Raw genomic sequence first — 128157 nt, 5'->3', positions numbered from 1 at the left:
TGCCTGTATTCCAGCCCCTCTGGATGTAACGCAGGCCACTTCAGATTTTCTTTTGCAGGCATGTGGACCTAGGTCACTTCAGACTCTGCAGTTGAGTCGGAAGGCTCCCGATCTGCCCTTCACCCACCCAGTTCCGCAATCACTTCCAGATGGGCAGATGCTCATGAAGGGGCCCTTTGATTTCAGAAGGTCTCTGCAAACACAAAGGTCACTGGCAGCAGAATCAGGGCCTCAGAGAAAGAGCCACGCAAGGAGAAGCACAGAAATAAATAGCAACAACCATTTAAATCCACGCTTCCAGGCAAAGAGGATCACTGTTGTCTGAGTGGTGCTTTTTGTGGGACCTCACACAAGTTTTAACCCTAAATTTTCACAGCCTCCCTCAAACAAATTGTCTCCTTGCAATACTTTCCAGGTCAATAGCAGTGCTAAAATTAAGAGCCAAGGAGAAGAAAAAGTTCAGAGGTGCAAACAGGAGAAAAGAAATGGCTCAGCCTGGATACAAAAAGAGAGGGAGGGTCCACAAGGAAGAAAGGTACAGGAAGACATTTCCTCATGACAAAAGCTGCAAAGGAGAAGGCCGCACTCACAGTGTGTTTATTCAGTGAAGATTATGGAAAAAGACAGAAGGACCCCAGCAGAGGCTGGAAGGCAGAGTGCCATGGGGCAAGTGGGCACAAATAACCCTTTAAGACTTGTAGTCCAAAGGGCCATACTCGCTTCTCGGCCCAAATCTGGAATCTACTTCCCTATTGCACTAGGGTTACTTCAGGTCCATCAGCTTGCAACTGAGCCCCAAGCACCAGGACACAGCACGGTCCCATGTCAGTGCTGGAGGATAAAGGACAAAGGGAGGTAAGGCTGCACTCCCTGCAGCTCCACATGTCTGCAGGAACACGCACTCCCTGCTGCAGGCTTTAGCAGTGCCCACTGCGTATCTGGATCCAGAGGTGCTCCAGGTAATTCAGGACTGTCCTTCACTGTGTTGCCGAGCTAGCAAAGTTGGCTTGGAGTAAGCAGTATCATTTTTCTCCTGGTACCTCCTAGAGCAAAGGAAATCGGAAAGCAGGCTGTCTCAGAGCTCTTTCTGAGGCTCAGCACCCTGCCAGGAATGCCGTAGTCCTGCAGACTGCAATTTGAGCGGCGCACAACTGAACCTTGAATCTGACCTGGGAATGGTAGGTTTGCTCCCAGTCCCAAAATGAGTGGATCAGCAGATAGCAGAGAACAGAAAAGTAACCAGGGAGCACAGGAGAGGAGAACTTTGCTGAGATTTCAGAGACTGAAAGCTGACGAGCGAAAGGGACTGACACTGATGGTCAGCATCGCAGCAAGAGACACTCGAACTGGTTAGTGGTGGGTGGAGAATTACTGAAGAGCAAGTATAGTTCAAAAACTTTGGGACAGGTCTGAGTGGCTAAACCAAATTCTTTAACTGGTGTCAGCCAGCCTCTTTTACCTTTGCTGTTTGCTAATATGGGACAGCTCTTCACTTATGTAATCTCTTTTCTGAACTGCAGGAAAGGCAAAACATGCCTTACAGTTCAATGTTCCCATTGCAGGATCAGTTGCTGAGTTGCATTTAGTTTTACGGAATGTTAATGGTCTGGACCAAGAGTTTCTGGTATGCGTGCACGCTGCAGTCTTTTTACTGGGAGGAAACTGCCATTAAAATACCTCAGCCATGTCTGAGAACAAGGTTAAGGGAAAAAATATGCACACTCGCCACTGTGCTTTGTTGTGAAGTTCCAGCAGGGCAGTGCGTGGGAGCAGGAGATTACTATCTGACACAGGGTTTGCCTTGGTGTCTTAGATGCATCCTTTGTCATCCCTGGAGAAAGCCACTAATATTTAGCCAAGCTATGAATCTTCATTCCCTCTTCCTCACCTCAAAACTTCACTTATAGAAGCTCAGTGCCACATCAGCACCTTGCAAAACCAGGAAGGGATCAATGCCCGGGAAGACCTAGACAGCCCTTGCTTTAAAAGCTTAGAGCCTTAACAGGCAAGGGAAAAATAGAATCAGAGAGTGCAAGAAGTCCTACAGCATCCCACATCAGGCTCTGTGGCTAAACTGCTTGCAAGAGCCCTGCCTTCCCTGCATGCAAATTTACCAGGCAAACAAAAATGTTTGCAGCCACCCTGTCTTCACCACTTACCACCCACTTGCTGTTGTGTGCATGCTGTCAAGCTGGATGATGCATAAATACCTGCACCATCTTCTCCCTTCATCCATTCCAGGAAAACATCTGCCCTGTCCCTCCCCTCCAAAAACAACAATGAAACAAAAATCCTTTCCCCCTTAGTCCAAAATCAGACTGCTGCAACTATCTCTTATGCAGTCAAGGATGCTTCCTGCCCAGGCCCCTGAACACAGGAGCATTTCATACCGAAGATAACGAAGGCCCTTTCCCCTTGCTGTTTCACCCCAATGTGAGTAATCAGTCAATGCTCTAGAGGCCATTAGCATCTGAAGTTTACCCTCCCACAGAGGAGAGAGCAATAATTACTGCTACTTTCTCATCAACTTACAGTAAGGCTCTGTAGCCAGTGTTCTTATTATGGGCATGAAACCAAGGTATTTAAACCACCATAACAACAGTACCACAAATACATCAAAGAGTAAGGATGTTTGTTGTGAATGAGTTGCTTATTCTAAGAAACAATGCTGGTAACTCAGAGGGGAGCCGGATTGTGCGAGGCTGGGCAGTGGGGAAGAGCAGCTTGCCCAGAACTGCTCCACTACCAGCAACTCCCCCGCATCTCTTGCCTTTGGAGGGGCGAAAGACACACTCCTATCCTGTGCTGCAGAGCAGCAGGGAGAAAGCGGGCCCTGGCTGTGTCGGGGGACTAGAGGACTGCAGGGGGCTTCCCTGCAGGTGCAATACCACACCTCCTCCAGACTTCCGCTTATCTCAGTTCCACACAGCTCTGCTGCTGCAGAAACAAGCTTTATCACAGCCAGCGTGGTTCCCCTCAGACTACCAACAACCACAGCGGTTCCCAAGAAGCTCTAGGTTCTCCAAATTGTCTCTTTCTTCAAAAAGGCCTTGTTTGCAATTTGAAGTTGTCTTTGCCTCTAGCATCACGCGCTCTGTTGAACAGCAATTCAGTGCAGAAGCCACGAAGCAGCTAGGAAGCCCTGGCTGCCGGGGAAGGCACACACCCAGGGCAGGGCGCCCTCGGGTGGCCTGTGCCTAACTGCTGGGGCCCTAAGAGCCATAACAAGCCTTCAACATCCAGCCTCAGCCCTCCTCCTGCACCTCCCTCTGCCCTGGCTCCACTGCTCCTTTTAAGCAAAGACCCTGGTCTCCAGCCCTTACCTGAGCTCCACTGCAGGGAGGATCTCTTCAGCTTGGCTTGTCTCCTCAGCATGACCCTGGACCTGGCTTATCATCTCACACTCGCCAGGTACTCACTGGACTGTTGGCTGACCCAGTTATCCCCACTAAGCCTGCTCTGCTCACCCTGCCCAGGACCATTTCTGTGTTGGCAAAAACAGAGCCTTGTCCCACTCTGCTCATCTTCTCTAAATGAGCTGTGGGGCCAGTCGGAAGAGAGGGTGTGGGCTGAGGCCCAGGTGAGGCTTGCTGGGGCAGTTAGTACCTGCTGGCATGCTCAGGGCCCTGACACCAAGTTGTTTCCAAGCCAGAGCTCAAACAAAGCGTTGATGTCAAGCCATACTTCTTTCAAGGTGATATACTGGGCTATGTCTAAATAACTGTACACAGCACCCTTGCTTGGTTAAGGCATGGAGGAGATGGACAGACCAAGCATCAAAGCTGTTGCATGCCACTATTTTGTTAACGCAAGAAGTTTAAGACTAGATTATGACAGATCAGGATTGCTGACAAACTGCCATGGGAAGCAGCAAGATCCTGACCATCCTGAAGCCGGGCAGCATGATATCCTTTTGGATGGAGGTAGGCCTTGTGGCCTGATCAGACTGCTAATCCAGTTAGCAGATCCGGAGAGCCATCTTCTCTCCCAGCCTTCGCCAGGCAGCCTGCCTGTGGTTTACCATGGCTTTCTGCCCCCTGCCCTCATCAGGATTATTTCACTTGCTGGACTGAGGAGAGCTGTGTGTGCACATACTGAATGCCAGGCAGACTTCTTTCACCACTTTAGTTAAGTGATTGCACACAGTTCAGGGCAGTAATGTGAAGGCAAGGGGAAGGAAAACCAGATTTTTGGTTGTGCTCTAAAAACCCACTCAGCACCTGTCCAGGACAGCCCGAAAGATCTAAGTCTTCAAAATGAAAATCAACAAGAACAAGCTTTTGCTGCCTGTTCAGTCCCTGAGTTTCTCATCTTATTTATACTGGTGTTAATGTCAACTAAAGTTGGTGTAACTGAGGTCAGGGATCAGACCCAAATGTTCTGCCTTGATCTCTTTAATCTTCCATCCTTCATTTTCGCGCCAAACTCTACTTTTAAAGCTACATGAAAGAATCATCAGTGCTTTCTGAAGGATTCAATCAGGGCAACTATTCTGGGGATCTGAACACATGAAAAACAGCTTTTTGGTATTATTCACAGCGCTGCACAATTAACATAGCTCTGGGACAGTTAATTGGATTTTTTTTTTTTTTTAACTCTCCCAGTCCCCCAACTTGTTGACTAAATCCCAGCTATTATCGGGAATATTACTACAGAGGACCTACGGCTTGATCTGAAGCTCTGGGAAAGGATTTGTGTTGCGGTGTTCAGTAGAGATCTTACTGTTACAGAAAGGAATCAGGCTTCAAGTAATTCTTCATTAATTAAAAACTATTCAGCATCCCTTTTGAGTGTTCCCTGCTGCCCCTCCTGGGTGCCCTCCTTTTGTCAGCAATTACATAAAACAAGCTTCTGAATGGTGTTTAAAAACAGCTTTACTGTCTTAAAACAATGCCTAGCATCTTCTCTCTCTGATCTGTTTACCACCCTATTCTCTGTCCTGGGCAATTAAAAGGTTGAGGAGTACAGCAGCCTGGACATAATTAAATGAACAGGCCCCAGTGGCAGAGCACTGGGAGGTTAACCGAGTGCTCAACCTCTATAGCCGATGCAAACTCTCTTCCAGAGATGCTGATGTCCTGATTAGATGCATGTTAATTCAGATACCGTGCTCATTTATGCAGAGGCTGGATGCAGCTGCAGGGAGGATGCGAAAGGCAGAGGAAGGGGGGAGGAGAGCAGTTGGAGTGGTTCTTGGCAAGTGCAGGAGGGGTTCTGCCCCTTTTCTTGCAAGTGAACTCATGGGAGAGACTCAGGAGCATGAGCCTGCTCCTGCAGTGTGACCTGGTTCGCAGCTATGGTGGAATAGGGAAATGCCACAAAAAAAATACCCTTGAAGCCACACCACATAATACAGATGAGGGTCCCTCACAGGAAACCTGAGGCCCTGAGAAAGAAATCCAGAACCATGGGAGCTGGTGAGGACCATCCACTAACAGCAGTCAATAGCTGGACTGCCCTTCCTTAGAAAGGCCATGAGAGCTGGAAGGATCATGTGGAAAAATCTGATCTGTCTGAAGGAGAGAATTCAGAGTTCACGCAGATGGTGTAGATTTGGGAGGAAATGCTTGGAAAATCTTCCTTGTGGCCAGCACTTCCCAACAGCTCCTTACATGAGTAATGGCTGCTTTTGTGAAGCAGGCTCATGAACAAGCATTGGCTATGGATGCCTTCTGCAGAAGATGCCTCTTGGTGTGGGTCAAAATACATCACACTGGAATAGGAAAGTAGGATTTAGTAGTTTTTGCAGGCCAGCCCTTCTCTTACACTGAAGATTTGGGCAGGCTTCCCTTTTGGTCCAGCTTCTGTCCTCTGCTGGGGGCAGAATAGAAGTTGTACCCGGAGAGTCAAATTCACATCCCTTTCGTGTTTAATTGGTCTAAACAGCAGGGCAGGCTTGGTGCCCCTTACTTTCTCCTGCTGCAGCCTTTTTCTGTCCCACTCGCACAACTCTGCTCCTTCCCTTAACATCTGGATTCAACTACCAAACAACAGGCTTTCTGTAACGCATTCCTTGCCTCCCTCGCCGCTTCACGCCTCCCAGGGCTTATCCTGTTCACAGAGGGAATAAACGCAAAGAGGGGGAGGTCAGAGAGAGACAAAGACAGCGCAGGACAAAGGCGTCGGTAGGTCAAAAATTTTTTCTTTTGCTTTCTGGAACTCAGCTCTTGGCCTGCTGGATGTGGGCTCCCACATACCACACAAATACAGGAATCCCATTCAAACCCAATGGGAAAGACTTCTGAAACTGTCCCGTGAAAGCTGCCCTGCCATTTCCAGGGATAGGGAGGATGTGCAACCCTCTGCACTGCTGACAGGCTGTTCTTTCATTGGCAGATATCTCACATAGCCAAGCCCCAGGTACCCTAATGCTACAGCTATATGAGTGCTGTGTCTCATAAACTTCTAATGTCTCTGGGCCCACAGTAAGCTCCGGTGTCATGTTGTGTTTTGAGAACAAAAATATTCAGGAGGTTGGTTTTGTCTGTGTGAGCACAGCCACCGCTACCAAACTGAATGCTGATGGCTGAAGATCTTAACAGACATTAAAGTCCATCAGCTCAGGCCCTCAGTGGGTTTAGAGATAAAACTGGGTAAGGTCTGGAGCAGTAGTCCACTTGGTCCACTGTCTCGCCCTCCAACAGAGCCCCGAATCACATGTTTCTGGGAAAGCAACCAAACACCCTGCTGTGAACATCTGAAATAACAGCCCTCAGGGACATCTACTGACCTGTCTCAATCTGAGATGTCCTGAAGCACGTGGATTTAGATCCCTTCTAGCTGATTTCTTACACTGATGTGATCAGAGCTGGGCAGGAAATACAAAGCCAGGTCCTCTGTGCCTGTTAACTGGAAGAGCAGTTTCGGAGCACTGCTGCTTTCCTGCTGCTGTGGTCTTGGCCAGGGTGTCAAGGGACAGGCTCTTGCGCTAGAATTTCATGTCCTGAAAGACCTCAGCTCAAAATGAGGAGCGAGGGGACATGGCCTCACCATGGACAGGGCACAGGTGTCTGCTCCCTTCGCACAGTTACGGTCCTGGGGATACCAGCAAGAATAAAATGCTGAGAAGGGAGATGCTACTATGCCTGGAATTGTCGGCTCTGAGGTCTCCTTAAGATATTTGAGTATTTTCCTGGAAAAAGGAAAGCGGAGAAGAAAATGCTGCTGCTCCCTGAACACCCAGCTGCTTCATGATTAGGGCACTGCCTGGACAGGGAAAACCCAGTTTGGAGCCTACATCACCCAAATGGATACTAATCCTGGAGTCTTGCATCCTGGGAGAGCACAGTCCTTGTCCCCTGCCATGCTGGGAGACTATGCTCAGCTTCCCTGTGATGGTGTGGTATTTAGTGCACAGGAAAAAAGGAATAAAAGTGGCATCCAACTAACTGGACTCCCACTGGGTATTCTGAGCAATGCAATTAGCGAGATGATCTCTACTACATTCATGCTTGTGCTGACTTGGAAGAGGTTAATTTAAATCAGCACAGTTTATGCTGGAATGATCCCAGTGGAAATTGGGGGGGGATTTGGGGGCGAGGGGAACAGGTGGTGAGTTCTCGCTTCATGTATCTAACTGGGAGGCTGATCAAAGTCTAGATAAAGCAAAATCAGTGTTAAGCAATATCCTTTAAAACAAAAAGGATGTGAATCTCCTATGCGAGACAAGCCTAATAAAAGTGATATTATAAATCTAAGTGAAGCCCTCAAATTCTAAAGGGATATAAATCTAATTAAAGTGATATAAATCTAACTGAAGAAATACACTGTAAATCCAGCCAAAATGATATCCATCTAAGGAAAGCAATGCAAATGCACTAGAAACACCATAAATAAAATCAAAGCAATATATAAGATGCAATGGAAGCAATCTGAAACCTAAATCAAGTGATATAAATATAACAGAATGATATAAAACTAAAGTGATTTATAAAATGGACATTTCAAAAAGAATCACGGCCCACAGAAGATGAGACTAGCTGAAGAGAGGGACCAGGATAGGTTTATGAGCAATAAAACCACCTGCAGCTACAATGAATAAAAGAAGGTTGATTAGGTGCTGTGCTTCAGGGCAATCTCCAGTTGCAGAAGGGGTCAGGAAAGCTTCTCTTCTTTGAGTGCAATACTGAGCCACAGTTGCTTCTGACCCACCTTACATGAACAGCAAGAAAGAAAAATGGGGACAACTGCATGGGGTAAATGTAACATAGTGAAGATGATGACAGCGCTGCTCAGGGGAACCCCAGAGTCTTCCAGCCCAAGGTCCTGGGAGCTTTGGGGGATACTCGCTTAAGCAGGAGTTCATGGGAATGAGCATAATCCCCTGCATGGCTGAGAGCACTCAGCCGACTCTATCGGACCTGACGGAGCAATGCGGGCTTGGAGAGTCAGCCCCTTGTTGAGGGGCGACTCTCACGGCAGTTAGGAGAGATCGGAATCGGTTTAAGCCCGAAGCAAAAGGTTTGGCCCATTTTAGCCCTGCTTTGCCAGGTGCACAGTGCCAGCAGCAGCGGGGCCAACACAGAGCAGCCAATGCAGCAGGAAGGATGAGCTGTCAGGTGGACTGTGGCTTTCCCCTCTGCTCGGACGTCCGGAGGGGTCCCACTCCCCTACAGAAAAGTGGACAAGAGCAGAGGCGGCCAGCATGGTCCTGTCTGAAATTTCTTCCCCAGGGAGGTTCATTTCCATTTCACGCTTTCCTGTGTACAGTGAAGCGACAAAAAAGAAAAAAAAAAAGTAGTTGGGGATTTTTTCCACTTCAGTTACGAGCAACAAACCCCTCCTCCCCCCTTCACCTTGCATGTTTAAAGGCAGAACTGTCCTAAATCTTCTATGTTTGCAGAGGAAGAGAGTGGTTAATATTTTTCTCTTAAACTGGAAAAATCTCGTTGGCAATTTCCATTTTCATCCACTTTCACATAAAATAAATGCCTAAGGATCTTCTGGTTTTCACTTAAGTGACTTAATAATTGACCTAATACGACCACCATGCAAATAATTAATAAGGCTGTTGCTTGTCTTCCGAAAAAAGAATTAGAAAATAGTCAGATCTGCTCAAAACTCCGTCTTCCTTTAGCTAAAAGGAAGCTCTTTCTTTTCATTCTAAATAATAAAATGTCCTCAGTTCAGCTTTAAAATTGAGTTTTTCCCTTCCAATCTCATTCCAAAGCAAAGTACCATATGTTTTATACTTACGATTGCAAAATTTTTTCATGCTTGAAAGTCATTTGGCATTTGAGCATCTGCAGTGGTCTGAATTTCATTTTTTCCAGAGAAAAGAAAAATATCTATTTTATGGAAACTTACTGAAAAGCAGCAACCCCTTCCCAAAAAAACCCCCAACAATCTAGGTTAGAAATCAGCCTGAAGGGAAATGCAAATATTTTTCTTTCAGATTTAGCTGGAAATGTTTCCCATGCTTTCCTGGCACATTAATGCAAAGTTAGGCAGTCTGTTGGACTGACAGGCCCACTGAATCAAATGGCTTTAAAAAAAAAAAACAATTTAACCAAAATGTCTACTCACTTCATCTAGGGGCAGATGCATTGCATGCTGTGTCACCTAATCTTACACGGTCTTACAGCCCATTAGAAATAGTTTTGTAAAATTATATTAAATTAGTCTCATCAAAGCTGTGTGGGAGGGCTGACCATGGGGATCGGCTTGAAACTGGGTTAAACAGCTAGGGATGACCAGGGGAGAGTGACTGAATAAGCCACCCTTACCAGAGCTGTTTGTACCAGACCTCTATTTTATGGTGCCTCCAGCAAAACTGCACAGAGCATATTACCTGGAATCGAGGAGGTGGGCAGACATTCAGCATCACTGAAATTCAAGCCTGATTTAGCCCAAGCTAGAAGGAATGAGATGTGACACTTGGAATTAACAAACGAGCTGGAAACTGGAAAATAGGTCTGGTGACTAACAGCTAGAAGTTCCACACCAAATGCTGAATGAAATCCCGAGAGCCCCGGTTCCCACAGTAGCACATCAATACCACCTACTTTCCTTTGGCTGTCAGTAACCCTTCCAAGTACCTGAAAATAGCAATAAGCCTCAGTTACAGTCTGTCATGATGGAGTAAATCATACAAGTCACGAGAGTTATCCTTCTGTGCTAGATTTGTGTGATTTTACAACGAGAAGGATTTTGCCTCTGCAACTAGTCCTACCCTGAAATCAGATGCAAGGGACAGTGCTAGTCCCTGTGGGCACGGGGGCCAGGACCTGGCCCTGAGGATTTCCACAGTGCAAATGCAAGCTGAATCCAGCCCTGAGACTTAGTGGAGATTCACAACCAGGCTGTTTCTCATCCTGTTCTTTTTCAGAGGTGGTTGCAATCAGCACTGAATACAGAGGCTGAAATAACTGTGGCAATACAATTGGCAAAGAAAAGCCCTGAAGCCATGAAACACTCACTCTGTAGGTCACTAAAATTTTCCTGGTGACTACAGGAGAACAAGTGTTTTCCAGACCAGCCTGAAACACAGTGAAAGCACCTTAGTGCATTGTGCGCCGTATGTGCAGGCATGAAAAAGCATATGATAACCTAGCATGCTTTGAAAAATGATGGGGACTGATTTAGGGTGGGGAACATCACTGGTTATTGTAGCAGGGTAGAAGATGGGATTCTGATGACGCTTGAAGAAGGACAAACAAGACGTTACTCATGGTCGAGTATTTCTGGGGTTGAGCCCCCATCTTTGTGCTGCCTGTTGACAGCACCTGGCCAGTGAGATCCTGGCACTTACCTGAGAAGCCCAGGTCTTGCTGCAATAAATGTAACAAGTGATAAAATGATTATCCAACCTGGGGATTTAACGTTAAAGGTTAAAGCAGATAAACTTCATAGCCTGTCAAGAAATGAAACCAAAACTTGAAAGCTAGGCTCGATGAATCTGTAGTGGACTACTTAAAAGGTTCTAGCCAGGAGTCTGTTCCTGTGAAGGACCTGGGGTGGCTGGCTCTGAGAATCAGAGTAGCACAATTTATACAGGCACCTCTTGAACTCAGAGGTGAGGGATACAGTCAAAAAAAGGGGCTATATGACCTTGGCTACACAAGGAGTCTGGCACTGATATCTATCACCTTTAAAAGTATGGGGACCTCCTTTGGGTGACATCTTGTGCCTGCACAGCCTGTGCTTCTTGCTGTCAAAAGGCTCTGCAGCCACCCTGCTTCCAGCCCAGCATGACAAGGGACAGGGCTGTCATGCTCCCTCCTGGAGCCACACTGCTCAGCTCCGAGCCTGGGGAGTACACGACGGTGGAGCGTTAGAGCAATGCAGGGCTGCTCTTCCTTACATGGGGGCGAGGGGCTGCTCCATGTCTGCTTGGGAAGGCGGATGAAGGGGAATGTTATCCTTCCTTCTGTGAGCTCCTGTGTGGCAGGGCTGTGGCGATGGGCCTGCCAGTGCCCAGGAGGGGTGTCACCTTCCCCCAGCTTTCTGAAGCAAAGCCAGTGGTCATCATGCCGCACCGTGAGCTTCAGTGGAGGAAAAGGAGGGGTAGAGCTGGTTCAGGTCCAGGTCGTGGTGCTAGATTCACCAGCTGATCACAGCTCTTGACTAATGCCTATTGTAAATCTTTGCCGGGTGCTGCCAACGAGCCATCAAACTAGAGACAGCAAAAGACATCCCCCCTGTGCCAGCTCCTGCAGTCCCTCCTGCAGCTCCCAAATCCTGCTGCTGCTTTGGCTCCGGCTCCCTGGTACTGTTATCCTGATGCATGGCTCCTAGAAACAGTCCACCCTCTCTCATCTCTATCTTCCTAGCTCAAGGTCCTCCTGCCTAATGTCCCCGCAAGCAGTGAGATGGAGGCAGGCCAAGGGACAATCTGTTCCTCACTGAGGTCATCCTGCAGCTTACAGCTTGCTGCTGATGTGGCGCTTGGGGGATGGAGCAAAAAAAAAAAAGAAAAAGAAACAAAAAATCTCTTCCTCGCCTGGCCTCAGTTCCAGTGCTGCTGGGGGACTGAGAAAGCACAAGAAGCACAAGGCCAGCAAAGGAAATCTAACTCTTCCAGGTAACCCTTTACACCCCCACCATCCTGCTGCCAGATGGGTGGCTAAAAACTATGGCACCTCACCAGCTGGGCACCATACCAGGACTTTAGAGGACTATTTTCTATATCTCTAGTTAGTCTTTCCAAGGTCCTTTTCTGTTTTTGTCTCTCAGTTATTTCAGAAAAGGGGCTTCCCCACTCCCTGCTCCCAGAGGCCCCCCACGCTGAGAAGCTCTCCTGCCCTACAGCCCAGCCGAGCTGCTGTGTCATTTTAATGACCCAGCTCTAAGTGCAGCTGCCAAGCTCGTAACACTTTCTCAGATTCTGGTGAAAAATCACAGCTGTCTGAGAGTTTCCTGTGGCTTTGCCTCCTCCTATTCACCCTCCCATTAAGGAGGTGGGGAAAGCAGGAATGCAAAAGCTGAGAAGCCTTCAGAGCTGGGAATTTTTTTCTTCCCTCCAGTACATCAAAGGCAAGATGCTTCTGCCTTCCCTTTCTGTGGCATGCGGGAGAAATCAGCAACATCTTTTGAGAAGCTACCTGTTCCCGAATCCCAGAGCTCCCAGCCTTCCCTCATGAAAGAACTGGGCTCTGAATTTCAAATACTCAAAAGTCCAAAGAGGTTTGGCTCAAGCTGTTGCTCTGGAGTTTGGGATGTGTCTTTCAGTCATGCTGTAGTGTAAAACCAGAGCCCAGCCTATTAGATAGTGCTTCATGGAAGCAGGGAAGCGTAAAACAAAACAGAAAGGGGGCATGAGGGCTGGAGTAAGACAAGAGCTACCGCTGGGAAGCCTGGGAAGTCCCCTTTGTCTGCCCAAGGCACCATGGCACGAGGCTCAGAGCTTGGCTAAGAACAAAACAAGATGGCCCTCCTTGCAGCTGCCCTGCCAACCACTTTCAGGCTGGGCAGCCCGTGAGCGACCAAGAGTGCCAGGCCTGAGAGAATACATCATGCTGTTTCTGGGGTGCTGCTGCAAGGAAGTCTGCAACGCAGAATTAATTGAGCAGCTCTTAGCGCAGCAGGAGAAATCGCATTATATTCCCTTCACAGCACTTGGAGCAGGATTGCAAAAGCACAAGAATCCCTGCCTGGGATGGAGCCACAAAAGGGTCAGGGCAGTCTTGTCTGTATTAGCAAGAAAAGAGATACCTTTCGCTTGAGATAAGAGGCACTAACCACAGCAGGAGGGAGGCAGAGCCTGGCACTTCGTGCTCTGCCTGCTCAGATCAGAGGCAGGAGCGCAGAAGCTCACTGAGCACACACTGTACCTTGACGGAGCTCACAGAACGGCCCCAGTCTCTGCAAGCAAGCTCAGAAAGCATGCTTTTGCAGTGGGGGCTGGATTAATGGGGAAAACTCCATCCGTGGTGATGCCAAGCAGGTTTGTGGCACCATTGGCAGCAGAGCCCGGGTTGTGGAAAGGAAACCTCGCTTTCCTTCTCAGTGTCACTCCCAGCTGACCAACACTGGGTGTTTCCCTGGCCCTAACCAAAAGCAGCTCGTGTGGGAAGTGGCCAGCCTGGCTGTACCTGGAGATGAGGAACGACCCCTGTTCCCCAGCTCCAGGAAACCATCCCACTGGTTTATGATTCACAGTTACAGGAGTGTGGAGGCTGGTACATGCATGTAGCCTCTTGCGTGCTAATCACAGCTGAGGATGGAGATGGGGGAGGTGGGAAGTGTAGGGGGATGAATCCCCTGGTATGAAGAGATCCAGACAGCCCGCTGAGTAAGCGTGGGGTCAGCAGGGTGAAGCCAGACAGGCTTTGATTCTGCCAGCAACTGGCTTTCAGCTGGTGCCTTCCCACCACCCAGCTCAGCCCCCAGTACAGGAACCACGGCGTACAAGGAAAGCTAGCTTATGCTTTTGCTTCTCTTTCTTGCTGTAAGTTTAGCTGGAGCCCTTCCCCACAATCACGTGGGAAATATGGCTCTGTTTCAAGGGACAAAGTGCAGGAGTTTCTCATTAACAGAGAATGAAAACTGCCAGCTGTGATCCAGCTGCAGTAACTCTGTTGGAGGAGGGACAAAAAGTGCTGTGGGAGAAGAAGGAGGCAGAAAAGGAAATCAAACAAGCACAACTGCGTCGCAAAGCCTAAGCGAAGAGCTCTGAGCCTGCTAGGCCCCGCACTCCTTTCCCCATGCACTGACCCCAGCATGTCACACTGGAGAGGACCTTGTTCTGCTCCGTGACCCTCTTGGGCAATCATAGCTGCAATAACCTTGACTTCAGTGTAACGCCCAGCAAAACCGCTCCAGACACACAACATCCTAGTCCGGCCCAGACACCTCCAGCCCATCTGAGGTTGTCGGGAGCAGGGAGAGCACTGCATTCCCAGGGTATTTAGGAGCAGGGAACTGAACAAAGAGGAGGAGCAGGAGAAAGGGAAGCGGTTGCTGTGGTGGTTACATCTGCCCCTGTTCTTCCCCCCCCAAAAGAAGAAACTGAGATTTGATTTCCCTGAGGTAGCTCCCAAAGAAATTACCCGGCATTCAAAGGAAAAGGCTTCTTTTTTTCCCCACCTACAGACTTGGCTGCACACCCAGCCTCTCACTCTACAAGAGGAAAAAAAACCTATACTGTTAGCGAGAGCCCACTACTGCCAAACAGACAGCCCCACATGGGCCAAGGCTGGGAGTAGGAGTGAGACAGGGAGGGAATAAAGTGGCCCTTTATCTCATGCCCGGATTGCCTGGGCTGGGGGTGATGCGTGAGTGGAAAGGTCAACTTTCAATACAGCCTGAAAAGGGGGATCTTCCTACTCGGGGAACTCGGGGAGGAATAAGGAGGAGCATCTGATGAACAAACAGCCAGGTGGTTGGCACTGGAGTGGGAGCCACGGGGCAGTGGCAGCAGGGTAGCGCTGAGGGGTATTTAGTTCAGCTTCATACCAGTGGGGTCATTGACTTGTACATGGCTTGTTTATACTGCAGGGGAAAGGTGGTGTTATGGCAGGAAGTGCTATGTGCATCACATAACCTGGTGAGAGGTCGGGAGAGCGACCCAGCCAACATCTTTCAGCAGTAACAGATTCCCAAGCCATGGAGATGAAGGAGCAGACAAGGCAGAAATGGAAGTGGGGAACTGGGTTGGTGTGGGAGAGCTGGGGTGACAGCACAGGTCAGAAGGGACAATGCTGAATTTGGATAAAGCAGGAGCACTGTTTTCCTTCCACTGCACTGGCTCAGCACCAGAGAAATCCAGTCCCGGGGGAACTGTGTTTGTGATTGTTATGGTGAAGTGAAACAAGCTGCTTTCCTGTTACCCCCAACACGCGTTCACTCGCTGGCACTTTGTGCTGCAAGATAATCTAAACTGAGCAAGGACCTGCCAGCATCTGAGGCAGCTTCCTCGACCCTCCCCTCCCCAAGGGAAGTTACAGACTGTAGAATCATCCTCATGTTGTCCTCCCAGCAAACGCCTCTGCTTTTTGCCAAAAAGAGGTGGTGTGCTGGGCAGGGTGGCCTGCTGTTCCCTTCCCACCTCGAGGTAGAACCTCTTGTTGAGGGTGAAGGGCAGGTTGCAAGAGACAAAGCCCTGATTCTATTGCCATGGAGATGTTAATTCAAGCTGAGTTCAAAGGAACTTGTTCCAGCTAAAGCTAACAAGCCTGGCAGGAAAGCCCTGCTGTCAGCTGAAAGAGGCCAGCTTCTCGTAAAAGGGGAAAGGAGGTGGGGTCAGAAAGAGGGGCCCCCGTTCAAAACACAAGCTCCAGATAGACAAAGTCCTATCCACTGCCTTTGAGCAAAGCCTCCCCCCCACCCCAGAGCCACCAGCTGTGAACCAAGACAGCAGAAGATGCCAGGCAGTCTTCCCGTGCCTGGACCCTCACAGCAGGGAGGCAACGGATGGAGAAGCTAGGACACCAGCCTCTCCCACCCAGGGCAGGCATGTGGGCATGCAGTCAAGCCATCACAGCTCTGGAGCTGGGCCCCCCGGTCAGGTTGCTCTGCTACGGCATACACTGGCGACGATGATAAGCGCAGGTCCCCAGCACGGCTGGCTGCCTCCTGCCACGCACCAGCAAACACCGGAGGTGGGGGGGAGAGGGAACCCTTGGCACCGGTGGCAGAGCTGCCTTGCTGCCAAGCAAGCATTAAAGGCACCACGTGATATCCAACACCTTCCCTGTGAGGCTGCAAGGGACTGCTCGAGGGAAGGACAGCGAAGGGCAGGCCAGCTCTTGCTTAACTTGTCACTGAAGTCATTAGGGTTTTCATATAGCCAATACAGTTTCAGGTCTTAGTGGAAGTATTACATTTGGTGTAATGATTAATCCTGGCAGGTAAGACTTGTTGGCTGGTTTAATACCTTGTGTTCATGCCCGGTGTTCAGTGAATGCTTTCTCTTCGAGAGCTGAGGATGAATATTCACAGCCTCTCTGAGGATGGATCGGACCAACCTGGTCATTATTTGGCATTACTGGGAGATGTAAGAGTCCACTGAGAGCATCTGGAGAGAAGGTATGTGTGCTCTCCCACAAAAAACATGCTTAAACTGACACTGAGGAGTTATCGTGAGGGTGCAAGAAAGGCAGAGGCCATAGTCTGGGGCAGACAGGAGAGAGTGCAGAGTTGCAAGGTCATTAAACAGCTTTGAAAGAGATGATGAAGCAACCAGCTGCCAACCCCCTCCCCTGCCCTGCAGGAGCACTTTGAAAACCTACCTTGAGTCAGAGCAGGAGTGGGCCCGTTTAGTGCAAGATTTGGAGAATTATGAGCAGCCCAGCTTAGTATTAGAGGCATTACCTGTGTTTTTTTTAAAAAGAAAGAATAAAACCCCCAAACTCAGAACAGACTCTTCTAACTGAGCTAGCATATCTTTCTATCTGCTCCTCCGGTGCCAAGAAGCGAAGCAGGCGCTGGAGTCGAACTGCTCCCTGCCAGCCCAAGCAGCAAGAGGAAAAAAGGAAGCTTCTGTCTGTACCAGGCAGCCCTGGAGAAACTCCTGGCTGGCAAAGAAAGGCTCTGAGGGAGTCCTCTGCAGTCCCTGGCCACCGCTAGACCCTGTGCCTGCAGGAAACTGCTGGCAGCACAGTTCCCCTCCCAGTCCTCCGTCTCCCTTTCCCTCCTTTCCATCATCTCCATTGCCTTCCTTGCTGCTTCTCTGGAGCCCCTTCCTCCTCTTCCAAGCTCACCCTGCTGCTGGGCTCAGAACTACTGCCAGGGAGCAGTAAGAAAGCGCTGACAGGCAGTTAGTACTGCGGATTTTCACATCCCGCTGGTTTAGCAAGACTTGGGCCCTCTCCCACCTCTTCCTTTTCTTTCATCTTCCCCTGCTTTCAGGCTGTAGCTTGAGGCTGCAGCTGCTACAAAAACAGGAGAAATTTGCTAAAGGACAGCAGACAGATTTCCCACAAACCAGAACACGAAATGTTTTGTCTCTCTTCTTAACTTTTTCTCTTCTCTTCTCATCATGCCTTCCCCCTTTTCCTGCCACCTCTCCCTCTCTCAAACCCCTTTCCTTGCCAGCTGGCTCCTTTCCTCCTGTGTCACTGCTGAGAGTACGAGGGGCTCCCCCCTGAAGCGACGCTGACTTTTGGCCAGCTCAGCAACATGCCTGGGCAAGAGCAGAGAAATTAAGGGAAAGGGGAAGGACAGACTAGGTTAATGTGAACTATTAGGGCAGCAAGAGAGAGTACAATGAAGTGGAGGAGGAGACCTGAATATGCTAGGGTTGGAAATAACAGCAGTAATACTTGGCATCTCTCTAGCCTCATTCATCTTTGCACCGTAATCTCAAAGATGGGGTCGCAGCACGTCCATGGCCACACAGCCCAGCGGTGGGAGAGCCAAGAGGAGGACGCAGAAACTGGACTCTGGTCTGAACTGCCTCTTCACTGTGCGATTAGGAAACCTCCAGCCACTGAAGGGCATTGCTGCTGCCACCAGTGAGCCCGATGGCCCCTGTCATGCCTGCTCGCCCTGCCACAGACAAGGCAGCCAGGGCACCATTGAAGAAGCGGGCTGCACAGCGAACCCCCCAGGGACTCAGCTGGGAACCTGCGCCATTAAACTGCAGGGTAAAACACCTCCGCGGCCACTGCTCCCAGCACAAGAGTACACACAAGCTGATCGGCAGCACCACTTCTCAGAAGCCCTGTCTCCTCCTCCAGGCACGGGAAAGGATCTACTGGAGTAGTATTAGGAGAAACCGTATCACACACTGCCTTCCTTGAAATAGCTCAAGCTTCATCCCAAAGCAAGCTAGAGAGGTTTTTTTTTCCCCAGGCTCTATCTACAAGTTGAATTATTTTAGAAAAGACAAACAACTAGTCCCTCCTAGGCAGCCACAGTTATTTTCATTTATATGTAGCCTTAACACTTCTCTCCTGCAAAATTTGCTCTGGCATCCTGCTGAGGAGTGAGGTAGCATTTCTGTAGTCATCTACAATAATCTCTCCTCACCCCTTCCCCTTTTTAATTGTAGGTATTGAATTCGGTGCTCTGGTCCTATGATAATGCTGAGATAACAGAGACTCATTAAAATCCTGATGAAGAACCTGTGATTTCCTCCACTTTTCTAGAACCAGAGAGAAGTATTTCCCTACATCCCCCCCACCAGAAAGTGACCTCTGAATTTTGTTTCTAGCAGGAACTTAGCAATTTCCTTTTTAATACACTTGCCTTCACATGCCCTACATTTAGCCCTTTTTCCCACTGCTGATTAAGTCCCTCTGAGGCAACATTTACATCCATCTTAATCTCTACCCCATGCTGACTGCAGAGCATCACAATTTCTTCCTTCCTTGCTCTATTTGTTCTGTACCCAAAGAACTTAGGGCAAATTTTTTTAACACCCAATATGAAGTTAATCATCTCAGCTTTTGACAGCTCTCATTGATTCCTCCACACACCGACCTGTGAGCTGCTGCTTTCTCTGCTGATCTGGCCTGTTTCTGCATCCCTTGCAGGCATTCTGATTACTGTTAGCATCCTTTTGAGGTGGTTATTCATCTAGCTAGAACTGGAAACCTCCCTTGGAAGGTGTCCCCACCCCTCAAACATTTTCAACTTTTGACTTAAAAAAAAATCACAAGCCTCCTCTGAGCTCCTGAGTCCAATTTTCATTCCTGTGGATTTCTCTTAGCAAACAAGGATTTGCCTATTTGAAATCAAGAACCTTATTTGCAGGCTTTGTTTGTCTTTCCATTTCATTTTAATAGAATCAGTAGTTAGTCTCTGAATCCAAGGTTACTTTCTCAGGACGGTGCCCTCATCGCTTATCAAAACCCAGTCCACGGCAACACCTTTCCTCACTGGTTCAGTAAACGCTGGTGAAGAAATTCACCCACTATCACACGCCAGAGTATATTCCCTACTGTTATTAGTGATACTGTTTTTTCATGCTAAACAAGAGACTTTCACTTGCTGAGTAAGAACACATTTTCTCAATGTGTATCAGGTGAATAGTTATGCAGGACTCTATATCCATGTCCCAGTCTGACCCTGGAAATCTGCATCACAGCCCCCTCACAATGCCAGTACTAGCCCATCTTTCTTTCCCCGCCGATCCTAAGTTGAACATATTGCTTTTATGGCATGTCAAGACTTGGAGGATTCTCACTATAAAGCAATCTGTATTGCTCCTTCTACCACATATACCTTCAGGGAATCGTAGTTATTTCAGATCTCATCTTCGAGCAAGGTTTCCAGCTAGCCTGCTGTTTCTGCACCTCATCACAGACAGAAGATGTTACATTGCATGGTGCAATACATCCTCTGCCTGGAAAACAGTGCACGCTGCAAATGATGATGAAATGCAGTTCACTGAACTAGGGGTCCACCGAAACCGAGATTCAGCACAGAATGGACAAGGCTTTACCTTCTCTCTCACTTCTAATTCCTCCAGCTCCAAAAAGCAGAGTTAAAAACCAAGGGTCTATGCTTAGATCTTAGTTTCTGTTAAATCTTCCTCTCAGTCACCGTAACAGCAACTGCTACATGTATAGGTGGAAAAAGTTAATGTGGATAGAAGGCAACAGCACAAAGCATACTGCGCACCAGAACCTTGCACACCAGAACGTGTGTCAGGAGTCGTGAAGCAGTACAGAAATTTGCTTCAGCATTATTACATCACCACAAGAAACAAACCAAAGCAAACAATGCAGAATGCCAAGGGGATTTTCTTTTCTCTCTCTTTAATCTGTATTTGAGTTTCTCTCAAAATCTTCCCTTTCACCTCCTGATGTTTTTGCCCCTCTCTGATCTTTAATGCATTACTTCAGGCTGCTAAGGTGGGCATCAGGCCAGGCTGCTCCATGATACTGTTTGCTTAGTTTAGCACTGGCTCCTGTCAGAAGGAGCCCTGCTGGCTGAACACACCGTTTGTGGCCATATGTGGTGTTATTTACATGGGGAAAGGAAGAAAAAATATATGTCTTTATGAAATATGAGTTGAGGAAAAAAAGAGGCACAGGCAGAGCAGGGTGGGAATGTGCCCGTGTGAGAAAGCCATCCCAGCCCAGACTGCAGGAAGCATTAGCCCAGTGCTCACGGAGAGGAACACTGCTCTTAAAGTAAGCTGCAAGGGTCTGCAGTAAAGCCTCATAGTGGCAGAAGAAATTGGATAGACTTCTGGAATCGTTGCACGGAAGCCCTGCTACCAGCTGGGAGACTAATTGAGTTTCTGGCTTTTTCTCCCTTCTCCCCATCCTCCTTCCTTCTCTCTTTGAATAGCAGAGCAATGCAGCCAAGGGCTCAGCTCCAGCCAGATTGTACAGGCTCAGACAGGGTAGGCTGGGTCATTCAGTAGAGGAGTAAACATCAAGGAAAGCTGAAAGGGCTTTCTTAGGCTGTGCTTGAGCTAAAATACTGAAGAGCAGCACAGGAAGCACTTGAAATCTCTGACAGGTCCCAGTCTGCCTGCACCAGCTGCAATACCTGTTGTGAAGTAGAGCAGCCCAAGGACCGCGCTAAATCCCACAGCAGCTGTGGCAAGTGATGGAAGCAGAGAGGCAGGGGCTGAAGCTGGCGAGCCCTCTGTTGCCTTTCTGCTGCTTAGCACAGCGGTACTCCGCTCTTTGGCTGATGTACAGCAGCAGCGTTGCAATTTTGTCATCCTCAGCACAACCAATCTCTTCCCAACACAGCCTGTGTCAGTACCCTGACGCGCTTGATGAGAGATGCTGTCCCAGTGGAGGTGACATCTTTTGGAATAAGATGTAAAACCAACTGTGTGACAGCCCGGGCTATGAAAGTTCCCTTGGCAGCTTCTGCCAGCATTATTTTCCTCCCTGAGCCAAATTCCAGGTTAGAAACTGAACAAAGCAGTAATGATGAGCTGCCAGTATTTTAATGAGCAGTTCCCACAGACACCTTCCTACCTCTGCCTGTGATGAAACTCTGCAGAGCAGATGCACGTGTGCGCATCCAGAAAGGGAGCTGTATTTACTTCTCACTTGTTCAAACAGCAGCAGTTACAAGAATGCTCTCTCCTAACCATCACTCAAGCAGGGAAGTGGCTTATTTGGCAAGGAAACTGTCATCAAGAGCAGTTTGCTGGAGATGTTTACACTGTGTTTCTGAGGGTATAACGAGCGTGCTGATAAGATAGCGCAGGAACTAGCTGACTTGAATGAGGGGAGAATATGTGGAGGGGAAACCTGCTAGCTGTATTCTGCAAAGCCTTTGGGAAATACCCTGCTGGCAGCCCTACAGAGGCAACAGCATTTACTCTTCAGCATTTATTTCAGGCCGCTTAGAGAGAAGGCCTTTCTAGGACAGAAAAGCAGGACTGGGAGAGCCGGGGTTTCCAGGATCGTGTTTTTCTCCCCCAGGAAGGAAGGCGGGGTGTTTTCCCTGCTGTAAGCAGCGCACGGAGAAGCCGGGAGCACTACGCCGAGTAAAGACCCAGTGCTGCCCCTGCCCCAGCGCGGGCACGGGGAGGGCCGTTCTCCGGCCTCCCCCGGGCGCCTCCGGGGACGGGCAGGTCCCCGCATCCACTCTGGGGGCACAGGCGCGGGCCGGAGGCAGCGCTGCGGGCGCGGCCCGTCTCTCGCGGCGGGGGCTCCGCAGGCGCCGCTCCCCGCGGGGCAGCCGACACGCGTGTGCGGGCCGCGGAGGCCACCTAGCGGCTGGCCAGGCGTGCGGGGCCGCGCCCCGCAGCCCCCCGCTGCTCGCCCCGCTGCTCGGCCGGCCGGGAGATGCTCCCCCACCCCAGCTCCCCCCGAACGCCCCTCTCCGTCCTCAGCGCTCGCACACGAGCCCCAGGCCCAGGGAAATCCCGCAGTCCCGTAGCGCGGAGGGGGAAAGTGGGGCTCAGCACCCTTGGCACCCTCCTAGCCCACGTCCTTGCATAAGCAGGCTGTGTGCGAGGTTATCTGAACGCTAAAAGGTGTGGATGCACGGGTACAGAACATCAGCGAGGAGGACTGAGCACCTCTGGTGTACTCCCAAGCTGGCCTTCCACATCTCCCCAGTATGGTGCAGGGGATGAGCAGAATGCTGAAGGAGGCTGTGGCACAGAGGAGGGAGAAACTGGGTGGCCAGCAGAGCTGTACCAGCTAGCATGAGGTCTCCCCCCCCCACTAGGATGCTCAGAGAGCCCTGCTCTATAAAAAAAAGTCACTGAAAGCGCACTGGGAAGGACCTCCCCACTCTCTCTTTCATTTTCCCATGCTGGATGGGCAAGATGTGAACACTGAATCCAGGAGAAGCTAAGCACTAAAGCCCTCCAGGTGAGAGACATGGGAACCTTCCAGCAATGTCCAACAGACCTTTGTCCGTCAGAAACGTCCTTTTACAAATCAGCTGCTCTTCAGCTGGGTGGTGAGCGGCGTGCGCTCTCCTCAGTGAGTGCAGGTGTCCTTCGTGTGCGTCCACACGTACACGCTGCCTCTCGCCCCTTCCTGCTGCCATGGGACCAGGATCTCCAGGAGAGGTACAAGCAAGTGGGTGAGGGCAGCCTCCTGCTGTCCCCTCCCTCCTCTGTAGTGGCAGAGGTGGCCCTGGCTGGCAATGTGTCCCCCTGACACGGACGCTCACCCCGAAAGGCTGCCCCAGCCAGCCCAGAGCACAGGCTCATTGCTGCCAGGGCACAGGGAGACAGGCAGGGAGCGCGAGGCAAGGGCGAGCGCGCCCTTCCCTGTACCAGGAGAGACCTGCAGCGCTCTCAGGCCTGCAGCTTTCTCACCCAATCCTCCTCCACCCCCTTGGCTTTCCTTCCTGGGTGCCAGCCAGCCCCATGACGCTACACGAGGCTGCGTTTGGACTTGATGGAACCTCAGACTTAAATGCAATTAATGTAATAAAGGCCAGCAGCTAGTGCATGCACAGAGCCAACCGGAGCAGCAGGGACGGCTCCCTGAGTTGCCCAAGCTCCAGGTGTTCCCTGCCCATGCACAACAAGCAACATCCCTTTCTCCACTCCCTGGCATTCCTGCAGCCCATGGAGCTGTAGTGCCAGCACACAGCTCAGAGCTGCCTGGGAATCTCCCCTATTATTTTAGCCTCTTTCACAATGATACCACCAACAAGGAGGCCAAATCCTGCCACTCTGCCAGAAGCTTGTAACTGCAGAAGCAGGCTCTGCCAGGAGCTAGCGAGGTGGGGAGGCAGGAATGCATGAGCTTTTAGGTCCTCTGGGTGCTGGGCACTTTTCAAAGCTCACATGCAGCTGCAAAAGAGTTCTCCAGCCTGACCGGCCGTCCTGTTCTGCGGGGCCGGCAGGCAGTCATAGTGACAGTGCCGACTGGCATGCAGGGAGTGTGGCAGATGTCTAGCCTGAAGCTGTGCCCCTTGCTGCTACTGCCACTGTCCAGTCAGCTACCTTGCTGGGCACTTATGGGCACTTAACTCACCATGGACAGCTGCTACCGCAGTGACAGAGCTGCCACCAAGTCTGGAGGAGAGCTCCACATGCTAGCCACACAGAAAGCCCTGCCCTGGGGAAGTGGGTGAGAGGACAGTATGAACAATCCGTGGGCAAGGATGCAATGGGTGGCCATGCCTGTGCCACCAAGAAGCCCATTCTCTCCCAGACTTTGTGTTAGGTCCTGCTGCGGGGGTTTCTTGAGCTGGAGAACCCTTCAGAGGTTTGGTTGCTGGGTGGTGGTGGCGCTTTTTCTGCTATGAAGCCACGTAGGAGTGAAGCAAAGAGGCCCCAGTGCAGTTCGCAGGAAGGCAGAGGATTCAGGGTGCAGGTGACCCTCTGAGCAGCGAGGATGTATCTGGAGAGAGGCAGGAGCTAGAAGAGGGAGCTGGGATAGCAAGGGGACAGGGGGACAATGAGGAGAGGTGAAGTCTGAACTCCTGCCATTTAGCGGTGGGGCTTGGAAGAAGGTGTAAACAGGTGCTGAAGGACTGTAAGCTAAGTGCCAGTGATGTAAGAGCTACCGTGATCAGCCTGTCCCCAGATCCTTTCCAAGGCAAACATCAGACATTTTCCATCAGACATTGCTCTCCTTGGATGCCAAATTTCACTCCCATTTGTGCAAGCCAGGGCCAGTGTCCACATGCTCCCATTGAATTGCAGATCCCTTCCCAAGCCCCAAACGCTGAGAGGCCCCTAACAGGAGCAGATAAGGGACCTAGAAAGACAAGCTGCATCAAGGACTGCCTGCCCCCTGCTTCTATATCCATCTGAATGCCAGCAACCAAAATACTGCATCTGCACTGCTGCCTGGAGAAAAGCAGCCTTGCTGGCCTTCGCTGCAGCTTGCTGATCCTGTTGTTTTCACCTGGAGAAGGGGATGGCATGACACAGTTGTTTCCCAGGCAGCTGCCATCATCCTATAACCAGAGGGTGGGATTTGGCTCTGCAGAGGAATAATGCTGACCAAGGACAAGCAAGTCCAGGCAAGGCACAAAGCACAGCGCTGCTCCTGATGAGTAAGAGTGGCGGATGCTAACTCTCCTCGAGGCCTGGTCCTGACCCCCACCCTGCCTTGGCTTCTGTCAAGTTATCCTGTATTTATGGCAGTGAGTAAGGAAGGCTCAGGCTCCAAGTTTATTCTCTTATCTAGGTTTTATATTTTTCTCCCAGAATTGCTCTGATTTTTTATTTTTATCCTTCTCCCTTCTTTTCTCAGCATTTTCCCCTCTTCTTTTTCTCTCTCCCTTCACCTCTGTCTCATTTTTCTTTTGCTGTCCTACTTTTTCTTTGTATTTATAGAAGAGGAGAAGAGGGGAGTAAATCAAGAGACGCATACACACACACGCTGGATATTTGTCTCAGTCACAGAGTGAATAAGCGTCCTTGTTTCAACATGTTTTCCCATTTAACTTCCCAGGGGCTTTTCACAATGAGAATTCCTCTGAACAACCAGACAAGAGCTGAGCTCACAGTCATTTGCTGTGTGTGGTGGCCTCATTCCCCAGGCTTCCCCTCCATCCTGCACTCTGATTTCCAGGAACTCAACAATGACACAGACCCGGGCCCACCCACTGCCTCCCCTGAAGCCTCCCTGGTAGGCAGGGAAGCCCAGCAAGGTCAGGCTGCAGCTCCCCAAGCACTGAGCTGTCTCCTGGCATGATGGAGCAGCAGCCCTCACGCAGGCAAAACCTCTGATGGAGGTTTCTGCACAGGGCAGAAGCCACGGGCAGCTGAGACCTTGCCTGATGGGGTTCTTCCATGTCCGTGGGACTGCTCAGAGCAGCCCTGCCGCCCTGGGTGAGTGACGGCTCCCTACCCCTCTAAGCAACTTTCCTGCAGGGGGGCCCATCTTGGGAGGCTGAACCTTCTGCAGAGAGAGAGGACTTCGGACATGGAGGCTCTTGCAAGAGGTGAAGAAAGATTCGCAGGAGACGGTGCTTGCTCTTAGCAAGGAAGACACTGAGCAGGGCTAGAGCTGATCCCACAAGCTTGCCATCGGCACCAGCACCTGGCATGGGGCCGTGAACAAGCATAGCATAAGGGGAGGAAGTGTCTATCCCCTCCTCTGCCCCACCTGCAGCATGCTCTTGGGGCAGAGGCTGCCCCATCCTGCTCCGCCTCCAACCGTGCTGGGCTGCTCGGTGGCCCCACGGGCCTGCAAGCCTCAGGAGGGACAGAGCCACAGTTTCTGTCTCCAGGGCAGTTCAGAGCAAGGAGTGCTCCTCCATGCATGGCGCTCTGTGCTACCCTTTCTAGATACAACCACTGCCTGGAGGGAAGCTTAGCTTGATATTGCCAAATACACAGGATTTCAGAGTAGTTCATGCGTTAGGAAGACTCTATTAATAGCTCTCTGTCCTTTTTCTTCTTTCCCTGCTTGTCCTTCCTCTGCTGCTCTTTATCCATCCATGGTTCCCCTCTCTCTCTCCACCTGCCTTCTCCAGGCTTGTCACTGTGAGTCGCACCATGTCCCATCAGCTTCACTTGTTTTCACTCCCAGACCTCACCAGGGAGCTGGGACTTTCATCTCACACAGGCAGAGACTCTGCACTGACAGGGAAGCTGGGGAGCAGCTACTGACCACGGGGAGCATGGATGGTTGGAACGGGGGGACAGAGAACCACAGGATTGCAGAGAAGGGGATGACCTTTAGAAAGAGCTTAAGGAGGGGAAAGTAGCGATGCTCCTTATGACCACCTTTTATGATCCATCACCACATGCAGAGCTTCTTACAGCTCAGCTCCATTAGCCCAGAGTCTCTGGACTCAGCCGTGTAATGTCAAGCCTGCCTACAGCAGATGATATGGACTTGTCAAGTCTCTCCCATCACAAATAAAACTCTTGCCAGTGGTAGTCTCAACACTTTCCCAGCCTGGGCTCCATCCCACAGGACCTCTCTCCCAGTATAGGAACCCAGATAGCTGCATGACAAGCTTAATTAGCACAGCTCCTCAGAGGAAGAGAAACTGGCCCTCTCCTCAGGGAAGAAGGGACCCTACAAGAGTCATGCCCCAGTCATGCCCTAGTAGCCCTTTCCCATCTGCTGACACACTCGGCCAGAAGCATCCTCAGTGGCTCAGCTACTGCAACTGTACCTCACAGATCTGAAAAATACGCTTTAGATGGGAACCAAGTTTTTAAGCAATGGGGCCGGTACAAAAAGATCTCTCTCTAGGGACTTTCAGTCTCTGGCTTTGGCTTGCTAGAAAATCAATGTTTTTCAACTTTGGCAGGCTTTAGTTTCCTGAGGCATAAGATGGAGATGGCATTCCCCTGCCTTGCAGAGTTTGATGCATGGTATTTTTTGCTGAGATGCAAACCTGTACAGAACTAGGCCTAACAAAGCAATTCCTGCTGCTGGGGAGAACAGTAAAGTTATCATTTCCAAGCATCAGAGAAAAAAGAGCAACTTCACAGAAGAGTACATAAAGAGATCCTGGGAGCTATAGACCCATACTACCACCTACACCCCAGGACCAAATAATTTTGTGAAAGGAGTACAATCTGCTGCAGCTATCCCGATATCAATAAATTGAGTTATGCCAGCTGCAAAGCAAGGAATGTTTTATTACTTCTTCTACAGCCCCCAAACTCATAAGATTATATGAACTATCAATTTTACATTAATAATATTTATCTCTTCTAGTATGCTTTGTCCCCGAATATCCCAGAACACTTTAGAAGATCCTCAACAGGTTGGAGCAGAACAAAATCACAATCGCCCAAGTCTACATGTGGAACTATATACGAAATCACATCTGCACAGTTACTGAGGCTGACTTGAAAACTGCCAGTGACCACTCTCCAAAGAAGCCAAAAGAGAATGTGTCGTCCTACAGCAGAAGGTAAAAAAGCTCCAGTGGTCCTTGCCAATCCAACTAAGGAATATTCTTGATCCCGAATTTGGAGATTGTGTTTTAGTGCTGAGCAGACACCTGAGAGGTGCAACCACCTCCCCCCACCTTCCCCATCTCAAGTTGTGGCAATCTCCAGTGCATGAAAAGAAGGTGGAAAAGAAAACAAAAACTGAAAACCAATGACACAGAAACCAAGTTAATCATCAAAGGAGGGGGGGAGAGAATCCTTCCTGGCCTTTACAGACAACCAGCAGAAGCCTTGAAACACAGGCTTAATTAATTAATTAAAAACAATATGAACATGGTGCAACAAGTCTTGTAAGCACATTGAAGGCACGCAGTATCATCTGTACACTGTTATGCAATGTGTTGACGACTGTAGCAAGCTCGTCTTGAACCCAGTTCAGATCCTGGTGCCCAAGACTCTGATTCAAAGGCCATCCCTGAACTCTGCTCCTATAATGTCTAGAAATCTCTTCTAATTTCTAGCCTATATTTCTTAAGGAACCAATTTACCCCATTTGATCTTATACTAGCACTGTCCTTTAATTGAAATACTTTTCCCTCTTTAGCTGGTATTCCCTTTCCTGTCCTCCACATGAATTTAATGCTGAGTAGTCATTTTCCCCTTCAGCCTTTTGAGGGATGAAGACTCAGCATAGTCACTAGAAAGGGGTCCTCCCCCAGGCAGCACATATCCTCCAGTTAATGCCCTTGTCCCATCACACACCCTCTCACTCCTGTAGTGAATCATACTCCTTCTGCACACTCACTGAGTATCGTTGTTACACAACAGGCATATACATCCTGCCTGTAACTTGTTCCAATAATTAAGATTTCCCATGGTCCAGCTCATAACCTACAGGCCTGATTTAAGCCCTGGGAAGCCTGTGTTTGTCCTGCCATGGTACCCTGGAGGAGCTATTCAGATGCTCATGGTACCCTAAAAATCCAAGTCCTTGTATCTAAAGCCAGGTCCTGACCATCTTTGCTGAGCTCTCAATTCAGCATGTCCCCTAACATGAAAATACATCCCCCAAATAACTGCATACTTCCTGGTTCAGTTTTCCTTCCCTTCATCACCTACTCTGAGACAAATAGCTGATTATTCACATGAAGGCAGTGAGCCCAAATTGTCACAAATATCTGAACTTAGAATTAATTTCTATGGTATAAACTAATCTCATATAAATTACAGCCATGAGAGTATCTGTAGATCTGCTTTAATCACACCTGCAGCACTGTTGTTTTTTCCCCATGTGCTCTATACCAGAACAGCTCTTACTGATCTATCTGGATGCATTGCTGACTGAATCTGATATGTGTGAAAGCAACACGAATCCTTGAACTTGTTCTGCCTGCTCTGCTGTCACACTAGAATCTGGTTAATGCATGGTCATTGCTCTATGGTGTCTACATGCTTGATGGATTGACTTCCTGTGCTTTCTTGTAGCAGGAATGGCCTGAATGCATTTCAGTGTAACGTTTTCCAAGCTGTGGACTTGTTTCATATAAAGGTGTAAGAAATGAGAAAGGACTGAAAATATGCAGGATGTGAAAGGCAGTGTGGATTAGTGGGTAGAGCACAGAGTAGGCAATTAGCAGACAGGTTCCCCACTCCTGGTTTGTTTGGAGTTGTTGTGAGAACTGGGGCCAGTGAATCATGGGCTGGTTGATCTAATTCTCTATGACTCTCCATGACTTCATTAGTCATTGGTGTCTGAAACTCTGCTCTGGAGCCTGTCTAAAGGAGTGCTCCAGGGTTGGCTTAACTGTTTCTATTCTGTTTAGTTTGAAATGGACCCAATCTTCTCGCTTTTTCCATCTTGGGGAATTTTTTCTTTTAGGTACCTACCCATGAAGATTTCTGTGCAGCACATGGTACAGTGGAAACCCTTTAGTACGAACAATAAACTACCTGAACTTACTGGTGTAGATACAATGAAAAAGATGAAGATCAAAACAAGAACAAAAGCATCATGGAATATTAAAAATAAAATCAAGAATTTAGAGGGGTCACAATCATGAAAAATAAGAGAATGAGCAAGCAAAAAGGCTGCATAGCTGTTTAAGAAAAAAAGGTTTCATTTTTGCTGAAAGATTTCAGTCAGTTCCCATAGCACATGCTCACTAATTGCTACAGGGGGTTAGCAACTCAGACCTATTTTGCAAAGGTGTTGTCAGGTTTAATTTGTGAACCTTTGAAAAGTGCTCTGAGTTTTTCAGATGAAAGACACTGCAGATGCCAAACGTGGGTGTATACTCTGAGTCAGAGGCATAGACATAGGCATATTGTGTGATCGGCTTGACGCAGTGCACTAGATAGGAGACAGTTGTCCTCTGCAGGAAATGTAGGGATACCTGGTGCAAAAATCATGGATGATGCTTACCCATGTGTGAACTCATGCTATAGAAATCAGGAGCCACCCTCTGGGAAGTGCAAAGATAAAGCCTGCAATAGAGACATCCAGTCTGTACTTTACTTAGGCTTCTAAATTGCCTGAAACACATGTGCATGCAGAAGTATTCTAAATATGGTTGGGTACAGAAGCACAAATTGTCTAACAAACTGCTCTTTAACTCCAGTAGTCTTCCTGTGATTCCCAGGGAGAATTAGGCACCACTGGCAGCGGTTATGAGCACCAGTAAGACCATGTCAAATTTCAGACAGGTATGAACAGTAGATTTCCTGGGAGAGGCCAGAAATAACAAGAGATAAGTGGGCCCTATCTGCAAGCAATTTTTTGGCATGAAAAAGACATGATGAAGTGTGATGAGTCAAAGAGAGATAATGGGGAAAGGAGTAGGCTTGGCCTTTGGCTACGGAGCAAAGCCATAGTCCCCGGATGGATGGCAGCAGAGGTGATGCATTTAGCTCTCGCTGGTCACACGTGGGCCTGCCATGGTTTCACAGACATCTGCAAGCAGGACATGTGCAAAGCGCTAATGCCAGGCGTGTGGGATGCTGCCAGAGTGAGCTGAGGTTGAAAGGGGACCAGTGAAAGTAGCATTATGCAGAAGTAACTGGCAATGGCAGGGAATGTTCCTTATGCACACGAGTGACATCCATCCTTCCTTTCCGCAGAATTGAGGGAGGTTCAGTGCAGATGACTGGCAAACTGATTCTTCTTCGAGAAATCCCATTTGCACTTGGGTCCATGAGTCTGTATGTGTGTGTATGCGCATGACCTCCCTCTTTCTGTCTGACACAGAGCATTTAAACTGAGGATTCTCCAAAATTAAGCAGCAAGGACAGATACCACCCAAAGTACTCAACAGCCAAAGCAGAACTTGCAGGTTTATGGAAGATACCAACTATCATAAGGGCTGACAACAGCCCATCTGAGTCTGATTGGGGTCGCATTAGATGATAGACATTACATGTCTTACGTCTTGAGTATGGCCATACTTCAACAGTACTGCAACAAACAGAGGAGCTATAGCCATAGCTAGCATCAGGGCAGGTCAGGTAAAGCACAGTCTTAACCTGACTTATTGGAGGATTCCAGCCTTGTATGTGCCTCTGTGTGGACAGAAGAATCAATAATAAACGTCCCCCTGAGCCCAGTTACTCCTAAGTCTACCAGGAATAACTGGATTAAACTCATTTACTCTGGATTTCCATCAGTAAAACCAAGATGAAAACAATCAGTCCTTAATCTTCTGACTGCCTTACCTACTCCCAAATCTTAACAAAGTGTCAGGAAAACAAGAAAAAACAAGGCCGCTTTCTTCCAAGTTAGACTTCTTCACATAGATGTGTTTTGTTTCTTAAGCATTAATGCTAGCTTGGAAACGCTCTGCTGAGTCTTTTCTGTACACGTGAGAACAAGTGCCTCCACCCTCCAGTATTTTTAATTACTTGGAAATCTATAGGACTGTTGATGTTATAAAGATCAGCTCAGCCCAGGAAGCCAGCGGAAAGAAATACATATATACCAGCCAATCTCCTTCTTTTATGAAACTTGTTTTTAAAAAATAGCATTACCGTTTCCTATGCCAGAGGATGACTTATGACTCAGGAAAGACTATGATCCTATTAATAAAAAAACTGTCCATTAGAAATTACTGCAAAAAGCGCAGCCCTTCCCAACAACTGTTATTCAAAAAAATACCGTATACTGAATCATTTCTCATATATATATATAGAGTGATCCATAATGACATACAGGCAGTAAAAGAGGCTGGACCCATGAGCCAAGGGTCCCAACTACATTTCAGTTGAAAAGAAAAAAAATTTCTCTTTCCTTTTCTCTGATTTCACACAGACAAAGCCCTTAGATGCCGTATCTACAAGACAGGCGCTTGCTGGCTATCTCATTCTCATATCATATCCAAAATGTATGCTGTTCCTGTCTTGGGCTGCACCTCTGTTTTCTCTACACCTCAGAAAAGAGCTGAGCTGCAAAATACAGACCTGGATTTTTTCCTCCACTACTTAGGACACTTCCAACCAAGGTTTTGTTATGGATTTCTAATGAGAAATTATTACAGGCTAAAAATCACATTCTCCAGCAACACCACCATTGCATTCTGCAAAAATTAAATTAAACGCAAATATTAGGCATGGTTAATTTACACCCTGTGCATTAATCTCAGAGCCATCTCACTGAAATTCTATGCTAAATTGATAATATAAGTGGAAGATCAGCCTCCTCCTTTTGAAGTTGATGGAATTCACCAGTGCTTATGAAGAGCCGTTTCCTTCTGAAATCTGTGATTCCAACAAATCAAACATTTCCTAGGAATACAGCTAGTGGAGACAGATCTGTTTTTAAATCTCTTTCTCAGTTCTTGTTTCTTGCAAGAAATATTTTGGCCATCTAGCTGCGAAGTATTTCGTCTTCCAGGTATCTTACAGGTATGTCTCTCAGTTCAGTGGACATTTATGGGAAGAGCTACATAAGACAAACCTGAACCCTTATTCTCAGTGAGAGCATGCAATGAAATAGACAAAGGGGGTTTTATTCTACTGGTCACATTAGTGGAGATCGCAAGGCCTGTAGGAAAAACAGGACTAGCCAATTTTTACTTCAGGTCAGCTGTGCTCTGCTACATGGTTGGGCTATTTCCAAGTCTATATGGATGAACATTGCATAAACCACCACGAAAATCAAAATAAAGATAATAGGATCTTTTAAACCCAGTATTATCCATATGTTTCCCCTCCCTGTCCTACTGAATACAGTAAGCCCTCAGGGGAACCCAGTTTGAGAATGCTTTATTCTAGGCGTTCATTTTAATTACAACCATAATTATTTTTGTGCATGTGTATGACCCAGTTAACAAACCCATCTTCAGCATCTCATGGTCTCTCCAACCCTGCCCATTTCTGCAAGGAGGTAACCTCAGCTCCTGGCAACAACGAGCAAAATTATTTTTGAAACAAGCGGTCAAACTGGTTGCTACATCTTAATGAAAATTATTTTTTTAAAAAAACATTTCCATGTATATAAACAGCCCTTCCTCCCAAACCTGGTTAGACAAGAATGTTCCTGGGTGTGGACTGCCTTGTATAATTAACTGCACAGCTGTAGCTTCTGATCCCTGGTAACATCTATTTCTTTCTTTCTCCCTGCATCTACCTAGCACAATCCAGGTGTTCTCCTCCTCCTTGCAGGAGCTCCAGGTGCGTCACTTGGGCAGAAACCTTCCTACATTGCACCGTCATTCCTTGACGAGACAACGACCAGGCAGAAATACCAGCTTTGTAGGAAGTTAAGACAGGAACTGAAGGAAAGACTGAGCAGTGAAGCCAATTCACCCTGCTTAGACGATGGAAACGGGGAGTGCAGCAAGGACAAATGGTACCACTGGGAAGCCAGAAGATGTGAAGAGTTCATCTGCCCCCAAAAAAGAAGAAGAAGCAAAGAAAACCACAAACCCTGGTGGAGGTGAGAAGGAACCTATGAAGGGCACTGGCGGTGCTGCTTTGGAGACAGGGCAAATCAAGAGCTCCCTCTTCTCTGGGAGTGACTGGAAGAGGCCCATCATTCAGTTTGTGGAGTCGTCCGATGAGAAGAGATCGACCTACTTCAGCATGGATTCAGCAGATTCAAAGAAGATGCAATATGCCGGTGGACAGATTGGAGACATGAGGAGACCACCTCTCTCCTTTGCAGAGAAAGGCGATCTCAGGAAGTCCCTCTTCTCCTTGGATTCCAAAAAGAGCTTCCTGCCTAGTGAAGGGGAAGGGAGGAAGTCGTTGTTCTCTGGGGGGCAGATGGGGGACCTGAAGAAAACTCCCCTGTCTCTGGTGGAGACAGGAGACCTGAGACGATCCACCTTCAACAAGCCTGACAGAGCCGGTGGGTCACGGCCCAGGGTGAAGCTGGAGGATGTTCTGTGTGATTCCTGCATCGATAACAAGCAAAAGGCTGTGAAGTCCTGCTTGGTGTGCCAGGCTTCTTTCTGCGAGCTGCACCTCAAGCCCCATCTGGAGGGGGCAGCTTTCCGGGACCACCAGCTCCTGGACCCCATCAAGGACTTTGAAGCAAGAAAATGCCCTGTGCACGGGAAGACCATGGAGCTGTTCTGTCAGACAGACCAGATGTGCATCTGCTACCTCTGCATGTTCCAGGAGCACAAAAACCACAGCACAGTGACAGTGGAGATCGAGAAAGCAGGAAAAGAGGTAACACTCTTCTTATTGTACATTCTCAGTCTTTCAATAATTACACCACAGCTTTTGCTCTCCAGCCTGCAGTCTCTCCACATATCATGTCTGCAATGTAATTCTGGGATGCAGGAGTGGTGGATGAGAAGCATTTAGTGGAGAACTGATGTTGCCTGGGTTCAGCTGCAATGGGATTGTCGTTCTCATAATGGCTGGTTACAGCAGCATAGCACTAGTCTTGTATAGCAGACTAGGGTGGGGAAGAGGTGTGGAGAGCCTGGTTTCACCACTGACTTTCAGCAGAAGCTGAATCAAAGCCCTACACTCTAAGTTTTAAAAGACCTGTCTCAAGTTTCGACAGTGTTTGTGTAGTGTTATCCACAGCCAGAAAGGTGGGGCATTGCTCAAGTACAGGACCTCCAGAATACAGTTACTCAGATCAGTAGCTGCTCAACTTATTAGCGGCTGCTAGGTTACTATTGAAAATTGCCATCTCAGCTACTTAGAGTGAGATTACAGCTTTTTGTTTTTCTTTTCTGTTATGGATATGATAGTGTCAGGCCCCACCTATAGGAAGAGTTTCTTGAAGCTCAGATGAAAAAGCAATCCTGGTGCAAGGAGAAAACATTATTTCCCCAGAAGCACAAATACAATAGATTCAGAGGATGGACATCTAAGGAGATGAGTGTCATGTGAAACAGTGCTTACTCTAATGAAGAGTCTTCCACCTTTGTTTGCTTAAAGGCTCATGCTGTTTGCTTTCTGGGTGGATGTATGATTATTCCACTAGCTCTAGTCAAGATCAGGGTCTCACTGTGTTTGGTGCTATACATCCCTATATTAAAAGAATGTACTGGCCTAGAGACCTTCTGATCTAAGCAGACAAGACAGGAGAGATTACAGATAGGAGACCTGTGAACGGGTAGTGTAAAACAATTTGCCTAGAGTCACACAGACAGTCCATGGCAGAAACTGTAACGAGACTAAAATCTGCTAAATCCCAGTCTTAAGCAAGCGCAAGCCAGTGCTCTGATGTGGTGAACATACAAATACAAGTACCCGCTGCTAGAAATTCTTGAGTTACCCTTAACTTGGAAGAACAGTTTAACTCCTCCTGAGGTGCTAGGAAGATTTACCTCATAAGGCTGAAAGAGCATCTTATCTAGAGCTTATCTCTGTCTTACTGTACAAATTTTTGGTCTTTTCTTGTGAAGTCGTCTCCAACTTGCAGCCTTGCTGAAACCAGACAAGGTTTCTTCCATGTCTCAGACAGTCTTTCTTAAAGAAATTCCTACAGGGCTTGCTAGCCTGTTGTTTGTTCTTGTGTTTTTGATGTCAGCTCTGAACACGGAATATGCTTAGCTCTTGTAATGCTTTGTCTAGTATCTGCCAGGTTGTCCGATTCCTCTTAGCTGTTTCAACTGAAAAGAGGTTAACAGCTGCTCCCTGAGAAACCAAAGCTGGCCAGAGCCTTCTTCCTGTGGTTGGGTGGACCTAGAAAACCTTGCTTTTTGAAGAGGCAGCCATAGCTGGGCAGAGAAGACTTTACCTAAGATTTAAATTACTTTTAATTTCTTTCTTAGAGTCCTTGTGCCGCTCGTTAGCTCCATGCTTTAGTTCCTGTCCTGTGCTGTTTCTGCTGCTGCTAATCCTAAAGAATTTAGGGCTTTATCAATATGAATCATACACATGGGCAAGTTTCTCCTGACAATGAGTTTTGATCATGTTGTAACTTGAGTGAGTATTCACTCAGACAAAAACAATTAACAGGATAGCTGTTGCTTACAAATGTTTATTCTTAGCTCTGATTTATTCACTGTTGGTGGAGCCTTAGCAAGAACCACAACGAGGAATGAACATTTCCAAGCCCCTTGCGTGCACCACCTATTCTTTTCAAGTCTTGCAAATCAGCCAAGCTGGAATATGACCACAAATTGGAAGAATGGCAAAGAGTTTTGCAAATTGCAAAGAGCTGCTGGTGCTGCTGGGCTTTGTGGAAAGAATAAGTAAAAAATCCATATCAACTCAACCCATTCCTGCCCCATTTTCATGGCTTGGCATCCAAGCAGCACCAGGGAAGTTTTACTCCCTCTAAATTTGCTAACTATGTCACTGGACTGGTGACCAGAATACAGCTGTATCCAGACAGACTGTTTCAGAGTGTTGGTTGTCAAGGAACAATTGGTTTATCTACAGGGATTTCCCCGTCCCTGGCTACACTGCAACTCCAAACCTGGAGAGGATTCCAGCAGAACTGGGGGGGGTGGGGGTGGTTTGTATGCTGTGATGCACTTCAGCCTGACCGTCAGTCTGGGTGCTCAGCAATTTGGTGGCACAAAACTGTCACATAACAAGGTGTAATGTGCTTATTTTAGGTACATCTATTCCTTTCATAATGCAAAATTAATGCAGGCTACAGTCTCTTTCAAGAGTTTATTTTTGCAATAGGCCCGTAGGGAAGAGAGGCTCTATCCTTCAGTGTTGGAAAAGCAAGGGGCAGTTTAAGATCATTCTGTAGAATTAAGTAACTCTGCTTGCTCCACAATGCAGACAGAGACAGTACAGCTTAAGAGAAAAGGAATGCAAACAAGCCAGTATACAGGCACATACTGGTTAGAGCATTTAAGCAAGCAGTGGAAAGCCTGATACGTCTCTGTCTGTAGAAGACAGGAAGAACACAGCAGCGTCTTCTACTTTTCAGGAGCCTGGGGCGAGCGTCATCCCCCTTCCTGGTGTGCTGCTGAGCAATCAGTGCAAGACACAGGGGGTCAGACAGAGACAACTTGGCAGGGAAGAGAGACATTTTTTCTGAGTTTGCACATAGTCGTAGTTGTGTATTTTACTCAGCAAACCTTTAATGCCTTCCCCAGATCCACCGTGCATTAGTTTCCTGCTACAGATTTAAAAGAAAAGTAACACCCCCACCAGAATCAGTACAACAAACAACCAAGAGAAAGTCTGTGAGGCTGGATAATAACCACACACAGTTGAAAAGTGAGAATTGTCAACAGCAGCTGGTACGCTCCAATAAAATCCTCTGGCCAGCTTGATTTATCAGCAGAACTAGAGCCCCCCTTTCAGACAGAATCCTTCATTTTGAAAGGGGATCCTTCATTCAAAACCTGCTTTACAGAACTATTCTCAAAATGAGACAACTTCATGTATGCCTGCCAGTCACAGAGCTGTAAATAACCTGGCGTTACCATACAGCACCAACCTTAGTACTCAGCATGTCAGGTCAGTTCTAGTGAAAAACACTTTGATTTTTTTTCTTTAATTCTTTACTCTTAAAGAAAAGTTTGTGTTGTATAGCAGGTTTAAAGAGGCAGCAAAGAACTGCCATGCAGAAACGAGAGCTGGGTGTTCCTCATTTCAACAAAGTGACTTTTTTGAAAGGGGAGACTTCACAGAGTCTGAACTAGGCTTTGAAGTCAACCATCCACAGAGATGGATCCAGAGGGATTTCCATGTGAACCCTCCCTGCATTGCTTTCACTGCCTGAATAGAGAGAAAACAAGAGTGTATCAATGTACCAGTGGAAGGATTTTGGCCCTTCCCACTGATGCAAGGTTATGGCACAATGTGGCTGTGAGACCTTATCTACACTAGCTGTGGTGGCTCTGCAGACACAGCTTATAATAGATGCTCTTCCCGCAGAGATGGTACAGTTACCTGCGGGATGTTCTTCCTAGCTGGAAGGCTGGGGAATCTGACTTGCTGCAAACTGTGATTTAGTGGGTTTGCCTGTTTGCCTGCATTCTGCATTAATGCCTCTACAGTCAGGGCAGAACCCAAGGAAAATCCACCAGTTTGCAGGTAAGGAATTCTCTTCAAACTGCGCAGAGAGCCTTTTCTGGTCTCAGCACATGCAGTGACTAGTGGCTTTTTTTCAGGATGCTCACAGAGTCTCCAGAAGCTGTAGCCACTGAAACCCACCTCTGCTTAACAAAAGTTTGGACAGAAAAATGTAGTGGCAGAACCAGCAGAAATAAGGTCTTAATTTGCTGATTTCTCAGACATGTCATTTCCAATACATGCCCTGTACTGCAACAACTAGTTTAAACACTTCTTCTTTAGCTTCATTATTGCATTTGGTCGTTGCTGTCAGGTAATTAGCATAGTTCTACCTGGCTGGTGACACAGGGGTGTTCCCCAATTCAGGGACTTGGTTCCCAGAGCATTAAGACATGATGATGCTTGTATTGCTGCCTTGCAAAAATGAGTCGCATCATGATGCAAGACTCAGTCTCACACCTCTAGTCCTTTACAGCACAAGGGCTGGGTTCTGTTGTGGATGTTTAAGTGTACACTCTGAACTTTCACTTAGGCCTCTTAACTGTCCTAATTAACCTAGACTCTAATAGGGGATCCTCTCCTAGCTCAAAGACTCTCAGTGCCAGCATTTCTCAACTTGGTATAGTCAAACTGAATGGTCTAAACCTGTATTTCCTAGATCATCTTCACTGTTATTGTTCTTTCTGCACTATAGGCACTCCCCCCACAATGGGTGGAGCTGCTATATTATCTTTCACTAGGACCTTCTGAACTCCAAGTCTCACCTAATGGATTTGCTCTGGGTGGTCCATCACATAAGGGGATCAGGAATTGTTGACCCTTGAAAATCTGAGAAATATGAAGAAAGCTAGGACAGAAGTTTCATCATAGGGAATGAAGCTGAGATGTTGACTGTCCCTAGTACCTGTAACCACCAGACTGTAAATAAAACAGGATATATGTGCACAGCTAAAGCAATCTTCCAGCAGCTCCACACCGAATGGGGCCTTAAAATCATCATGAAACCACCTTTGCCGAACCCCTTATGTTGTGGTCTATCTCCAGAGCATCCCTACTGAATCCTCCTCCTTGTGCACATGTCAACACTTCTTGTACTATCCCATAGTCTGCCTGGACCTCTTTTTAACATTTTTTCCTATGGTAAGACTAGTTTCAGTGTTTGTACTATCATGCAATAAAACACCTCCCTTCACGTCCGTTTCCTTTGCTGGTGTCTGTACTAGTGTTTCATTTTGCCCTCAGTATGGGCATTTTAACCCAAGACGAACCTGGATGACTCTGGTATTTGCATTCCAGCTATTGGAACTATCTCTGTAATTTCCATTTGCAAATCATAATTCTCACTGTAAATTGTAGTGTGGGTCTGCTCTTAAATAGTTGTTACATCCCATCCCAGAGGCACCCAAACTACCTTTCTGGGTGAAGGGATATTGTAACTGCAAAAAGCTGTCAAGAGTTAGCTATCACTTTTGAGCAGGTAATAGTTTGCAAAATTGCTTTGAGACCCATTTTAATTAAAAAGTACTATAAAAGTATAATATTGTTAACATGACCTTCCAGCCATCACCTGAATTTTTTTCCTGTTACCTTTCTTTTCAAACTCCTTGTGTTTGGGAGTGTCTGCATGGCTGTGGAAGGTCTGCTCTTCTCAAAAAAATCCCTCCAGTCCCTCTCTGTATGATTTCACTCCCATTTGTGTCATAAGAATGTCCTGATGTTCAGGGATGAGGGAGGGAAACAAGATCTCACATTGCTCAGGAGATGCACTTCTTTCTTTACTCACAATTAATGCAAATTGTATGTAGCTCTGTGGCTCAAGGAAACAACCTGCATTATAGTGTAATTTCTCACATTATTTACTGCAGTGGGATGGATACCTGGATCTAAAATGCTTTTGTCTCATTGCATTTCTCTGCTGTGCAAACATGGTTGTACACCTTTGTGTCTTGATGAATAGCGCATCTTGCAGTACACAAAAGAATGGAAAAAAGCATGCATTCCTCCACATCACTGTCTTCAAACATGAAAACTATAGGATCAAGCTCATGCCTTTACTCTCTTGATCAGTAGTAGAGCAAATTTTATCTTTACACCCATACGGTTCCCTGATGATCCCATACCGCAAAACCCTTCCATGTCCGCTCTGAACCCCTGAAGAATACAATTTCATGACCCCATTCAGTTAACTACTTCAGGATGTCAGGGTGTATGGATAATATTTACAGGGCCAGTGCTCTCCTAACTCTCAGCAAACAAGGACAATTACAACTACAATGTGAGGATGCAGCTCTTCTTACACCGAGATACCTTTGAGTACATTTACCTTTTTTGTTCCCCTTTTCTTCTGTTTTATAAGGCAATAAAACAACTGTCAAATTGTTTTCCCTCTATAAATAGAGAATTTCTAAATTGGAACAGCTAGTGTCAATGGCTCTCAAAGGCAGCTGTGCTTGATTCAAGCTCAAGAGCATGTTCAGACACTACGGTGACTGGCACCAAGACAAGAGCCCTGATGGACTGATTTCCTTGGTCTGAGCTGGTTGACTGTTGCCTGCTCTTCATCGTGTGATGGTGTTTTCTATTCTTTGAAAGGGCAATTGAAAACTTTTAAACTCTCACCCTGAGGGCAACTATGATCACAAGAGAAGACCCAGGTTTTGTATTACATTCTCGGATGGGTAGCAACACAGTGGGAACTACAGCTTGTGTTTTAACAGCAGGGAGATCTCACTGTGTTGGTTGCTGCAGGATTGGATTTATTCATGCCTCATCCCCCACTGGCCTAACTATTGGCCTAAATGTGAATGCTTTTAGGTAATACAACCATTTGCCAAAGGATCCCACATGAACAGCGGGTTTTCTGAACTTTTCTAACGCGACATAGCTCAGTTGTGGAGTACAGGTAATTTCTGCCAACTGTGTAATTCCTAAACGGCTGTGGGGAAAAGTGTCCCACAGCCAGATTGCCTGTAGTTACAGTTGTGCTGTGACCAACCTGTACACACATGAAACGTAGAAAGACCTTAACATGCATAAACAAAGGCTTTGTCATGATCTGTTGGGCAGGGATGTGGTGAATATGAACGACCGAAGGAGGGTTTGCCCAGAGTTAACAGCGCAAGGCAGTACTAAACAGCCAGCTCCTGGTCTGATCCAGAGACACAGCATGCACACCAACTGGCATGTTATACCAGTGCATGGCTGCCCAGCCCTCGTTGAGCTCCAGTTCTATGAACTGCCTTGCATGCAATTGTCTGGTCTGAGCTTCTCTGGGAAGCCAGTGCAAAATGAAATGCAAATGAACCCCAGTGAAGTTGCTGATCTAAGCCAAGCATGGTTGACTACATCTCCTCCTTCCTCCTTTTGTGTTTTTTATTTTTTCCATGCATTCCCCAGCTTCATCATAACATGAAAGCTCTCAATTCAGAGCAAATTAATCCACAATCCTGTCTAAACAGAATTCCTGCCGGAGGCATCATCCTCTTGTTGCAACACTCGTTGAACGTCATTCCATAATTACATGAAAACTGTTATTGCTGCAGTGGCACACCCTGGGATGGGCCCTTCACTGCATACACAGCTGAATTTTGAAACAGGCCTCTTCCCCCTCCAGCTAATGACTCTAATGTGATTAAAAGCGGCACCATGACGGTAGCCTAGTAGGTGGGTGCTTCTGCTGCTGCCTTTGCTGAGGGAGCTGAATCTCTTGACCCAGCCAGAAGCTCTGGGATTTTGTCCAGTGTCAGCACATGATCTCCATTTCAAGCAGTGCCAGGAACCTGTACCTCCCAGCTATTACTGTTCAGGGCCAAATGCATAACTGGAAGCACAGTGTCTCTGAAGTAGGCCACCCTCAGACCCAGTTCATGAGACTCCTCTCTTCTCACAGGCTGAGCTTTCACTGCAGAAAGAGCAACTGCAGCTGAAGATCATTGAGGTAGAAGATGAAATGGATAAGTGGCAGAAGGAGAGGGACCGTATCAAGGTGTGTATGGGATATTCTTTTAAGATCACTTCTCTGTTTCTCCTGCACTTGTCACTTTCCTTTCTTTTCCATTCTCTCATCCCTCTCCTCCTTTCCTCAATTTCTCTGACATACCCAGCTCTTACTCACTCCACTCCTTACCCAGTCTTCATACCATCACTCTCCACAACTCAGACACGCCAAATCTTGGAAACAACAACTCCTACTGAAGTCATCTTGCAACATACCCTGCAGGAGATCAAGAAGAGGCAGCCCAACTTTGTTACAAAATGATCCAAGGTACCTCCCTGCTTTGGATCCGTTACAGTTCTTCAATCACAAGTAGCAAGGCTGATTCAGAAACAAAGGTGTGCTGCCTTTTTTCCTGCTAGACCATACACAAAAATGAACTCCAGAAGGGCTCTAGATTGCCCAAACAGAGATAAGGCAACAGTGACAGATGCAGTTACATCAGCAAACATCTTGTTTATAATGGAACAACTTATTTGCATACTGATATAGGGCTCCTTTTAATACTTTCACCACTCTAAGGGTCAGAATGTAGTAATGGTGGTGGGTTTTGTGGTTTTTTTTCATTTATACCCTAACTGAATAAGGCAGTGAAAACACTATTCAGAGACAGCCCAGAAAATTTGCATAATATTAATAGGCAAAGCCCTTTTATGTGGTACACCCACACTGGCTTGCCAGTTCTGCTTTTTGTCTGCTTTACTACCATTATTATTATTATTGGAAATCTGAGCTAGAAATTTTAACTCTGAATATAGTTACATCCACAGTCCTTCCAAGGAATATTTCAGAAGGACCTAGAGGTCAGGTTTGTAAAAAGTGTTTCAGCAGCTTTCATCCTTTGAAATGGTGGGAATTTGGTCCTCAAATTCTTGAGAAGCCAGAACCATGATTTAGAAAGCTAAACAGTGTTTTCAAATACCACCTAAGAGTGTAGTTCATGAATTGAAATAAAAGATATGCTCTTATAATCGGGAAGACAGCATGCCCTGTAGGTTACACACACACAACTATTGCAAGGACAAATATTACTGCTCTTGGCACAACTTTTCTGGTGCTAAGGCTAATGTACTTAGAGTCTCCATAGTCACAGTCTAAATGCTGAAAATGCTTAGACATATCGCTGTCTGTATCCCTCTATTAGCAAGTGAATTCCTAAGAAGTTTAATGTTTTACTTTTCCTGCGTCTTTCCTGCTGCTTCCCCTCTTTGCCCCTTCTCTCCGCAGAACTACACCACCAATGAGAAAGCCACAGTGGACCAGCATTTCAAAGAGCTGATCCGTGACCTGGAAAGGCAGAGGGATGAAGTGAAGGCTGCCCTGGACCAGAGGGAAAAGATTGCATCAGAGAATGTGAAAGAAATCGTGGATGAGCTGGAAGAGAGGGCAAAGCTTCTGCGGGAGGACAAGGAGAACAGGGAGCAGATCCACCAGATCAGTGACTCCGTGCTCTTCCTGCAGGTAACTGAGATCACATTTTCCTTTCCTTTTTTCTCCATGAGGACAGGATTTGTCCCAAAGACAAATCCCAAGGTAGTGTAAGATGCATTAATCTTCTCCAGTTCAATGCACACGTATGGCAAGAACCAACCCTGACATTTGAAGCTGTCTCAGCTCTGGTAGGTGAAGAATGAACTTAGGCATGCCAATGCCTGATTTTTTTGTAGATGGCTACAGCTCACAGGCAGAACATTTGTCTGCCCCCTGCATCTTCACTGTTCTCCTTTGTGTTTCGTGCAATTTGGAGCCTAACATTAGCCAGTTCCCTAGGATCTAGCCTCTGTCTCTTATGTTCCTCAGTAACCTTTCCTCCCTTCTTTTTGACAGGAGTTTGGTGCTTTGATGAGGAACTATGTCCCCCCTCCATCTCTCCCAACATACAGTGTGCTGCTTGAAGGGGAGAGCATGAGCCCATCTATGGGACTCCTCAGAGATGACCTCCTAAACGTCTGCATGAGGCACGTGGAGAAGATCTGCAAGGCCGACCTTGGCCGCAACTTCATAGAGAGAAACCACATGGAAAATGGTAGAGTATCTGAGATATCCCCTTCCCTCCCTTGCTGGGCAAAGCCTAGCTCAGAGTCAGAGGAGATGAAGTGTGATAAGTGTGCTCTCACAGAGGAGAAATTAAGAAAGGACCTAAGAGAAACATCACCTGTAGTTGAAACTCATTCTAGAATATCAGAATTATCCTACCAGACCTATGTGGGAACAGAGGCAGTTGAACTGCCAGGGATTTAAAGTATGTCACGCGTAGGGGACCCAGGAGTCCCAACGAGCCCTAGTTCCCCGAGTGGTGTTTTGTGGTATGGCTTAACAGTGTTTGATCGATTCAGCCACATCCCGTGTGGGACTTCAGAGCAACACTTCTCTTGGCGGTCAAGAACAGTGACCCTCTCCTCCTGCAAGAGGCCAACAGGGACACTCTGCCTTGTGCTAGGCTCCAACAAGCCCCTGCAAGCTTAGCATGACAGTTTCTACTTGGAACACTGCACAGATATACTAAGGCAACTCAATGGCTTACTAGGTAAATTGAGAAGACAGTAGCAGAAATGTGTATGTAGCCACCCCAGTACAGCAATTTTGAAATCCTGTCAGTAGCCTATTGGTACAGCTCCGTTAGCACATTTGCTGTGCTGGTATGACATACCATTTTACAACAGCCTCCATCAGCCACTGCTTGCCTGGCTGGAATATGAAATACCCTGCAAGCACCCGTCACTGAAAATCTAATAACAGATTTTCCAAGTAAAAAGGTCTCCATTTTGGTGTTCAGGTTAATCTGAACTAGCATAACTCTCTGATCATACTTCTCTGCATGTTCCACTAGGCAGAGCTTTATTTTCTGCCTGCCCTGTGCTGGGGTGTTCAGGGGACATGCAGTGCCGAATAGTCCCCACACTTCAGTGACGGTTAAGGATGGATGATCTTTCTTATGTGAATAGAGAGGTCATGGTCAATACCACAGCACTGCAAGGAATCTTCTAAGTTTTAGAATGCACTTACTTTCTGTGTTTTCCAATTAGTTCTGCAAAAATGACTTGTCTTGCATTGAGCTCACACATAATTGACCTGCTGGAGAGCAGCTCTGCGGAGAGGGACCTGGGTGTCCTGGTGGACGACAGGTTAACCATGAGCCAGCAGTGTGCCCTGGCTGCCAAGAAAGCCAATGGGATCCTGGGGTGCATCAAGAAGAGTGTGGCCAGCAGGACGAGGGAGGTTCTCCTTCCCCTCTACACTGCCCTGGTGAGGCCTCATCTGGAGTACTGTGTCCAGTTCTGGGCTCCCCAGTTCAAGAAAGATGAAGAGCTACTGGAGAGAGTCCAGCGGAGGGCTACGAAGATGGTGAGGGGACTGGAGCATCTCCCCTACGAGGAGAGGTTGAGGGAACTGGGCTTGTTCAGCCTGAAGAAGAGAAGGCTGCGAGGGGACCTTATAAATGCCTACAAATATCTGAAGGGTGGGTGTCAGGAGGATGGGGCCAAGCTCTTTTCAGTGGTGCCCAGTGACAGGACAAGGGGCAATGGGCACAAACTGAGGCACAGGAAGTTCCGTCTGAACATGAGGAAGAACTTCTTCCCTCGGAGGGTGACGGAGCCCTGGAACAGGCTGCCCAGGGAGGTTGTGGAGTCTCCTTCTCTGGAGATATTCAAGACCCGCCTGGACAAGGTCCTGTGCAGCCTGCTGTAGGTGACCCTGCTTCGGCAGGGGGGTTGGACTAGATGACCCACAGAGGTCCCTTCCAACCCCTACTATTCTGTGATTCTGTGATTCTGTGATAAGGTTAGGAGGACAAGGCACTAGAATGGGACTCCATAACCAAGGTTCACTTTCTATCTCTCCCACAAACAGCCCTTGTAACCTTGGGCCCCCATTAAATGACCTCTTGCACCAAGAATAATAGGAATCTGAATTGTTATCTCACCAGGTTGCTATAAGGACATAATCTATTAATAATTGTGGAACCCCAGATACCAGAACAATAAAGGTCAAGAAGCTGGATAGGTAACATGAAGATGAACTGCACCTTGCTGTCTCAGAGGAGGTGTGACTTGAAAAGATGCAGGGATAATCTCAAGTTCAGGTCATATAACACAAGCAGCTGAGGAACTCTGCTGCAAATCGGCAAGATCACTGTTATTTCATTCGGCTTCACAGTACTCACTAGAGTGAGTTCCTCCCATATTAATAAAACACATTTTTTCCTGGGCAAAAGCCACACCAAATCACTCCAATTTCCTTCCAGAAAAGACAGATCCACATTACAAGATGATACGACAAAGGAGCAGGTGAAGAAACAGCTAGAGCCAGATTTTTAAACTCTCCCTACGCTTAAAGCAGTACCAGCAATTGAACATTACATGGCTTCCAATGTTTAACACTGCAATGTACCTGGTCAGATTCAACACGCCACGTGCTAAGGTTTGCTGAGAAATTTGGCTATAACTTAGTACAGGTAGGTGACAGGCAGCTCAGATCCAAAAATCACTTTTGTACATTTTTCTTTCTTCTCCTTTGCTCACCCGGAGAATTTCCAAACTCTGGATGGCATAATGCCAAGGGATTTTGGATTCCTGACTACTCACAGCACTTCTAAAAACTAGATTAGTAGCATAAAAGCACTTTGCATTCAAGTTACCATTACTTAGGAAGTTACCTTCCATCTGCTGAGCTGGCTTTTGCCCATCCCGAAGCAAATACATTTTAGTTGGCCATTTGTACAACCCAACAAGAGCATGCACATGTTCAGTTCTAGTAGCTTTAGATAAAGACTGACTACTTCTTGATCACTTGATCATTTTTAATTAGGGTCCTCTCCCTGTTACTGATGCCAGAAGTCCTCAATGGTACTTGAAATCTAAGGGATTCAAGTGCCAAAATGTTTCTGAGCAGGGCTACAGTTAACTACTGCCAGAAACCTGGGCACTCAGAAACTTTACCAGGGATTTAATGGACACAGTTTGGACTCTGCCTAATGAGAACACCACTGCTATCCACTCAGTTGGGAAATGTTATTTAAGGTGAGTCAGAAACTTCAGTGCTCTCCGTTTTTTGAACTACAGTTACACTTGAAAGAGGACAGCACTCCACATCAGTGACTGCAAGGAAATAACACCACAATTACTTAATGGATTTAATTAACTCAGCCTCCCCCTGAGTCACTGCAACAAATTCATTTGCAGTCGGCTTGATCTTCTAGCGTAAAAAACTTCCCAGGAAGAAATATTATATTAATGGAATGAAACCTGCTTAATAGCAGACTCCAAAGGGAATCCAGTTTCTTTTAGTTGTCATAACAGGTACCTACTTAGTAGTGTGGCAAGGAGGCAAATAATCAGAGACCATCCAGGGAGTTTAAATAACACAGAAATAAATTGGAGAAATAACATAAAAGTTTGTTACGTGACTTAAGAATCAAAGAATGGAACTATTTAAACATGGGAACCAATTTTACCCCCTAGTGGAGAACAACAGGTTTATGTAGCACCTGAGGCCTTACAAGAAACTATTTTTATGAGCAACTTTACTGACAGAGCATCATTTCCTGTGGATCAGTGTCAGAAAACCAATCCAGGCTGTGTAATACCTGGCAAAAGCATACAGGTTTCATGCACTGCATGAAGTCTGAACCAAACACCCTTGTCCAAGAGCCCAGGAAGCTAGGAGCTCTTTAAACATAGGTTTAGCATCTTTCTCTAAAAATCGAAGAAACCAACCCACTGAGCTCTCCTCCCAACACTGACTTTCTTGAGCTTTGTAATACTTGCAGTTCAAGATCTGCTGGTTGAAAACCAGCTCTGTGCACGGGTTTTAAACACACAAAAGAAGCCAAACCCAAACCACTGCTTTTGAAGTTGGGTACATTTTTAGCCACACAGCAGTATTTTGGTAGGAAAATGCCTCAACCCTGAAGTCTCCCTGTGGAAATTCAGGAGATAGCTTATCTACTGAATGGCCGAATGCTTCAGCTGTGCTGTGCTTCTGAGGCAGCCTTCTCTTTTATCACAGGCTGAACCTCTGGGCATCTACAGCGCTGCTTTATGTCCCAGCCAGAGTCCCACAGAAGAATTAAAAAAATAGCAGAACTTGTTTTCAAACAGCAGAACCATCTCTCCCTGCAGCACTTGAAGCAGCAATTCCAATCTGTTACCCTCTTCGCCCTCCTCCCGTCCCTCTTAAGACCACTGAACTGCCTGGTCCAGTTCATCCTTTGCTTTGCTTCTCCAGGTGACCACCGGTATATGATGAACAACTATGAGTGGAACCAGCCCGACAACTTGAAGAGATTTTCCATGTTCCTGTCTCCCAAAGGTATGGCACCCTAATGGTGGTCAGGCTTCTTCCAAACACAGCATAGGAAAGGAACTTCATTAATGATTTGTCCCAAAATTTGCTTTCCCTCATCTTTCCTCCTGTCCCTGGACAAGACCCATCCCTCTGCATTCGTTTATGCCAGATCTTCTCTCTAGGCTACAAAGCTTTGAGAACTTTTTGCCTTTTCATCTCAAACAAGGCAGCAAATGTTCTCAACTCTGTGGAGGAGAGCTGGAGTGACTGAACTCTTTCAAAGAGCATAGTTTATGAATATAGGGGAGTTTTAACATGTGTTACTGGGTTGAAGTAAGTGTTACTCTCCACCAGAAGCTTATCCCACTGTGCTATCAAGTGTGAAAGCTATATGAGGCTTGCTCTGCATTAGAAATTAACTTTCACCAGAAAACGTACTTTTTCCCTACATAGAAAAGATAGAAGCAGCGAGGAATGTGTCCTAAAAAAGCAGAAGTCTGAGGTTCCTTTCTCAGCTCTGACATTGACAACAGGAGCCCTGGTGATCTGTTTACATGAACAGTACAGCATGAGTCTTTGGAGTGAATGACTGTTTTCGACACATTCAGTAGTAAAATGGCAGTTGTCTATTTCTAAATCAGTTTCAGGACTTCCAGAGCAACAAGCAGAGAGTGCGAAAAGCCTAGGCAAACCAATGCCCATAGAAACAAAAAAACAGAGAGGGTAGCACAAAAAAAGTAACCAAATTTCCCCCAGTCCCTGGAGAGCAAGGCTCTGCCTGGATTTACCAGGTGTTTACAGCTGCTGTTCTGCAAAGCCATATGGCTGGCAGGGCAAAGAGTTATGCCAACAATTAGCAGTGGCACTCCCCTGAAGGCATATTTGAAGTGCAGTGTTGCCTACTTTGTCGTTGGGGTTTCATGGGGATAACCCAAACCCCAACACTGAGCCCTTTGTCTGGATTTCCACTTTGTCCTTCTCCTCTGTTACCAGCCTATGCCTGGCAGCTAGCTGGCAGCCCTGCCAGGCGCCATGGGGGTGAGGATGCCATTCAGAGCAGAGGCAACATTCCTAGTTTAGCGTCTGCAAGCCTTTAGCAGGACTGTTTCCTGCAGCCCCCCCAAGTTAGGGGACAGCCTCTTCATCAGGGGCTGCAGAGAGGCATTTTGCCAGTGGTGGGATTGTCTTGCTTGGAGCCTGTCTCCAAACACTGCCTGGATGATTATAGCTGCTGTTCTGCCCCAGCTGCTTCAGGGCTTTACAGGCCCTGTGCTGTCAGGGAAACACATGTTCTGCTAAGCGGAGCTGCCGATGCTGGGGAGACACCACAGTCTCAGCCCTGCATCCAAAACTGTTTTCAACCTTGAGGGATGGTTGAAAGATAGAGCTAAAATTGCATGGGCTGAACCCATCTCTAGTCACGATGCGTGGCTTCGGGTTCAGGTGGAAATAGCACAGCATATATTTAAGGAATTGGGGGGGGGGGGGGGTGACAATGCGAGGAACACAGTAGACAATGCCATTCTGCCACCACTGCTCACATGTGTCTGGGATAGGGCTGAAACCTGACATGGCAAAAGGAAGGGAAAAGCCATTTGCGGCACTGCCATAGCATGGCACAGCCTGGCTGCTCACTGCTCTGGACCATAGTGCTTGGACTTCCCCCTGCTCCTCTCTGGAAGATTAGCTGCTGAGACATGGAAGCAGGGGCTCCCTGGCTCCCAGCTGGGATCCAGCATCCCAGCCTCCTGCAGGATATGCCAAGAGACAGGAGGGATCAACAGGGACTGCTAGGTGCAGGGTTTCTTATTCGGTACTGTTTACTGGAGCCGGGGGGGACACTTGCTGGATGCAGTCAGCTACAGAGTAGCGCATGGGTTGTACAGCAGCTTCGGGCTCAGTAGCCTGCTGTTTGAATACGCAAATACTACGGGAGTGTTTGTTCCGCCTACACATCCACGTTTTCCTGAGAGTGCAGACACGTTGCCCTCCAAAGCTACTCATTCTATATTTTCTACCAACAGAGTAATTTTGTCCAAAAAAGCTAAGCACATGATTGCACACACAACCTCTGCTGAAATGGGGATTGAACAGCACTGGATTCTCCACCAGGGTGAGGAGTCAAGCGTGATCCCTTACAGGAACATTTCGACAGAAAGGAACCAGCTGCTGAAACCACACTGATGAGGACTTTGGGAACAGAATGAATCAGAAGGCAAAACAGGAGACCTGACCCACTTAGCTTGCATGCTGACTAGCAAAGGATTATCCAATGAATAATGCAATACACCCATAATCATTTAACTCTCTAGAGCTTTCTGTGGTCTATCAATGTGTCACATAGAAGCCCAGCACTACCTCTGATTGCATTTTTCTAAGGAATTCCATAAAATAGGAGGAAAAAGAAAGAGGACCACCTGTTGCATTGCATAATAGGCACAGAATGCTCCAATATCTCATGATAGTTTGGCAACACACCCTTTTTCTCAGCTAGGTTGGATCACTAAAAATTCTGCCCGAGGCCACAGCAGCCAGTCTGTTTGCTGCGCTGAGGAATGCTACCCAAGTAATGCTCTGTGCTAATTGCAGTTCCCCGTACTAAGAAACAGCTTAGATTTGAGCTGAACCTATAGGTTTTTAAAACCTGCATAAACTCAAGGACACTTTTACTGGTCTTGTCATTAAAGACAGTATCACAGAGCATCTGCCTGCAGGGATAACATAATGAGGCAGAGGGGAGACATAAAAGGTTTCAAATGCTGCCTAAAAGATAGAGGAACAATCTGTTCAACTGCTCGACACTCCTTTCTGTCCTCTTCCACCGAGCTTTCTTCTTCTGATGTTGCAAACCGTTTGGCCAAAGCCAGGAGGAGGATGGAAAGATGATCTTATGCCTGTGGAAGTCTTTGAATGAAGAGTCAAAGGGACTCTTGCACACAGAGAGGGAGAGAACTGCTTAAATAGGAAAGCAGTCCACAGGATGGCAGCATAACAGCTCAAAGTATTCATCTCCTTTTCGCTCTTCTGGGAGTCCAATCTCTCACAAAAGGGGTACAACAGCGCTAGCCTGCATCACAGCACGATGTCCTAGTGAAACCTTGGAGCACACGCCTGTCACAGTGGCTGAGACAACGTGTACTTGAGCAAGAAATGTTCCTCTACTTGGGTCTCCTGAGCTCTAAATCCAAGCCTCCGCCTGCAGGTCTCTTTGCAGAATAGTCACATTGAGTAGACAAACCTGAGCTGGCAATTTAATGCAGCTAAAGACAGCTCTGTGGCAGTGAGAGTGCTTTGTTCTCTACATGGGAAGTCTATTCACCACTCCCAAGAACCCAGAGAAAAAAGATCAAGCTCTCCTCTACTCCCTGGACCCAGATTTCTGGTTTGGGGCTGCGTCCAAATTGGTGGGGACTGTTTCATAGAGCAATGCCAGGCACAGGCTATTGAGCCAGCTCGTCAGGAGCCGACTGCTGAACTGGATGCTCTTGTTTTACAGCCAATTTCAACCCACGATCATGGGAATTTTCCTCCTTCCAAGCGACTGAGGAAACACTTGGTACGGGTAATTCCGACTTCAGTTTGAAAGGATCTAACCCCCCGTGCCACAGCTTTCTAGCTGGCTAACCAACCTTTTCTGCTTCCCCTCTCAGCTGTCCTGTCATCTGTCTCACAGAACCATCTCTTAGCTGTGTTATCGGCACCTTATGCATACACCCTACCCCAGGTCTCACTGCTTTAGGCACTATGTACATAGGACGAAAAGGTATCCCTGGTCCTCATTGTTCAGACAGTGAAAGAAGAAGATGGAAAACATAAGTGCCAATTTTTAAAGATCCTGAGATAACCAACTGACTGCAATCGACCCAAGTGCCAACATCATCCAAGGCAATCTATGGAGGTTGTGGCAGAACGAGGAGCGGACTCAAAATACCCTCAGCCAGCCTCAGAAGCACAAGGCTGCTCTTCTCCATCACACATACACCTTTTACTTAGCTCATAAGTTCTCAGAGAACCTGCCCAATGTTCACTGTCTGTACAGTGTCCAGCACAATGGGGAGAGGGTGCTTTGAGCTGGTCTACCAAGAACCAGCAGCAACAAGTCATATGCCTTTTCTTTGCAGATCCCCACCTTCCTTTTTCTCCCCTGTATTTTCTTACTTTGCTTTGTTCATGCTCAGAGGGTCTTGCCTTTCCTTCCATTCAGAAGCAGCCTACAAGCATCCACAGCCACTCTACCTGGGGAGATCTCGTGACTCACAGCCATGCCTAAGTCATTCCTGCTTTTCATGCCACAGACAGGGCTGTCTCTCGCTCATCGCCTCTGCTCTCAGATTCATTTTGGCAGCCAGGGCCTGACCCCTAAGAAGGCCACACGGGTAAGCCTTGCTTTAATTTCAATGGGCTTTGAATAAAGCCTCAACTGCTTGGAGGTAAGGGAGCTTCAGCAGTTACGTAGTTTTGCCTCTTTACTCCAGTCTCTGGAGATGCAGTTTACCTGCGAGGAAGCTGGTCCTCTTCAGTCACACCTGCACGCTGGGTCTCTCAAGAGAAAGGCTCTTCCCTGCCTGCCTAGAGCAATGAGATCTCTTCACACCCGCACACTGTGTACCCTGGGACCCCAGAACTGACTGCTCTGATCTGCCTTTTCTTACTAAGAAAAAAGAGACAAAGCTACTAGTTCCCATTTTTCCTCAAACTGGTTGAAGGTAGTTTTACAGGGTGTGTTTCAAAATGCTTAGGCTTCCCCACTGCAGCATGCAACACCATGGAATAACATAACCTCTTCTGTCTTCCAGTAGGCAATGGCACTAAGCTGCCTTTTCAGTTCTCCTCGGTGGGACAGAACCCGTCTGGTGACTTCAGCAAACAGTCTGATGGGAGCCTCTTCACTAAGACCGGTACTAGGCATTTAGTTTTCTCCCTTTCCTTCTGCCCTTTTTTTTAAGAGATAAAACATTTAATCCTTTTCTTGCTCCCCTGGAGCAGTCCTGCACCTGGCCCATATCTCCTGCCCTGACTGTCAATCTCTTAGATACGTGCAAGTGTTTACATGAGCAACTTTGCCAAACCAGGGCAACAGGAGTGTTTAAAAGTATTAAAAAGTTATATCTAGTGAATAATTGAAGGGGTTTTAAATTGTTTGTAAAGTGTACAGGTGAGAATTTTAGCTGATTTTAGAAGTGTAGGGACCAGGGAAAGATACTAGGAAATTATGTTAATAGCCATTTACCCCTCTAGCTTCATCAGTGTTTTAAAACAGCTATCATCCTGAAAGAAGAATAGCTACTGAGAACAATCTTCAACTATGCAGTAGCCTGTCCTCTTTCATCTGAGCCAGAATCCCCCATTCAGCGTCTCATAATCCTCTTTTCACTGCCCAATAGTTCAAGGGTACCAGAGATGGAATCCAAGAGCATTAGCACCTGCCAAGCAGAGTCAGGCCTGATTAATTTGTGAATGGGAGATGGTGGGGAAAGGCCATTGCCTGACAGCACTGACACTGGTTGTGAGTCAGCAGGGCTGGTATTATTTCTGAAGGAGAATGGAAGCTGGGGTGGTAGAAGGGGGTTAGGGCTTATCACACTGCCAAAGGTACTGTCATTAATTTCTGACAAGAAACCCAGACCTCGGCTCTTTGCACTAATTAAATAGCCTCTAGTATTCTTTGCAAGAGTCAGAATGCTTAGTTCAGGACTTGGCCTACATTTAATTGGACTGATTGCATTCCACCTCTCTGCATTCCTCAGACAGTTTAATTAGACAGACCTTCTTTACTCCCCTTTCCTAACTGATTGGGTGGTGGAATAGGCATGTGTCTGACAGCTGTTGTGTCCCACCCCAGAAACGGCTGCATTTCAATGTTAAGCAATGCAATACTAATTATGTGGCACTTCCAGTCCTGCTACTCATCTTGACACTCGCAAGGGGAGACAGAGATGGTGGCAGGTACTGATCTATAACAGGCTGTTTTGTGTTGTCACAGCTTATCCTTCAATAGTGAGACATCAGTCTGCAAAGGTGACGCCACAGACATGGAAATCCTCTAAGCAGTCTGTATTGGTAAGAGATATACCCTTGGTGTGAAAGTATGTGCACAGCTTCAGTGAGAGAACTATCTGTTCTAGGGATACCTGAGACTTCAGAGACTAGGACTTAATTCCTTTGGAGATGGTAAAGTAAAAGCTTCAAGTCAACAACTTCTATTGTTTTTTTCTGTGGTTAACTGCATCCACAGATTAACCCTCCTGCCTTCACAGCTGTGGGTTGTAGGGATAATCAATATTTCAAAATGACATTTTGAAAAGATTTTGCCCCGGTCTAAAATTTGTTCCAGGCTTCTAGAAGCTATACAAATACTATAGCACACGTGCTAGTATCTGTAGTACTTTTCCTCCCTGCAGGTATATCATACACTCTTAGTAGTCCATGACATCTAGAAAGCACAGATTATGTAAATGACACCAAAGACAACCATACAGAAGTATTTTGCTAATTACATCCTACAGTGGGCAGATGCAGTATCAAAGGTGAAGGGTCAGACCACAATCATAAGTCACTAGAACTTCTTTAAGTCACTCATTTTGCACTGTTAGTACAAAACAGGTAATAGTGCCTTATAAGGCGCAGAGGACAGTGATATTTTAGGTCTTGTAATCTTAAATATACAAGGGTAACAAACTGTTCATGCATAACCACTGAAACACTAAGTTCATCCATTTTTCTTAACATCCATCCACAGTGCTGCATTAAGATCTTGCACAATCTGAAGTAAGATCACCAAGTTTTAGCCCCCATATCCACAGACAAAAATCTATTTTTTGGATTCTGATTATACGTTTGTGAAAGATTATTTACTATTCCCTGGAAATAAGACTTGTAAGAAAGAGAGGGTCAAAAATCCAGAGCATTCCCCCACTGAAAGAAGAAAACAGAGGAAATACGTAACAGTTAGAAAGCAGCTGCCTAACGACTGCAGCTGTATGTCTCTGCCAAATTTTCAAGGCCCCACCAGGAGATGAACACCAATGAAAGGGACCTTTCTTGGTAGACTGTAACACTTTCAGAAAATCTAGCCTTGAGTCTCTGAATGTGCTACAGCAAAACATATCTCCTAGGAACCGCAAAGTTTCGCAGTATCTTCTCTGTCTTGTGTTTGATCAGCACCTTTCTAAAAGGTCACCTACTTCATTGTGTGTGTGCCCAGATGGAAATTCTTCCCAGTGATTTTGGACACCAACCTATCCTCCCTAATGGTTGTGTTATACTGGGGAAGTCTAGCCAGGAAAGCGAAAGCTCTGTTAGTATTGGGCACTGGTGGATGTAAGTATGGTCTCCTCAGCAACAGGCACCCCACTGCACAGTAGTCAGTGTGCTGTGATCCATGAGCATAACTCATGATTTCCTTAATCCCCACAGAGAAAGCCTGGCTCCCACATGAAGTCACCAGTCTTTTTCTGTCTCCCTTCCTCTCTCATGAATACACTTGTAGTGGCTATTTTATTTTTATAGCTTATATTCACCAGATAGCCCTGAACCTAACAATTGAGTTGATAAATATAAGCATTAAAAATTCCCAAAATAGAAATACACACTCTGGACTGCAGTAGCTCTGCAGGAGCTTTTATCGTCCACTGGGCCAATAATCTAGCTTTTAAAATAGTCTTAAATATGCATTTAAGTAATACACATGCTAAAAGCTCCGTAAATACGAATTTTCACAAAGGACTATACTGTTTAAGGAGGAATGTCTTTTTAACCCACAGGGAGCTCTTTAAAATGAAGGCCCCCTCTTCCATCTCTTAATTATATTGGAAATTAAAGCCGTAAAATGAAAAGAATTTCAACAAAAGGCAACATTGAGCAGGAGGTACTGGGAGTCGGCAGTGAGCAGCAAGATAGGTTGGGTTTGCTCTGTCCATACTTCCAGCCTCCTGCCGTGCCGATATTAACTAGTGTGCTGCACAAAAGCATACCAGCATGTTGCCGTGAGGTCTCTCCTACCTTCTGCAAGTAACATCTAGGCAGTGGATCAAACCTAAGACAGAGCAGACATTACAAAACCACACTTGTTGCCAATTGCCTTGGTCACTGCTTCATTGGTGTCAGCACATTCTCATCCAGGCTAAAGAGTTTGCCTTCAACAGTGCAACCAGCTATCAGAGACAATAAATTGGCTTTTGTGTTTTGCAGTTGTCCCAAGCCAGCACTAGGCTGTGAAACACAACTTTGCCACGTGTTGCTTATTTGTAATGGCACAGATAAGAATAAAATTCCAGGGGTAGGTCCTGGTGAGGAGATACACAATTAGGGACCACAGTAAACAGAGCTGGAGAGAAAAAAAAGGGCAATTCCTTTAGGCTCTACCCCTGTCTCTCCACTTATGCTTTTGTTTACACAAACATTTAGTACTGGGCCCTGCAAGATGTGGAGGTGCAAATAAACAATACACCATTGTGTGAGAATTTCCACACACAGGAATTTTGCCTGACCAGCTAGAGACCACAAAAAAATACCCTGCGGCTTAGTTGATTGCTTGCATTAACTTTGCGTGGCTTTAAGTGTGAAAACTCCTGTGAGTTCTCAGGCTAGTGAGCAATTAAAAGACACTGACAGAAGCATAAAAATAAAGGTGACATTCCTTTTCTCCCAGAAACCTCTCATCAAACCGTGAGTCATAGTCTGAGATTTTACATGATGCACAGACTGATTTAGCTCAGGAATGAAGTCCATGCAAAGCATATGTATAAAACAAAAAGCAACACCATTTGCATTGGATCACCCCAGCACCTCCAGTAGTGAAATGAGGCAGTGTTGCCTGCAACAGAGAATATCGAAGGTGTTAAGATAGGAGGTATGTTAAGATATGTAATGTTGGGCTACCTAGGAGGGTGAAGTATAGGCCGTCAGAAAAAGAAGGTAGGTCAAACTCACATGCCCCAAATTCTCCATTGCAGTCACATTACCGCCCCTTTTACGTCAACAAAGGCAATGGAGCCACTTCCAACGAGGCACCTTGATTCCTGAAGATTTAGGGAAGAGCTGGCAGCACTTGGAGTGAAGACTCAGCTGCGGATTTTCATGGATGTACCTGCTACTATATTAACCTTACTGCTCTAATCTCTGCCAGGGAGAGGGAAGGTGCAGAAGGGAATAGCCTTTACTAGAGGAAACAAGGATTTTTTTCCAAATCACCTAATCACCTTGAAAGTTCTGCAGGCCTTAACAGCCTAACCCCATTCTCTGCTGTCACCTCCTTATTCCCTCTCTGTTAATGTCCTTCCTTTTGCCTCTGCAGAGCGAGCTGCTCTGCTTCTCCTAGGAAGCATGCACGCTTGGGTAGCACCCCCCGTCCCCCATCTGCTATACCAGTTGCCCTCTTGTTGTGAGTGTGTTTATGACCGTAGCTATTAAGTCCCAGTGAAGGTCCCAAGCTGGGGGGCCCCAAATATCCTCCCTGCAATGGAGAGGCCCCAGCCTCTGGGAGCAATGACAGACTAAAGCTCTTCCCATGCCTCTCTACCCGCCACCCAGCCCTGCCTCAGATGGGGACACACAGCTCTCCCTTGGATCAGCTCCAGCGCTGCCACCTCCCTGAGATCCCTGCAGACTCCCCCGGCCCTTGCCAGCAGTGGCACGCTTCCTCAGGGCCCTTCATCAGCTCAGCTCTGCTCCTGCTGCCTTCCAAAAAGCCAGCCAGCAGGACCTATTTGGAGCTGCTGCAGTTAGGCCAGCTACCCGTGGAGGGCTGAGAGGCTATCTATCCCATTAAAGTACCCCTCCAGACACATTTTCAAATTAAGAAATAAAAAGAAAATCCATCCTATTAATATAAGATTGATTAGATGCCATAGGTATCGGGTGCTTTTTTGTTTTGTGGTGTTTTTTTAATTCCCCTAAACCAAAATTGACTTATACATTGCAGTTCAGGTGTTTTTTCTGCAACAGAATTAGTACCATAGCTTTTTGCTCAGGGTAATATTTTTTATTTGTCCCCTGGACAAATGAATCACGTCAGCACCCAGCTTGCAAACCAGCCAGAGCTGGTTAACCTGTCCATGATCTCACTGAGATTATTTTCCTTCCCCTTGGACAAAGCTGAGAGGTTAGGTCCATGCTATGGATAAACCTCCCCAGGCCAGTCAATGGAAGCAGATGGCCCACTGCAGGATCAGAGCCCTCAAACGCTGATAAGCAGCTGCAGAACAGAGAACCAGGACCAGACAGCTACTTCTCACTGTTTGCTCTGTTGAAGTGGTTTTAGGAATGCCTTTTCCCACCTTTCCTACCCCCAAAAAGCTTGCAACACCTTGCTGAGAGAGGTCACACTGAAAATCACTTTTTTGCTAAACCCCGTGCAAAGATACTCACTGCTTTTTAACAACACCTCCGACAAAACTTCTGAGGCTGCAAGTTGGTTGCTCCAGAGTACTTGAAATGGCACTTACAATTTTTTTTTTCCTTAATGACCAGAAGGGGAAGGGGATAGCATGGTAGGGAAGGATGTGAAAAAAGTGAAACCGGGATAGAGTTGCTAGGAAATACACAGAGGGGTTTGAGTATGTGTGTAAAAGGATAAAATAAGCCCCTTTCCCCCAAAAATCTCACTGTTTGTTTCACCGCTGAGCAGGCATCCAGTAATAACTTGGGTCCCTTCTGTTCCCATAAAAACTTCCACCACCTCCTTTCTACTCTCCAAAATGAGGGCACAATCCCTCCTCCTCCTCCAAAACTCAGATATTAAAATCCTTCCCTGATCCTTTCCCACCCAAAGAAGGCCTGCTGCGGTGCCGGCCAGGATGGCAGCACCCCTCACCCAGCACCCCGCGGGAGCCAGTGTCCCCTTCACCCTCCCCCCGCTGGCTCTGCCCTGCCCGACAACCTCCCTACTCCCCAACCTCCCTGCGCTCCAAGGGCCTCACACCTTGCGCACACACACCACTTCTCACACCGGCACACTCCGGTGGCAGGAGCGGAGCTGCTCCCTGTTTCCATTGGCCTGGCAGGATACCAGCCTCCCCTCCCAGCCCCACTGGTCTCCCTGAAGCCCTCTGCCCCGCTGGAGAGGTGCGGGACGAGGCACAGCTCCAGCCCCGCTCTGCCTCGCAGTCCTGGGGAACTAGCAGCGTGGCTTCGAGGTGTATTGTGCATGAACTGTTTTTATCGTGTTTGTCTTGATCAGCAAAGCAAGAGGAATTCCACCTCCTCAGACAGGACACGACTGCGCTGATGTAAATGAGGCCCTTCACGTATACAACACATACTGCAGAAATAAAGGAGAAAGCTCCATGTCTGACCAAAAACCCTGAGGATGACATCTCTGTCTTTGGTGTTTGTGTGCTTGTAAGAGTCTCACTCATTAAGTCTCTTCAAAATATTCTTTATGCGGGCAAGGGGTTTGGAGAACCTGTTTTCCCAGCTCCTAGAGGCTTTCTTTTCACTGCTTTCTGGATATTTTGAGTGAGGTTCATGTCAGCTCAGATGAAATTTCCACATCCTTAAAGGTCAAAGCCAGACTGATGGACGCACTTGAGACCACCCTGCAGATACGCTCAGCTAGGTCAGCTCCCAAACACCGGTGTCACACAAGTCCTTCCCTGCAAGGGCATTTCTAGAAACCCCTCAGAATCACAGAATGTTCGGGGTTGGAAGGGACCTCTGTGGGTCATCTAGTCCAACCCCCCTGCCGAAGCAGGGTCACCTACAGCAGGCTGCACAGGACCACGTCCAGGCGGGTCTTGAATATCTCCAGAGAAGGAGACTCCACCACCTCCCTGGGCAGCCTGTGCCAGGGCTCCGTCACCCTCCGAGGGAAGAAGTTCTTCCTCCCATTCAGACAGAACTTCCTCTGCTTCTGTTTGTGCCCATTGCCCCTTGTCCTGTCGCTGGGCACCCCTGAAAAGAGTTTGGCCCCATCCTCCTGACACCCACCCTTGAGATATTTATAAGCATTTATTAGGTCCCCTCACAGCCTTCTCTTTTTCAGGCTGAACAAGCCCAGCTCCCTCAGCCTCTCCTCGTAGGAGAGATGCTCCAGTCCCCTCACCATCCTCGTAGCCCTCTGCTGGACTCTCTCTAGTAGCTCCTCATCTTTCTTGAACTGGGGAGCCCAGCACTGGACACAGTACTGCAGATGGGGCCTCACCAGGGCAGTGTAGAGGGGAAGGAGAACCTCCCTCGACCTACTGGCCACATTCCTCCTAATGCATCCCAGGATCCCATTCGCTTTCTTGGCAGCCAGGGCACACTGCTGGCTCATGGTCACCTTGTTGTCCAGCAGGACACCCAGGTCCCTCTCTGCAGAGCTGCTCTCTAGCAGGTCCACTCCAAGCCTGTACTGATGCATGGGGTTGTTCCTCCCCAGGTGCAGGACCCTGCACTTGCCCTTGTTGAACCTCATCAGGTTCCTCTCTGCCCAACTCTCCAGCCTGTCCAGGTCTCGCTGACTGGCAGCACAGCCTGCTGGTGTATCCACCACTCCTCCCAGTTTTGTGTCATCAGCAAACTTGCTGAGGATACATTCTAACTCTTCACCAGGTCATTGATGAGTAAGTTAAACAAGACTGGGCCGAGTACTGACCCCTGGGGGACACCACTAGTTACAGGCCTCCAACTAGACTGCGCCACTGATGACAACCCTCTGAGATCTGTCATTCAGCCAGTTCTCAATCCATCTCACTAACCACTCATGCAGCCCACACTTCCTGAGCTTCCCTAGGAGTTTGTTATGGGAGACAGTGTGGAAAGCCTTGCTGAAGTCGAGGTAGACAACATCCACAGCTCTCCCCTCATCTACCCAGCTGGTCATGCCATCGTAGAAAGCTATCACATCAGTCTGTGGTTGTTCCCGAGTTCAGTGCCTCTGCCCTGTCAGAGTTAAACCTCACCAGTTCCCACCGGAGGAAAGCTCTTGCTCACATATGCGCAGGCCAGAATCAGTCTGGGATAGACCAGGCTGCGAGGAGACCGGCTGAGCTGAGGCGCTGGTTTGCCCCAGCCTGAAACCCGGGTCTGCTCGGGAGGTTGGTCCTGGGCACCACTGGGACTCTCCACCCACTAGAACCCTTCTGTGTGGCTCCAATTTCTTGCCTATATCATGTCTTCTCTTGTCTCTGAAGGGGAGAATAAATCCCTTGCGGGCTACCAAATATGCAGGTTCAACTCCAGACACACATAGAGGTACCCCTGACAGCTGCTTAAAAGAGCAGCTGTACCTATGAATCTGTGGGGATAAGAACAGAGGCAGGGAAGGTTTATTCATTTACCCTGGATACACTAAGGCAGGGAGCTTTCCAGAGGATGCCTAGACTATTTCTCCTGCCAAGTACTAGATACCAGCTATTTTTCCCCAGACACTGCCAAAAGTCATTGCTGAAAAGCGCAGATACTACAAATTCACTTGAGAAGCCAGTAAATCCTCCTTGTTTACCCCACATGGGAGTTACCACAGAACAGAGCTCAGCTCTTTCCCATCAATTCCACTCACTGCCTCCACTACCGTTATTACTGTGATTAAAAAGCAAAGACAAATCTTTTTCCTGTCCTGAAATTGCTGCAAACATCTCAGTTCTACCACTTAAGCATAAGAAGAGCAAGTTACAAGCACACTCTGCACTCCTGGACTTTGTGACACTAGAGAAAATAACAGAGCTCATCACCTGAGCAGTCAGAGGCAGCGAGCAGGACTGGCCGCGCTGGCAGCGTGGGGATGGAGTAATGAACCTTGCAGCTGCAGGGCTGCATTGAGCCTGCTCAGGGAATCGAATCAGAGCAGCCCCAGACACGCCATAATGAACTTCCCAGCCTGGAAGCACGGTCTGAGCTCAGCACTGCTGAGACCAAGGACAGCCAGCCCAGCTGAAGGAGACAGGGTTGCTTGTCTCCCTTTCCTCAGGCAGACCAGAGGGGTTGGAACTGGGGTCAGGCATCAGCTCTCCATCCCAAGGAGATCCCTGGCAGAAGGGATGGGGGTGATGGGTCTCTCTGATCCAGGCAGCAGCTGCAGAAGGGCAGAGGACACTTGGACACTTGAAGCTGGGATGCCAGAGCAAGGCTCAATGACAAAGATTGCAGTGAGGCTGGTTCAGAGGGAAACGAGTAGCCGTGACTCCTTTTTGGAGGGCCTGGAAGCTGATGACATCAAAAGTGGTCTTGTCCCTCTTTTACCACCGCTCCTCAGACCCAGCCTGACCCTGGCTCAAAGCACTCCACGGCAGATGAAGCCATGGGGGTACACGCGTGAGTGCCATGTCGGTGTAACCGACTGGCCAAGCGCCATGGGAGCCATCACACGGCCAAACCAGAGCAGAGCAGGCTGCCACGCAACTTGGAACGAGGTTATGACAAATTTTGCCGTAGCACATATGCAGTTCCAGGCTTCTCAGCACAATCTGTGCTGCTCCAAGGGAAACGGCAATAATGTGGGGACAGACTCTCTTCTTGGATGCAAGTTGCCAGCAATGGTCAGCAAAGAATCATGGCAAGTAGCTCCAAAAGCTGATCTTCTCTAATGATCCACTCAGTCACCTGACTTCTGTCACCAGAGCAAGACAGGCCACTGTTTTATCTTTGTACATATTAACTATGAAGTTTTAAAATTAACAATTCTTCAGGGGCATAAACAGGAATAATAAAGTCTAATTTCTTATGAACCTTTAAATTTTTCCAATATTTTAATGACATGAATTTGCCACTCTTGCACAAAGATAACACAGGGATAGAGTGTTTGAATTTGCTAATTAGCAAGCATAAAATACAGCGACACATTCTTAAATAAAACTATTGGGATGTTCAAATCAAGACTATGGTAGCTTCTGAATTTCCATTGCCAGGAATCAGATCTTTAGACTTTCAGCTCTTCAGGCTACAGACCTTGAAATGATGCAGTATAACAGAGCATTTCCTCCAGATCACGCTGGAGCCAAGGGGCACAGTGACACCAGTTTCAGACCCTCAGTCAAGACCAAATTCTGCCTTGAATATTTCATAATCTTGGGGACTAGCTTAGGACCTGTCTTCAAGGGATTGCTTGCTACACGTAAAGTTAAGTACACGGATATGCCATATGTGGGCCTGGGGCTGGAAACAAATAGGAAATACTTAGCATCCGCAGATATGGTACAACCGCTAATTCTGCTGCCTCAACATGTCACAAGAAAAAGCTTTTTCATCTCATTCAGCTCTCCTGGACTAGCTCACCGACAGACAAGTAGAAAACACTCTATTGCCTGGTACAAGTGAGGTCCATGTCTCACAGCACAGTCATCCAGACACTACCCCAAAAAACAACGAGAAATAAAAATCTGGTTCAATATGTTCTTTTAACTCCAGCTTTTTGCTGTACTTGGATGTTTAAACAGCTCTCTAGTTAACTCTATAGAAAGAATTCTTCCAAACAGAAAGAATTTTAAGGAAATGCCTTACAGATTAATATTTCCCTTAATCTGGGAAAGAAACATTTGAGCCAGACAAAATATGCATGGATAGTTGTCATAATTAATTTGCACATTTTTGTGCACTTAAACCAGTAATCTTACAGACTTTCATCAATCATGTATCTAGTCCTCAAATAGTTGCCATGCACTGCCAAAGCTGCCTTCATGTTAGAGTAATTAAGGATAAGCATTTACGCTTTCTATTGCTTGTTATTACAGGAGCTGCCGTGTTTTGCAAATGTGAGTTTTCAACATTTTCTCCCTGAGAAGGCAGGGAAGCATGGCCTGCAGTTCCCTCATCAAGAGACAGGCACAGGCCAGAGGGAGACAGGCACAGGCCAGAGGGAGCAGCTTCCCTGGCCTTGCTGATGCTGAACTCAGTGCTCTTGGATATGTTTCAGGGAGAGCTCAAAGCAGATTCTGTCAGACCCTACCTCGGTCTGTTGTCTTTTGCCTCGGATAAGGCCTGATACCAGATGCTTTACGATAGTGTTAGCCAGTCTACCTCGGGCTACAGTGTTGGATAATCTTCCTGGGGCTGGCAGCCTAAAGCTGGTTAGTCTGACTTTGATGAGCTCTAGGAAGAACTTGACAAGTCCTAGGTGCCCTCAAGTCCTGCTGAAGTTGGAGTGGGCTAAATGGGCCAAACAGATCCTGAGTCATCAGGAAAAGAGTCTTGCTTTGCTGCTGTCGGGAACTGCTTATCAACCCCTGCATCAGCAGCATCAGCTTACTCTGATTCTGTTAAATAGCCCAGTGCCAGAGTTGTTTGTGAACTGCTTTTGGGTCCCTGTAACTCAGGTGCCACGGGACAGCTGTCTTGGTTTTACAAGGACATGCACAGAAGGTATTTTTGTGGGATCTGAGAGAGAAACCTGTCTCAAACCCCACAGCAAGAGCATTAGCACTCAGGAGTCCAGCCCTGCAATCCCTGCTCCAGCAGTTTCACAGACCCCATTACCTTTTCACATGCCATTTGGCTGCTGTCAGAAGTACGAAAGCATCTTAACAAGGAAACCTTTAAAGGCCACTGCCTGCATATATGTGCTCTTTACGTGGAGCCTCCTTCAAAGAAAAGATTTACTTCACATTTTCTCTTCCTGCTTGGGACCTCCAGGGGACGATAGCTCCATAGCTATGCTCTCCTGCCTGCTTATGGATTCTGTGAGTACTTTCCCACTGCAAATCCTAGAGGATTTAATATCCACTCTGTAATCTACTGGCACCAACAGGCATTATCTAACTAAACCTTAAACTGAAAATGCTAGTCTTTCCATTTTCCCCAATCCATTGTGAAAAATTCGGGTTCTTGTAGTCTGGTGGAATTTACTCTCACTCTAATTAAAATACATCACTCGGCTGCTCCTGGCAAGATACTCTGCAGGCTGATGCTGAGTGCAGAGCTGGCAGGCGGGACAGCGGTGCTCCAGGTCTCCCACATCAACTCTGCTTAATCAGACCTGTTCCATCTCACCATAAATCATCAGGAGCAGCATGCTGAATCCTCCTTTCCTCTGCTTTTCTGTGGCTCTGATCAGACAAGTTTTGGCTCTACTAGGGCCAAGGATTACTACTGAGGGCATCCAACTCCTTGTCCCAACTCATCACCAAATCTCAGCAGCAGGATCAGCAAGGAAACCATTTAGTGTTGCGTTTGGTTCTGTAAATGGTGGGAACTGGTCAGTGCCCACAGAAACACTCCCCACCTAGCTCACTGCCTGGGCATCTGATGTGAACATGAATGGCTACTTGGCTGGGCATGCAGTGGTGACCTGGTGGGCAGAAGAACAGGCAAGAGGGACCCGAGATACACATTTAATCCAGAATCCATAGGCCAGTGACACAGATTTATGACCTTGCCCTTTCTGTACCATCATGTGCTTCCAAGATAAAGAAACAAGTTTTCTGTAGTTCTTTCTCCCTCTCATTCATCATACTCCATTTTGGCTAAGTCATCAAGGTCTAAACACCAGCCAGCTATATTCATTTAGGATTTCCAATTTTATTAGGAAAAAAAAAGTCTCAGTCCCAATCAAGCCTGTTGTATGTATTAGGTTTCCACCTGGATAGGGTACAGATTCTGCTCTGTAGTAATCAATCCCCACTAACATACAGCAAATAGAAAAGGGAAACTTTTAGGGGGAAATCAGTCAGGAGATGCAAGAACAAAGACAGTGTTAGAGTGAATTGCAGTACAAGTCCATCTGGTTCAGTAACCCATCTGACAGTACCAGATGCTTCGATGGAAGATGCCAGTAGACAGATGTGGGATAAACTGTGTTTAGGGAGAGCTATTTCCTCCTGACCCCATCAGTTAGTACTTAGCTTATGTCCTTAATTAATACCACATTTAGTGTTTTTAAATCCTATTAACTACATATCTGATGTGACTCCCTATTAGTGTAACAGCTGAGCATTAGTATCAGGATCTCTGGTGCATTTATTTTACTAACACTTATGGCAAGCGTGAATCCCCATTTTATGACCACAGGGAACAGAAGCACAGAGAAAGTGAGATTTGCTTAAGGTCAAAAAAGGAGTTTGTCGCAAGACAAGAATTTAAGGTCTAATCTCCAGCCAGAAGAGGATTATTTTCATCAAACATATCTAATCCCATTTTGAATCCACTTGTCCCTTAGCTCAGGAGCATGTGGCAGCAAATAGTTCTACAGTCTAGCCTCATAAAAATACTTCTCTGAGAACAACTGTTGTGTCGACACCTTAGCACATTCGAAAACCACTTGGCAGATTAAAGGTGCTATTAGTACAGGGAACACAGGGTTACAGCGTAGCTCCACCTTTTATCTGAAGAGACTGCAGGCATCATTGGGAACCTTGGCCTTACCAACGCAGGCGGAGGACATGATGGATGTAGGGATTTTCTCCACCCTTTTTGCTCCAGTGTAGCACATTTATTGGGTCAAGAATCACTGGGAGCCGGACATCTGCAACGTACCTTTTGAAATGATATATAAACTCACCATGGGAAAACAGTGCAGACTTTGATACACAGCATATGGTTAATAAAGTTAATGTGTGCAATGCTTAGGAGAGGATGGAAAGATGGAATAATACACACAAATAACTAGTAGAATCTGAAGAGAATAACATATTTTCTGAAAAAAATTAATATGAGAAAACGAAAATTTTCCCAGTTGGAACATTTATTATTTGATATACTTTTAAGAAAAATACTTTTAGGGAGATGTAATGACTGAATATTCCCAAATCCATTAGGTTTTGCTAAAACAAGAGCTGCACAGGAAATAATCAAGAAGAAAAACCTCATCCCAGCATACTCTCATGTTCAGTAGGCATAAGGGGCTTTTACCCTTCATAACTAACATAATAACTTTGTGTTTTCATTACCAAGAGAAATGTTTAATTCCCATTTGAACCTCTCTACATGCTCCACTTCCATCACATCAAACACAGAAAGTTCCACTAAAATATGTAGAATTAAAAAAAGGTCTAGGACAGAGGATTGGCTTCAACTAATGAAATACATGAACAAGGTAACAAATCTCTTGGCATACAAATAAAAATGCAGAGCTCATCTCTCCAACATAGGACAGCAATTCCGGGCACCCTTTCTGTTACCACAGGATCAAACTCCTCACTTTGCAGAAAGACTCAGTAAGATATTCCATATTGAACCAGCCAGGTAGGAGTTCAAAGCTGCGTGCTATATTGTTATTTTTTATTAGTATGGCTGTTAGGAACATAGGGCATCACTTTTTATCATATACTGATAGAGTTACGGCCAGTCAACTAAATTATGCTAATCATTAGGAGTTTTTTTAAGGGTAATGTCTTTTCATTTCATAGATAAGAGAGGCTAAGAGTGTGCACATAGTCACAATGGCTTGGCTAACAGGCAGTAATTTGTTAAAGGAGAAATTAATTTCCATAAGTAGTCCATACTTTCCCTGGCAAAGGGAGGGGTAGAGCTCAGACTCTTCAGTTCCCAAGACACTCCTGTCACTTGTGGGGAGGAAGAATTCCTCTTTTTCTGCCCATGACAAGCAACTAAAAAACAATGCGAAGAAGTCACACTGCCAGCCAGGCAGTAGCACAAATCACTGCATGTAAACCAGCCAGTTTCTACTCTGACGAAATATGATGGCCACACATTGATGCCCTCTTGGTGACCAAGGCACTGGCCCTTTTTCCTCCTGCTTCAGCCAGCCTCAAGGAAGACAGCAGCCTAACCCCGGCATCTCTCCCTTCCAACTCCCAGATAGGTCTACGTCAAAGAGTCCAGCCACAGCAAGGAGTAAGGCTGCAAAGTTCCTCTCCAAGACAACTGCATATCAAGTAGAAATCACACAAGCACTCTTGATAAACAGCAGGCAGCCCTGCTCCTACCAGCTAACAGGATTAATCTAGATGCACACAGACACAGCTGGGCAGAATCAAAACATGGAGCAGAGACTAAATTACACCACTTAATGGCAAAAAGTCTTTGAGACTTCCACAGCCTTCCCCCTTGCTGCTGCAGCCGTGGTAAGGGGGAGAAGCTGCATCCCTACCTCTCCAGCTACCCTCTGGCAGGCACCAGTTCAAACGGCAGGCAGACCTCAGAGGTGAAACCCAGTTCTCATGAGAGCAATAGGCAGGAGAGAGCCAGGTCTTCACAGACCTGGAGTCACAGCTGCCGAAAGTGAAGAGATGAGCTTTAGAAGCAGTAGCAATGTCACAGTCTCTTACAAAGTGAGAGGACATGGCTCCGTGGTTAACACCACAAAAGACTCAGGCTCTTCTGCCAACCAGTTAATAGCAGAGCGATTTCCCCAGTTCAGCACTGAGCCTGCAGTTCACCCATACAGTCTTTAACACCAGAGAGAAAAACCTCCACAAGCTGCAGCAACAAAGTAGAGGTGAAATGAAAATAAGAAGTGTATCGTCAAAAGGCTAGCATCATTTCTACATGGTTGAAAGTAAAAGCCACTGAGGCCATGCGAGAGGGTCTGTGGATTTCCTCCTCTCCCTGTAAAGACCAGGGGACCTTGAGACTGGAAAAGATGGATAAGTTCTATCATAGTTTACCTATGTTCAGGTCCCTGCCGAAACAGTAGAAGGGAGACAGCAAGTGATACAGCTGCAATCACAACTGCATGTTGAAAATAAAATTTGGGCACAGGTGTTGCCTTTCTGACTCCACACCTCACTTTCATCCTGTGCACATCTCATTTGCCTTGGTTCTCACACACTTCTGTGTAGAATTGAAGAAAAACCTAGCTGTCATGGCTAATGCCCCAGCATCACTTTCCCTGCATTTACAGTGCTGTGGGCCAGTAGATGCAGAAAGTATTACAGCAGGCACCAGCTGGATGTGTCTAAGTGGACAAACTTGTGAATGCCGGAAATAGTTTGGGCTCGCTCTGCCCCATAGCCAGATCTCATTTAGAATCAGTAAGCAAGGCTCTGTGTGGGCTGGCTCCATTCATACTGGGCTCACTAGAAACAAGACTGCTAGTCGTCTAGGAAGTAACTGCCTGACTTGCCTCATGTGAATTTTCCTAGCAAGCGAAAGCTGAATCTCCTGTCCCCGAGAGCACAGAGACCTCAAGATGACCAAGAAAGGGTCACATCAAGCTGTAGTAAGCTGCCCTCCTACTGGCTGCTAAAATCCAGGACAGATTATGAACTCTGCTTGAACTCCAAGTGTGAATAAGCTACTTCCAAGTGTTTCCTAATGACACCTGTGCACTTAAAGGGAACTTCTTTCATTCTCTAGACAATTATAATGTCTGGTATGGCAATACCAGCACCTTTGTGGTTTCAAATCAAAGAATTTCAGAAACACTCCTAAATTATTGTAGCACATTACAGAGCTCTTAGTGGGACATGGGTTTCCCCTCAGCAGAAACAACAAGCAGTATCCTCCTCTGAGAAGCCTGGAATAGTTGTAGAGCAGTGATGGGAGGTTAGACAAGAGAAGCAATGACCAGATTCTGAGAGACTTTGTGAAGAACACAGAGCCCCCAAATATATAGCTGCTTACCAGCTTTCCAAACTAGCAACAGATGTGAAGATTCTGCATTCAGTATCGTAAGGGGTTGTCAGTACTATATACCATTAGAGCTGATCAGACTAAGCTCAGCAAGAAAAAGCTAACATTGGTAAACTGATACTGGCCAACATGATTCTGCCTAGTTCGTGGCTTCTGCATAGAATCTCTTTTTATTCTCATGAATATTAATTGGTAAGAATTATGCCACAGAGAAAACATAGTCATGAAGCAAATCAAGTTTCCAGCTCAAAGGTTGTTACTGTCTTTTCTTTTTCTTTCAGAGCATCTATAATTTTTCTTGTGGGATACAATTCATCTGCTAAGCACCTTCCTGCCTGGAAGCAGGTCCCTGGTGGACTGAAAAGATAGAGCTGGACCTCAAGCAACGTAGAAACTCACTTTCATGTAAGTGGCTGTTTCCTCTTTAAGGATAACTGTAAGTCTGTATTTCATAGCAGATGAGAAAGATGCTTTCTATTTAAAGCAGATGGGTTAAGAGTTCAGGAATGGAGAATGAAAAGAGATCATGGGAGGAAATGTTCTTGGAGATGTAGGGATTTGAGAGTGGAAATAGGCTGGCACTTGGCAAACAAGACATTACACAGGGCAATTTGTATCAAGAACTGTTCTGACCTGTCTTAAATCAGTTCTCTAGAGTGTCCCCTGCGGTACCACAGTAATTTCCTTCAGCTTTTACTCAAAGGCCAGACTCTCCTCTAGGCAACTTCTTTTTCACAGGTTGTTTGGGTGATCTTAAATGGCAATTGCATTACCAGTAAGACCAGTTTCCTTTATTTCTGCCAATCAGCATGCTATAAACTCCATTACCTGCTGTAGAACACAAGTTCCTGCCTGGGGCTGTTGTTTCAGCAGCTTTTAAAGCCCTGAGTCCCATGTAAACTTGATGCAATGGCCAGATCCCCAGCTGGGTTGAGACTACCATACCTCATAGCAGCCTCCTAGAGCAATTCAAAGAGCCTGTTTGGCCTCAGCTCAGGGCTGCAGAGCAGGATGCTCTCTGTCCTGGGTGACCCTAAGCACATCACTATGGGGCCCCTGTTCAGAAAATGCCTAAGTACCTTGGCAAGTCTAGCCTGTAAGTCTTTCCTGCTGCCATGACTCCACCAGAAAACGCTGTGCATTTCTATGGCATTCTGTATCTGGATACACAGTACTAGGACCCAGACAGGGTCCTTAGGGACACAGAATGGATGTGTACCCCTCTTGTCTGTTACTCTTTGTTCCATTTTTTTAAGCAGCACTCATTAAACTCTTCTTGCCAGGCATTTGCAGTTCTAACTAAAAAAAAAGTGTGTCTCCCAGTTTCTTGGCAGGGGGGAGTACCCTCGTTAGAACTATTCATGTTGTGTATCTTTCAGACATTAACTAGTCACTGTGTTTACAACCAGGTGGACGGAGTTCAGAGACATCAGACTGCTGATCATCTTTGAGATTTTTTTTTTTATATCCCACATATTCCTCTTAATTGAGTGATGCTTACCTGCTGCCCTCCTTCTTAGCGTATTTGAAATACAAACCCAGACAACCACTGGTTTGCTTTGCATGTAATTTTTTTTTCCTTTCCTAAGAGATCACAGAGATAAACCTCACAGTCCCAGCAGCAAACCAAGAAATCCTCCAGTACAAACAGCTAAAAATATTTTTTACAATAGCCATCTTGGTATTTACATATTTGCTCCCAGTCTCCCCATCTAATTAGACTCCGAATCTCACATTCACTTATGCTGGCACAGAGCTCCATTGTTTTCATGTTTTGAGTCTGCGACTATCTGGAGGGCTACAATATAATCCCATTTATGCCTTTGGTGGTGGATGAAGCAAAACCAAAGAAAACTGAATACTCAAGTGAGGAGGAGCCTATCTGCAAAGGCTGAGGATGGCCAAGGCAAAGCTAATGGAACTGATACTATGGACCCTCTGCACAGGGCTCAAACGTGGGGCAAAGATTGACCACGTCATTGAATTCATAGATGTGTTTGAAGATCTTTCATGTGAGCCAGGAACTAGATAATTACAAAGCAATCCAGAGAGAAGTTACTGGGCACCAAAAGCAAAAAATACCATTGGCAAAATCTGTAGATGCAAGTGGAAACATCAGCGACAAATGACAAGGGCAACAGAGGCAGAAGGAGTTTCCAGCAGATTGTACAGGGACCTGGATTACCCACATGTTGACAACTTCAGTGAGCTGCTCTTTCTACATGTGGGACAAAGCAGAGGGGAAGAGGGTCACTTCATACATGAGCTGTCTCCTGTGTTTGTACAACACGAAGAGAGCAACCTTGAAGCAAAACTGGAGCAAATGTGCCTGTTGCTTCACAGCTCACATAAATGATGCGCTCGCAGAGAAGCCAAGACATGCTTGGGAGGAGCAGTCTTTACAATGCAGCCACAGAGACACCAGTTCAGTAACCAATGCAAGGCATTTGGCACGACAGCTTCTCAGCTGGATTTGTGAGCTCGGTGTTGGCCTATTGTTATAGCTTCGAGTATGTTAGCAGGGATATGGTCATAAATCCGCAAGTTCCCAGCCCAGCAGCAGGTTGAGTTGCAAGGACCACACCAGCTGACACCAATGGTTAACAAAGAGCATTGAAGGATTTCCCCCAAAGTACGATATAAGCATAAAAAATGAGATGGGAAAACACCAGAACAAGCCCTTAGAATAAACCTGAACTCTCCTCTCCGTGAAGTCAAACAGCTAGATCTACCTACCTAGCAGCTGAGTATCTGTCCCAGTATCAGAGTCAGGCTTATTGCTGTTGGACCTTCTCAGATTTAAAAGTAAAAATATTATTTCAAATTAGATGGCTTGGTTTTAATTAAGGGCAAAGCGGAAGGAAAGGTGAAGAAGCTGTGAGAAGACAGCACAAAAATGAAATGATCTGAAAAGATGCAAATTTGGAAAATTTTCTTCTAACTCCTTGCCTCTGTTTCCCTGCCATGTGAAAGGATGGCAATATCTGCATCTAAAGGGGTAGAAGCAAGCTTGCTCGAACAGCGTGTGCAAAATCTATTTGCCGTTCTTGCATGAAAGGAGCTATTGAGATATGTGGTATTAACTGAGCCTTTATCTGATACCCTGCCAACTTGTTTGAAAGTCTCTTTTATCCACAGCAAGGTCAACAGCCGCTAGTGTGGCTGAGATAAGGCTGTGCTTCTGGTCCAAAGAACCCATCCTGGCATTTTGTCTGGTACAGAAATAAACCTGTAAGCTTAGGATTTCTCTCCCGTAGTTTAATGCATTAGTCAGAAAAGCAGCCAGGAAGGAACCCTGATGTGCCATAGACTGACCGGGGGGGGAGCTAATAGCTAAAGAAATTAGCTAGAGGCTAAAGAAATTTTGCCTCCCCAGTCTTGATCTATTTGTGTTCTAAAATTCAAAATCCAAATCAGTTTGATTTTTAAGTAAGAGATGCTCCAGGGGTGCGCATTGGCTCAAAGGGCAGACAAGAAACCACAAAGCCTTTCCACCTTTGAGTTAGCAGCAAACCTGACCTGCTTTCTTAGCAGCAGGATGTCATAGGGAGGTGACAACCTTGTAATTGCCAAAGGCATGGGAGTTTTAGGCTGTACAGTACCAAAACTGTAATTCAGTGATCTCTGCAAAAAGATTGTGAGGGATTGGTCAGAAAATGCTAAGCAATGGGGAAATGGTTGTTAGCAGAGAAATCCTCGCTGCTGCTACATATGCTACCAACTTCAAGTTGTCTTTCTGCCCAACAAGTCTCTCTATTATGCTGTCTCTGACCACGGAGGGATAGGGAGACCCTTGCTCTGTGAGTTTGCTGTGTTTTCTCTGTGACGGGCATTATATGCCCAATTACTTATCTTCCTAGACTACTTAAACTGGGATCTTGCTGACCCTAAACAAGGAAACGAGTCTCACAGTATAAGAACCCTTGTATACTTTGGGACTACAGGAGTCTTCAAGGAACACAAAGCTCTTTTGACAGCAAATCTATGAAATACTAGCCTGTCTCCATGCTGCTCTCTTACTGAGGAGAATTGTAAAAGAGGCAGCAACATTAATTATTGATCCCAAATAGAATTAATAAAGAAAGAACATTTACTACAGTTGATAAAATGTTCCGTGCAAGATCTTTATCCTCAGGTCAGAAACAAGCAGAAACAAGACAACAGCACGCAGTTCCCTGCATGCCAAACAAGACATGATCCTTTGTTTCTCACAAGGCAGAATGACTTCGGAGCTGCTCAGGGTACAGGGTGAGTTTCCATCATACAATCAAAGCATGAGCCATGGTCCTACATGGTGCAAGCACTGGGCCTCAGCAGCTACACAGCTGCCCACCCTTACAGCTCTAGGAAGCTATCTGCTGCCCTAACTCTTGCGTGCCAGCTGCAGATTTGCAGACAGACATTGCAGCAGGCAGCTACACCAGCAGAACTGGCCAGATTCTCTCTACAGATGAAAAAGCCCTCTGCTCAGAAGGCAGACATAGGTGGGGTGGCGATGGGGTTGAATAAGACAGCTGAACCTGAAAGCCTGTGCAGGCATGTTGCTGGTTCAACAATTATAACCATGCTCCACTGGAGGAAATGGAGTTGTACTTGGGGTTGGTGGTGTGCTTTACTGAGCTTTCAGGAGCAGCTGTCTTTCCCCTTCCCACAGAATTTCAACAGCAAACCTGTCTGGGTATTATGGCATTTCAAGGCTGCGCTGTGTTTAGGCATGGTATTTCTCACTTTTGAGGTTAAGATGGTTTCCCTTTTAGCTTGAATAGAGGGCTGCTTCTCAAGGGAAAGCCTCTCCAGAGACCACAGCCTCCACTATGTACCTGTCTGACAATGACACTATTTTGGTCTCCATCCTCTTGGTGTGCACACACTACCATCTACATAAATATTGTCAGTGCACATAAATCTACATAAATTAGCTTCCTCCCACCTCACCTCAATGTCTAGTGAAAGAAAAGAACAGCAGAAAAAACAAATTAAAGACGAAGGACTAGATCTTCAGATTGCAGCAAGTCTGTGCAATTCTTTGAATTCTGTTGAAGTTACTCTGGTTTACACTACCTGCAGGGGTAATGCAAAGATTCTCCCATTGCCTTGATTCAGGATGGTTTATGACCTAGTTCTACCTATTTGTATCCACAAACCAAACTAACCTGCATTATAAATTATAGCAGAGGGAGGGGATATTTTTCTCCTCCTTTCAGAAAGCTTTACATTCAAAGTTATTTGTAATTGGCCATTAGCTCCCAGATATATTGCTGAGACACAGAATAAATCCACACAAACTATGCTAACGAGTACGATTTTGAAAAAGCTTAATCAAAGTTTTGATATGGAATCACAATCAGCAGAAAACTGCCAGTTCTTAAAGCTCCAGTGTCTGCAGTCATCACAAATGCCCTAAAACCAGGAAAGAGTGGTAGCTTCAAGGGCTGGGTGTAGGAAACCACATCAGCAAGGCCCTAGTCTCCTCCACATATCTTCAGGTCTATATTTATATTGCCATCAGCAGCATGACAGCAGTACCATATGTCTTGCTGCTGCCCATACAGGACCCTAAGAATGAGGTGATTGAAGTACAGGTTAACAAGATTTTGGGCATTTATTCTAGACATGGTTTTATACTGCCCTCCTGCTAACAACTTGCCTATTGCACAGTGAAGAACAGCAGTAGTCACCTCGTTTAGGATTTTCCTCCCGTAGCTCCAAACATCAGCTCAGTCTCAATCCATCACTCCTGCTAAGAGCTCCATTTTTCAGATCAGCTCCCATTCTCTCATATAAAATTTTAAATTAAGATGGATGCCCCACAAAGCCAGGGTGCTCTCCTCTCCTCTACATATCAAGGAGCAGAAATGGAATATTTTTGGACTCTGAGTACCAGGAGATAAAGGCCCATACTATCCCATAAAACAAAAATGACCAGGTCATCCCTCCTCCTGCTGCCAGTGTTGCTACAGCTGTAGCAGTGAGGAATTGCCCATGTAGACAAGGCTCCCAAACGATTTCTGTGAAGTGGATGATGGGACTGTAATTTCATGTCTTATGTTGTCAGGGAGTCACAGCAAACTCAATTAAAAGCTGAGACCAGATGAAAGAAAAAAGAAGGGAATGTGTGTACATATCTGTGTGTGTCTAGGACAAAAGTGATGATTGAGGTGTCCCTGTGCCCCAGCAATAGAAAGTGTCTGCTTTTGATGAAAAACGGGGGATGCAGAATGTGCTGATAAAAAACAGGAGCATGACCAGGAAGGAATCCAGCTGACAAATTACATTGAGAAAAGAACATTCCAGGTGTGAGAGGCAACGAGTCGTTGTTCTGATTGAATAGACTTGTTAATAAAAATACAATGAACAAAAAATGAAATAGAGGGCAAATCCTTCCAAATAAGATTTCAGTCCTGACTTAAATCCATGGCTTTATTTATGAGTTCCTCTGTCCTCGCTCACTCAGCAAGCCAGTAGAAGAAAATAAGAGAGAGGTGAAAACAGACTGAAGCATGTCACATCCCTCCCCAGGTCTGACACACAGCAATATAGCTGGGAGCAGAGGTGCAGGGAGTAAGTCACAGCAGTTTCAAAACATCTTTCCCCTCCAGTTGTTTTCCTGGAAGTGGCAGCAGTTGTGAGGCAGCAAATCTTGGTCATTGTACTTCATACCTAGCTCTGCCCCACAGCAGGCAAGCGTTGCACCTGTACAACAGCAATATTGGGCTCAGCCTTTTGTTTGTTCTGCTTTGGTGTCTTGCGCTGCGTCCATACCATAGAGGCCCATGGCAGGACCCTGCTGTCAGATACAATGGCTAGGGAGCTCTGTTTAGCCGGGAACAGGAGCTCCATCAACTTGTGGTGGGGTAGCAAGAGAGCCCTATTTCCAAGGGTCTTTCAGGCGACTCTAAGAAACACCAGCACTAAGTACTTTGCAAGCCTCTAGCACTGCACTTTTCCTTTTGACAGGTTTTATTTTTCAGTTGCTGGAGTCATACCAGCTTCTCAGCTGTGTAATCAACAGGCCAACACTGAGCCTCATTAGCATCCATTTCAGGTGCATGATTTATTTGTCAGCTTTGGAAAACACCTTTGATGTCACATGGGGAACATTAGCATTGTGCCATGAGATGGGGCAAGGGAAGCACAAAGACACTGCAAGCAGGCATGAGAAAAGATGTAAATCGTGCAGGGCTGAAACTGCTTTAAGGTATGCACCTCTGCTACCTGCTGCTCTGAACACATTGCACTCACAGGCATGATTGTCCATTCTCGGGACCAAGGTCTGCCTGGGTTTCTCTCTGCCCACTTCCTTTTTCTATCTCCACTGCCAGTTTGACCCACAGGGAGTTTCAGCAGCAAAAATCAGTGACCATAATCCATGGGGTGAGAAAAGTAACAGAAATCTAAGTGCATTTCCAAATGACTCCCCTATCCCCCTGCTCACAAAGCCTTAGACTTTGTGGGGCCATGTTTCTGCCTCTTAGATGCTGACAGACTAGTGCTCTCCAGGGCTCATTTACCATCTGAGACCCACTTCCACATTGCTTCCCAAAAGAGTTTAACGGAGCAGAGACAGCATACACAGGAGCAGGACGAGGGGCGAAAAAGCTGGAGGGAGGGTTTCAGTGTTTCAGAGTGCTCTCCTTGCATTTCTGGAGGAAACTTTGCTTCCTGCAATCCTGCATCCAGTGGGAACCAACAGTGCTAGGGTGGTCCTGTGCCAGCTCCCAGCACTCGCATCTCACTGAAACTCATTACAGAAAATGCCCAGCTGTCCTGCCCAAACTGGCACTGTTACTCATCTCAGACCATCAAGACTCATATTGTACAACTACTGCCTGGCTTATCTGCCCTTGCTTCACCTTGCTGTTTGGACTACTTTTTGGGACTTTCTTTGGCGCAGAAACATGGTGAGCACCACTGGAGGGCCCACAAGTTATTTGAAGGAGTCTATCCTGTATTTGCCACCCCCTGGAGTTAAAATATAATGAGATCTATAAATAATAAATAAATCAGCAATTCTTTTTCATGTCTATAGAAAGGCTATTCTCTAAGGCTATATAGCTTTTCAAATTTTTAATGGAAGTGAAGGGGGGAGCTAGAGAGTTTTTCTTTCAGATTTTAAAGATAAACATACAATTTGTGGAGGTTAAGCTTTAAGAAAAGAAAAACATGTCAATAAAATGAAATCGGATGAAATCATCTCTTTCAGTCCAGTGCAGGGGAAAGACAAAAGCAGAAAGGTGTAGTAAGTTTTGCTTGGAATCTCTAAAGAGAAACATTTACTTCCATCAGATAAACAGATCAAGCTTTTTTAATGCATCTGTACATGGCAATTTGAACAATTCCTTTGCATGCAGCAGGGTGTTTGAAAATATGAGCTCAGTGTCTGACAGACCTACAAAGAGAAAGAGGAAACCAATACATACTTTACTAACATAGGTGGCCTCAGTCTTTCTGTGCTGGGGAAACAGGACAGACTGCCTTTAGGGTCATTCAATTCAACATGCAGGGCAAAGGGTATTAATAATAGAAATCCCCCCCATATCTGAAAGATGTATATACTAGGTCAATTCAAGCAAAATATCACTGATGAAACTAGCACATTTGAGTTGAGGAAGAGCAAAAGAAAAGCCGGTATCGCACCCCTAGGTCCTGTCTCAGCAAAGCCTGCTCTGCCTGCTTCCTTCCTAATGAGGCACTTTACAATGCTGATGAGAAAATTCCCTGGTGGAACAGAAGCACCAGGGTGAAGACTAGGGATACACTTAAATTTATATACAGTAAGATGAAGGCAGGCACACAGGAAGGGGAGCAAAGCTGGAGAAATGGAAGGGAATCAAATTGACTTGCTCTGTTGCACACACCTCAACATTTGCAGTGTCTCTTCTGTCAGTCCCCTGCTCCTCCCTAGAGAACAAGCCAAAACACCTATGCTTTTTTTATTTATGAGAACCTTCTATTCAGTTACCCCTGGTCCAGCAGAGCTTTTTCGCTTTTGTTTTCCCAAGCATCAGAACAACACTGCTAATCCTAGAGAATAATATTAACGTAAACAATATGATTATGCCCATAAGAAAATGTCAGCCACTATAAAACAACACAGCCAAGGGGATCCAGTAACAGAACAAAAACAAGGACAGGAGCTTATTTTTGGATTTGTTCTGTTCTTCCGTCATTTTCTATCCATTTTTCCTTGTACTATGTAAAATAGAAATAGATAGAGCAGAGTTCTTGGGCATTGCCAAAGAAAGCCAGCCTTTTGTTAAGGCCAAATATTAGAGACAGACACTAGCTTAAGTGCCTGCTCTTCAGGCAGTTTGAAAAACATACCTGAAGCTATGACTGACTTCCCCGTTGAACCCCAGGTTCATCGCTGCCCAAGATGCCTGTCAGTCAATGTTTGGCTGTCTAATTATCTGTACAGTACCCCTTTGAGAGTGGAGATTACCAAACTGAGCCTATTGCTGCTTGGCTGGACGGTGCGAGCAGAGCAGAATCCGAGTGTTGCTGCCCCAGGACAGCCTTTCTACATGGACTGTACAAGATTAGCACAGACTGGAGGCCTTGCTTATAGATGGCAAGCACTAGCATTTCTTCACACTTCAAGGCTTGAAACAAACATGGAACAAGCAGAGTATCTGAGATCTTGAAAACACTTCCCCACACAACCCTAAGTGATTTTTCTAGTGCTCCTACAGCCATACCTGGATGAGAATTGGAGTCCTGTACTCATATTCTGAGACTGTATTTGTGGAATGAGTCATTTCCTGCCAATTTGGGAAAACCTGGGGTTTGCTTCTGTAGGCATGGAGTTTTCTTTCTTGAGTACTGCAGAATGCAGGAGCTCGTAGGGGGGATTTGTCTCAAACAGAGCTGTGTGCGCACTTCAGGTTGCTAGGCAGGTTCTTACAGCATGATCATCGCTCTGATAGTAGCTATCAGCTGCCCTGCTCACAGCTGCATTGCTGAGAAAATTTTATTTCCCCTTTTTGGGGTGAGCATCTCCTAGTCCACATGAGTCCCTTCAGTCTTTGTCTTCATTTTTTTTAAAAAAAATCTCCCATTACTGTTTCTTCTAAAAGCTCTGAGATGGTCCCCAGAAGCCATACAAGAAAACAGAAATCAAATGAAGATTAAAATGCTGATCTAGAGCTACTAATGCCCCTCAGGAGTTAGACAAACATCCACTTGGAATGAGTCCCATCTGGATAACAGCAAGAAAAGTTCAAGAACAAACCTTGAAGGTTAACATATTAGCCTTCTCTAGACCTCATATCCTCTTTGACATTCACGTCTTTTCCCTAGCATTATGGAATGGCTTTGAGACCACATGCAGTAAAGCTCTGACAGTGGTTGCAGGGCTTTAGCCAGGTGAAAGCTGCCCCTGCTCTGGGGGCTGTGTGATGCACTAATGGGCTGAGAAAACCTGGATGCTCTTCCAGCACATGACAGCATCTCGTGCATGACTGGCAAAGTCCGCTCACCTCCCTGAATGTAACCGTTCTCAGAAGATGAAGGGTTACAGCGTAGCTAGGAAATGAACACTTAAGGACTGGACTCAAACTGTCCAGAAACAGGGAGAGCAGGTCAGGTGAACAAGAGAATTTGGCTTGCCCCTTAGCTAGCATTAGAAACTTAAAAGGCAAGGTTCAGCTCTGCCAGTGGAGATGTCTCTGGCACAGAGGTGTGTGTGCTAATGACCCAGTGACCTCTCCGAGCTACTTTTTAAATCAGTAGGAAGAAAGGGACTCTTCTTATGTGTGGTTCATCTCCTCCTGAGGTCAACTGTCTGGCTCATCCAGAGTTTTGCTTTGGACAAGTCATAGAGCTGGTCCCCCATTCCGTTGTGCTTCAGCCCTCTCTCCTATCTGCAGGCAATTCAGTCTTTGCTTCATCCAGTTCATCTTGTTGTCCTTCAATGCCTTTGGTTTTGTCATAGATTTTTATGTGTGTGTGCACATTAAATCTGGGCAGGAATGTGTTTGAATGTTTAGCCAGATTAGCCTGGGTTTTATTTATTCTTGCTGGGACATGCACTCCAGCCCCTGGCTGACATTATGTTAATTGTTTCTGTTTCATTATCCTTACAAGAGGTGTCTGTGTGTGTGTGAAATGAAGAAAGCCTCATAAGCCTTCACATCTGTTTTATATTCCCTTTGATTCCTCACCGGCCTGTTCCAGCATCAATACCCCCTTTGAGCTGGTGACCCTGATGGTTCTTGCCTCTCCCCATTACCTTTTCATCCCTCTCTAGGACCATACTGATTTCCTGCTCTGTTCTCCTCCTCTGTCCTCCACCCTAGACCTTCTGCTATTTCTCCTTCTCTCTCTGACCTGCCAAGTTCACCCTCCTCAGTGCCCACGCTGCAGGCAAGGCGCTTCTTGTCTTGCATCCTCTCCCCTGTATCAAAGCCTCCCAGGTATCAGTGCCCCAGTCTGCAGTCCTGCGGGTCAGGTCTCTGCTGGGATGGCACACCCTGCAGTGGCAGCACAGGCCTTCCCCAACAGGTTACTAAATCCCTGCTAAACTCAAGTCCACAGATAAGTACCACTCTGCCTCTGATGGCAGGGGAAGAGAGTCTGAGAGGGCCCTTCACTGGGGATGGACACTGACTGCACCTTTGCTCCCACCCTCTCACTGAGTGGCCACGAGCAGCAGTCTCCAAACTCTTGGTCTATACACAAATATTCATGTTTATGGGGTCAGGGTGGCTGCTGGGATCAATCTGGGATGCAGCAGAGCTGCCCACAGCAGTGGCCTACTTGTACCTTGCTTCTTTTTGGCGTAATGAAAGAAGTAGCTACCAGGTGCCTCTTGCTGTCTTTCTGTGCTGGCAGGTTATTTATGTGCAAATTACTTGTCCGTGTTTCCTGCTTATAAACACGTTAAAACCTTCCATGGAGATGGGGTGTGGGAGGGGCATGCAAGGGCCTTTTGATCCAGCCAGGAGAGTTAACACAGTATTATTCATAACTAATTAGACATTTTCAGACAGGAACAGATAGCTATATACTGAGCCAGTTAGTTAAACTGAGACTGCAGCTGTGAGCTGGGCAAGGCAGAGGAGAAAAGCCCCTAGGAAGGTATTCAGCTACAATTAGACCATGTTGAAACACCAGCTCTTGCCCACTGCAGGGTCAGTGGTAACACTTTCCTATTGCAGCAGTAAGAACAGCACCATTTAGATTCCTATTGGGTTCCTACAGTTTCTGCAGAAACTCCTGAGCTTAATTTACATTGCACTGTGACTTGGGACTGCACCAAGATCACCGTCCTACCCTGCTATAGGTGTCCCTCTCCTTTTCCTAGGGTTTGACACCTTGTGTTCTTTCCCTCCCCAACACTCTGCATGAGGACCAAAGAAACACCTTCTCAGTGACTTTTTGTCTTTATTTTCTGTGATGAAATGTATTTCCCCAGTTTCTGGACCCTGTTTGAGATGGTGTTATCTAACCAAGCGCATTTTCAGTCAAGTTACCTGCAGCCCTCTCCAGTCTGGTAGTGTCTTTCTGAAGGTAGCTCACAGCCAAGTTCTCTCTATATGCTTTTGCAAAATAAGCTTTGATTAACTGAAACATAGACATTTTAAGATCCTTAGATGAAAAGTATTAGAGTGGCTACGAGAACAGTAGATTCACAGACCTGAAGAGGCCACACATCATGAAAACCTACCTCCTACCCAGAATAGGCTGCAATTTCTGTATCAACAAAATTATATCATTTTTAAAAGCCCCATAAATCTTGAGCTTAATCCAAAGAGGTCCTGGGTCCTTAACAAATCCTCTCAGCTGTCCATTACTGCCGTGAGTAGCATCTGCGTACCCTGCTCTGAAGTTAGCACTAGCATTAAGTGTTGAAGGCTGCAAGTTTGTCTTCTAGGAAGACAGGAACAGAGGAGAAAGGGAGATTTCCTGGGAGGGATCATTTTTTTCTGGTAGAAAATGACTCGCTTATGACTAGTGCCCTAGAAATGTAGGGCTGCTTTCCAAAAAAGGAGTCTGAGTTAACCCAGAGGTGGAAGAATAGGAAGTTGTGTCCCTCTGCTCTTGGGCCTGTGCACAATCCGCAGGCTCACGGCTCCTACCCAAGAGAACCCACTCAGCCTCATGCTGGCTCTCGCAGGCCCTACCTATTGCCCTCTCCAGTTCAGGAGCTGCTGTCTCTGGAGATCTCACCTGGACACATTGATGCAAGGGCCAGCAAATACAGGGACTCACATGCTTGCTGGTAAGCAAGGCAAGCAGCCAGCCAGAGGCTTTGCTGCTGGGTCCTGCCTTCCTCCACACCCTGAGGGGCCATCCATCCCTGGTTTCCCATCCACTCTAGGAGACACTGATGGGGTGGGCACATCAGGCGCCGTGTCAAGCCAGCCACTTGCTCCCTCCACTTGCCCAAAGTGGAGAACTAGAGGCACTGCCTGTCACAATGGGTGTAACCTCACCATGATAGACCCTGTCAGCTCTCACTTCCCCTGGCTGGACAACATTAGGAAATTCAGAGGCTTCACAGAGCCTCAGGCACTTAAACCTGTCTTGTCAGTGACTGCCACTGCTGTCTAAGCATGGAACAGGAGAAGGAAAGATAGGAGAGAAAAGTTACTCCAAGAAGGAGGTAAAGATCAGCAGAAGAGTTCAGCTAAATAGAGCAGCATTGGTGACCAGCAAACAGAAGACAAGACTAAGCTCAGAAATGCACCTCCCCTCCCTCTGACCAGTTACTCAAAGTCACATCTCTAACTAGCAAGCAAGATAAGCAGCTCTGCCCCTTCCCCCGCCTCATTCTGCTGCTCACCCCATTTCCCCACTCTGTTCAGCAAATGCCTTTGCGATGGAGATATGACCTCAGCAGCGCTTAAATAAACTCTAGGCCTGATTTGCCTCCAGCTTATGCCGGACAGAGTCAGCAGCCCTCCCACAAAAGCAAGCTTAGCTGAGCTGGCATTACCTCCACCTCCACTCTGCTCATCCAAGCACCTGCTTCTGCCTGGGCTCCATAACCCCTATGGCTAGCTGCACTGCTGCTAAGCCCTGCCAGATCTGCCAGTCGGCCAAATACCTAGCCTGGGGTTTTGGAACAAAGACGTTGCTTATAATTTTTTGTGCGCTGGTGATAGTGAAAGACTGGCAGAGACTGATAAGCATTGAATCTGCTGGTTCCAAAGAGGCTGTGATGATCACTGCAGGATCCACCCATCCTCCAGAAGCCCTGTTTTCAATTGCAATTTTAATTACAGATTAAAACAGGAGTGATGTGAAGTTAGTCCTCCAGCCAGGCTGACAAAAGCAGCTGTTTTGGTTTATTCATTTCCTGTCCTCCTCCTACCTCTTGGCTGCTAAGTTATTGATGTGTCTTCCAAAGACATAGAGCTGTCAAGCCCTTGATACTTATTATTTGTTCAGAATTTTTGAGCTTTCTTATAGTCTAGAGAAGCAACCTGCAAACATGCACAAAGCCAAATCCTCGTTCCCCTTCACAGCTCTCCTGAAAACACCCTTGCAAAGAAACCAGTGAACAAACAGCTTGACCTGGGGGCTGCATCTGTAGCCCATCATGATAAACTACCCTTGGTCCTTGCTTCATTTCTGTCTGTGTTCACTCTGTCTCCTAGCACATTTAAACTGTCTGAGGAGAAACCATCTTTCTACTGAGTCATTATTCCGCTTTCAGCACCAGAAGGATTGAACTATACCTGAAACTCCTAAACAAAACCACTATATAAGTGAAATATTTAGCTAATTTGCAACAGTAATCCCATTATAACAACATAATCATTTCTAATGGTCCTGAGGTATGAGTCCAAAAATCTCTATTCAGATCTTCCCCCATCCCGCCCCCCCAAAAAAAAATTCTTGCCTCATGAAAGCTAGGAGTGTACTTTGGCAATTACTCCAGATCTCAAGCCTCCTTTCACATTTTAACTCCTTGTGACAAAGAGAAAGGACATGCGAATAACAAAGGACATGCATGTTTCACACACATCTGTGAAGACTGAGTGGAGAAGGGGATCTGGGTCCTGAGGCCATTCTTCATGATTCAGAAAGCCTCTCCACCTTCAACACATGATTTTTGGTGAAAGAGCTTTAGCCTGGCAGAAGGTGTCAGGGGGAGACAGACAGAGGTCTCACATGCCTGTGTCTAGGTACTCTTCTCTCCAGAATGATACAGGAACAGAGAATTTATGGCAGAAGGGATGGTCTGCAGGACAGATGGGCTGGCCTGCTCTGAACCTGAGACTTTCCCTCCAGCCTCTGGTGAGAGTCAGACCTGCAGACTTCCGACACCAGCATGGAAAACAGGAGGAGACCTCTCCCCTCCTTCAGGACTCAGTCAGCAGATGCCAAGCGCACTGCAGCAGGGCATAACCAGGCAGAGGGAGCTGCAAATGAGCCTGACTAGCTCCATTTGCTATCCTGGTGAGTGACTTCCCCTGCAGAGATGGGGACTGTGATCTCTAGAGGAACCTGTCAAATAACACTAGGAGCTGCACTGGGATTTATGCTGGCAGGGGCACAATATTTCACTTCAATGACACTTGCTTTCTTAATATTTTAATCATGCTGTTAAACTCGAGACTTGAGACACACAGGCGGCTGCCACCCTTCCCACTGTGCCTTCCACTGATGAAGCCAAGCCCTGCAGCAAATGCCACAGTGACAGCGTTCAGCACAGCACACGCAGCTCAGAAGTTTTCCCAGCTTATGCATCACAGCACACACCATGCCAGAGACCAAGGGTCTAATCACCCATTCTCTTCCACTGAATTCAGTGGTCCTCATGTCTCAGAAAAGCAACACAGAAGAAACAAGAACGTAAGTCAAGGTCAAGGCAGCCAGGGCTGCAGGACTCACTTCTGTATTCCTTAATAACTGCAGATAGCTAAATGCCACAACACACTTGCTTTCCAGCCAGTCCCATGCAGACTTCTTACAAATGACTAGTAATAAAGGCATCAGAGAAAGGCAAGAAACCCTCAGTGTTCAATCCTGCATGCAATATTCATACAGTTTTCATAGGATTTGCCAAACAAATTCCCTGGTATTTCAGTAACTTCAGACATTTTTTATGTTCTTGATCTGTTTTGCTTTGTTCCCTCAGGTTACTTTAGCTTGGGAGCTTTTGGTCTTCTTTTAAATGTATTATCCTAGCATGTGCACGTCCTAGGGAAACGTTTCCAAGACTCACATGTAGAGAGAAGATTTTCAAGATGCTTGTGACACATCTATTAGGGAACTGCATATTTGCAGGGGGCTATATGTTATGAGCTAGATGATTGCTTCTAATCCAGGGTCCTGTGTTGTATTAGTGTAAGCTGAAAATTTACATTGATCATATCCAGGTGGTGTGTTCATCTGATGCTTTTCTGTTCACAAGCATAACCAGACTATCTCAGAGTTGTACAAATGGATATGAAAGAGGAACACATTCCTCAGCACAGAAAGGCAGAAAACTATTAAATGCTTTTCTAATTCTGTAATTCAGCAGAGACATGAATACTGTAATGAAATGAATTTTTCAGGTGTAACTTGCAGCTTAATGAAGTCCTTGCTAGGAGAAAGAAGAAAGCAAAGGCTCTAAGGACTCCAACAGGCTATGTAGAACAGCACTGGGCTGAGCCATGGCAAGCCCCAAGCAACAGATGTTACAGAGCAATGTCGAGACATCCCAGGCCATTCTTCAGTCTGGCAAATGGGTTGTACCCAGCCCTGCATGACAGAAGATTACTGGCAGGTATCTGGTCGCTTGTAGGAGACAGGCCGATAAATCCTTCCTGCCACTGACTGCACTCCTGCTCTTCACCAGGACATTTTGACAGGGAGAGAATTGAATAGCGTCACTAACAGACAGTGAAGAAATTATGAAGCTCATTTAGAAGGCAGTAAAGAGGGAATTTTCAATTTCCTTTTAAAATCACAATGTAATAATTCTTTCAAAATGGTTTCAACAGGGGAGCAGGAGCCAAAGGGACCTCAAAGCATTTCAGCATCCAGCTCCACAACTGGGGTGGGTGCCCGCACTCTGGCTGAGAGCACAGCTTTGAGACCCCAGTGAGCAGCAGTCTTCAGGCAAACATAAGGTCTGGTGCACATTTACAACACCTGCAACTTCCAGCTAAAACTATGGCCTCTTTATACTGAAGTACATTCCACATGGATAAGGAAAAGACTCTTTTCCTTAAAGAGCTTATATTGTCCTAATGGAAAGAGGACATTGTGTTAGCACTAGGAACCAAAGCCCCAAAGTCGCTAGATGATATGACCAAGGCCTTATTGTAATCTGTGGCAGTACAAAGGTCAGATTCCAGGTTGGGCCTAAGTTTAGGGTGAATGTAAAATCAGGCTTCTGCACTGTGTTTACCTGCATATACATTATATAAAAGCCTGGGAATGTGTGCATGCTCACAGGTTAGTGGACAGCAGGGAGGATACTCATGATAGTATTAAAGTCAAAGTTCTGCCATTAATTCCTGTTGGCTCCTTGCCTAAAATTGTGATTTCAGGAGCATTCCTGGAAAACCAGAACAGATATTAGGCATGTGTGCAAGCATTGATTTAAGGCCTTTGAGTCCATACAGATTAGTATGCATGCATGAAGATGGAATCCTGGAAAGGATATGAATACATGCACGTGTTGTGGTTTAACCCCATCCAGCAGCTAAGCACCAGACAGCCGCTCACTCACTCCCCACGCCCAGAGGGATGGGGGAGAGAAGTGGAAGGGTGGAAGTGTCAGAACTTGTGGGCTGAGATAAACACAGTCTAATAGGTAAAACAAAAGCTGCAAGTGCAAGCAAAGCAACACAAGGAATTCATTCACTGCTTCCCATTGGCAGGCAGGCGTTCAGCCATCTCCAGGAAAGCAGGGCTCCATCACATCTAACGGTTACTTAGGAAGACAAATGCCATAACTCTGAACATTCTCCCCAGCTTTAGGTACTGAGCATAATATCATATGGTATGGAATATCCCTTTTGGCCAGTTTGGGTCCACTGTCCCAGCTGTGTCCCGTCCCAGTTTCCCACGCACCTGGCAGCATGAGAAGTTGAAAAGTCCTTGACTGCCTAGCAACACCTAAAAATATCAGTATGTTATCAACACTATTTTCATCCCATATCCAAAACACAGCACTACACCAGCTACTAGAAAGAAAATTAGCTCTATCCCTGCCAAAACCAGGACAACACACCAGAAGTATGGACTCATGGATGGAACAGGCACATATGCTATGTATGCTTTCGCATAGTGCTAAGCAAAGTAATTACAGCCTTTCTCAGTTAACTGTTTTGCTAGTCTTCTTTCCATTACCTTGTAAATAGCTACAAACTGGCCTCAGCTTGATGTACAGTGAGATGATCGATGCAGTCAACTTATATGTTATTAGGGACCAAAGCAATAAGGGCAGTCTCCTGGTGTTTCACTGGAGATCTAATAACAATGCATACATCATATATAGAGATATACACATACCATTTTAACACACATATTTATAGTTATGCCCATGGTTAGATGATTAAGAGACATGAATATTCCTGAAGGCTCTGTTTTGCTGTTGTATTAGGGATTTTTAAGGGATGTCAAAAGCCCATTGCTCCTACAGAGCAACAATTCCTGTTTGGATCAAAAAGGCTATACAAAAATGTATTAACTTTCACTTAAATCCATTGTACAATTCCTACTCTTTTCATTTATTCCATTTCGTATTAGTATATTTTTTCATAATACGGACAAGAGTTTCATTTGCTAAAGTGAAGTGTAATGGTACAGAAATCCATAAATAATGATAAATTTTCTGTAGCTCAGGATCTGATTACCAATCTTTTATCTGAATTACTCTATTGATCAGCAGAAAAAAATGGATTCCAAATAAAAATACAAGACAATTAAATGCTATGCAATTAGCGCTAAGCCTCAAGAAAGATGACTTAAAGACAAAGGGTAGAACTCAGTAAACAGCTTTTGTTCCTACTGTTTTAAAGCATATAAACCCTGAGCATTTCAATGCTCAAAGCCAGCCTCTAATCCATGTGTGTTAGAAAGAAGGTTTCCCTGTGAGAAAACAGTTCTTCTAATTATCCACTGCTGACTTCCTCTCTGGCATCTGGTGCCATTTATGTAGGAGGTAGATATTGCTCTAGTAGACCAATCACTTGATCCTCTAAGGCTATTTCTCTGAGAAAATAGCCAGGCTTGAATACCAATTATCTCATTAGAAATCTGGAGTAACTCCATTGACTTTAATGGGAATGGTTACATTTGGAATAACTTCATATAGTGGGTTCATCCAGCCTGAAATGTGCATCGAGGACAGTATATTTCAGTCTAAACTAGGACTTCTAACGCAAAACCACTGGGAACAGCAGGAGAGAACAGGGAGCACTTTGAATGCTGTTTTGAGGTAGTGTGACAAGAACATCCCTGCCAAAAACTCAGTCCCAAATTAATTCCGTAAATCTCTGCATTTGCTGCTATCATTAAGGATTTGTTGATGTGGAAGGGGAAGAGAAAGGACAATTGGATTTATTACTTTGGAAATATGAGCAAGGCATCCACCAAAAGTAAAAATGTTCTGGAATAGATTATGCTTAACCTTTAGGCTATGCCATGGTAACACACTTGGCTAGTATTATCCTCTGAAAGCATTGGAGCAAAATTGTATATAGGGCCTTATTTCCAACACATGAGCACCTATAGGTTTGATAGCTCACTGTGAGCTGATCTGTGGCCAGAGGTCACTCTCAAATCTTCATTTATGTCAGGTAATGCCATGCATCATTGATTTCAATTGAGGAGATGCTTTTTAATAAGATTTAGTGTATTGGATTGCAAGACTAGCAGAAAGACCATCTATGTCATCATAATGATCCAGAAAGCTGGAATAATTCATTGCATCACCATATCATTTTCATTTGATGCTTGCCACAGTTTTCAATGTCAACAGCTTGCTTAAGACATTGGAGCTCTACTGCAGGTCTGAGGATCTAAAACCCATAAGGAAAACGATATGAAGATTGCAAAGGCTTCTGTATTAGAAGAGATTAAAAATATTAAGACTAGATTAGTTTAGGGATGAGATGAATAAAAAGTGACATGATAGACCCTCATAGTGAAGAATTTCTTTCTTATACCCAGTATAAATATACCCTCTTTCAGTTTAAAGCCATTACCCCTTATCCTGCCACTACATGCCCTTGTAAAAAGTCCCTCTCCAGCTTTCTTGTAGGCTCCTTCAGATACTGGAAGACTGCTATGAGGTCTCCCCAGAATGCCCTCATACAAATTCACTGCTGGCCTTAGTGGCAACGATATGTTATCTATCCTCAGAAGCTGCAGCACTGGGTTTTGCTGTTGCAACTCCCAGACTAAAGTAACCATCAATCTGAGTCTGGTAACAGTGACAGAGGACAAAATATCCCTAATTCTGTTCTTAAACTGAAAAAAAAAAAAAAAAAAAAAGAGCAGCCTTACAGTTAAGTGATTGAACCTTATCTATCTTTCCATCAGAAAAACAAGTAATTATAATAAATTAAATACCATTTTACAAAGAAAACCTTTAGGAGGCGCCTTCTTCAAGTTAAGTAACAGTGAGAAGACCCAGTTACTAAGTCTAATGACTGTTGTCTTGAGATATCAGATGAGCAGTCAGCAACACATTGGCTACAATAACGATGTAACATCATTTCACCATTGTCATTACTTATTAGCATGCCAGAAAATGCTATCCAGATTAGGCTCCTATTATGCTAAGAATTGTGTATATGCATGGCAACATAAGTACTGCTAAAAAGCACTTGTGATCTCAATTTATATTAAGCACAACAGGTATAAGTAACAAACAAATGTAGACAGAGAAAGAAAATGGATAAAAGCTTTAAAGACAACAAGTGCCTAGAGGCTCTTCATGTTTGTGTTTTTTTGGTAATAATCACAGTAAATGAATTGCCTGGAAAAATTGTCTTAGACATTGTGTTGTAAGTGGAGACATCACTGAAAAACAAATTCTGAGTTTCATTATCATAAACATTGATACAGGAAATCTGATGCTGTGATTTATGCTTATCCAATCAGGGTTTTAAGATATGCCATGTAACCATAGACAAGAATCAAAGCTGCTCCAAATACACTTTCTAGACACTCATAACTGACAAGCTTTAGGCCAAGATTTATCAGTGGAAACTATTTCTTAATATCATGTTGCCAATAAACATGTTTCAGAAACAGACAGAAACATGAAGTATTCACAGAAAGCGAAGTGGATGAAACTGCCACCGAAAATTTATTTTGAATAAAATGAATAAGGACTTGAATGGACCTGTTTTCCATTTGAAAATGTCATTCTTTCAAAATCAAAATATGTTGTGAAATTGTGCTAATTTTGACCAGGGGGTATAAAAGAATATTGAGAACGATGAGAAGTCTTGGTTTGGAAGTTTTAGAATAATAGTCTCTGATATTTCTTTGTGAGATGATTTGAATTCTAATTTTTCACCTGGTGAAAAAAAATACAAATATCAGCACTGAAGGAAAACATTTCAATTTTGAAAGCTGACCAAGTTCCACCTAAAAAGAGGGGATTTTTTTAATCTGTTCCTGTTATATCACTGCTTATAAACACCATCTCATGTCTGAGCTAAATCTATTCACGAACCCATCTGTTCAGTCCTTTTTTAGCTTAAACAACAAGACATGAGCCGAGACCGACAAGAAGTCATCTGCAGAACAAATAGTACCCTCACTAGAGCTGGCTACAGGAGGGAATCCATCCTATGATGGTTCTTAAAACTGATTTTGCTTCAAAAGTTCGAAGATTTTGAAACATATCTCCCTTCCTCCACTCTAATTTGAAATGCTGAAACAAAATTAAAGCAATTCTTTGCAGGTCTGGGTTGCACGCTTGCCTTGCTTGTGCTGGGCTGTTCCTAACTGTATGGTACCCAAGTCTGCCTGTAGCCTTTTTACCCACTCCTTCAAGATATGCTACAAAAAAAAAATCTTTTCTTTGACTGGACAGCCCATGTGGCCCAAGTGCTTTGGTGCCCTTCAGCATAACAGCAAGAAACTAATTTAGCTCAGTCTCTAGAATTAAATATCTGTAGCTGGGGAACCCCACTCCTTCAGTATTATTTTTTTTACCCTGTTTCTGAGATGCTCCCTCCATTCATCCTGGCAGTTACCTGCCTACATGATCTGTGGCTGCACAGTCCCCTAGAGACCATGAAGGGAGGTTGTGACAAAGGTCTCTGAGACAAGCCACTCTAAAAGTGACAAAAATGTAAAACCCTGCTGAGCTAAATGCAATGTGAAAAGGGCAAAGCTAAAGTCAGCTCAGCAGAACCAGTCCCCTTCTTGCTCAGAATTGACTGTCTCACCAGAGACCAGGGCTGGCCTGCACCTCTCAGGTTTGAACAACAGGACTTTTAATTTAGCACCCGGGGGGGAGAAGGTAAAGGTCTGTGCCTGATGACATTTCTTGTCTCTGGTCCCATCTGTGGCCACCAAAAGTTCATCTGGCATCTGTGAACATGTCATCTGTCTGGAAGGCATGACACTGCCAGAAAACATCCCTAAGTGGCTTAGCCATACCAAGAACTCAGAAGGGAAAACCTCTGTTAGCCTTATCCTGAACATCTAAATTAAAAGGTAGGGCTGAAGGCTTTATGAACAGATGTGTTTGGTATTGTGTGTCCTTCTGTTTATTACACAAGCAGTCTGCTGCTTTTACCCATGCAGAGACAAGAAGGGTACACAGTCATTCCTAGCAAAGGGAGAAAAAAAGTCTCACGATTTATTGAGAGGGGGAGGTCTCTGAAGATGTGGCTTAGTGTTAGCACTCTGGGATCATGCCAAAGCCTTAGGGAGATTGACCAACAAATTTGGGCTGAGTACTGATAGAAAGAAGAGTGTCTGTGAAATGCCACTCTGCATGTTTTTGCTTCTCCACTCATGAAATTAGAGAAGGCTGTGTTGAATTAAGCCTGCTTGCTAAGCTTGGGGTATGGAAAGGTAGTTTAGTGAGCAAAACAGCTGGCCTGCATTCACACAGAAACCTTTGCTACTGCCCTCCTGCGTAAGCAAGCAGTTTCCTCCCCCTCTGCCTCTATTCTACAACTCACAGCACACAGTGAGATTTGGAGAGCAACAAAACAAAATAATTAAGCTAAATATTGCAAAAGTAAAGCAAACCTTTGGCACTCATCAAGCACAGCTTCCCTTGAGAGCGGGGTGTGTTCATGCATGCCTGTCAGTGGGGACTGTTAGACTCAGTGAGGGATCGGGATGATTGACAGCAGCCACTCAGGCTGCAAGCCAGGCATAGCAAAGAGATGCTGCTGGAAAGAGGGATATTTGGCAGCGGCTGGTGCACTGCACTACCTAAGAAAACAGCAGTGAAGACAAAAGTGTGAAATCAACCCACTCAGCCCTGGAGAAGTCCTGTTCATTTCCGCACAAAATAGACTCTAGATGCTGTAAATCACCCAATTCCCAATTTAATTCTGGAAGTCATTCAAGAAAGGGAGAACAACAGAGGAACATCTGCCCTGGTAAGATACACTGGAACCTAGATACTGAATATTATTTTAGTACAAATTAAATTTCTTCCCCTTCCTCATTCTTGCAGTTGACAAGAATCTTCAAACAACTAAGGGGAGGGAAATAAAAGCATTTAACGACACCTCAGTTTTAGATTTTTCCCAGACAGCTGCTTGAGCAAGGTTTTTATGTGCCCGGAGATTGACTAGTTGTGCCAACGTCATCAACAAATACCATTAAGACCAGCTCTTCTGGAAAAGACAAACACCTGTCTATCCCACTCCTGGTCCTTAGTGGTGCACTGGCAGCTATCTAGGGAAGAGTATAAATACAGAGCAAACAGACCATCCTGCCTTCCCCTGCTTTCCAGACTCCTGGACTGTGACTGTTGGATTTGACTACACTTCTAGACAAGGGATCCCAGGGGCGTTTTCTAATTTTTGACTGTAGTGTGCAGTCCAAACATGTATCACCCACCACCATGGGGCAGCAGGGAGGTATGCTCCCTGCACTTCCAACGGTCTGACCTCCAGGGCAAATGAACCACAGCACATGCCTGAGACTAGCTGCAATTGCTCTAACAGAACAGCAGCTTGGATAATGACGGACTGAGGATACATAGCTACATACTCCAACAGCAAAGGCCAGCTGCAGCTTTGGGGACTTCTGTTGTACAACACCAGGATTTCAAATTATATTTTGGTGTCTGCTTAGGACTGGAATAATATTCTGCTTTGATGACAGCACAGTGACCACGAGGATTCTTAATGTTAGCTAAGGATTTTGTATCAACTATGTCTTGAAAAATTCTCGAACAAAAGAGAGAGAAAGAGAGAGAGAGAGAACAACTCACGTCGAATGACTGAATTTCAAGAGAGTTTCGTGGGACTTGGCAGACTCAGACAAAATGCTAGGGAGAGCACTTCAACTTGCTGCTTCTTTGTATGGACTGATTAATTAAGGGCTCATATGAAAGCATCCTATAGTTCTCTCCTGTGGTGGCCAGGCTGTTCAGAGAGATGCTGCTGCTGTTCTTTCAGGGCTGTTACTGGAACACACACAAGAGCTCTGAACTAACAGAGACGGGAGCAGCTGCTCCCACAGGGACTGGGATCTGGGGAAGCAGTTCCAGCACATCCATACTGCTGAACAGCTCATGGAGCTGCAACAAAATTCTCTTCCTCTGATGACATCACTCCTCTTTGCTCGCTCAAAAAGCATCACCCCTTTGCGTTACACCATGTCTTTTTGAAAGGTTTGGTTCACACAGTGACTTGGTCATGCAAGGACTGCCGGGTAGAGAGTCAATTCTGTTACTGTGGACAAAGAACAATGTACTACAAGATAGGAGGCCTCTCCAACAACCCAGGAGACCCTGTTCTCATTGCTGCCATGGAAAAAGCAACACTAGGAGCACCTCTGCCTGTGCTGCAAGATCAGTGTTTTGCCATCTCTGTAATGGCAGAGGGAGAGGGTGTCTGCTCCAGGACAACACAGGCTGAGCCTGCTTTGTCCTTAAAAAATAGCAGTTAATAGTGTACTTAAAATTGGCTGTCTGCATCCTTAAGCTTGTAAGCAAATGTAAACAGCTAAGGCTTTAAACTGAGACCCTGCCCTGAAGGGAATTCTTGGTTAAAACTGTGGAGTTACTCCCCAGAACAGCTTCATCCAGCTATGGCCCTTTCAAGATGGAGCTGACCAGCTTTTAGAAGAGCCTCAAAGCTCTCATTTCTAGCTTGCCCTAACTTGGCCTGCATACTATTTCTTCTATGCCAGGAGAAGTATAAGGAGGAAGGAAGAGGTAAGGCAAGGTCTGGCTCAGTCTCAGTGTGCCTGGGTTTCTACACACAGTGTTATGAGGAAGTCTCATTCCTGCTTCTCCTTGGAACGTAGGCTTATCTCAGGTCTTTGAATTTACCCGCAAACCTATATTGTAGCTGCCTGGTCCATGGAGTAGCTAGCAATGAGACAGTAGAGCATTTGCCTCCACAACAAGATTTCTCACATGAGAACATAATTCTTCCCCATTCCCTTCCCCCTGCTCCAAATCTTGCTGACTTCATTGCATGCAGACTCCGTACACAGCCCATTCAATCCAATATAAAAAAAAAGTTGCATTCAGCCTAAAAGGAGCAAACAAGGAAGCAGGGTGTGTGTCTATATATATTAAAAAAAAATAAACCAACACAAACCTTGCACAGGTGGTAACTATGATCAAAATACAAAATAATTTAAAACAGGCATGGCTACATGCAAGTGAGAATAAGTAGCTATAAGATTTCTATGAATATATTTAGGTTGAGAATGAGAAGGTTTCTACGCATCAGAGTGGTGAAGACTTCAAAGGGGGAGGGAAGCAGGGAGAGCACCAAACACAACTTTCAGAACCTGGCTACTTTCAAGGTAGAGTCTCAGCAAGATGCTACATTATACTTTCACAAGGAGCCCTGAAATTTATTAAGAACTGTAGACGGGAGGTGTGGAGAAATACGAGGCAGACAGAAAAATTCCCTTAAAAAGATAATTTCAGATGAAAGAGCACCATCTTTCATGGACATATTACACTTAAGAATATATAATAAGGTACAAAAATGTCCCTAAATATCAGGCTGGGACATTTACAGTCCTGGTTTAGAGACACAGAGATCCCAAGAGCAAGACAAATCTTCATCTGTCAGTAGTCCAAGTAGAAGGAAAGTCTAGACATTCCTGGATTTTCCTCTCTTTTTCTCCTAAACCCTCCCATGCAATATCACCAAAACAGTCCTGGAAAGGGACATTTTCTGATGAAACTTTGAGATAGCCAGTGATCTTTCCTTTCCTTCCTGCAATGGAAAAATAGGAAAGGGGATCCTTAAACCTAATTAGATATGCAGAATGCTTTGAAGACCTGAGATGTGATGAGCAGTGCAGGACAAAATGCAAAATCCCATCATTTTACTTTGAGTTTTAAAGTAGCTGGGCATGAACATCATCATCCCCATGTCAGACAGCCGGAAAACTGAACCTGTAACCCAGCCCAACACCAAGGAAAACACCAGCTGTGACCTATCCAGTCTCCTACACCTCATTTCAGTCCACTGGGGCTGCAGCAGCTGTCTGCTGCTTTCCCACCCTATCCGCAGTAAAATTGGCTGCAAACTCAAAAGCAGCCCTGTTCCTCAAGCGGGAATTTCAAACATAAGGGACTTTGACATTACTGGTTTCAACTTCTTTCCCTCCCGTCCTTAGCAAGCAATTTCCAGTCATCCAGCATTTCTCACCTCTCTCTTTTCCTCTCTCCACTCTGAACAACACACACTTCCAACAGTGAAATCCTTTGCGGGGGGGGGGGGGGGGGGGGGGAATCAGCTCCTTCCTCCTTCTGAACCTCTGAGCTTAATTAGGCTCATTCTGCACCTGTCTTGATAACACATGAAGAAAATTAATGGAACTAGCAGCCATTTCAGACTTCCATGTGGCCTGTGGGAGCCTCCAATTACTTCACTATTTGGCTATGTGAGGGATAAGAATAAAGGGCTTTAATTATTGACCCTGCTGTGCTGGGGAATGGCAAGTAGATAGATATTTGGCTACATCACACGACCAGCACTGGATCCTGACAGCAGCATTTGGAAGGGAATACAGCAAAGGTTGTCAGGAGCAAATAAATTCTGAGTGTGGAGCCTTCCAGCAGCCTACAAAAAATCACAGATCTGCCTGTATTGACAAATAAGCCAAGGCAGCATGATGAACAGTGCTACTGAAGTTCATGGGACAACTAACGATGCATGTTTCTCAGCACTTGCACAACCCAGTCCTAAAATAGAGTATCTGAACATCCACAGATACACCTCTCCGTGCAAAACTTCTGACTTCACTCCCTTTTGCTTTAATCCTACATAACTCCTTGACTTTGGTGAACACAAGCTATTGCATGACCTTGAGGGCAAGAGAGAAAAGAGATGATGTGCAAGAAAGGAGATGGAAGTCGGTATTTTTTCCGTCACAAATATTTCCCGGAGAAAAACACTTTTTCATCAACACAGAGAAAAGAAGAGAGATGAAAAATAAAAGAAAGTGATTTCTTACATTTTTGGGGAGTCAAACACTGGCACTGTACACAAAAACTTTCACAAGAGAAACCATTTTTGACAGCAAAAGTTTCTTTAAAACGATGTTTTTACATGTTCTAAATACAGGACACATGTTTTTTACATGTGTACTGTACACAAAAACTTTCACAAGAGAAACCATTTTTGACAGCAAAAGTTTCTTTAAAACTATGTTTTTACATGTTCTAAAAACGGCTGGGAGCACACCAAATCTCATGGATTTGCACACTCGCTTACAGAACAATTTCAAAGCCATTTAAAACAACAGACTTTCCTCATGGAAGTAGCAGAAAATCAAAGAAAAAAAAAAAACCACTCCACAGCACACACCCCACCCCGCTCCATTTCTGGACACAGAGGTTAAAATTCACTTTCCTGTAATTTCTAGCATCAGATTCATAAGTCATGGAGCTGCCAGGGTTCCTGTACTCACATCAGTCCATGACCACAGCTGCATACCGGCCCCATTCTAACCTTTGGCACAAATGTGTCTCTTTTTAATGCCGCTCTTTTAAAATGAAAAGTCTGAAATGCTTAGAACAGATGAGCTAAGCATGTCATGAGGTTTTAAATATACCCAGCTTTCAAGTCAGTTTCCAGTAAATAATTCACTATTTCATGTAAAGAGGTGACATTTGTTACCTATATTTTTATGGATTATCCAATGAAATTTTATAGAAACTGTTTGGCTTCTGATGAATTAAACCCAAAAAAGAGAGGATTTGTCACATCTCCATTAATGCAGGTCTATACTCCTATCAAAGATTCGTTATCGCCAAGCTAGCTATGCCCCAGCAACGGCAGCATTACATTCTGCTGCAAACCAATGAAACCGGGTCTTTATGGACCTGTATCGTATACCTGCTGCTGTCGTGTTTCACATTTCCCAGCAATGCGTCACACCCAGTTAGCACAGAAAGTGTGTGGGCTGAACGCCATATGGAGAAATGCAATCAATTTAGGGAGGTATGATATGTCTATTTGGAGCTGCATTTAGCCAGGAGTCAACTACTTCTGTTATCTTTTCTAGGAAGGATTTTCAACTTACATCAGGAGAAAGCAAAGGGTAAAGAAACCCCACATTCTGCTTCCCTCTCCCCATACTAACTTATTTCCTGATACCGGCTCACAGTATCAGATCCAGCAGCCAGCTTTCTCCACAGTTTTTGGAGTACAAGGCAGTTAAAACTAAGACCCACAACTAAGACTCTGCAGTTATGAACTATCTACACCAGGAAGACAACTTCATCCTGCATATCCAAAGCTTCACAGGCCATAGCCTTTTTTCTTTAATACATTATCACCCCTCCAAATGTAGACATCACCTTCTCTTAGAACTCTGAAGGAAGGTGGGAACAAGATTGGTGCCCATTTTCCCAAATACCTCATTGCAAGAAAAATGGATGCCATTTCTGCATATCTCAGTTCCCAGAGACAGTCACTCTCTCCTTTCCTTTCTTGAATGGATATAAAATATCTCTTGACATTCTTACGACACATAAAAACAATGAAGCCTGCAATGATACGTAGGTGTGTGTGACGTATGAAGGACATCTTCACTCAATCCTACAGCTGAATAACGGCGCTTTGGGTAATTAGTATCTGATATTTTTAAACAGATTGGTCCCTCTGGCTGAGGGCAACTGTAAGGCTAAAATCAATCCTGAACAAGTATTATATTAATTTCAGAGATCCTTGTCTCTGCGGACAAAAACCCGCTGTCTTCCCATGAATGTTATAATGATGAGAACATTAATATTAGATAATTATGACTGAAAGATTAAATGAGAAACAGGCATGATAAGGAAAAGGCATTATATTAAACTGCTGCCCAAGTAGACTGTTAACACTCAACTGTTGACAGATACAGACTGAAATAATGAAAGCAAGAGGGAAGGAGACGTGGTTTCTGTCTCTGTCCAAAGCAGCAGAGGTGCAACCCTGAGGCAGGGCCTCCCATGGAAACGGAGTTATTCAGAGAGAAAAGGCATCTTCATCCTTCTACAGTAGAAATGCTTAGCCCCTTTTTATAACGCTTTTCATCTTCAAAGCTTTTCATCTTTTCAGTGCATGCTCGGGGTTTGGATTTGCCCGATTATGCTCATAACAATAAAAACACAGAACACTTGTAGAATTTTTCTTTGAAGGATCTCAGAATATCAAGGAGAACATCTGCCTAACCTGTGATATGGACAACTCTTCTTATCTCAGAGAGATACAGTTGTACAGGACATGGGTGCAGGTGGGCAAGCCTTGAAGTTGGAGCCAACATCTGAAGTCAAGATAAAGACTGAGCATCTGAAACTACAAACAAGAATCAAGGTAGTCACTGAAAATGTGGGATGAACAAAGGATCAGTGACGAAAGGATGAGAAGATGGTACTGGATCAAGCTGAGAGATAGGAAAGAGACAGGCTAGAGCCATCAGATGCTCCAGCTGTCCTCCCAGAAAGCAGCTCTGTCTCTCCATTGTCTTAAAGCTACTGGTCTCACTGGTCCATTACCTACACGCCAAGGAACAGGAGCACATTCCTGCTTGTCCACCAGGCTGATGGCTGGAGCTGGGCAGAGCTCCTGTCCAGATCCAGTAGCCTCGGCGAGGAGATACGAGAGCTCAGAAAAACCAAACCCCTTACTCTCCTGGCCAAAGAGGTACCACTGCCTTGGATAGCTAACAACCCTGAGGGACACAGCTAGCCCACAGTACCACAAATACTGCAACCTCATAGATCCCTGCCACCATCATATTCTTTCCTCACAATTTCAGATTTTTCACTCTTACCCTGCCCCAGCTATGCCCAAACCAGGTAGAAAGGTTCTTTGCTGAAGGCTAACACAGGGCAGAATTTTAATTTCTTGCCCAGCCCCATTCCAGGGCAAGAGAGGCACGTTTCCTTCCTACCTCTTTTTATTTTGCTTTCTCCAGAGTAATTTTATGAATATAAAAACCTTACCACTGTGTAATAAGCACAATCCTCTTAGAGCAAATCTGACAGGCAGTGAAGGTATCTCAATGGATGTATTATTTCAAACATTCCCTTCTGTTTGATATCTTGCAAGCAGAGGGAAATGCGAATAGAGGATGCTGGGGACACTGTATTGGTGGCCTTCCTTCCCACCTCCCGTATTCAGATTATTTCCCCCCTACTGGTAACCTTTTGAATCTACCTCTGATCTAGACCTGAACTAAAATTTATGACCCTTTGATGAAAAAGGTAAAAGAGTTTGTGTGTACTAAATTCCTCTTCCTCTCCTTTAAAAAAAAAAAAACTTAAATAAGGCTCAATAAAATCCTTTAAGCCAGTTGCTTTTATCTATTTTTATATAGAATTTAAGGATTTATGTGTTTTTTTCCCCCACCTCACTGTTGGTTCCTTTTTGATTGAATTGCATCAGGAGCCGAGAGATACTATGTTCATTGTAGCCATAATAAAGCTTCCGTTAAACTCGAAAAACCATTGAAACTGCATTGCACACCAGCAATAGTTTCTGCAGTGATAGCTCTAGGTAAGGATCTAAGCATCTCCTTCACCCTCATCATCATTAAGATTTTAATGCAGATTTGACTTGCAAGCTATTGAGTTGCTGCATTTTTTCCACCTGTAACCAGCCACTAATGTCCAGCAGATCAGGCTATCAGTTATCAGTCATGCCTTTAACTTTGCTTTGCCGTACTTGATGTAGAAAACATTGTCTTTGTAGCAGACCACTTAGTAGCTTCATTGCTCGGGCAATCCTCCTCCTTACTGTCCCTCGAGGAACATTATGTCAACAGATCCTCATCAAATCACTAATTATAATAATTAGGACACGATATTCTAGGAGTTAACAAGCATGATGCCCACATTTGAGCAGCAGTCAACTTCCTTATCCTTCATTACCCATCACTCTACTCCCCAGCCCGCAGTCAGGGCTAAAGACAGATCTGCCCCTCTTCTCTCCCCAGCAGGCTCATGGGATTCAGGCGTTCAGGATGCTCCGGTAACCAAGGCAAGGGAAATGGTCCAGCTATCCCAGCTTCCACAGTGTTTAATCAAAATAAATTAGGATATGTCAGAGAAAATTTAGAAGCTATAAAATGCAACACAATGAAAAACTCTTGAACTTGGATACTCTGAAAACTTGATTGAATGTGTTCTGGACTTCAAATTTCATGGCTCTGAAAAACTTTTATCAATTTTAATAGCATAGATCAGGTCCTGACGTACATTGATTTCCATTAGCTTTCTCTCTCCTTCTGTTCTGCTGCTAACACCCATTCTCTTGGGATACGACAATCCTATTTTAACATACTGCTTTCTCTGCAGGGGATATTGCTTCATTAGCGGTCTCAAAAGGTGGGAGGGAAGCAAGTTAGCTCTGGGACATACGGCTGAGACAGATCTGTCCCTGGTGTAAATTCCATTAACTCAATGCATTCATGTTTTCTAGACGCAAATCTGGATTTGACCTATTTCCATGGCGGATACATGCTTTTAAGTTCATTGCCGAGCTCTGAGCAAAGCAGAGACTCATTCTGGATATGCCATTAGCCTGCAATGAATCTGAGACCAAGTATCACTCATCTGCAGACAGAAATACAGGCCAATATAGAGACAGATCAAGAAACACATTCTCATCCTTATTCTCAAGATAGGGAAATGGCAAGACAGGTAAAGTGATGATAATTTGCCTTCTTTCCTTCACCCCCCCAAAAAAAAATGTTTCAAGGAAAGGAAGGAAAACTCTCAAAACATTTTCTCCATTAAGCTTATGAACAGGCTCAGTAGACCACAGAAAGATCAAAGAGAAAGAGGGGAAAAAACCTGCAGCTACAAAAACAACTGAGTACAAGACAAATATCAGAAAGCAAGACAAAAGACTGACATAGATGGGGATGAAGCCACAGCCAGACCACATCAGTGCAAAGCCTTCAGGAGACCACAGGGAGCAATCAGCCAGCCTTCACCACAACAGGGTGACAACAGACTAGTCTGGGACAGGCATTTAAGATTGAGCTAAGATATACTTGCAGCATGTATCTAGCAGTGAACATGACAAATTACTGTATGTCTCCCATTTGCCAAAACTAAAAAGGCTGATCTGATGCTCAGCAATATCACTGCCTCAACCTTCCCTAATCTCAGTGCTACTTAATCTGCCACTGCACTTCGTAGCCCAGTCATCAAGCTTTTAGGAAAGTTGGGACATCCAGGGCCCTAGACGCTCCAGCAGCATTCTCAGTCTGTGCCCACAGGTACACTGCCAGGAGAATCACACTGCAGGGAAGCTGTGCAACTTGTCTTGCTTTTATCATCATTGGAGCATTTGCTTAAGGCTTGATTTTCAGAGATGCCAAGCAACCTGTGGAGCTTCATAAGAACTGCTGTCACATTTGAAAAATCAGAACAAGAAACATTGTTGCACCAGTGTGCTGGGTGCTGTACAAGTCAATAGGAGGATCAACAGAACAAGATTAGCATGGATATACCAACTTGTTTGTAACTCCTGGCTATTGGTACACACTCACACATCCCTCTTAAAATAAATACGTCTCGCATGCAGATGCTCTTACACATGGATAAATCTGCACAAATACTCACATAAATTCAAATTAGGAAAATACTTTATTGATGTGGCAGGGACTATAAGCACTGCCCAAACATAAGAGGAGAAAACTGTCAGAGGGAAATATGATTCAGCAGCCAGGTCGAACGTACACTGCTTCACCTGGCATGGGAGGTGGAGAGATACAGCGTAAGAGTGGGGAAAGCTGTCCTGCATCACCAGCTATGCCAAGATGATCCGGGGCAGAGTCTGGGTCTCCTCAGCCAATGCAGTCTTTACTCCCCAACATGCCCTTGGCACCTGCTCTCTGCCTCAATGAATGAATGCTAGAAGCTGCTTTTCTTATTGCCAGCACGCTTTCCAGAATGCTCATTCTTCCATCCAACACAGGTTGTCCCCTCCCTTCCCTGAAGTATATGTCCTTCTCAATTATCACACGTTTCTGTCTCCTCTTGTTGCCTCACACCTCCTACAGCGTTTTTGACAGCAATGGGCAGGAGCAAGCACAGTCCCTCAACACCTTGGCAGAGGTGATGGAAACAAGGGCATTGGTTCTGCATCTATTGAAAGGTCTGCAACCAGCCAAGACGAACATTTGTGAGAATTAAGGTGTAAAGCTACAGGTTGTAAGAGACATGGGTGGGGTCCACAGCCTCAGAAATGAATCATGTAGAAATCTGAAGCTGGAATGGAATTTCCCTATGGGTTATGAGGATGCAGCTGATGGAGATAGTTGTGGTTGAGAAGGAATTTTCCCTCAAGGAACCTTGGCAAGAATTGAGTCAGGGAAGGAGAACAAAAAAAAAAAAAGTATTTTTTCCTCTTGAGCACAAAGCAAGAATTCAGTGAATGTACTGCTCACCTTTATAGAAACATTCCTCTGTAACAATCCTCAGGTCCCTAGAAACACCAGTTTTGAGTGCTCCCTGTAGCTGTGTCTCAGACTTTTGGTGTCCAGGAGATGTGGGATTCAACTCCATCTCTAACATAGATGTGCAGGGGAACCCTGAGCAAGTGCCTTTCTTCAGTGTGCTTTAGCTGACCCCTCCAGCAGCTCCATAACAACACAAAAATGACTGAGTTGGGTCAGGCTATGGGTCCATCTAGCCTCTTGCTCATCTCAAAAAGGGAGCCTAGCAAATACTGAAGGAAAGAACAAAAGATGTAAAAAAATTGTTCTACAGATTATGGAGAGCAGGGAGCAATGATACCAAGAGACTTAATTTTATACATCTCCAGATAAAAGACTAAGTGTAGAAGAGCCAAGTTAAATATTGCTGTCTGTTGCATGCATATTGACCTCTTGTTCTGCACCACTAAGATGTTTCTGCTTACAGGAAAATGCAAGTTAGAAAAAAGAAAAGGTTTTTGATAAACCGTTAAAACAAAAGACACTTTCTATTCCAAACGTTCACAGTAGCTGCCTCCACAGGTGACTGCTAAGTAGACCTCCAGCAAGAGAGCACATTTTGTTTGCATAAAATGATCAGCTCTGCAAGTAAAATTAGGTATTTATAACTTCTGAGATTTCCCCTCCTCCCCAGGTTTGCTGCAAATCTCCTCCAGCTACTGATTCAACTGTGAATCACGGTCTCAGTCCCTGGGTCGGACAGTCAATGTTTCTCACGTGGCTGCCTTCGTGCTCCTTTTCTTCCAGAGCACTGACGTTGTGGCACCCAGTACACACTGCTGGCAGAGCACTCCGTGAAGACAATGGACCCTTGAAAGTAGCACCCTTGCAGCATGGAGACCTGAGCTGAAGGCAGAGGGACTGGTGTAGAGGTGGCAGCACTGAGCTCTCCTGGAGGGAGACACAGCTGCTGAGAGTTATCTGCTGCCATGGCGGGAGAGCGAAACCCGTGCTTTCCTCACAGTTATCACAGTTTTTCACATTTGGCTCTCATGAACTTCTATCTGGCTGCTGCCTGTAGACTATAACTGTGTTCCTCACCACTAAATCCACTCTTCAGACAGTATATAAACATATATACACACCTACCTCACATTTATCCCCTCCCCAGGGTACAGCATCACAGCTGGTTAAAACAGCACACAAGGACAAGGTAAGAAGGGTTAGGCCAGGAAACGAAGGAGAATACGACACCCATTTGAAAGCATAGACAAAATTTTAATTACATGTCAAGATGCAATTACTTATGTTGGAGTTTTGCCAGCTAATATCCATGCAAAATACCACAGGTCTGAATGGACAAAAGGTTTTGGGACCTCTGCATTATATCTGTAAGAACACACAGCTATCCTGCTCAAGGTCAAGGTATGAAAATATAGGTGGACTGTAGGACGGCCAGGCTGGCTGACATCCCACCCTGCAGAACACAAGTGCTGTCAGAACAATATAAGGACGAATGAAAGAGCAGCTCTCTGATGGAGCAAGCACAGGCGACCGCTGCTTTCTGCACTCCATGCTTCAGCATGGTGGAAAGAATCAAGGGACAGAGTACAAAACCTATTTCCTCCTCAAGCACAAAATGCTAAAATACATTTTGGGCCAAATTGTGGACTTCAGCATGCAGCAAATCTGGCTCTCACTAAAAACCTTCCATCCGCCTCTGTTCCCTGACTCTAGCCCTATTCAATGACAGATATCTGTCCACTTTTCCACTTTTTCCACTTTCCACCTCTATAGAGAGTCAGAGTACTGGAAGAGCTTTTTTTTAAGTGCAACATCCCAGTTTTGTCAGATCAGCATGGCAGTAGAAGAGGGCATGATTTTGCAGGGAACAATATTCACTTCTGTTTGCCCTTTTAATGTAGATGTAAAATGAAATGCAAGATAAAGCAGAATTCAGACAGGCAGCCCACCTCTGGCCCCCTGTGAAGGTTTGAGTTAAAGGAGGTTGCATTGTGTTGGCTGATTACAATTACACCATCCGCTGTCTGGCTGGAAATACAATGAAATTGCAACAGCTTTAATTGAAATTTCCTGGGATCAGTTATTACACAGCAGTGATTGTTCTGCAGCACTAATGAGCCTTTGCTCAGATGATTATCCAAGTGTCTCTCTAGTCACTATTTCATTATTGTGTTATTAATGATCAGATAGGATTGTCACAGCTGAGATGAAACTTGAACATCAGACAGCAGGCAGAGCAGTACGCAGATCAGAGCACACAAACATGACTGCTTTGACATACATCCCCCTACTACAATGGCTGTAGCATCAGTGCTGGTACAGCAAACACAAAGTACACGCCAGTTTTGTTGGGGTGCAGGTGGGATCTTTTATATATCTTTTTTGGTACACTGCACCATAGTCTGTATGAACTCTGCCATCGAGATGACCTTTGATTTCCAGTTGTGTGTGGACTATTGGGAAGGCTGGTGCTTTCCAGACTCTGTCTTCCAATAAAGATTTTTGTTCTTTCTTGGTTTGTTCATTTTGTAATTACAAGGCTAAAGTTTTTTTTTTGGTCACTCAGCGAAATGAGGACTGTAGCCTTCCCCTTTCCTTATTGCTATGAAGAGCCCCCAAGATTTCCCCTGAATGCCTATCTCAGTTTCATGGCCCGAATTGATCACCAAAATAGTTTTACCAGGTAGGAGCTGCTTACTCAGCCCACGTTCTGTTGCGTGCAAGTATTTCAGACCCCTCTCATTCAACAGATTGCCCTGGGCTGAGTCCTGCATGAAATCAGGCAGGATCCTGCAAGCTATGCACTTGGCATGAGGCTGGGCCAAGACTGGAAGCTGTTAATTTTGGCGAGAGGAGATTCTCAAGATTTAGCAGTGTAGAGAAAGACCTGGCTCACTGCAGCCCTAACTGCTCTGGGAAGCAGCTTTCCCCTACCTCCAGGAGTGCAGCTGTACAGAGTAATGTTGCTGAAAGGACATAGCTACATCCATGTAGTTACATACATAGAATTTACCACTGTCTCATTGCTGATTCTCTGATGGATACATAAGCAAATGAGTGACCCATTTCCTCTGTCAACTGTAAGATCTCTGAATGCCACAAAAGTCAAAGCCATCGTTCCTAGAAATGCCCTGTAACAGTGTTAGATAATCTTATAATCTCAAGTTTGCAAAGACCCAGAGAAATATTTTCACATGCCTGAAAGGCCTATTTCACTTCCTAAGTGTGACAAATCCCAAATCTCTGCTTTTGACAGCACAACATAGCCCACCACTACAAATACCAGCCCATCCAAACCTTACTGCTCATCATCATCTCTTGACTGACAAGAACAATTCAAACAGAAAAGAAGCATTTCTCAGACAACTTCCAGCAGCACTGCATGTGTCCCTAAGCTAACTCAAATCCTTGAAATACTTCAATTTTGACCAGAACCCAGGAACTCTAGTTTCAGTTGGTTGTGTGTGGGGTTTTTTCCCCCCCTTAATTTCACATGCTCCTTTTTGTGTGATGTTGGGCAAATCATTTCAGTTTCAGTTACTTCAGATATAAAATTGGGCAAAAAGTTTAATCCCAAAGCTGTGTGATGTTTCAGTTTTCCTGTGTGTTATAGCTAGAAACAGAAGAGGAACAGTTTTTAAACAGCAGGAAATACTTGCAAAACCAGGGTGAATAAAGAAAACAGTTTCAGTCAACAGAAGTATCCGTAAAAAAATTCAGAACTGCCAAACCTTTGTTTATTTTTGTCACTAAAATTACTTTGGATTTTTTTTTCTAAAAAAAATTTTTTTTTTCTTGTTGTTCATGGTTAAGCAAAATGTATTGTTACCCCATGAAAGAAAGATAATGGCTCCCTTGGGACTGGCTAAGTGCTTTAGCCGCTATTAATTTTTTATTCGCGCTTTGTTGCCCAAGATCCTAAGCACATATTGGTAATTGGGAAAAAAGTTTGTTCTCCTAATATTTGATTTTACCGTTAAAATAAATATTCCAATATTTGAATAACCTTCTTCACCTAAGAATACAAAAAGTTTTATGATCTTCATAGAAGAAAATACACTGAATAAGTGCTAGGGATTGTTCTTAATGCTGATAAAAGACAATCTACATGGTGAGAATAATTTTCTTAAAATCCTAGCATAGATTCTTGTGTTTTTTATTCTTGCGCAGAAACACACCACACGATTAGATCATTATGGTCTATCAATTTGTCACATTTCGTCAATTCTTTTCTTTAAGGATCCAAGATGAGAAATCACTAAAAAGGTCTAAAACTAGATAAAAATCATTTTACAAAAACAATTGCTCCATTTTCATGTTGAAACACAAAATATTCTTCTCCTTTGAAAGAACATTAAAAAAAAAATCACATCCCCCCTTAGCAGCAATCATTTCCCCTTGTGATTTCTGCAGACTGTGGTTGCAGACGTCTTTCTCGGAAATGATAGTGAAGCCTTAAATCGCACGGCAGTTGCTTTTCTGTTGAGAGGCTCCACATTAAATCAAACCCCCATTCCACAGTATTGCCATCTTCTGTATTTGCTCAATCTGCATACACATATATATACACACCTATTGCTGTGAGCATGGCTGAGATTAGAGAGTAGACGAGATTTAAGAAGTTTCATGTTAGCAAGGAGCTCGGCATGAGCCAACAAGACCACTGGTTTCCCAACTCCTCAGGCAAGCCTGGATACTGCAAGCGGTATCTGAGCCAGCAGACTCAAAGCTAGCTTGGATATAGCTAGCCAAGCATCTCCCCTGTTCATCTGCAAGGCAGCCTTGTTGCCATGGTCAAGAATTAGTTCAGTGTGAAATGGAGATATAACAATGAGACAACATTGCATGAAATTGCTGGCCCAGACTGAATCCCAGGGGAGAAAATATCCCTGGATCCATGACTTCATCCAAATGTGCTTCTTCAAGCTGTCCAGTGGTACTGGCTATTCCCTACATCCCCGGGCCACTAGCATGCCATGCTAGGAGGTCAAGGAAAATGAAAAGGTCCCTGTAGCTCCCATCTGCCCCGCTAGAAAGGATGAGCTGATTATGTTCTACATTCAATCACAAGAAATAATCAATCTGTAATCAAGAGACTTCTCTCGCACCCCTCTGTCAGGTCTTTGCCTCTTGTACCCTTCCATCCCCCACCAAAACTTCCAGCATGAAGTCAATTTAATGAGAGTTCTTAGTAACAAATGACCAGTTTATAATAATTATATTTTCTTCTGCAATTGCTGTAAAAATGATTTAAAGCAGAGAAGGCTCCAATTTATTAAGCATCAAATCTTCTTCAGTGAACTTTTAACCATGAAAAGAGCACCGAGACCGAGGGAGCTCTCCTCCCCGACTCTGAGCTTTGCCATTGCCCCGAAATATTGATGGTTTGTAGATGAAAATGTAACAGAAATTTGACTCCTTTATGAAAATAAAGGAATCCTGTGGCAGGCAGAGCCCAGCTGCATTTTCTACCCTTTCATCAAGCCTTATGGCAGCATGGGGAAGTGGGGAAAGAAGTGACACAAAGAATAACAAACTCATCCTCAACCAGCTTCAGTCCCATATTTTTTTACCTAACATTAGCAGAGGAAGCTCTAACTGCTGTGCACCTTTCAGGCTATAGGGGAAAAGTCTAAAGCCAAAGGGAGTTTGGGTTCTCAGCTGTGGTACATCTGGGCTTTGTGAGTTTACAGAGATGCTGAGAATACAACAGTCATCCTAAATAACATCAAGCTTGGGGCTTCTAGCCCTTGGAGTACCGAAAAGCTGTCTCAACTGTGCTCCCGTGTGTCTGCAGCTCAGTAACTAGGAAAAGCCTTGAAGGTGGGGATTTACTTCTCTCAAGACACAGCTCTCCTCCACAAGTTTAACCTCTGCATTGACAACATGCCCTGTCCACTGGTATTTCTTGATCTTTGACTGTCTTGACTTTCCCGCAGGCCTTTTACCCTACCATTAAAACTCTTTTATGTCCCTAGTCTCCTCAAATGCTTGTTTTGTTTTCTTAACCAACATGCCATCTGGAGTTTAAAAGCAGTTAAGAAAGAGCACCTGAAGGAGGCCCAGAAATGATGTTCTGACTTGTGATTTTAATGCTTCTTTTGAAAGGCACTTTACTGGCTTTGATAAGTCACAACACTCAAGCTGTGCAATTGTTTCTAGTTTTGAGAGAGACCATAGTTAAATTATTTATTTAGGTAAAATCACGCAGAAAGTTTGTGAGGAAGTGAGAGTCCAAATTTTTTAGACTATTGCACAGCCTCAGCAACTCACTGCGTGCCAGAGCTGAGAAGAGAACCCAGGAGTCCTGGTTATCCATCCTGTTCATAAACCACAGAGCTCCTTCTTAGATTTCCCTGCTTGTTCCTGTCCATTAAACTTGAACATAGTTTGCATTCTAAGTCTTTTCCCAACAAATCTGTCTTTCATTTTTATTGTAGCAGATTATTTATATCACAAAGGCAGAGTCACCCAACTGTGAGGTGATATAGAAACATCACTAAAGCCAAAGAAATTGATCCCACATCATTAGCTTTCCCATGGCTCTCATTTTGAGTCAGCAGTGTCTCCTGCATTTTTGGACCTTTGATGTGAAACAGGCAGAGAAGATCATGAGGATTTTAGTATAATCAGCAAGCACCATGCAGGCATAAGAAAGCAGACATAGTTCTGTCTGCTGCTTATTAGGGGATGCATAGTGTAAGAAGATCCGAGTATAACACTAGACCTCATGCAGACTGGCAGGAAGACAGATTCCTGGTGTCTTGGTATTCTTATTGATGCAGTGTACCTGAACATCTGCCAGAGAGTGCTGAAACTGGTAAGCAATGGTTAGATATTAAACACACCAAGTTGGGATATCACAGTTCAAGATTCAATCCTCAGTCTGCCACAATTCCCTAATTAACAGAAGTTTAATCCCATTACACACCTGGAGAGTGACAACAATAGAGCAGATAAGATCTTGCACTCAACTTTTTCTGGTTAGCCAGTAAAGTCTTGAGGACCATATTTTTTTAGGAATTCCCATGAATTTCCTACGCAATCAGACCCTGTTTGTCTTAAGGACCTCTTGGGACTGCTACAATCCATTAATAACACAGGAAGAATAGAATACAGGTAACTGAGTTTTGAGAGCCCTGCGGAAAAGATGCTAGATATGAGAAAAATAGGAAAGTGATTATGGAAACAAATGTAACCAGAACTTAAGAACAAGATCTAGAAATACACCTTTCTCCCTCACTTGTTCTTGTTTCAAAACACCAGCAATGATTTGTTATGTTGGGTGGATAAGTAACATCTCCAAAAAAAAAAAAAACCACCCACCAAAAAAAACCCAAAGCCTGTAGCATCCCCGATATCTTCAAATATAGTCACAGGGAGACTGCAAAGTTCAAACCCTGGCTCTCATACAATTTGGAGTCAGTAATTTCTAGTGCATATTTGAACCCTTTTCACAGCAGGAGCCCACAATACTTACTAAAAATTGCTCAGACTACTCCAACAACTGACTTGGCCCCACCTAGGACCCTTTAAGTTTAGGCAGCTGGGACAAGCAGGTAGTCATGACTCCCCAGTAGAGCTGATCCATGCTTAAAAAGGGTTAAAGTCCCAGTCTGCTGTTCCCTGAATAATACCATAAATTCTCTTGTTCAAGCTATGAGCCTGAGCGCAGGCAGCCCAAAATAGAAGTGACAGGAGAGTGAGAGAATCAAGTCGACACTATGAGATAAGTACATTTCTTCATGGATAACTATGGTAAAAAGAAAAATGCAATATTATTTCCTCTTTCCCCCGCACTTTGGTCACTCAGAGGAATAAAGCCAAATTAAAAGAGAGTCTGCCCTAATGCAGTACACAAGTAGCTACCAAAAACCCCAAAGCAAAGGTTTGCCTGAAGTTCTCCCTTGTGTCACTGGAAGTTTTTGCAAAGTCCTTATTTTATTTTGTCTGGTTTTGCCTATATGCACCTCATAACAGCTCTGAGAATGAAAAAGGCAGTTTTCTGTAGCAATTGCTGAAGCAGCTTTCAGCATGGAGTTCATTGAAATGCAGACCAACTCGCACACTCCTACCTTCAGCTGAACAGAAAAGGAAATATCTTCTACTGGCTGACTGACCTTTCTGCTAAATAGGTTGTCTTGCTCCACAGCTATGATCCATGAACCCCAAGTGGAGTGGCATGGAAGACTATGGATAATTATAACCCAACAGGGACATCCCTGCTAAAACACGAGGGTATTTGGGTGCTGGTTTCCTATTTAAAGTGACAAGTGATAGTCACAGCAACTGATCCTTCTCATCTTTGTCCTCCTTGTCTCCCAAGGTGGAGGGAATGGATGCAAATAGTAGATTTCCTTACTTAGAACAAGGGGCAATTTGGGAAGACAGTAGGACACTGAACAAGTCTGGCTCACAGGGGAAGAGATCATTTTAATGAGACCTCATTCTAGGATATGGAAGATGATGAACAATCAATGTGCAGTCATGCTGACAGGGAGCGGTTAGAGATTTTAGTCTTTTGTATGCATGAAAAAAACCAGATTTTCTACACTTCGCAGAGAAAGCAAGCAAATATGAAAGAGGAAAAGAAAGATAAAAGGAGCCGGGTCCCCACATAGGGTAAATTGGAACAATTTGACTGTTTTCTGATTAATACCACTGAAAGATGTCGCCAAGAGTTTTAACCTGCACGTTGTTTACTAATGGCTGTTGAAATCCAGTATCTTGTTTCAAAGCACACCTGTTACATGAACCTCCACAGCACGCCTACAAAAGGCTGTTCATTTAATTAATTATCTCTGATAAATGGACCCCTAAGTGCTCCCAGAGGTAACATGCATCTTGGCAAGGAAACAACAGAACTGACTGGCAGAAAATAACAGTGCCCACCTAGTGACATTAAGCAACAGAGAAGCAGCCAGCTCTCCTTTCTCCACCCCCAAGCAGGGCAAAGCATCAGTCATTGATCCCTAGCTCATCTCTGGATCTGTCTGAGGAGCTATACCAGTATCTGAGACCAGAGAGAGACTGTTCAGCTGGGGGTATTTACTGTCCTGAAAATAACAGTAGCACTAAACAGTTTACTCCTTTTTCCTGGGACACTATGTTATTATAAGAGTAGTTAAAGCACTGGGCAGGACTGGGTTCTGGAGCAAGTTTTGCACACCCTGAGACTCGGGATAAGGTTTGCAGCTAGCACAGACAAATCTCACTCTGGTAGTAGCTCCGGTGAATGCTACTAGCAGTTTTTCAACAATCTCCTTTCTGCCACAGATCAGATATTTCTAGTCAGGCATGTACAATGGCACATATAGCTCCATATCCTTATATTACATGCTTAGGCAAGTATTTGTGAAAGCACATCCACTGTATGTATGCCTACTAGCTCCGTGTACATTCATGTGGGCGCACACACTCAAAGACAAGGTTTTCGTGTGTCTAGTTTGAAAACTCCTGTGCACAACTACTTCCTCGCTCTCTCAGGTTGGTACTCGGACAATCAATTTTTGCTTTAGAAGCTAGTAAGGCCATTTTTAGCAAGATTAACTCAATCACATCCATGAAAATGGACTTAGCTGCCAGATGACTTCTTCCAAATTGACTAAAACAAGGCAGAACTTTTTCCTTGGCGATTTACAACTGCTGGATGAGCTCTAACTGGAGTAAACCAAATGAATCCCAGACTCTGGATCGAAGCTTTGCCAATATTTGGAAGCTTAAGATCCTTCTCAGAAGACCTTGGGAAGGTCATTCTATACGTTGTCTGCAAAGATCTTGCCTCCTTACCTGGAAGGTCTCACATATAGCACCTGAGGGGCCTATTATATTATTGCTCTTCCTCCTTACGTGTCATCCACACACTTCCTGCACTTTTTTTTTTATCTGTGACAAAAGTGGACATGAAATAGTACAAGTCTGTCTTGCCAACATTTTAACACTTTGTTATTCTCCATTATTGCATAAAGACCAAAGAAGAAAGTTACCCTAACCTCAATATCACTATCATTTGAGCTTTTTCAATTATAATTTTGTATTTGTTAGTACATTCATTTTAGATACACGCACAAACCTCCCTACAACTGCATGCCTGCAGTGGAACTTTCACTCTTTCATTGCAAATGACTGATTATTTTTAGCTTTACAAGCAAGAGGACAAACAATAAAAGAGCAGGAATAATGCATCATGAAATGTACTTTGTTCAATTATTTGACAACTGCAGTTTAGTTGTAATTAATTATGATAATACTTTATAGCATACTAGTTAATGTTCTGTAGTATAATTTGTTAAAGTCTCTGTAACACGAGGCCTCCCCTCCAGCCTTATGCTGCTAAATCTTCACTATGTAGTAGAGAAAAACCTGACATTTTGCAGGTGAATATTATGGAGGGAAGGTACAAATTAAAAAAAAAAAATCACTTTGGGAAATCTGTCAGGGTTACATGCACAGAGACAGGGGTTTTGACAGCTTTGCATTTGATGAAAGACAGAGAAGTGGGCCTGCACAAATCATTGGCACCATATAGAAAGTCTTCTGTTGCCATTTCTCACGACCATGACATTCAGTTGTAGTTCAAGATGTCTGCAATTAGTGCCCACATCTGACTCCCTGGCTATGCCTGAGGTCTCAGGTTAGAGCTGGCTGCAGCATTTTGCTCTCCAGCACACATCCCCTCCAGCCCCATCATAGACTCCTACTGTGGCAACCGCTAATCAGAATTTCTGCTGTGCGCGTAGCGAGAGATGAGCTGCAGACTGGGGTGCAGCATGCTCTCCCTCCCCTCACGAACACTGGCTGTGCTCCCGTTGCAACATCGAGTGCCAGCAGAGCACCCCGGGGAGCATCTCTGCCCTAGCACTGTGCACAGGGACCACATGCCAGGCTGGGAGCAGCTCAAGCCTCCTTTTTATGGCCGACAGCAGAGGCTGCCAGCAAGAGCCGAGCTGCACCAGGTCTCCGTTCCCCCATGGCCTCCTCAGCCACTACCAGCCCCCTTTGCCGGGCAGACAATAAATTCTTCACAACAATACTTCTCCCTGCACAAGGGCCCAGATCTCGGTGGAAGCCTCTAGATACTAGCGTATGGCAAACAATAAATAATTGTGTCTGTCAGAGCACGAGCAGCATGTACAATGCTGTAGACAGCTGTAATAGTTTTGCACATTTATCCTTCAGGCCTATGTAGGTTCAGTGTCTTTTTCATAGGCTGAAATGATATTAGCTTCACACTATGTATTGCTTTTCTTATTAAATCTGGACAGAACAGTTCTTGTCTAGAAACCTGTAGCTGTCGCGTTAGTTGTATCTAAATACAGCACTCTGGACAGGTTCCAGCCTCATGACAGAGCCATTGCTTCCTGCCTGGGTTAGGGCTGTCTTGTTTTCTTCTCCCTCCCCTTCCCACACAACACCCTTCTCCAACTGAGACAGTCAACCTCCTCTTCCCTCCTCCATCCCCCCCCCATGCTTCTCTCTGAATGTTACTGCCAGCCTCCACGCATTGCTCAAGGAGACGTAGAAGCAGCCAAGGAAAAGGCACCTGACTGCTGTTTCCCCTTGTAACACCTTCACCTCAAGGATGAGCAGAGGGCTATCAGTTAGAGGTTGCCAATTATCCCAAATACCTTAACATAATCCTTGACAGAGGGGGAAAGAATAAACCTTAAAGAACCGAATGACACCAGCTCTCAGGATTGCTCCACAGAAGTCTCTAACCTCAGGAAATTCTCTGTTGTAAAGTTCTACAGAAGAGTTAAAAACTTGCTTGCCAAAAAAGAAAACATCTTCCTCTAGGGGATTTAAAAATGTTTTAGGAGCCCCCTCACTCCCCATTAGTGGTTTGTTCAGCATCATATCAGGTGGGCTAATACATTGGCTGGCAGAGGCTCAGTTCCAGATACTTAGATAAATCTAGGGCAATTCACTTTCATTTAGCAGCAATTTGTCAAGTTGTACTCCTTCAAAATTCAGCCTTGCAGACACCTGCATAAGGACTTACTCTCCCTCTCTGCCTGGCCTAGTGCCCTTGACTGCCAAAGGTAACCCTCTAATATCAGTTCTCCTGACAGCATCCTTCTGCTGATGTCATTAAAATGAGAGTTGCTTTCCAGGTACCTAAGCCAGGCCCAAGGAGAAACTGATTCACATTACAAAGGGGTAAGAAAGCTTCCGTGGAGCATTCATATTTTGCCTTAATAGCTTTCTGGATGGCAGCTCAGTAGGGAGGCAAAGCACACAACGGGCTACAGTGAGATTGAACCCTCTCTGTCTTCCAGAGAAACTGGTAAGTGATTAACTGCTTCCCAGAGAGAAGCAACACGGAGACACGATGAATAAAGAGACACTGGCTGTTAGACTATAAGAGCAAGTAGAAATTACTGATAAGCCATGAGATTCAGAGAAATCTGTAATCGATAACTGAGCATATAATAACCATATCACCAGAGGAACTCCCTGAGTGCCCATCTCTCCGCCTCCTTGCACCACTGCAGACGCCCACAGTGCCTGTCAGCTGTTGTGCTGAAGCTGAGGGAAAGCAAGTTTATTTTCTTTATTAGGATCTGGATGGTGATTTACATGTCCCCTTTTTTTTGGCTCTACATTATTTTACCTAATCGATTCTGTGGGAGTCTTGGCCAGTCTCTACAGACAGTGCTGTTCACCTCCAGGGAAAGAAATCTCCTAAATCATTCAGACAAACAGCAAGATGAGAGGGAAAAATGAACTTAAGACTGTCTTGTCTACCAACATACTATTTTTAACTTCTGCTAAATGCAGCCACTGTTGCATTTCAGAGTCACACAAAGTCACGTGAAGTTGGAAAAGACCTCCAGACATCACCTAATCCATCCTATTGCTCAAAGCAGGACAATCGCCATCAAATGAGGAGGTCAGCTGTGGCTTTGTCTCTCCTTCACAAACCTCCAAAAGATTGCATCTTGAGGTAGCACATTTAAATTTTAGACTACCCTGCTAGGGAAGTTATCCCCTAGTGTTCAATCTGGCTCTACCCATTCACAAATTGTGGCTGTTTCCTCTTACTATTGCAGTCAGTTTTCACCTTAAAATCTGTTTATACAGAGTCTACATTCTCAGTTTCCAAATAAGAAAGTCTTGGGAGACATTACCAAAAGCTTTACTAGCATCATAGCAGACTATATCACCTCATCCACATAGGCAACCTCTTGTAGAGCTGCACTGTTGATCAAGAATGATCTATCCTTGGTACATCTGTCTTGGCTGTTCAGAACTTCCCCAGGTAGATTTTATGTTTGCATCACTCATGAAAAGAAAGGTATTGTCCAAGGGTAAAGAAAAAAAAAAACACAAACCAACCCAAACTCAAGCAGGGTTGTCTTCAGGCAACTGGAATTCCCTGCAACTAATCAATAGACAAAGCTACAGTACTCTGAAGAGCAATCCAGATGTCTAAGTAAGATTCTGCGTGAAAAGCCAAGTGAGAAGAAAAACTACTGGCCACAAAGCTATAGAGCACATGAGACTATTTCAAGACAACCTTTGTGCATTAGACAAAGCCACACATATGGGTGTTGTGTTGAATGAAGAGCTGTGCTCAAACCTTTTAGCTCCAGCATCTTGTCCTCTACATTATACTTCCTGCTTTGTGTCTGAGACCCTGGCTATAAACACTAAGCATTATCATGATTATATTGCAGAGGTGCTCATTGTAATGAACATCCCAACCTTCCCCGGGACATACGCATCAGGAAATATATTAATGTAGGACCCACTATTAATTTCAAGGATCCAAGAAGAAACCTCTCCGGAAATCTTAGCTGCAACAAAGAGATATGGGAGGGATTTGCAGAACAATCAGTTCAGTATCTTACTGTTTAATTACCAAATTCTTTAATGACCCTTCTAATGAGCTGCAAAAATCTGGATATATCTTCGAGAGCGCCACCATTAACTACACAGCAACCTGAGAAGGTATTCTCACCTAGTCAGATTGTGGAAAGCCCAGAACAGATTCACATGTAAAGAGACTTCACAGGACCCAGAATGAATTTGACTGGATTAAGTAAAAGAACCATTCTAACCTCTTCATGATCTCCTACATGGAACTGAAGCTTTACAGAGCTTTGAAAAAGCAATCACAACATTTTGTTTCAAGATTTCCTTCATTCCTTCCCAGTCTTGCAATAAGAACACGAAATAGGAATCACCTCTGTCCACCTTCTCTCCCAAACACTTACTGCTTTATGACATTTTCAGGAATTTATCAAAAAACTCTCCAGACCCCCACCCCAAAATCCCACTGATAAATGCAACAAGGTGAAAAACTGACCTCACTGTTGTCCCTAAGGTTTCAGAATGCAGAAGTGGAGGAGTTTGTGTCTCTCTTCCATTGCCATAGTGCCTGGAGCTTTACAGATGAAACTGTTGTTTGAAGATATATTCTGTGCCCAGCAATCTGAGTAAAGCAAAGGCAATCAGCAACCTATAAGAGTCACCAGATTTAGACTTTAGCACAGCTGTAAAACAGACACTATCTACAGCCGCAGAGAAGAAAGTCCCACAACAGGAGTGCTGAATACCTCTTTATTTAGCACCATATTTTCTGTTCCTTTTCCTTTGTAGGATGTCTTTTATCCAGCTCCCTTTATCTTCAAGAGGGTCCCATGACCTCCTGGAAAACAATTATAAGGAAGAGCTGTTAAGAAAAAGGCAGAAAGGTAGAACAGACAATAAAAGGACTTTCCTATTAAAAGCATTTGGACGAAGGCATGGTAAAGAGTCATGAAGAACAAAGTTAGTTGTGCAGGCTGGGCAAAGATGAGAGCGCAGAGGTTAACAGGAGATAAAACGTACAAAGCCTTGAAGACAAGGACAAACCCATCAATACTCAGTGACTGTCCAGGGATCCTGAAAATACTGCAATCATTTTAAGAAAGAACATTAGAAAAATAGAAACTGGAAAGCTCCCTTCCTTCCTGTGCCGCCTGTAGCTATCCTGATCACTCCTCTGTCTCCCTCCCCTCACATCAGCTGAGCAATCTAATGATTGATTTTCATTTAAAAGGGCATTTCTCCATTGTTTTGGGGGAAGGGATGCACCCTGCGAACAGCAAGACTAGTCTCTAAGTGGTCCCTGGGTGGACTGGGAGGGGAGAGCAGCTCGCCTGCTTATCTTGCTCTCTGCAGATGGAGCAGAGTTAATCCTTCCTGATGTACCTGGAAGTAGAATCCTGGACAGAGAAGGCTGCTGTATGCTGTAGCACAATAACCAGCCATAATGGACCTGGGCTTTTTACAACTATACTTGTACAGAATTCATAACCTATATGCAGACAGGGCTAAATCCCAAGACATATCAAATGCATCTGGAACTGAAGAAGTCCCTTATGTCACCACCTTGGCTTTCACCAGTTCCTGCCTACACCAGTGACAAGGAAATTCTGTGGCATTTAGGGTAGCCTAAAGGCTGCTGCTTTTTACCTTTACCTGCAATGAACTCCAATGATATCATTCCAAGAGCAAACCAATTAGTTTGGAAATAATAAATATTTGTCTGGTACAGTTCCTGCTGTACAAAATGTGTTTACAATCCAAACAAAAAGCTGTGGAAAACCTCTCTGTCCTAAGGCCCATTTAATTAGAATCTTCTGTCTCATTCAGATAGTAAAGGTTTATGGACCCTTTAACTAAGCCTATATACAATATTACATGACCAAGCCTCATTCTTTTCCAGTAAGGGCCAACCAATGGTCTTGCATTGCCATAAAAATGTGCCCTTGCACAGTTTTGCAGCTGGAATGCCCTGTAATGATTGCCCATCAAGATCTGTTCCAGGACCTTTGAGTCAGGAGTGCCAAAACAAACTGCAGGGATCACAAACCTCTGCAAATAAGAGAATACACAAACTCTCATACATCTGCAAACTGCAAATGCCCTAGACATTGCACTGCTGCTCTTTACGAAAAGACAAGTGGAAATTGAGGGGAAACAGAGAAAATTTACAAAAGACAACATGGATCTAAATGTCCTGCAAGAAAGGGTGAAGGCTTTGCTACTGGAAAGCAGGTTTTGCTTCTTGGTTTTATGTAAACAATTATCAGCCAGGCACTCTGAATTGCAACTACAAACCCCGCTCCTGCTCTGCCCCACCAAAGGGCGGGGGGCACAAGTGAAAGAAAATCAATTAAAGTACAGCAGTGAAGACACAAACTCACTACACAATTTCCTAGTGAAGGCAGGAGAGCATGAAAGTAGTAGAAATTAGGTGAAGATTTGCATGAAGATAGCATGCAGCACAGCACTGGAGGTTAGACCTAATAACCTTAGACAAGCCAAAATGCGTGCAAAGTTTACATTTTTATTCTACTCTGATGCCTTCCCTGTTTTTATTTCGCATACACCTGTGATGATTAATATCAAAGTATTATTGCACTCCTGACATTCAAACCAAGCAATTTTAAAGCCTGGAATAAGCACTAAAAAACCAGAAGGGCAGGTGGTGAGGTCAGGTCTCTCCCAGATACAAGCTCTTTTTCTGTTTACATTAACACAAGGAAGAGCTGAATGTGCAGAGAACACACAGGAAATGTCATCTCTGTTCGTAGGCTTTTGTATTAAAGGTAAAACCTGAATATTTATTTTCCCTTCCAGCCACTGAACTCCACAGGTCCATTAGCTCAGGGACTATCATGTTTGACTGTGAGGAGTAGCAGCAACTGCTGCGGCTTTGGGATCCCAAACATCTACCAATCCTTTGTGTCCTTGCCTTAACTAAAAGTGTTAACGTGCTCCAGAACTGAAAATCAAAGATAGGAAAAAGGACCAATGTTTTTTTTTCTTCAAGCTTGAGAGGAAAAGCAAGTACTATTTAAATTAAGTGTTTTACAAAATGACTTGTGCTCTGTCTATTTTCTTTTTCTTAAATTGTTTCTTCTTCCCTCTTCCCCTTATTTTTATGCCACTGATTGACAACTTCACTGACAAATTCTCTCGGTAGGTATTTTTTACAACGTTTCATTTGTGGCACTGTAAACTGGATGGTCCCTCTACACCTTCTCCAGTTTCTCTCCCCTTTCCAATTCCTTCTAGGAACGATGGCAACAGAGTACCTCTACATGCACCGTGTTCCTACAGTGACAAAAAAGTGCATTGGTTTCCTAACCTGTAAACCCTCCAATGAATGCTTGCACAGTGATGGAAAAAAAAGAAGCAGAAAACTCAGGTTAATGCAGAGGAGAAATGACTATTTTGCTCCAAGCAAGAGATGTGTTTCTCAGTCGAGCCTGGATCAGTCTCAAGTGTGGGCATGCTGGGTACCACCAGCCCCATGGTACCACAACACAAATCTGCAGCTCCAGAACAGCAGCAGCCTTAAAGCAGAGTATAAACAGCTCATATTATAAGCCTGGTGTATCATTTCTTAGGCAACCCAAGGGATGTGAACACTCAAGTGGCAGATTAATTCAAATCAAAACTGATCAGAGATGAGAAGACAACCATACCATTTATTCTGTGGGCAAATAGCAATTCCTTTTCAGCCTTGATCTCAATAAAATACTTTCCCTTTGTTGTGCAATCACAGCCTAAAACACAAATTCAAAAGAGGCTCTGAATGAGTCCATATTTTCTGTAAGAGCAATTTGCACAAACACTGTGTTTTCCATGTTTACTTTGTTTGCCAAAATTAGAAGCGAAAGCCAGAGCAGCAGGATGGGAGACACTCCCCTGGTTAGAATTATTTCCACTTTTCCTTGGGGTTTCTTACTGACAGTGTAAATTTGGGTCTTGTTAGCACATTACAAGACATCAAGCATCACACAGGTTTTGCTTTTCAATCTGCTTGTTTCTGTTACTTAGTTGTGGTGACAGTTTATTTCTGAGCAGGAGGGAAGCCTTTCCAGTGGGAATGCTGTCTGCCTGTCTGTGCTGGTTTTGCTTTCAGTTGCTGAAAAGCAGAAAGAAAGGTCCTTTCTAAATAACAAAGTACACCACAACCATCAGGCTTGGAAGCTGGGACTGCAGACAGGCTGGTTGGTTGATGCAGGGAAATCGCTAGCAATGGAAAGCAGGAGTAGGGTGCTGCTGCTAGCCTGCTAATCCTGACTTGTAGGCTCAGCTCCCTGCTTTGATACAGAACCGGATGAGCTATTTCAGCTAACAAATTTGAAGCACCTCTTTAAAAGGATTAAGCTTCTAAATGCCTCACTAGAAATTAGACACCTAAATCTCTTCAAGAATCAGAGCCTGGGCTACAGCTAGACAAGATGTGCAGAGAGATTTCTGTGCCTCTGGCTGCGGACAGTCTCTGATGAGGCTTAACAGCACACACATTGCAAGGTGCCCAAACCCAGCCTGGCACTACAGCTTCCCATCAGGAAAATTGGAGATAAAAGTCTTGTCTTACTAGGGTGGAGGGAGGAGAAAGACATTAAAGATTGTGTGATGCTCACCTGATACAGCCCTAGGGAGCAGATAAAATACTTGAGAAAAATCTCACTTAACAGAGAATGGCTCTACTGACTTCAGTGGTGAAATGGAGCCAATTTGCACAGCCCAAGGATCTAGCTCCTGATGCTTATCTAAAGCTTCTAGGACTACAAATGAAGGCTGCAGGTATCACAGGCACATCCTGCTGTTTGCTGCTATGAAGTGCAGCACACAAGCAGTTGTAATAGCAGTGTGAAGTTTCTAGTTAGACTGCACTCAAGGTAGGTAGCGCATCACGTGCATTTCCTTGATGGCAATGGATAACATAAGGAGTAATAATTTTTCTGCTCATGGTCTTGGAGAGAGCTGCAAAGTGCAGCAGCCCTTAGCAGGGTGGGAGAACTCAGAGAAATTGCTTTGGAATTTGTGAGTAGGTTGAAATTCAGCATCACTTTTCCTGTTAGGGCAGTTTTTCCTCCACATGATCTCCTAGTATGCCACACTTCCAAGAGACCTGTACAACACCTTGGAGTCTGCCATTCATTTCAAAGGCAATCAGATTCCAGACTTCCTCCCCACCTTCAATCAGAACCTGCAGCCTCTCCATGGTCCCCAGTCAAGGCCAATGTTCTCTTTCCAATATCTCACAATAGGTTGAGTAATTTTTTTCATCACCTTCCCCCTCTACAAAGCGCAAGGTTACTGTTACAAGACAGTCAAATTTCCCCCAAGCTGAGAAAACAAGAACAGCTCTCTAGTCTTGCTGTTAGAAACTAACATGGGAAATTTGACGACTGGCTATTTTCACATTCAAAAAGATTTGACGCTAAAGCCTACATTACAAGGGAAAATCTTAATCCCTAAACTGTACAAGAGAAAATGGAAGACAGGGAGATACACATAAGATGAAATGCTGGGCTTCAGAAAGTTTGGAATGAACATAGCATTTCTGCAAAAAGTTACTGCCAGTTGGCATGCTCAGCCAACTGCAGGACATAAAATCGATGCCTGATTCAGGACTGAATGGAAACGGAATATCCATTCAAAGCTGGGACCAGCAGGGGCCTTATTCTGCAGGTAGGTAAGAACCAGTTGCTCTGGCTAATTAATAGGTGATCAGATCCAGTGTAGTAGTTTTCTGAGCGGTAACCAATTTACCCTACATAGGTTTCCCCTGCTCATATTGGAGATTTCTTAATTAGAGTTTTTTTCAGTTTAGCAAAGGTAAAAGCAGCTACTGTTTCAACTTATAAAAAAATTTTGAAAGAGCATCAAGGGCCCAGCATGTGGCTGGTCGTTGCAGAGAAAAAAAGGAAGGCCATTCAGGCTCAAATGTAAGGTTGGAATGGACTTCAGAGGAATCGCTGAAAGCTTAATTGAAACCCACTCTGTCCCCTTTCTGGCAAAGCCCATTGTGACAGCTGTAACTCCCGAGTAGTCTTCCATGCCCAGAGAGGCATGACTTGAAATAATCCATAATTTATACGCAAAAATATTTTTTAAAATGCACAAAACAAACCAGTGCAAAAATGACAGCTGGGGAAAAGATCCAGACAATTTGGTATATTTCCAGACAGTGTTGGAATGTTCTTCCTCACTAAGAGGAACTTCATACTACTGTCTGAATAGGATGAGTGAGAAGAACTGTAGCAAGCCTGAAAAAACCACTTCCTGAAAGTTGTCTATCTGCAGGCTGTGCATTACAGCTGAAATGCTGATGCACTTCATATCAAAGAGACATGGCTCCTGGAACAGTCATTTTTACTGCCAAGCTGATGTTCAGACTTGACAGTGCAGGTAGTCTTTCTCAAGAGGATCCTTGGAGGGACAGAAAGGAGCTGAACCCCACGAACCCAGTAATTTCTCAGGGAAGTGGGGGTAGACAGAGAACAAGAGGCAGGAGATTGATCTCCGTCTTCATTCTGAAACTGCTCTGGACTTGACAAATATGAATGGGATTTGGTTTAAGCATTGTGCAAATCTTGGAAGAGTTAAAAAAAGAACTAGGATTAATTGAGTTAATACATATAAGAGATAATGGGAAGGACCATTTGGTACACATGCTGGTTTACATGACATACCTTGAATAAGATCCACTGGGTTTACTAACCCTTCTGCTCTATATGGTCAAGTACCCCATCCAGTTAAACTTAGCCTCTTCAGCCTTTAGACATAGTTCTGTAAAGCATGAGATACATACAATGATAAATATATACCTTTTGTCTCTGCAGCAGCCTAGAGCTGCCCCAAGTCAGTGTACAGAGAAAACCTCAAGAGAAATATCAAGTGGCTCAGCTCCAAGCTGGCACTGCACAAGGTAACAGAATTTCTCAGACAAGCACACCACTAGGGTTGGGGAATTTTAATATCTTCTTCCTCTATAAGTAATTTCCAGTGTTTATGCTCTATGGAGCTCCTTACGAGTGTCAGAGCAGAACAAATGTCATTTTTAATGGACTTGCTAAATCATAAAAACCGTTTGTGAAATTGCATCTGATTAAAACACGAAAACGTTCCATCATTCACAGAAAGCTCCCAGGCAGCTTGCAACAGTGGGATTAGTAGGCTGTCTGAAGAGAAATCTTGGCCTGCAGGACTTCACCTCAGCAACAGAAAGTAATCCTGTAATGTACTAGAGCCAAATACAGAGGCATTTTCCTGGAGCGACAAAAAAAAGCTTAGCATTCATCATTACTTCTTCTAGAAACATATAAAATGCATAACAATATGCATTACAATGTTTGACTCAACAGCATGCGTTGTCGTTGGTAATATTCAGATACTTCCAAGATGTTGATCACAGTTACCTTTGAGAGAAGGCCAGCTCTGGAACAGGCCAGAATATTTTATTTCTAAGGCAGCTATCAGAGTTTCCTATTATTAATTCCCACGCTAACCTGCCCACATGCTCCAAAAGACTCCTCTTATTCCATATGGAAGGGGAGTAAATATTGAGAGTTCTTTTAAATATGGACAAAGCAGATGTGGCAATAGAGCATATATTATAAATAGGGGCTGCTTTAGAGAGTAAATAGCACTAAAATCAGAAAGGATACACATCAAAATTATTATGTTATATCATTTACTGGTGAGAACATAGAAGCTTAGTTCTAGCTATGCTCTAGATGGTGATGAAGAGTAATTATGCTTTAGTATACTGGGCATATAACCTTTGGTAACAGTATATTCTGAAAAGTGACAGAAAATGATTTAGCCAGACACACCACATGTATGTAGCTGCCTACATCCTAGACGTCAAACAATACATCAATCAACCTTTCACTGTTAAGCTGTTATTTAATTTTCAGGGGATTCGAGATGCGTGTTCCTTACTTCTATTTTTTATTTTATTTAACTAAATAATGCAGCTTCAGGGGAAGAGGTAGGAAAGGAACCAACGTTATATTTGGAGAGGCAAAAACATAATATTTAAACACATCCAAAGCCAAAATACTTCATTTCAAAAGGATCCAAACTTTCCAATGGCATTTCTATGACGGAACTGACGTACGCATTGCTTTCTAAAAGAACAGAAGAGCATTAATGACTCCAGCATTGAAATCGTTTGTTGTGACATTACCAAAGCTGATTATTTCCCTTGTAGGTGCTGATACACCCTGATCTGACCATGCTGGCATGTCTAGTTTGGGGATTGTGACAGGCAATGCAAGACTACTTGCTGCACTGACTGATGCTGATGAGAAGGCAGAGGGGATGTACCCTTTCAGTGCCTCCAGATATTCCATACACACGATAGGAAGCACAGACTCTGATACAGCATCCATTTACATACTGGAGATGTCTTTGCTGTACAGAGAAATTCACTTGTAACACATCACCTGGTAAAGATTTGACCAGAGCCAAGTGTTGTTGCATGGATAAACTCATTAAGGCAAAGGTGCTTTGAAATTGCTGGATAAAACTGTCAAGTAAGAGTACAAACCAGACTGTCTCCCACTGTCAGAGAGATGATGAAGTTCAGCTTACGCACATCTTCGTGCCATTGTGCAGCACAGTTTTCATGGAAAGGTTAATAACTCCTGATACCATTGTGTGAACTCAGCACTTCTACGGGATTTCAGCTTGATGTACTGCCCTTTTCACCATGAACACATTTCTTCCTGCCTTCCTTCCTTTTGCTAATCAGTTTTATCAACACAACCTCAGGTGAAGAATGACTTTCAAGATATGTAGACTACTAGACAGAAATTCTTGCTTAATGCAAATCATAAGAGTTAAGAGAATCTTATTAATAAGCTACAGAAACCCAGCCATGGCCCAGAATCACAGCTGATGTAAACTGAAATAGCGATGTCAATTTATACCGGAAGAGAGCCTGGCCTTACAAGTTTATAAATCTTAATGCTCTTTAAAAAACAAAACACTAAATCATTTTGTCTGAGAGATGAGAAGATCAATTATATTGCTCTACATTCTTCACCGTAACCATTGATTTGTGCTTCCCTATTTCAACATAGGATTTTCAAACACAGTAGAAAATTTATGGCTCCATGCTATAGAGAGGAAAACTGAGAATCCTGTGAATTGCTAGTGGTCAGTCAGCTGTGGGAATCCAGCTTCCCGTGTTCGTCCCAAAATAGTACAAATGTCTGCAACACAACCCTGATAAACCAATGCCTTATAGCCTAAGAGTTCTGTCACCAGTATTGTAAGTGCCCATTTTCACAATCAAACTGCTTGACAATGTCTTATCAAGTCTTCTGGCAAGTTTGAAAGACATCATCGTAATTTATAAACTTCTGGATACCTTCCAATGAATAGCTCCAACAGAATAAAATGGATTACATTACCATACAATTCTGCAGGCACTACACTTAATCCTTTGCTCTTACCCAATGAACAGTTTCTTTTGAATTGTACACTGTTTGGTGTTGGGCTAGAGCAAAAGCAGCTCGGTGATTCATGCTCATTACAAGACATTTCTCCTCCTGCTAGACTGGGACATGAATACCCCAAATGCTTTCAAGCTTGTTCTCCAAAAGGTCCCTAAAGAGCTCTTGGTCCATGGCAGATATATGTTGATTTCACTGAGATTAATATGTGTGCATTCCAAGCTGAAGTCTGGTGATGCCAGGCATTCACCTGATTTCAGGTGCTGAAAGCGTACTGTATTTACGTTCCCTCATCCTGAGCAGCTTTCAGCTGCCCACTGAGGACAGGCTCTTCGTTATCCTAAGCAGGTGGGAGCAAGGGGGAACAGGACACAGGGCAGGTTTCCCTCACAGAAGACCCTGGCAAAGGGATGGACTGGTTCTATAAAGGTTGCAGTAAAGCAGCTATGGCTGCATTTCATTAAAAGTTATATTAATGCTTAGTTTGCACATAGCATTTTTCATCCTGAGGCTTAAAGTGATCAACAAAATCAAACCTTGTTTGGAGCGTGAAAAAGCGATTGGCTTAAGGTCATGCAGAGTCTCAGGGGAGAACAAGGATTAGACATATGTCTTTGAATGAAAATAGCACTGAAAGTATTCTGCTTCCTCCCTACTCTAAGTTTTTCCTTTTAATCCTGCTTCTCTGGATGTGCAGTTGGAAGAGCAGTCTTTTCTGTGCTGCAATCCCCAATGTAATCATTGTGATGAATGCCTTTCTGAATCTTTTCTGATCTAAGAGGTACATCTGCCATGCAGACACCCCCCAAGCTTAAGACAGCAGGTGAATGGCAGGCACAGACAATTCTCCCAAATCTCCAAGGATGGCAGGAGCAAGTTTAACTAGACAAGACTAGGGTAAGTATAGTTCCTTCCAGACAGCACAGTGACTTGAAATAGTCAAAACACTAAATTCATCCCCTCCATCAATGAGAACCTATACAGGACAGCCATGTTCAGCAACTTCTCCAGCTCTAATTAAGGAGAAGTAGTCCTCAGCTGTTGCT

At 45.1% G+C, this 128157-nt stretch overlaps 1 protein-coding gene across 11 annotated transcripts; it reads left to right on the top strand.

Annotated features, from left to right (window-relative positions):
• The first annotated feature begins 16319 nt into the window (after nucleotides 1-16319).
• Nucleotides 16320-106261, top strand: TRIM29 (tripartite motif containing 29). 11 transcript variants are annotated; one of them, XR_012766107.1, is made up of 11 exons: nucleotides 16320-16467; nucleotides 27465-27663; nucleotides 33265-34309; nucleotides 41976-42071; nucleotides 43308-43541; nucleotides 43908-44106; nucleotides 48309-48392; nucleotides 51865-51924; nucleotides 53165-53266; nucleotides 70097-70220; nucleotides 104634-106261. XR_012766107.1 is itself a non-coding variant. In XM_009942246.2 (11 exons), the coding sequence occupies exons 3-11, from the start codon at nucleotides 33452-33454 to the stop codon at nucleotides 57383-57385; spliced, it is 1770 nt and encodes a 589-aa protein (XP_009940548.2). In that variant the 5' UTR covers nucleotides 16320-16467; nucleotides 27465-27663; nucleotides 33265-33451; the 3' UTR covers nucleotides 57386-59670. The 11 variants fall into 11 exon arrangements, 9 of the variants coding, with proteins under 9 accessions (XP_009940548.2, XP_075298416.1, XP_075298413.1 ...); XM_009942246.2 differs by lacking the exons at nucleotides 70097-70220; nucleotides 104634-106261 and adding exons at nucleotides 54352-54428; nucleotides 57323-59670 and having other exon boundaries at nucleotides 53168-53266; XM_075442301.1 differs by lacking the exons at nucleotides 70097-70220; nucleotides 104634-106261 and adding exons at nucleotides 54352-54428; nucleotides 59548-59670.
• Nucleotides 106262-128157: the final 21896 nt, after the last annotated feature.

The sequence above is a fragment of the Opisthocomus hoazin genome, chromosome 24 (genome assembly GCF_030867145.1).
Source record: "Opisthocomus hoazin isolate bOpiHoa1 chromosome 24, bOpiHoa1.hap1, whole genome shotgun sequence".
In the NCBI taxonomy this organism is placed as follows: Eukaryota; Metazoa; Chordata; class Aves; order Opisthocomiformes; family Opisthocomidae; genus Opisthocomus; species Opisthocomus hoazin.
This window is presented reverse-complemented; position numbering and strand designations above follow the sequence as displayed.

What these genes read in the sequence shown, in the direction of transcription:
- TRIM29 (XM_075442299.1), top strand. Translation starts at nt 33,452, where the DNA reads ATGGAAACGGGGAGTGCAGCAAGGACAAATGGTACCACTGGGAAGCCA. An exon ending in GAGAAACCACATGGAAAATG is followed by an intron (nt 44,107 to 48,308) that starts GTAGAGTATCTG and finishes TTGCTTCTCCAG; the next exon opens with GTGACCACCGGTATATGATG. An exon ending in CCTCTAAGCAGTCTGTATTG is followed by an intron (nt 54,429 to 57,322) that starts GTAAGAGATATA and finishes TCTCCATTGCAG; the next exon opens with TCACATTACCGCCCCTTTTA.